Here is a 144179-nt window from a genome sequence, read left to right as displayed (position 1 = left end):
GTACCTAAGCCCTCCAAGTTTCTTACTCCAACGAGGTTGTGCCGAACCTATTTCTTCTCTAGCTTCTCGGATTCCGCTACTTGACCATAGCATCAACTAATGTTAAATTGGTTCCTTCCTAACTACTTTCCAAAGCACCAAACAGCCCTCTCACAGAATGGATATGGTGAGAAAATGTTTTGGTAAAAAGCCTCTCAAGGATTTAACAATGGAGAGGAAGAGAGTAGAGGAATTTGAAGAGTCTCTTATGTGAAGATTGTGGATGAGTCAATCTTGTTTTTCTCTAGGGTTTCTCTCTCAAAATTCTCTCTGGAAGCTCTCTTTCTCTCGTGGGTATAAGGGCTATTTATACTAGGGTGAGAATGGAATGTGAAGAGTCAGGTTTTTCAAAACAGGGCTAGCTCGTGGATTAACTAAGTTGCGAGTTCCAGTCACGAGGTAACTGAATGGCCAGTTGTCCTATTTTGTCCTATAGTGCTCCAGCTAGCATGATGCTTCAACTTCTGGCATGCCTGGCACGTGTGCAGCTTTTGACAGCTTGCAACTGCGAGTCCTTGTTTTTCTTGCACACTCTTGAGCATTTCTTCACACTATCTCACTCACTACCCTTACAAGAATCCCACCTAAATATAGGGTTACTAATTGCTGAAATACAAGCAAGTTTGGCACGGAATAAAGCTAACATGATGGTTGATTAAATTCAACCTTATAGGTCAGAATAGAAGAATTTGGAGAATCAAAAGATGAAGATTGTGGATGAGTCAATCTTGTTTTTCTCTAGGGTTTTTCTCTCAAAATTCTCTCTAGAAGCTCTCTACAATACATGGGTATAAGGGGTATTTATACTGGTGTGTGTGTTTGGAATGCGAAAGGTCAGTTTTTCCCAAACAGAGTGGTCTAGCGACTTAACCTCGCCACTGGATTGAGTCGCGAGTTTAAGTCACGAGCTAACTGTCTAGCCAGCTTGGGACTTTTGTCCTGTAGTGCCACAGCTGGCGTAACTCTTCAGCTCCTCTGCATGTTTCACACATGTACCTCTTTTGGCGACTTGCCAATTGTGAGCTAGTCGCGAGATCCAGTCATGAGGCCCTACTGAGTTGCACACTTTTGAGCTTTTCTTCACACTTTCTCGCACACTACCCTTACATGATTCCCACCTAAATACAGGGTTTCTAAATGCTGAATTACAAGCAAATTTGGCATAGAATAAAGCCAACAAAATGGTTGATTAAATTCAACCTTACATGTTCATTTCTATAATTGAGATAGACCACTTGACTTAGTACCAGTCATGTATGACTTGATTGAATTGATTATTGAAATTTCACTCTAAAATAAGGACTATTCCACATTTGATACTCACACATAATGCACAAGACTTTTGTTCAATGAATGCTATTTCATTTGTGTGATTGTACATGTTCAAATGTGATGTGTATACTCAATTGCTTGTCGATCAAATCCAAAAATGTTTTTGAGTATTTTATATGTTTTTGAAAGTGTCTTTATGCTTTCATGTTTTGAGTTTTCATTTAAACTGCATTTTTCACGTTTTTCATCAAAAACTCCTTTAGAGGCATTTTTGAGAGAAGCTCACGACTAAACTCTTCCTGTGAAAATGGGTTAAGGCAAAACAAGAAAACACAAAATTCAGACAGAAATTTTTGTGACTGTCTTGCTACTATTTCAAGAGTAAAGTCTTCTCGCAAAAAGTTTTATGCTTCAGAGGCATTTTTTACGAGTAACTTCGTGAGAAGCTAACCCGCAAAAAACGCATGTTTTCAATTTTAAAGGGCTAATGTAGACAATTTTTCAAACTTACTTGTTTTCCCCCACTTCGTCTCCCTAAAGCCTCAAACAACCCAAAACTCATTTTCACTCAAAAACCCAACAATTTTCAAGTGCAATCATTACAAAATCTTCTCTAAGGTATGTTTATACAATCTTTTCTCTTTATTTCCTTAAATTATGCAGAAAATTCTAGGTTTTACTTAATTTGGGTTCTTTTGAAAAAGGGTTGGGAAACATTCAATTTTGTGAAAATTATTTCAATTTCTTGATTGGGCTTTGTCCCATTTGATTTTTTTGTGTTTGTGTTGGCCAATTGTGGCAATTTTAACATGTATTTAGGCAAGTTTCACTCATGTTCATGCATTGCCCACATATAAGTTTTATAGGTGCATACCAAGTGAATGTTCAAATAATGTGTAAAACACCTATGAACGTTTAGACCTCTAAATTACAAATTACCAATTCAAGCTTATTATCAAACAATGTATGTGCGAAATACGAAAATAAGCTAAAACAGAATTGATCAAACAATCTAAACCAAAAATAATCACAACCACAGCAATAATTAAATGGCAATGATTAAGGGAAGAGAGATGCAAACACAAAGACAACACAGCAATGTATTATCGAAAAGGAAACTGAAGTCCTCAGCGTAAAACCTCTCTGCCGCCCTCCAAACTGTCAATAATCCACTAAAGAATAAATGTAAGGTTGAATTTTATTAACCATCTTCTTGGCTTTATTCCGTACTAAATTTGTTTGTATTTTAGCAATTAGTAACCCTGTATTTAGGTGGGAATCATGTAAGGGAAATGTGTGAGAGAGTGTGAAGAAATGTCAAGATTGTGCAAAGAAGCAGGGGCTCGTGACTGGATCTCGCAAGTAGCTCGCGGCTCGCAAGCTGTCAAAAAGGTACACACGTGTCAAGCATGCCAGAAGCTGAAGAGTCACGCCAACTGTTGCACTATAGGACAAAAGTCCCAAGCTGGCCAGGCCGTTAGCTCGCAGCTTGAACTCACGACTTAACCCAGTTGCGAGGTCAAGTCACCAGAACACCCTGTTTGGGAAAAACTGACTTTTCACATTCCTTCTCACCCTACTATATATATACCCTTATACCCACAATTTTAAGAGAGCTTCCAGAGAGAAACCCTAGAGAAAAACAAGATTGATTCATCCACAATCTTCACATAGAAACTCTTCAAATTCCTTTACTCTCTTCCTCTCCATTGTCAAATCCTTGAGAGGTACATTACCAAAACCTTTTCTCACTATACCCATATCTATGAGAAGACCATTTGGTGTTTGGGAAGCAGTTAAGAAGGGACCAATTTCATATTGGTAAATGCTATAGTCAAGTAGCGGAATCCAGCAAGCTAAAGAAGAAATAGGTTTGGCGTAACCTTATTGGAGTAAGAGCTTGGAGGGCTTAGGTACATTGGGTAGATTAGACTTGGAGGGTCTTCTACTATTCAAGTATCCCAACTACATTCTTTAGTGGATTGTTTACTGCTTGGAGGGCGGCGAAGAGGTTTTACGCCGAGAGCTTTGGTTTCCTCTTCGATAACACATCTAGTGTTATCCTTATGATTACATCTCTCTTCCCTTAATATTTTCCATTTAATTTCTGCTATGGATGTGATTTTATTTGGTTTAGATTGTATATCAATTCTATTTTAAGCTTATGTTCATATTCCGCACATTAATTATTTGACATTAAGCTTGAATCGGTAATTTGTAATTTGGGGGTCTAAACATTCATAGTGTTTTATACACTTATTGAACTTTCAATTGGTATTAGAGCGAGCACGCCCTTATTGGTTTCATTACCATAGTGTGATCCTTGACCCCATATTGAGATGGATTGGTCACAATCTTTAAATGCTCTACCATATTTTGATGGTAGCAACTATGCCTTTTGGAAGGTAAGGATGAGAGCATTTCTGTGTTCTATTAATGAGGTTGTTTAAGATGCTGTTGAAATAGGTTGGACAAAGCTAGAGGTAGCCAAATCCACTTAGGATAAGGCAACTCTCGCGGTGTCAAATGCTAATAGTAAAGCACTTAATTCAATTTTTTGTGGTGTGTTCCCAGATAAAATTCCATTGGATTTCTCATATCACTGTTGCCTAGGAAGCATGGCAGATTTTGGAAACCACTTATGAGGGCACAAAGAAAGTGAAAGACACAAAGCTACAAATGCTGACTACCCAGTTTGAGGAGCTCAGGATGAGCGAGGATGAGTCCTTTGACTCTTTCTATCGTAACCTAAATGAAGTGGTCATTGGCAAGTTTAACATAGGAGAGAAAACGGAGGACTCGAAAGTTGTAAGAAAAATTCTTCGTTCATTGCCGGAGAGCTTTCGTGCAAAGGTGACTGCAATAGAGGAGAGCAAAGACCTTGATGAAATCAAAGTCCAAGAGCTGATTGGTTCTCTCCAGATGTATGAACTTTCGTTACCAAACCAATGAAAGAGCAAATCACTGGCTCTTAAGATAATAAATGAAAAGGTAGAAGGTCATGGTTCATCGAATGAGGATGTAGTAGAAAAGGATGTTGCCTACCTTGCAAAGAATTTTTGAAAATTTCTAAAGTTCAAAAACAATGAGAAATTTGATGATAAAGGGAAATTTATGAATTCCGGAAAGGAGAAGAAAGACTTCAAAAAGAGAGAAGGGAAGGAGTCCCAATCTACACAAGGAGTCATTTGTTTTGAGTTAATGGATAGGGTCATTTCAAAAAGGAATGTCCTAATTATTTGAGATCGAAGGGTAAAGTGTATGCCACCACTCTCAGTGACTCAGATTTCTCCACCTCTGATTTGGAGGATAGCTGTGATGAAGAAGGGAATTTCTCAGCATTCATGACTGTTGCTCATGTTAAGTCTTCGAAGGACTTGAATTTGCTTATGGAAGAACTTGGGGAGCATAGTGATGAAGAATTCATAGGAATTGTAGAAGAATCAAATGTTGAAGAAGATGAAGATACAGCTAGTTTGAAAGAGAACTACAATTCTCTACTTGAGAAATTAGGAGAATATGCTAGGGTGACCAAAGCAGTTGTGAAAAAGATTAAGAAAGCTGAAAAGGACTATAAAAGTCTTCTAGTGAGATATAAGGAAGCAAAGTGTGAGATAGAGACACTAAAGGGCGAGCTAACTGAGGCTTACACCAAGGTAAAACTCCTTGAGATTGAGGTGATTCAAGCAAATGCCAAGGTGGAGTGAGTCTCTACAAAGAAGCTTGATGATGTCCTTTCTTCTCAAAAGACCGTCTCTCACAAAACCAGATTAGGATACACTGGTGAAAGAAGTTCAGCTGTGAACATCTCCAAAGAAGAGAAGTTTGTGAAAGCCAAAGAGTAGATTGAAGTTGTCCTTACTGTTGAAAAGGCAAATATTGAGAAGAAGAAGAATGTCACCGACCAGCGAGTGTTGAACAAGCCCTATAATCAATCTATGGTTAGGTTTGAAGGCAGATCAAAATCTCTGCCTCAATCACAAAGAGGTCCTAGAACGAATCATATGTGCCATCACTGCAGACTTCAAGGACACACCCGACCCAATTGTCATAAGCTGAGAGCATTGAGGAATGCTAGTGACCAAAGGTCAAGAAGGCCAAGAAATGACAAGAGAACTTGGGTTGTTGAGTCATCAAGAGATCAAAATGTTGATCCCGGAATGATGAACGTGATGAAGATGATTGGTGCATTCACCAATTGCTTGGAAAGCTTCACTAGAAGGCTTGAAAATCCTAACTCTCATACCCAATCCTATGCGAATATCACCCTAAACGCACGTGACGTGTGGGTGATGAAGGGTACTCATGCATAAGCATTACCACATGTCTATGCATTAATTCTTCCTATGTTGTATAACTGTTGGTTTGTTTATTGATTATGAAATTTGAAAATTGTGTGTTTGTTTAATTTTTGTTGTTTGTGTTTACATTATTGCCTCTTATTAATCTTTTCTTTCTTGTGTGTCAAAAAATCCAAAAACCACATAAAAAGTAGAAAATCCAAAAAGATTGATCAACATTGTTGAGTTTTGTCTCAAAATAAGTTTTACCTTGTACCTTTGTGCATCTACGAGCATAGCTTGTTTCCTATGCACTTATATCATTGTGGGAGAAATTTTGAAATCTTTGTGACTGTTGTAAATAGATCTTCAACCTTGACTTGAATGATTAGTGAATGGTTTTGTTGATCTTGAGACATGCATAGACTTGTGTCTATATATCTTCCCACACTTTATTTTATTGTTTTTGCTAAAAGAGCTCACCAAATGTAAATCTCTAAATGAAAAGATATATTGAGCTACAAAAGCCTATCGCACATACTAGTATTTGACTAGGAAAAAGGGAAAGCAACCAAAATATTAAAAGTATATGATGCCCAAAAAGCCAAAGGTTTACTCATCAAAATGAAATATCAAAAATTTCAGGCATCAATCTCAAAATGAGATGTGTTGATACAAATAGATCAAATGTTATGTCAAACATGAAGCCAAATGAAAAGCTTCAAAGATATTGTACTCAAGCCTTTGTGGGAGGTCGTAAATGCATATTTCTATAATTAAGATGGATCACATTATCTAGTACTAGTTGTGTATGTCTTGATTAAATTGATTATTGAAGCTTCACATTAGACTATGAACTATCTCATCTTTGATATTCACACACAATACACATGTCTATGTTCAATGAATGCCATATTCATACGTGTGATTGTACTTGATTAAATGTATTTTCATATGCTCTATCAGTGTTGATCTATCATAAAAATATTTTTGAGTGTTTTAGTTGTTTTTGAAAAGTACTTTGTTTTAGCAAAAATTGTCAAAATTTTCAAAAATTGTTTTACCCTATTCTGGCGACTCAATCGCAGGTAGAACCAATCGCATGCCCCAGTTGCAAGTCCATCACAGAGATTTTTCACAACTCACTGACGACTCATTGGCTGGTAAATGCTTCGGTCGCGAAAGAGACTTAGAATATTTTTCAAAATTTGGACTTTCATGCTTTTCGCGGCTCAGATTGGCGATTTGTTCTCGAGTGAAAGGTCCAATCACGAGGGGTACACAGAGATTTTCGCGACTCAGTTTGCGACTCTCTTGCGAGTGGAACTTCTAGTCGCGAAAAGCACTTAGAAAATTTTCCAAAGTTTTCTTCTTAGTATTCTGGCGGTTGGTCCTGGTGACTTGCATGCGACTTGTCTCAATCGCGAAAATCTCGTGTTTTGGGCAAACTTGGTCAGTTTTTAAACCTTTTCAATTTTCCCCCAAACATTTCTCATTGTTCATCTTCTTTCTTTTCTGAAAAACTCTCAAACTCACTATGTCACTTTCCAAAGAACTTCCATTTTGAATCATTTCTTTCTTAAATCTTCAAGAAAAAGGTATGGGTTTTCTCTCTCTCACTACATATTTCATGTTTTGAGATTTATTTTCTTGGATTTGTGATTTGTTACTGAGCTTTTGTGATATCTAAAGTTTCGTCTAGGGGCTAGGTTCATGATTGTTGTGTTTGAGTGCTTGGGCTTGATTGATCTTGTTTGGGCTAGGTTGCTATATCTAGTTGCTTTCATGTGTCTCTTCACTATTAGAGTTTATTATTTGTTCTATGTTGTTTGGCTTATCTCATACCCATGTTTATTAGTCACATTGTCACATGATATTGTTTTTGTGATATTCTCTATTTGTGAGTATTTTCGTTTCTATTTGGTTAAGTTCTGTTTGTTTGGTTATAATTTCTTGTCTGCTTGTTGCTATAGTTTCTTATTCACATGAATGCTACTATTGTCTTGAGGATACTGTTTACTCTATGTTGGCTTGATCATATCATAATCATTTAGATTTGTCTCATAGACATATTTGTTTTGGTATTCCTTGTTTCAATTCATCTGAGTAGTGGTGATACATTTGGTGCTTGGAATTGTGATCTAAAATGTTTGTGTTTGAGTTGTTGTGTAAATAGGTTGTTCTATTTCTCACTGCTTTGAACTTTCTCTTTCTACACCTATCTCTGAACTGTATCTTGATTGAGTGCTTTAGTGATATATTTTTGACAATAAATTGTTACTAATGCTCTGAGTCTCCCTCTATTGTGCTCTGTATTGTGGCCTTTTCTGCTTGTTCACAGATGGCACCTTCTCCTACAAAGAAGAAGACTCTTGCTAAGAAAGCTAACAAAAGGTTGAAAATGGACCATAACCTATTTAGGCCAGTTCAACACTTTGATAGATATAAGGATCCTTTCTTGAGGGGTACCATCATTCAAGAAAGATTTGTTGACTTAGGGGATTTGTGGGGCACCTTCATTCCAAGTTACTTTGAGGGCAAGGGATGGGATAAATTACTGACTGACCTACCTGTTGTCTGTGAGCCTTTAATTAGATAATTCTATGCAAATACTGTAATAAAGGAGGATGAGTTGAGTTGTTGGGTTAGAAGAAAGGAATTCACCATAGATGCCCATGATATTGATGAAGTGCTAAGGCTTGAAGGATTAGAGGACTCTGACTTCACCAACTACAAGGACAGGATGCTTTCTATAGAAACTATCCAAACTCGCATTGGTGGACAATGAGAAAGGAGATCTCTCAACACTACCGCATTTCCAGCTGACATGAGGTGCCTATCCACCATCATGATGTTCAATCTATATCCTGTGAGGAAGCTAACTACAATCAACAATGCCAGAGCTATCTTCCTCATGGAACTTAAGGAGAAAACCTTCATTGACATCAGCTCTCACATTTTTTATACTATTGTGGATGAGACTAAAACCACCTCTAGGCCCAAGTTGATATTTCCCAGCCTTCTTATGAGGCTTTTCAGAGCAAAAGGTGTTGAAATCCCTCAAGATATCAGGCCCATGCCTACACCTTCAGCTATCAACAAGGTAACCATCATTAGGATTCAAGTTCATCTTCCATGTGATGAAGAGGTAGGTGATCAAGATGAGGGTGACCAAATGGAGACTGAGACAATGCCTATAGAACAAGCTTCAACACCCAGAAGCCGAGGCAAGAGAAGCAGAGCTTCAACCTCATCAGAGGCACCACTTGATGCATTCCAGATCATTCTAGAAAGGATTGATGGACTCAGAGAGGTCCAGAATGAGCATACTAAGAGGATGGCAACACTTTAGGATCAGCTCAAGATACTTTTAGCCAAGTTTGACAGCTTCGGCACCTAACAGTAACCCTTTGGCCATTCCGGTCAAAAATGGGGAGAACTTTAGATGGACAGCAACTCTTGAGGGGGAGTGTCAATTTAAGGGGGATCTGTTTATGTTTTGGTTTTACTTTATGTTTATTATAGTTTATGGATTTGATGTGTCTAATCACTTAGTTTAATGTTTTGGTTCAAAAACTCATGGATCTGTTTGAAAAAACTTTTGTTACTTTGATTTGTTAATACTTAAAGTTGTTATTCAGTATTTTATGGAAATTTTTTATGGTAGTTTTGTGCCCATGTTGCTTCTAAGTTTTCAGGGTTTGTTTCCATGAACTTGTAGGCTTTTATGGTCTATACCTTGCTTTGCAGCCTTTATGTTCTGTTGCCAATACTTCTAGCTAAATGTTATGCATTTTCTTTAAGTATTCTCACTCTTATACCCTTGTAGGATTTTGTTCCTAGATGCATATACTTTTAGTATTGTGTATTGGTTGAGTGTTGGGCACGCAAGTGATTTGCATTGAGCTTATTAACTTGTATGTCTGGATGTTCATTCCAAGTGTGAATGAGCATTGTGGTCACTATTTTATAGTGATTGCCTGTTTGGTCAAGCCATGGTTTCTTTCTCATTCCATTTTGCTTAATCACATTGTGTTTGCCTCATATGTCTTAAAAGTTTTCTGCATACAATGATCAAATTATGTTGTTGTGTTTCAAAAGTTACTTGTTTATATGATTCAAGAGCTTATCAGATTCTAGAGTTAGGTGTGAGTGAGTTTTGTTCAACTATTCCCAACTCACATATTAAGTCTAGAGTTTGTTTTAGGGTTTTGTCACAGAATAGCCAAAAGGGGGAGATTGTAAGGTTAAATTTTATCAACCATCTTGTTGGGTTTATTTAGTGCCAAATTTGCTTGTATTTTAGTAATTAGTAACCCTGTATTTAGGTGAGAATCATGTAGGGATAGTGTGTGAGAGAGTGTGAAGAAATGCTCAAGATTGTGCAAAGAAGCAGAGGCTCACGACTGGATCTCGCGGATGGCTCGCAGCTTGCAAGCCGCCAAAAAGGTTGCACACGTGTCAAGCATGCTAGAACCTGAAGAGTCATGCCAGCTGTTGTACTATAGGATAAAAGTCCTAGGCTGGCCAGGCCATTAGCTCGCGGCTTGAACTTGCAACTCAACCCAGTCGCGAGGTCAAGTCGCCAAAACACCCTATTTAGGAAAAACTGACTTTTTACATTCCTTCTCACCCTACTATATATATACCCTTATACCCACGATTTTGAGAGAGCTTCCAAAGAGAATTTTGGGAGAGAAACTCTAGAGAAAAACAAGATTGATTCATCCACAATCTTTACATAGAGACTCTTCAAATTCCTCTACTATCTTCCTCTCCATTGTCAAATTCTTGAGAGGTACATTACCAAAACCTTTTCTCACCATACCCATATCTGTGAGAAGGCCATTTGGTGTTTGGGAAGCAATTAAGAAGGGACCAATTTCATGTTGGTAGATGCTATGGTCAAGTAGTAGAATCCGGTAAGCTAAAGAAGAAATAAGTTCGGTGTAACCTCATTGGAGTAAAAGCTTGGAGGGCTTAGGTAAATAGGGTACATTAGGCTTAGAGGATCTTCTGCTGTTCATGTATCCCAACTACATTCCTTAATGGATTGTTTACCGCTTAGAGGGCGGTGGAAAGGTTTTACGCTGAGGGCTTCGGCTTCCTCTTTGATAACACATAGAGTGTTGTCCTTGTGTTTGCATCTCTCTTCCCTTAATCTTTTCTATTTAATTTCTACTGTGGATGTGATTTATTTGGTTTAGATTGTTTATCAATTCTGTTTTAAGCTTATGTTCATATTCCACACATTATTTGTTTGACATTAAGCTTGAATTGGTAATTTGTAATTTGGGGGTCTAAACGTTCATTGTGTTTTATACACTTATTAGACTTTCAATAAAGTTGGGATACATGAATAGCAAAAGAACCTCGAAGCCTAATCTACCCAGTGTACCTAAGCCCTCCAAGCTTCTTGCTCCAACGAGGTTACACCGAACTATTGTCTTCTCTAGCTTACCGGATCCCGCAATTAGCCCATTGCATCAACCAATATCAATTGGTCCCTTCCTAAGTACTTCCCAAGCACCAAATAACCTTCTCACAAATATGGGTATGGTGAGATAAGGATTTGGCTAATCTACCTCTCAAGGATATAACAATGGAGAGGAGAGAGTAAGAGTAGGTGAGTCGATCTTGTTTTTCTCTAAAGTTTCTCTCTCAAAATTCTCTCTGGAAGCTCTCTACAATACATGGGTATAAGGGTACTTATACTGGTGTGTGTTTGGAATGCAAAAGGTCAGGTTTGTAATAAACAGAGCTGTCTGGCGACTTGGGCTCACGACTAGAGTGAGTTACGAGTTAACTGCCTGGCCAGACTGGATGTTTTGTCCTATAGTGCTCTAGCTGATGTGACTCTTCAGATCTCCTGCTTTCTCCGCACATGTGCCTCTTTTGGCGACTCGCCAATCTCAAGATCTAGTCGCGAGGCCCTGCTTGAGTGCACACTCTCTCGCTTTTCTTCACACTCTCTCACACACTACCCTTACATGATTCCCACTTAAATACAGGGTTTCCAAATGCTGAATTACAAGAAAAATTGGCATGGAATAAATCCAACAAAATGGTTGATTAAATTCAACCTTACACCAAGTGTTTGATAAAATGCCCAAATGGCATTTTGGTGTTGTTTTGGACTCTAATGAGTTCCAAACTTTGGGGATTACCATATTAGACTTGTTTACCATGTTTTGATCACCAGATGTGTGTTTACACACTTTTCCCAAATGTGCTTAGTCATGCCTTGCACATGCATCACATATGCACATCACATGCACACTTGATGCACACATAAGCACAATTGTCAATTGTTTTGCATTTCGTTGATATTACATGTTTTAGCACTTGTAACATGATTGTGTGACATTATGTTTGTTCCTTTTTAGGACTTTGTGCCTATTTTACGGACTAACTTGGTACTAATCAAGTTTGTGTTCTTGTTTTGTGTTTTTGCACTTATTTCTTTGCTTTGTGTCTATTTGTGTAGATGTATCGCCGCTCCTCTCGTATTAAAGAACCCGTGATTGACCTTACGTCATCCTCTGTATCAAAGAGGACCCGACATTCGTCCGAAGTCTCCAACAGCGAGAGATTCAAGACTCCCCTGGATTCTCAGACTTTCTCCAACATTTTTAAGGATACTACCACTATGGTGGAATGTATTATCTAGTTTGACACCCTGGGATCCACTTTTATCCCTAGGATTTTTGCGGATAAAGATTGGGCAAATCTATTCAGAAACTTTGAGGATCCAATTGATGAATTCGTTAAGGAGTTCTACTCAAATGCTAGATTCATCGGAGTTGAACTGAAGTGTTGGGTTCGAGGAAAAGAGTTTATCGTCACTCCGAACTACCTTGCAAAGATCCTTCGCATCACTCGACCAGCAAATGTGGACATCTCTCCATATGATGATAGACTTCCTCCAATGACAGATATTCTTCAAATTCTTGGAGCTAATCATGAGGTCTCAACTAAAGGCACATCCATTGGAACTGCGAAATTTGAACCTAAATTAAAGACTCTCACATTGATCATCTTCTCCAATCTTTATCCATTGTCCAACACGGGATTCATCAATCTTGGAAGAGCACAGTTCTTGTGTGATCTCATCACAGGAGCTCTGATTGGTATTTGTGCTTACATTTTCCAGACTATGGGGAAAACAGTAGCACAAACAACAACACAGATGTGTCTTCCTTTCTACAGCCTTATCATGAAAATCATGGTATTTAAAGGTGTTTGTCCTCCAAGAGATGGAATGATCCTAGTTTGTCAATGCCTAATATCCATGTTGTCTCTTCAACTCTTTTACTGAACGAGAAAAGCACAATCCGTCCAAAACACCAAAGAGTGAATTTGCCCCACATGTCACTCCTTCCAGTCATGGCTCAGCTACTCACACTACTCAACTACTAGCACTCAACCGTAGACTACTAGCACTCAGCCCAGACAATCTAGCTCTCATGCCAACAGGTTGACTATTTTGGTTGAGGGCTTGCATGAGCGTATTTCAGGACTTGTTAATGTCATCTAATCCACCAACAACCGGGTTCAAATGCATCTCACAACCATTGAGACACAGTTAGATGTGATTCAACGCAAACTAGAGGAGAGCCTTAGCTATTTGTGCCAAAAAGGGGGAAAGCAACTTACTGTGATTGGACAATTAGCATAGAGTAAGAGGGAGAGCATCACAAGAAGGGAAGTGGTATTTTTTAGTACTTTTAGATTTTGTTGCATTATCTTGAGTACTACACACTTGTGCCCTTGTTGGATCTTGTATCCTTGATGCAAATACTTCGTGTATTTTGCATTGATTGTGTGTTGGACATGTAATCGATTTTTGCGTTACTCTTAATTGCATTGCGTGTCTGGATGATCATTTACTAGCTAAAAGTTCATTGTAGTCATTCTTTAATGACTATTCTTATTTGATCAAGATATGCTTAACTATTTATATAGTGTTTATTACCTTGATCGCACTTTACTTGCTCATATACGTACCATGTATTAAACTTTTCATAAGCTTAATGATAGTTTTGTTTGTGTGCGAGTGTTTCAGGTTACAAGCATATACATGCAAGTGCTTCACAACTTCTAGATTAGGTGTGAGTGAGTTTTACCACTATTCCCAAACTCACGTTTATGTCTAGAGTCAGTTTTAGGAGTTTTGTCACGGAATAGCCAAAAGGGGAGATTGTAAAGTTGTGATTTACAACTAAAATGTGTTAGCTTTAATTCCGTGCCAAATTTGATTGTAATTGTGTTCAATCTTTTGTACCATGTATTTTATGTGGGATTTCATTGAAAAGGTTGTGTGTGTGAGAGAATGTGAAAATTCAAGGCAAATTAAAGATCAAAGAAGTTTTCGTGGGTAGTTCACAAGAAGCCTTCCTGCAAAGTGAAGCATATGCTCAGCACATAACTGGAATGCGAAGAGTCATGACAAATGGTGACAGCTGGTTTTTCCAAGTGTCTCGCAGGTAAGGCCTTCTCGTGAGATACCCGAGAAACATTCTGTTTTGCCAATTTATCATATCTGATACACCAGGTCTCTACCCATACTATATATACCCACATTACCCACATATTGAGAGGAGTACATTTCAAAGAGAAAACCCTATCCATTACCCTCAAGAGTGAGAGATTGTCATACCCACAATTTTCTACACAATCCATTGTGGTTTTCCTTAACTCCTACCTTTCCATTTCCAAATCCTTGAGAAGTTAATAGCCCAAATACTTACCACGCCCATCTTGAGTGTAAAGTGAGGTTTAGGTGCTGTTGGGAAGCATTGGAAGAAGCCATTTGTTTGGTGGATGCAATTGAGTTGAATTATGTGAGCTGGAGAGCTAGAGAAGACAAGGCTTCGTTAAGTCAATTGGTAGCAGGAGCTGGGAGGGCTCGAGTACATGGGGTACATTAGGCTTGAAGGGTCTTTTGTTATTCGTGTACTCCAACTTATTCTCTAGTGGATCAATTTACCACTTGAAGGGCAGTGGAGAGGTTTTTCGCTGAGTTCTTTGGTTCCTCTTCAATAACACATTGGCGTGTTATCTTGTGTTTGCATTTTTCTTCCCTATTCTTTTAGGTTTCACTTTACTGCTTTGATTTGATGAATATAGCTTAGAGTAGTTATATTGTTTATCTTCTCGCATTTACTCTATTCTGCACTTAGTTTAAGTCAGAGTAAAATCAATCGAGCCGTAATTTTATTTTGGAGGGTCTAAACAGCTCTTGTGTTTTTACCCAAATTTGAGCTTTCATGCATAACTATAGAATCTTTAATAAAACAAATGTTAAATATTCTTTCACACTCATTTACATTCATTATTGAACACATATATCCATAATTGATCTGAAAATGTCTACATTTAAAAAAATAAAATCCACATTTAAAATTCAAAAGTGGTTGTAAAAAAATGGATGTGAGCGAATAAAAGCCTAAAACAAAAACGTGAGATGCAAAACAATGGAATTTTCTTTGGCCTGAGTTGCTTGTTGGTTGTCTCTTACGAAAACAATAAGTCTAGACTCTAGAGTTACAATATATTTCACATTAAATCTCACAAGTATCGATATGAAAACTTATTAATAATAGACAATAAAGTGGTGTTAATGATAAATCTATAAGATATTGTCAACTCAACAATTATAAAATTTGTTGTAAATGTGACATTACTCTATGAGAATCGCCTACACAAGGGTTTTAAACTATATTAAAATATATTAAAACATTATATATGAGGATATTGCCATAAATTAATAATAAAAAATTATTATTTTTTAGAATATTATGGGCTACCTTGGTTTTAGTTAAGGTTATCATACGAAGCCTAATATTTTGTATATAAACTATATATTCAATTTGTTGTACGATATAATTCAAAATAGTAAAGATATAAGGCTAGGCTTTCCATTGCGGACATAGGCCATCCATAACTACGTTAATCCTCTTTGTTTCACTCTATCTAACTTTCTCTTTCTACATCATTTTTTTCCTTTTATATTTAAACATAATATCAAAGTCAGAATCTTCATTAATTTCCCATCGAAGTTGGTTGTTGTTTCCATGGTAAACTCCGAAGCTCATACCCAAGATCTAGATCTGTTGGGACCCCATCTCACCACAATGTAACTTTAAGGAAGAATGATCTTTTAATATTTTTTAATTATTTTCTACTAGGCGATGTTAAAAATTGTCGCATTATCAATTTGGTTAAACAAAATAGAAATGTCTATAACCAAGCAAATTAGAATTGAGTAAGTATCACAGAATAAAGCATAAAGGAGCTCTATGTTTTAAAGATATACCGCAAAGATAATATCTATAAAAATTTGTCCAAAATAGAAAAAAGTCATTTTCATTTATTTACATCTTCTCCGAAAACTTTGGCTTACCAACTTATACATAATAAAGACATGTTGAAACTTGAAAGCATGCAGTTAATTTTCCGCAATGCATGCTTCTTAACTGGCTAAACAAATAATATAATTCTCAAATTAAGTAAAACTTCAAAGCTCCAACTAACTGCTTTTGTTGACTTTGCGAGATGAAGAAGTGATGTAAAGTCCATCCAAGAAAAAAACAGGGGAAGGTCTATTTAATATTTATATGATCACGACTTGTCATGAGGTATGTGTCTCGAATGTAATCCGGGAAGGGGACTCGGCAGTGATAATGAAGGCTTTGCAAAGTGATGAAGTCTCTCTGACTCCGAATGGCTCTTTGATTGAAGATGTGAAGGTTAACTACTCTATAGGTTGCTCTTTGATTGAAGATGTGAAGGTTAACTACTCTATAGGTTGTTTTTTCAATTACGTTACTCTCGTACTAGGAGACAGTGTAATAAGGTTGTTCATTGTCTTACTAAAATGCAATAAAGTTACTCATAGTCTAACTAGGTATACTATTCATATCTTAGATTTTGCTGTGTGAATGGAAGATGTTCTACTACAATTTATTTCTGTTCTTCAAGCTGATTTAGCAAATTTTTCTTAATATAAGTTTACAAGTTTCTTCCTCCAAAAAAAATTAAGTAATTAAACTAATTAGTTTTAAAGTTAATTCTAGTTATCTAATTTAAATTATGGAAGCTTTTCTAATATGCACTATAAACTAAAAAGTATTGCAATCAACGCTATACTTCAAAATCAATTTTCAATAGCTAATCACTATCTAAATTAGTTTTCAGATTATCGGATTAATACACATATTAATCAAAACTTAGCAAGTCAATAGTAGCATTTCTTAAATTTCTTTAAACTTTAGAAGAGGTTTCCAAAACAGTCTTTGTTAATAATTTTAATGAAATTGTAATTGTTTCACATTCAAAATATGTCATTTGACATATAATGCCTGCTGTGACACTCATGGTAGTAGCGGCTTGACGGGAAAGATCCAATTTTTTCATATATACATATATTATAATCCCAAAATATGATATTCCTCACATGTTTTGGGTGAAAAAAAATATTTCAAATTGGTTCATCGGATTTTTGAGATATCTCACTAGTGAAATAATCTGACCAAAGACTATAACATCTCTTTCTTATATACATAATGAACTCAAGTTTGTACTCATTATATCAAATAATAACAACTCCATACTGCATCATGGATAGTCGGTAACATAGCTGTTAATTATTGTGGCAATGGCCCCATTTAAATTGAAATTTTACTTGGATGATTGGTGAGGACAACAAACTTTGTGGAAAAATAAGGTCTATATCATGAATGATAAAGTTGATTTTCATTTTGTTACTGTATGTATATATTCTTTTTGGAGTGATCTATAATGAGTCATTTCGAAAAAGGCAGATTTCTATGATGCATTCAATATTTATTGATACTAGGAGTGAAATACTTAATCCTACGCATTATATAGTCTTGGACTGCATTTGAAATTTTTGTAGAATTTTCTGATTTGTGATTTTCAATCAATCGAGCCTTGCAGTTTTACACAATAAATTCCTACAAAACACTCAATTCAAACTTACACGTAAACAAACTTTGAGCAAGCCTAAACCTATACTCATTTGTTTTGATCATGGTTTGCCAACATATACAAAATAAAGTTCTAATATATTTAGTTCCTAAAGTCTTAGAACCTAACATTATTAATAGTCATTATTTGTTTTAAAAAAAAAACTTTTTAAAAGTCTTGTAAGAATGTTATTAGGTAGAAAATGTAAATTGTCTATTTTTTAAATATTTTTATGTTAATTAATTCGAGACTTTTTGATTTTTGTATATAATAACTCACTTTAATGGATATTTATGATATAGATTCACATTTGATTTTAAAATTAAGAAATAAAACTCCCTCTAAAAATAAATAATTTAGGACACATGGCGCAAAATTGGACTTCAATTGTAGAATCAAATTGGATTTTCTCTAAACTTTACCTACTACTATATATATATATATATATATATATTGTAAGGACACGAATCGTAACGAACCTAACTGTGTTGGGTTCGCACGTGAAAAGGCCCAAACAATATCATTTGTAGAGCGTGGGTTTGAAAGGCTAGGCCTTGATCACCAGGTGGTGGGTTTTTCATGGCGTTCATACACGGTTAAGGGACCTTCACCCCTGGAGTCTTTCTCCTGGAGGTGGGCTGGGAGGCTCTCGTTTTTTGGCCATTTTTCCCAGCCCCCTAATTTATGTACCTACCTTTTTATTATATAGTCCACCTTGGTTAATCCTAGCCCTCCACTTGTCGGTCAGGTAGGTGCTTATTTCTGTATCCATCCCATCATTCGTCCTCTCTTACTTTCTATTAGTTGCGTGGATCGAAGTTTACACTATCCAAACGTTTTTTCCCATTAATCAACTCTGGGTATTGGCAGGTGCATTAACTGAAGGAAAGACACCTTTTCCTTGATCCAATTTTACACTTTGCTTCCCCGTGGGCCCCATTTCACTCACATCCCCTTCAGGGAGCTGTTTGGGGATAACTTTCACTAGGACGTTGATCTTCCCCTCAAAGCTCTGGAGTGCCGAGGACAGGGTAGCTTCTCAGCCTTTCCCACTTACCTTGGCCATTGATCACTCGTCCTCGACAAGAGACCTCCTCGGCACGGGCCATGGGCCCAGATAGAGTTTGGGCCAGATCGTAAACTTCCAGGACCCACAATAGCCCCTCGAAATCCTGCTGTCCGTCTCTTCGAACGGATAGGAGGGTTTTGATGACATTAGAGATCCGCCAACACCTGTCAGTCATTATCACCTATCGGTTCCCAAGGCCTTTCACCTGCCCAAAGCACGTTCATAGACCCCCTGGAAGGCGAAACGTGGCCTCATTAAATACGGGCGGCTTTATGTTTCCCACGTTCAACGGTGTGATGGAAATCGAACGGTGATGGTCTCTTGGCTTCCTTGGGCGGGAAAAGGTGGGCAATTACCCTAGAAAATATAAAAGATTTTTTGGAGATGGATCCGTCTCTTCAGTTCTGCACTTAAGAGTTGTAGTGCGTGTATCCTGGATTCATCTGAACTTCCGCCCAAATTCGAGTTTATCTCAAGCACATAAAGTCTATCCGAAGCGTAGTTCTTCTCTTACGTAAGTTCCTTGCCTCTACTAACTCGTGCTTTTTCTTTTCTGAGTTTATTTCTCTTTGACTCCCTGTTTTTCCCGTCGCAGGTCGGATTTGTTTTAGTAAATGACAAAGATGACTAAACTGAGATTGAGGAAATTAGTCGATACTGAAGAGGCGATGAATAAGTTCATCGTTGATTACAGGATTCCCCCCAACGTAAGTCTGGAGCACTGCAAGATGGGGGAATGGCACATTAAAAGGGGAACGAGCGCGGTTGTAATTCCCGTCCTCGCCTTTGTAGAGGGAGGTATGAGAATCCCTATGGGGCCAGTGACGAGGGGTTACCTCAGGCATTTCCGTTTGGCCCCTACCCAGTGCGCCGGCAACGTTTTTAGGATTTTGGGTTGCGTGGACACTTTAAATGAGAAGATGGGTTTAAGACTGACCCACCACGATGTAAACTGGTGCTATAACCTCCAAAAATTGAAAGGAAAATCCTACTACATGAGGTCGAGGGACGAAAGGGTCCGGTTGATCCAGTGCCTCCCCGATTCCAACAAGGGACTAAACAAGGATTTCCTTATCGTCTCCGGGGAATGGCATGATGGCGATCCATGCCCCGTAGTAGAAGGAGAACCAGGTGGGGTACTGGGAATGGAAGGGGGATAACCCTTTAAACCATTTTAATCTTAATGTCGTTCGATAACTAACCATGCATATGCGTTTGTTGCTTTTGCAGATGAACACGCCTACACGCGGCATTTTCACTTAGTCAATCGGGCGGACTTGGAGACCATCTTACAAGCAGCAGTTTTTGTGAATGACGGAGATGGCCAAGTCCGAGCAGCTCACAAAATACTAGGGTACCCTCCTGTTCAGAAGTCATTTGCGGATGCAAAACATGTGATCAGCGCCCACCGTCCTTGGCTTCCAAAAATTACCATAGTTGAAACGGGATTTTTGATCTCCCAGGAGCCAGCTGTCCCTGAGAACATCCCACAGGCGGGCCCCTCATCATCTCATCAGATAGCAGAGGACGAAGGCGAGTCTGATCGGTCCGAGGAAGGTTTTGAAGTTTTTGACCGAGTCTACCAATCCGAAAATCCTCCTGGTGACATAGGTGACCCAGCCTTGTCCGAGGCGGAATTGTCGTCCATAGGCACCTTTTCTCAAGCCGAGATGGGAGTTAAAAGAATACCTTTAACCCCCCTTCTCCAACTCCTTGAGGGCCCACCTGGGAAGGATACACAGGAGGCACCACAACCCCATGCTCCTTCTCCACCACCTCGGCACCCTACCATCCAAACCAGGTCATCCTCCGCCAAGTCACAGTCACAATCCACTCGCCCCGAACTTCCCACTTCCTCCCAACCAGCTCGGCCTCATCGACCTGAAGGCGCTAATGCCAAGAGAAAGAGGAGCCCCAAGGGCAAGGATGTCATGGACGAGGGAAAAATCTCACCTTCTAGGGAGAAAGTTGAGGCTCCTCACACAAAACAGCTGAAAATTGGACCCCAAGGAAAGGGCAAAGAAACTGTAGTCCAACCTTTTTAAGGCAAAGGAAAGGGGATTGAATCCCAGTCTCTACCAGATGCCTGGCTTCCTGCCCCGATGCTTCACGGGGGTCCACTACTGGAGACGGCCTCTATGAGGGACCTTGGAGATGGCGAGGGTGGTTACGTGGCGGATGCACTAGGGAGAACCATGCTACTCCCTAAGGACGTGGAGGAACTGAGGAGAATGAGAATGCAGGAGGTTTTTCTCAGCACTAAGAGATACTTGGGCATGGTAAGGTTCTTCGAAACCTAAAACTTTATTAACTCTTGCCACAAGTTTGTCACTGACTACACGCTCATCTCTCTTGACAGGCCCTTCAGGCAACCTATAGGATGGAGGAAGAGGTAAATGACAGGAGTACAGCGGCCGAGAACGAACGCAAGAAGCGCATAATGACCTCGAAGACTCTCGAAGCCGCCGAAAATGAACTAACCAAAGTTAAGGATGACTTAACAATAACTACCCGAGAGAGAGATAACGTCTCGGCCGGCCTTGCTAGCGCCCAGAAACAGGCCAAGGACCAAACAAAGCGTGCACTTGAAGCCGAAGACCAATTACGAATAGCCAAAGAACTAATCGAGGATTTAAATAAGCAGCTGGTCGAGGCTGTGCATGAAAAAGGAGTGGCAGAATATGCCCGTGACGAAGCCCAAAGGGCAAAGCAGGAGGCCGAGTTTGCCAGGAATGAGGCAGAGGCTGCCAAGAATACGGCCGAGGACGATGGTTACAACATGGGAGTAGCCGAAACCCAGGCCACCCTTAAGGCGCAAATTCCTGGAGTGTGCAGGTTTTATTGCTCCCAGGTCTGGGAAGAAGCATTGAAGCGAGCTGGGGTGGATGCTTCATCTGATTTGTGGAAGGCGGAGAGCATATTCTATCCGGCGGCCATCTGCGAGACCACTTCTACCAGCCCTACGGCTACGGATGCTCAACCCGAGGAAGAGATCACCCCGTCGGAAAACTTACAAGCCAGCGGTTCCTCCAGCAAGGCGCCCAAAGAGGGACAACTTCAGGATGCGATAGTAATATCGCAGCATGCGGATCCTGAGGCACCTACCGAGGTTAATGAGCCCGTGGTTGGCATCCAGGTGTCCAGTACAGAAGAGCCAGCCACACTTACGCAGCCACCACAGGCTACTCTCCCTACTGTGGTCCCTCAGAGTACCAGTACTGGCCCTGCTCAGCCTTCCCCAGAAGGGACCATCATTCTGGGCATCGAAGCTGATTCTGTTCCTATCTCCCAGGATGTGACCAACAAAAAAGCAGAAAAGTAGAGTTCTCGGCTAGGCTTTTGTGTTCGTTTCTATTTTAACGATTAACTCGTTTCCTCTTATTTCAAAAACTTCCTAATTTATTGATGATTCGCAAACATTTAAGCATGTATATATGAAATCTTACTTTTTCTTTTTTCCTTCTGGTTACATCGTTAGCTGCCCTTGTTGATACGCACTTTTATTTATAAATTCTGCGCTGATTCATTTTTAACACATACGAATATCTATATATGCGATGCATTTATCATCATGTTTCCCACACTTTAGTTTATTTGCACCCGTAGAGGCTTTAGAATCGTTTTTAACCATCGTTTAACGGAGGTATAGGAACCATTTTCGACGCTGCGTATAGTGGCTAGGTCTTATTTAGTGCCCAATTTTCTCATCCAAGTAGTTGGTTTTCCCATAGGCTTGAGTCCGAGGACTATGCAATGCCTTGGTTCTGTCCAAAACCTAGTTTTCCACATCCAGGTAGTTGGTTTTCCCATAGGCTTGAGTCCGAGGACTATGCAATGCCTTGGTTCTGTCCAAAACCTAGTTTTCCACATCCAGGTAGTTGGTTTTCCCATAGGCTTGAGTCCGAGGACTATGCAATGCCTTGGTTCTGTCCAAAACCTAGTTTTCCTTTTGCATGGGACCATGGCTTTGGGGGAGGTAGCTCCTCAGCCAAGCCCCTAGAATTTATCCTTACGATCAACGCTACCAAGCGCCTAGTTTACTCGTTACGGGGGACCTTGGCTTTAGGGGAGGTAGCTCCTCAGCCAAGCCCCTAGTCAATAAACGTAGCCCCTAGAAGGACTTTATACTAGAACTCTATAACCAATGGTTAGAAATGACAAGGGAACTCTATCGACCCACCTCTTATACCAACACACAAGCCTCCCCACAGACGGCGCCAATTGTAAGGACACGAATCGTAACGAACCTAACTGTATTGGGTTCGCACGTGAAAAGGTCCAAACAATATCATTTGTAGAGCGTGGGTTTGAAAGGGTAGGCCTTGATCACCAGGTGGTGGGTTTTTCATGGCGTTCATACACGGTTAAGGGACCTTCACCCCTGGAATCTTTCTCCTGGAGGTGGGCTGGGAGGCTCTCATTTTCTGGCCATTTTTCCCAGCCCCCTAATTTATGTACCTACCTTTTTATTATATAGTCCACCTTGGTTAATCCTAGCCCTCCACTTGTCGGTCAGATAGGTGCTTATTTCTGTATCCATCCCATCATTCGTCCTCTCTTACTTTCTATTAGTTGCGTGGATCGAAGTTTACACTGTCCAAACGTCTTTTCCCATTAATCAACTCTGGGTATTGGCAGGTGCATTAACTGAAGAAAAGACACCTTTTCCTTGATCCAATTTTACACTTTGCTTCCCCGTGGGCCCCATTTCACTCACATCCCCTTCAGGGAGCTGTTTGGGGATAATTTTCATTAGGACGTTGATCTTCCCCTCAAAGCTCTGGAGTGCCGAGGACAGGGTAGCTTCTCAGCCTTTCCCACTTACCTTGGCCATTGATCACTCGTCCTCGGCAAGAGACCTCCTCGGCACGGGCCATGGGCCCAGATAGAGTTTGGGCCAGATCGTAAACTTCCAGGACCCACATATATATATATAACTTATAAACTTGAGTTATTTTTAGTTCTAAAAAAAAAAAAGGCTCATAAATATAAAATCATTCAAAAATTATGTTTTTTATGGTTTACTTATATTAGACTCCTCGTTTTGTATAACAAATTAACTCATTTGGTACAAAAATTTAAAAACTTAAATTAGATGAGATGCATGTCACAAAATTAAGCTCTAATTAAAATCCAATTTTTATATTGAATTAACTCTCTTGGCACAAAAATTTAAAAACTAAGATTAGATGTGACACGTAGTGCAAAATTAGACTCTAATTGAATTCTAATTTGAAATCTAATTGGATTTTCTTTCCGTTTTACATATTATTATATAACAAGTGGAGGAAAATTAGACTCTAATTTCATATTGAAATTGGTGTGATCCTCACATGAATCTAGACACATGTCACACAATTAGAGTTCTAATTTGGAATTGCAATTTGGACACGTGGCACAAAATTAGAGTTCTAATTTGAAATTGCAATTTGAGTTTCTCTCTACTTCACCTATTATTTTATATATAGAATAGATACGTGGAGTGATCTATGGTATGTTAATTATTCAATTAGGTAGACATTTTGCCCGTGATGCATGAATTTTGTGCAATTGACCCAATTTAGCAACTAGCTAACAAGCAACCGTGACTCCACCCACGTTTTAATCTAAAGAATAATACAGTATTGCACATTAGTATAATTTGCATGTTGCATTTACAAAAATTCATTCGATTAAAATTCTTTTTTGAGTTCCTATTTGATGAAAAAAAAAATCTTGTTTGAGTTGAGTATATGAGCATGAAAGTAATTAACTAATTTGTTTTAAGGTTAATCCTAGTAATCTAATTTAACTTATGGAGGCATTTCTAATATGCACTATAAACCATAAAGTATTACAATCAATACTATACTTCAAAATCAAATTTTAATATCTAATCACTATCTAAATTAGTTTTCAGATTATCGGATTAATACACATATTAATCAAAACTTAGGAATTTAACCGTAGCATTTTTTTTTAATTTCTTTAAACTTTAGAAGAGGTTTCCAAAACACTCTTTGTTAATAGTTTTAATGAAATTGTAATTGTTTCACGTTCAAAATATGTCATTTGACATGTCATGCCTGCTTTGACTCTCATCCTCATGGTAGTAGCGGCTTGACATGAAAGATCCAAGTTTTTCATATATACAGCGATGGGGAAGATTTATATGACTAAGTAGAATTTTTCAAGTAATCGAATATTGTGTTCCATATGAGAGTATAATTTTAGATTGAACCTCTACCCTAAGAACATTCATATCTGCTAGTGCCAAAATTTATGTCTATCTTAACATAAAAAACTACTTTCTTTTTTTTTTACATTTTTTTTAAAAAAAAAAAAATTCATACATTATTGTGATTATAGAACGCCAATATGTTTTAGTTATATGGTAGGTCACTTTGAATATAATTAAAATGGGCACTACCTAATATGTATTGACTTAGCTTGCTATTCTTTTATATTTATGCAATTATTGGAAGACCTTGTAGCTATAGCAACCAGTCTAAATAATTTATGTTCTTGTATTTTCAACATAATTTTTTAAACTTGTTAGATCTGTGCATTTCACAATTCATTGCCGATTCGTGCAAGCAATAATAAACAGAAATAAACCTAGATTGATGGAAGACACCCTTGTCATAGTTGTTGACTTGTCATAGTTGTGAACATGTCAACATAGTACCATGGGTAAAATAGCTAATATATATTATATGCGCTTTAGTTGGGAATAATATTTATGTATAAATTGAAAGTCTTCGAATTTAGGTGGAAGACAATATGATATTCATATTTCCTTCAAATTGGTTTATGGGGTACGGTTTTCGAGATATCTCATGAGTAGGGAGAGTGAAATAATCTAACCAAATACTAACACCACTTTCTTTTATATATAATGAACTCAAATTTGTTCTTATTATATCGAATAATAACAACTTCATACTGTGTTATGGATAGTTGGTAACATAGCTATTAATTATTCTAACAATGGCCCCATTTAAATTGAAAATTTACTTGGATGATTGACGAGTACAACAATCTTTGTGGAAAAGTAAGGTCTATATCATGAATGATATAGTTGATTTTCATTTTGTTAATGTATATATTTTCTTATGGAGTGATCTATAATGAGTCATTTCGAAAAGGAATATTTCTATGATGCATTCAATATAGGTAGACATTTTGCCCGTGATGGATGAATTTTGTGCAATTGACCCCATTTAGAGACTAGCTAACAAGCAACCATGACTCCAACTACGTTTTAATTTAAAAAATAATACAGTATTGCATATTAATATAATTTGCAAGTTGTTTTTACAAAAATTCTTTAGATTAAAATTCTTTTTTGAGCTCCTTTTGATAAAAATAAATAAATAAATAAATAATAAAATAAAATAAAATAAAAAATCTTGTTTGAGTTTGGCGCAAAATCTGCTAATTGCATGATATACTCAACTCAAACAAGATTTTTTTTTTCTTTTTTTCTTTTTTAATTTATGAAAGGTTTGAAGGCATCTATCGGGTAAATTTTGTAAGATGGGACCAAAACTAATCACCATCCGACATATGTAATACGTAGTCTACATCATTCATTAACGGATTGAGATTCGATGCAATAACCAGTTAACTTTTTTAAGGACTGAGATTCAATCAAAGATTAAAAAAAAAATTAAAATTAAAATTAACTTTTTTCTTCAGTACTCCTTAGACCAAAATCGTTAAAAAATGTTGAAAAAATTTCTAATACTGGTGTTGATGGAAAAAAGTCCTTGGATGGTATTACACATGATTGCATCTTTCTTTGACAAATCAAACGACAGTGACCATCTTCTTATTTAAAGATTTCTCAACCAAATCTCTGACTTATGGCGCATTGGCGCATAGAGAATGAAGACACAGATAAAACGTTTTGTTAATTATTTTCCTCTTTTCATTGTCAATCAATCCCCAAATATCACCCAAACGCAGAAAATCTTACCTTATCAGCTCTGTCATGCCAGCTAGACATCACCCTCGTCATTAGTGTCATGCCAATAACACAAGATCTTGCAATGTCAATAAGTTAGCATAGGTGCCACGTCAGAAGCCTTGCCAAGTGCCAACCACATGAAGCTACATGTCGTGAATGTTTTTAGCAACGCTAGTCACACGATGCTTCCGTGTGTTGCATCAACTTCCGGCTCTTGGTGTTAGCCATCATCATCATCATGTGTGGTTGTATGCCACCTCAGACATATAAAGTTTGTTGAGGTCTAAAAGGATCACAGTGAGAGAAGCCCAAAGAAGTGAGCCAAGCCCAAAAGAAAATAAGCCAAGTCTAAGGAAGCAGGTGCAAGGGGACCACGAAAGAAAAAGAAATGGCAGGCCCAAGAGGCTTGAAGCCCAAAAGAAGAAGCATCAAAAAAGAAAAGAAATCCACAGCAAGAGATTAAAGAAAATAGCCAAGATCCTCAGCAGTCACCAAGAGGCGCGGATCCTTCCAGGCGCATTAGCACAGTCAAAGGAAGATTAAGACAGCTCGAAAGAAAATGACAAGAAAAGAAAATAAGAAACAGAGTAGAAGCCACAAGCGCCAAAAGACCCAGCAAAAAAAGAAGAAATAACAAGCAACCTCTCATGGCACAAGTGGGAAGCGTCTCAAGGAACCAAAACAAAGAAATACGAAAAGAGGAATGGCAACAGGTGACTTTCAAGTCGGCAGAATGGGATTCCGCCCAAATGGGAAAAAAGGCAAAAGGGGAACTACCAAATGGTGAGATCGAGAAGGGCATACCTCAGCACATCCCGAAGTAGGTAACCAACCATGGACTTTCAAAGGAATCAAAGCTGAAAGAGGGAAAGAATGAAAAAACAGGAAATAGAACCTGCCGAGTGATGGGCATGGAACAGACTCTGTTAACTATAAGACGAAACAGGGGAACCAATGGTTCCCCTAGGATACCAGAATTTCACTATAAAAGGAAGGGTAGGTTACGAAGAAAAGGCAGTGATTTTTGGAGAGAAAAAACTATCAGTAAAGTTTTGTAAAAGGGAAAACTGAGGGAAAAGTTAATAATACTGCTTTCCAGTATCCTGTAAAAGCCACTATTGCACATACTCGGATTTAAAGAGAATCAAACTTTGCAACTTTTGAAGGCTGAAATAGCCATTCAAGACTATAATTTTTGAGCTTGATTGAACCTTATATCACATCTTAGTGAGCATTCTGTAACCACAACAAAGAACATATTAATGAAATATGTCTCACTGATTCAAAGATCCTTATAACATTATTTTGTGCTCCTTTGTTGATCCTGTTCTCTGCATTTACCTTGTTGTTTTTTTTATATGTCTTTCGATACGAATATCCTTACTTGTCATTTTATGTGTATTATAGGAAGCATCCCGTGTGCATCACTGGATTCTTAAACAGCCTATTAGCAGCGATGAATCAAGGCCCGGTCCACCAAACCACTTATTAGGCCTGGGATCCTTAGGCCTGAGTGTCACAAAAAAAGGCTCTCTCACAAAGTTTAACATTCAACTATTCAAGACCTTCCAAACTCAAGCTTTCAGTTTTAATTAAGGGTAGTGTTAGACATATTATGGCCGAAGTGGCCCAAAAAAATTGTAAGCCCATGTAATGATAGAACAAGCATATTAATCTTGGGTTAGTCTAGGGCTCTCTAGGGTATAAACCATATAATAGGTTCATTATAACATGAGTTTAACAGACAATATGTAACAATCAAGAGCTTTTTACTATGGAGACAAACTGTCAAGCTGAACCACGTAAACTTTCATGTTCACTCTCTCTTTCATGCTTCCACTCATCATTTAATCATCACCCAATCAACACAATAACTTTAATAGTTACAATGGACGCTGGGAAATTTAAACCCTAAATGTTTCAATTGGAAATACTAGGAGATACTGACCAATTGAGCTACAAGGCTTTTGGCCAACTCCAAATAATATTTTGGAACTTAGTAACACCTTGATTCCTAAATCTTTTAGTCCAACATCTATTTCTTGGTATTCTTTCGTATATAATCAGTTACTTCTTGACCTTTGCTTTCTTTGGAAAAATATTTTTGTTGATTGTACTCTTGAAACAAAGGATTTCTCTCATGCCAACTAAAGTAAGATGATGTTGTATTTTAAAGTAACTCTTATTTATTTTTTAGTATTTTTTTTATGGAACTCTTTTTTATTCTTTGGTAAGATTCAAAAGGAACATTTAAAATTGCTTATCTTAATAATCCAACAAAGTGAAATTGCAACAAACAAACTGAAGCTGGTTTTAGACGTGGGCATTAGAAGAGTTCAAATGTGAATTAATAATGCAATAGAAATGGCGGAGCCATAAATTTTTTCCAAATAAGTAAATAAATTATTAGTACTTTAACTCAATATTGCGTCTTACAATCTTTCATGGTACTAAAAAGTAAAACCATATATATATATATATATATATATTTGATAACTAAAACCATTTATATTTGATCATGAACTAAATTTTTAGCAATCTATATTTTTTTGTATACACAATTAAATATAATCAAGTTCAGAAAAAGCAATATTTATTTTTTTATGTTCACATCTTTGAACCTTTATAAGAGTTCAACATTTGAAGTTTTAGTATATCATATCATATTATATATAATAAAAGTTAGGTTTAGACACCGTAGTTGCGTCACGTGACTTCACCAAATTACAGAAATTTTATTAAATTTTTAGATTTTTAAAGAACTAAAAAGGAATAGTATACTACCAAGACTTTAATTCATTCTTATCATTAAATAAAATTAGATTCACATTATTTTTTTATTTGTTAGGATATATTTCTTAAATTAAGGGATAATATTTAACATACAAAAATTTAATTTAGATAATATTTATCATCTAAATTTTCAAAATTTTAATATTATTTTATCAGAATATCAAGCTACAAAACTTGACTATTAAGGGATAAACACAATACAAACTCTTCAAGAGGTGATTAATATAAATCTATCTTAAAAAACAGTATATATCTCCAATAATTTGATAATCTCTATCTATTCCAAAAAATAATATATATCTCCATTAATTTGATATTTTCTACATTGATGACATTTAATATAAATATATATATATATATATATATCAAAAATCCTTATAGCTATCAACCATGTTCTCTTTCTCTCTCTTTTTTTTTAATTTTTATATGTTAAGTTATGCTCAATAAACTCCTTTTTTTTTTTTTTCATTCTATTCATATGATCTTTTTTTTAATTCAATTTTCATGGAATAAAAACAAACACATTTATTATATATCTTTAATTTCAATAAGATTTAAATGAATTATATTTCAAATGGAACTCTACCAATATATATAACCCTATATATCCTTTTTGAAGTGAAACTTATTTCAATATGTGAATACTTATATCCCATGACAATGCAGGTATGCGTTCTTTCTTTTATTATTATTATTATTATTATTATTATTATTATTATTATTATTATTATTATTATTATTATTATTTTCATTTTCTTTAGTATTATTATTGGTTTTTTATCTTCATATGATTTTAATTAGTGAATTTAAAACATTCGAAAACATTGTCAAGTTTCTAAAGGCTTCTTCTTTGTTTTTGTATTTTGTTTTTATTAAATTGATTAGGTTTTGTGTATTGGTTGCATTTTGTTTAAACTAATTTTCTTAGCTTTGATCTAATTTATATACTTAGGGTTAGGGTCTTAGAATTAATGATTAAATATGGTTAGAATTATTAGATTAATTTTAACAATTTTCTTATTTGATTTTTATGTTACATCAAATTATCAAGATGTTCGTGTATTCTTGAATTATCAACTTTAATTTTAATTTATAATATAATCAATATTATATTAATTTTAGATTTATCAATTGTTTAGTACGTTTTTTTAAAATAATTATCAATTTAAAATTCAATTTGGAATTATCAATTTAATTTAGTTTTAGGAAGAAATCTTACCCCTTATTTTAGTGAGATAATTATTTACACTTGATAATTTTTTTCTTTTATCTTTATTGAATTCATTAAAATATATAATTATTTATACATTTATTTTATAAGCTTTTTCATAAAACTGTGCAATGCACGGGCCTATAACTAATTAAATATAAGATTGAGTAGCCTTCAAATCTTGAACATTTTTTAAAAACTTGAATATTGAAATTTTCACTTAAAAAAGTGCAAAAAAAATATTTTTCATGTGCAATCAAATAAATAAATAAAAATAAAAAAAACAACTTAATTATAATTTTTTTTTTTTTGGAGATAATATAAACAGAAGACATAGGGAATGGGGAAGGAGGAAGCGGGAAGACAAGAATTACAACACTAGCACTTACAAAATGGCCTATAAATTTTTTGATAAACAAAGTAAGTATATCTTTTAACACTTAAATAAAAATAATTATACAATACTTTATCAAATATAAATATATGATAGAAAAATGTAATAAAATAACACAATTGAATTACTTAAAATATCTACTAACTATATAAAAGGAGAAAATAGCACTTTCTATAGTAAAATTTTGGTTTAGTCAATTTGGTGAGCAAAACTCACAGCAAAAAAATAGGCCTAAGACAGCGTTTTTGTGGCAGCATTTCTTGAAAATGCTGCTAGAGGCAACCTATATCGATGTTTCTAACAATGTCACTACAAATCTTGATCTATAGTAGCGCTTTTAAAGCGCCGCAATAGGGGAGGTCTATAATCGCATTTTTAAGGGTCTTTAGGGAAGTACTCACCGTTTTTTATTTTTCCTTTTTTTTTTTTAGTCACACCATTTTGGTTTGTGCTTTTAAAAATATATATTTATATGAGTTGGCATAGTATTGTTATTCTGATACAACAAATTTCACAATAATTTCATAATTATTGAGGTATCAATTTCTTATAGGTCAAAATAAAATAATAAAATATGAATTTAAGACCAATCACAACTAAAAATAAATGTGTTGCGAAAATGTTGTAACACTTGTTATGATAATATTTTCACAATTGCCGAGATCTCAATTTCTTATAGATCAAATAAAAAAAATGCTAAAAGTCCACAATATTTTCACATTAATTTCACAACAAATCACAGGTAGTAAACTATTAATGATGGATAAAAAAATTATATCAGTTGTAGGTCCATTTTAAAACCAGTAACAACTTGTCATCTATAATTATTATGAAAATAATGTAGAAGTAGCATTTCTATAAAATAAATAATAAACTATCAGACCAAGATTTACCACTATTGCAAATAAAGGTACTATGAAAATGTTGTAACATTTTGTTATGTTCCTAATCTCTTTTTAGGTTTAGTCAAATTTAGTGAGCCAAAATTCACTATTTCACACAATTTTCTTTGGTTGGTTTTTTGTTTGTTGTGTTTTTTTTTTTTTTTTTAATGCATAGTTTAAAGTGGTTGTCCCAATTAAAAACCAATAATAATTTGACACCTAGAATTTGTTGTAAAAATGTCGTGGATGTAATCTTATGCTAAAATAAAATAATAAAATATCATACCAGAGCCCACCATAGTTAAAAATAAAAGTATCGTGAAAATATCGTAACATTTGTTACATTGCTGACTGCTTTTTGATTTAGTCATTTTGTTAAGCCAAAATTCATAGTTTACAGACAGTTTTCTTGATTGATTTTTATTTTTATTTTTTTGACACTCTTTAAAATAAATAAATAAATACACATAGTTTTTCCCACCCAAAAAAAAAAAAGTATTTTCCCCCTTTATGTTTGGGATAGTTTCATTCTCTCTCTCTCTATCTCTCTCTCTCTCCCCCCAAAAAAAAAATTAAATTGAATAATTACCTCATTTATACTTTGTAAACAAGCATATACAAATATACTTCCTGTTGTTACTATCTTAGTTAAACCTTGACAAAATCTTATGATTCCTAGAATATTCCATTGTGCAATATCTAAAATACCTCACTAAATTTTAATGTCCCAAAAATTTTATTCGTGTATTTTAAGTTTTATGTGTTAGTCATACTTAGAAAGTTAAAATGGTGATTTATGATATTCTATTTGTTACCATGAGAACACTAATTTATTTCTAATAGAAACTTCAATGACATATGTGTTTTGTTATTTTGTTCTTTTTTTATTTGTTTTCTTTCTTAAATGGTGTTCATTAAAAATTAAGTAAGCTAAACTTCGTAATTAAGCTCATAAAATAAAATGATATAGAAGGAAGTATAAATAACAAAATATTTATTATAAATAGTTGCAGGTTTTCAATTTGATGAAAAGTTTCAATTGTAACATATATCATCATTTATTGCAAAAATTTAAATATTATGATAATATTTTATCAAAATTTAGTTGTTTATTGTTGGAAGATGATGACATCCATTATCATTCTTAGTATAATTTTATTGTGAGTAGATACTGCCTTTAATAAATAGGTTCTAAGAAATTATCATAATAAATAGATTTTTTTTTTTTTTGAGGAAGATAAATAAATAGATATTCATATATGTTAAATAACTATTCTAAATTTATATGATTTCATACTACTTCAAAAAAAAAATTATATCTTAATTTTCTCACTTACAGGTATCCCGTGCAACCCAAACTAGTTATATAATAATAATAATAATAATAATTTTTATATATATATAATAAAAGAAAATAGTAAACCATTGGAGAAACCACTAATCTAATACTGTGGATGAAACAGTGGGCGTCATCTACATTCTATAAGCTAAATAATAAAGTAATAATAAACAATAATTTATCAATAGAGAGTTTAAGTTTATAATGCAAGAGAGAAATCTCGGCCAGAAAACAACACAGAGAAAGAGAGAGATTTACCACGACAGGAGACTACTGCAGTTTGAGGGAATTTTTTGTTTTCCTTTTTAAGTAAAAAAGAAAGGATATATTATATATATGTATTAGAAATGTTTTTTTATTTACAAGGAATTGCTGATTTGAAATTTGTTATAGACTTTTTTAGGGTTTGGATTTTGAGTGGCTCTTTTATCCTTAAAAAAATGGGAGCAATAGGGCCAAGAATGGGTTCTTTTTTCTTTTTTTTTTTAACTTTGTATCAATTAAATTTTGTTTGGATGAATCTTAACGAATTTTAAGACTTGAGATTCTTCTAAAAAAATGACACGATGCTAAACCCAATTTTTTTCTCTCCAATTTGGGCGGAGTCCACCCCCTAGCTTCGCCACTATTACATTCTCGTCAGGCTCGTTAAACTAGCTTTTAGTTAAAAATATAATTAACAGTTCATTTAATTTCAAGTAAACGTTTTTTTAGAAAATCAGTTATTTTTCAAAAATTATTTTATGCAAAACAACCTCATTTTTTGTGTTTGGTTATATCCTAAGAGAAACATGCAAATTGTTAGTCTACTACATCGGAAAACTCTGTAAACAGTGCGTATCATTTCAAGAGAGCAATTTAATCTGCGCCTCAACTCCGTTACATCAAACTCATGGAATTGACAGTAATTTATTTCTCATGCTATGAAATAATTTTGAAGCACCAACTAGGTAATATCTTCTAACTTGTTTTGTAATTTTATTGTAAATATAATTTTAGTGAATATCATTGTCTATATAATTATTCTAAGAATTATGAGATATAGTTTATTTATTAATTTATGCTCCTAGGAACAACAATGACAAAGCCTCCTTATCCTCATTATTCATTGGTCCAAGGAAAGCAGGGGGCTAGAAGCCTGGAACTTCAAAATTTTTTTTTTTTTTTTTGAAAATGAACTGCTCATATATTGACTAAATTAAGAAGAGTCCACGTATAAAGCTTCTAATACAGATGAGGGGTGTCCTCGATCCATATTAAGTCATCATCTATATTCCTAGCATATCTGGCTAAGGAGTGTGCCACCCTATTTGCCTCACGGTGTACAGATTGAATGAACTTGGAGCGAAGACCAGAAACAAGACAATAAATATCCTCATACAAATGGCCAAAGCGAGAAAATCTTGGACACGGACCAGCAATGTTCTTCATGACAGAGGCGTTGTCTCCTTCAACTATTAAATCTGAGAACCCCGAGTCGACAGCCATCTCTAATGCCCTGCTGCACGCCAGAATCTCGGCTTCTTCGCTGTCAGCAACTTGAGACCTTTAGCAGACATTGACACCATAACCTCCCCCAAATCATTTCGAATTACCGCTCCAATACCTGATGCCTTAATATAATTAAAAACCGCGGCATCAAAATTAAGTTTGAAAAGTCTGCAAGGTGGTGGGTTCCATGTATGGCTGCTACTTGGCGTTGCTGTTGGAATGGATAAGTGGATTTGAGCTTGACGATATTCCTCCACAAACTCTCTGGCTCTTTGTCCCAGCTTTGTTGGATCCTGCAAAACACCTCCATGAATGATTGCATTGCGCTGTGACTAGATCAACCACAATTGCACCATAAAAAGTTCAAAGACTTCCACAGACAACTTCTACCGTAGCTCCTCGAACAAAAATGCGAGATCATTCTGGCCACTCACATGCTTCTGTAACTCCCTCGAGCACCCAGCCCACACATCCTTTGCCACACTACACTCCCATAGCACGTGGAGAACCGTTTCATTCTCTCTTTGACAAAGCTGGCAAGTCCCATCATCAACTATTTTCCAACGCAACAGGTTCACACGGGTAGGAAGGATATCATGCAAAGCACGCCAAGCAAAGACTTTTATTTTGGAAGGAATTTGTAATTTCCGCAAAAACTTCCATAGAGCATCATCACTTCTTGCCATAGAACACTCCCCACATCCCTCCTCTGCACTCCTAATTTGTCTGGCTGTCTGGTAGCCTGACTTAATAGAGTACTCCCCATTTTTGCTGTATAACCAAAACAAAGTATCCACCGAGTGGCCATGACTCAAAGGGATGCGCATAATGGCCTCCGCATCTTCCCTGTGAAAACTTCTAGCAATAAGTTGGCGATCCCAAGCTTTTCAAGTCCAATCAATCAACTCATTAACTCTCCATTCCCACTCCTCCTCTAATGGTGGATGAAGTACTCCGTTGGTGGGATGGTTGGGAATCCATTTGTCCTCCAAAAATCGGATGGCTGACCCGGTACCCACCCTCCAACAGTAGCCATGTTTTAGTATAGGTTGAGCCGCCAAAATACTTTTCCACACAAATGAGCTATTAGGAACCTCCTGTGCATCCAAGAAATTACACCTTGGGAAATATTTGGCTTTGAGACATTTGTGAGCCAAGGAATCTTCATATTGTAGCAACTGCCAACCTTGTTTTGCCAACATTGCAATATTAAAACTCCAAATATCTCGGAAGCCCATTCCTCCATGTTTCTTTGGTCTAGTCAAAAATCTCCAACTCTTCCAATGATTCCTTTCATTTCCCACCTGCCCCCACCAAAATTTTGCACACATCGAATTTAGCTCATCACATAGCTTTATTGGTAATTGGAACACACCCATTGTATAGGTTGGGATTGATTGGGCCACTGCTTTAATGAGTACCTCCTTCCCCACTTTTGATAACATTGATCCTTTCTACCCTTGCAATTTTTTCCAAACCCTATCTTTGAGAAAAGAAAATGCTTGATATTTAGAGCGACCAAGTAAAGTGGACAGTCCCAAATAAGTCTCAAACTTGTCCACCTCCCTAACTCCCAAGCAATCTTTTATCCACTCCTTCTGATCTTCCCCTGTATTGCTACTAAAGTAGATGGATGACTTCATGAAATTGATACATTGACCTGATGTTGTGGCATAAAGCTGCATGATATCCTTAATCGCTTGCACTTCCCCTCTACTTGCTTGGCAAAAGAGTAAGGAATCATCTGCAAATAACAGATGCGAGACTTTGGGTGCTCTTCTACAAATAGACACTCCATGAAGCTTCTCCTCCATCTTCGCTCTAGCCAATAAAGAAGTGAAACCTTCTGCACATAAAAGAAATAAATAAAGGGATAATAGGTCTCCTTGTCGGAGCCCCCTAGAAGGTTTTATGTTGCCATATGCTTTACCATTAATACTGAGAAGGAAGGGGAGGATACACAACACATCACTCGGTCAATCCAAATTTCAGGGAACTCCAACTTGACCATGACACCTTTTAGAAAAGCCCACTCAACTCTGTCATAAGCCTTACTAATATCCAATTTCAAAGCTAGTGCACCAGTTTTCCCTTTTTTCCGGCAATGCATGGCATGTAAAGTTTCATAGGCAACAAGAACATTATCTGTAATGAGATGACCTGGGACAAAGGCACTTTAGGAAGGAGCAATCAACTGTGGGAGAATCTGTTTAAGCCTATTAGCTAGGACTTTAAAAATAATTTTGTATATGACATTACAAAGGCTTATTGGTCTAAAATCTGACATTCTCTCCAGTGATTTAATTTTAGGAATAAGCACAATATGAGTGTAGTTTAGATCAGGATCCAAGTGACCAGTATTCAAAAAATCCAAAACTGCATTAACTACATTATCACCAACAATATGCCAAAATTTTTGGTAGAAGAGAGCGTTCATACAATCAGGTCCAGGAGCGTTTGTGGGTCCCATTTGAAACAACGCTGTTTTAATCTCTTCAGCACAATACTCCCCCTCCAACAAAGTTTGCATATCGCTAGTCACCTTCTGTGGTACTGCAGCAAGGCATTCCTCCAATCCATCACAATCACTTGATGTGAACATAGTCTCAAAGTAGTCAACCACAACATTAGCAATGTCATCATTCTCTTCAAGCCAAACATCTTCACTATTTCTTATCCCATGAATAAAATTTCTTCGCCTTCTTTGTGAAGCTTTGGAGTGAAAAACTTTGTGTTCTTATCCCCATATTTTAGCCAAGACACTCAAGATCGTTGCGCCCAAAAAATCTCTTGTTTGAGTAATAGGTCGTCTAACTCCTTACTGACCATGGCCAAGTCAGCTTTCATAGCTTCTGTCAGTTCAGATTTTGTGATAAGCTCCACCTATTTTTCAAGTGCTTTGATCCTTTTTGTATCCGGGTTTGTTCTAACAGCCCCCCATGCTTGCAAGTTGGCCCCACACCTCTTGATTTTTTCCTTAACAGCATCCAAAGGTGAAGCCGCACCACCATATGTGTTCCAAGACTCACGCACCACCGCTTCACAGTCATCCCACATTAGCCAAACTTCTTCAAACTTAAATCCCTTCTTGCTCCTTACGTTCATCCGTCTCTCGGTCATGGCTTGAAGGATTATGGGCAAGTGATCCGAGGCATGAGAAAAAAGATGCGTGACTATGGTGGCTAGATATTTTGAACGCCACTCCACATTCGCCACTGCCCGGTCAAGTCGCTGCCTTGTGTTTGCATGTCCAGGACGCTTATTATTCCACGTAAATCGGTAGCCTAAGAAACCCAAGTCAGCCAAGTTGCACTTCTCCAAAGCGGTGCGAAATTCATCCATCTGAACATATGACGAAGGTCGAGCACTTTGCTTCTCCGAAGTATGTAAAATGGCGTTGAAGTCTCCTATACATAGCCACGGCCCATCAACAAAGGTGGCCAAGTGATCTAACAGAGCCCAAGACTTAAACTTTTGAGTATGCTCAAGCCAACCATAAAAGCATATTAGGTACCAGTAAGACCCATCTTCTTCCCCCACTCTTGCCAAAATATGGTTATTTATGAAGTTAATAACTTCCACATCCACACCCGCTTTCCATAACAGCACTAATCCACCACCAGAGTCAGGCATTTTAACAATAAATTTATTAGGAAAAGGAACTTCTCTACAATGCTTCGCATAACCTTTTTTGTCTAACCGCGTCTCCATTAGAAAGCACACCATGGGAGCTTGATCCTTTACTAGTTTGCAAAGGCTTCGAACTGTCCAAGGGTTCCCAAGCCCTTGGCAGTTCCAACGTAATATCCTCATTGTGATCGATAAGGGTGTTCTGACCCCCCCGCCGCTGCAATGGTAAATTGATCATCCTGGTATCGAACTTTCTTCTCTGCATACACCTTTCCCACGTCTTCCACATTCCCTCTGTTTAGTTGTGAAGAAGATCTTTTCCCTAGAATTTCATTAGGTCCACTTTGTTTTGATGCACCAGGCCCACAGTCCATCCAAATAAGTCTGGTCCACTTAGGCTTAGAAATATTATTTCCTCCACTAGGCCCACTTTTAATTGCCTCACCTTCAGTATTCAACTTCCCACATACAGCTGGATCCTCCAACATCAATTCCGGATTATTAGGAATCAAATTTTCCATAACAGGCCATGTCTCTTTAATGCCCGGTTTGGTAACTGCCTGAACCTCTGTAACGTCTCCATAATTGTTGTAGTTTCCATTTACGTGTTGTCCCGTTTCAATAGGGTTTGTAGAGTTCATCACCGCCGCCTCCACCATAGTGGAACTAAAACGCATAGATAACGTTGTGGTGGTTGGTTATTCTTGTGAAGTCTCTTTGGATAAAACCTTAACCTAGTTAGACAATTATTCTTAGTAGACTTCTTAAATATACACAAAAATCCAACTTGTGACTGACTTTTCCATAGCAATCCTTGATTGATGTATTGGTTGGTGCAAAGTTCTTCACAACAACATGCTTTAATGGTGAACCGAAAGTAGCTCGATACATAACCTTAGGACATTAAGTCCAAGCAACTTCTCATAATGCATGTATCTTCTCTCCTATGATGATGATTGTAAATACACCCTTTTATACCTATGAGACCCCTAGCACATGGATCTTAATGCAGGTCAAGTCGTCATAGTTTGAGATAAAAATTTCTATTCAAATTACCCACATTTTGATCGATTGAAAAGTGTCAAGCTAGGTATTGAGAAGGTATCAAGGTGCAGTTGAGGCATTATTTCTTTCATTATTCTTATTAGTTTCTTGAGTAGTTTTTGTTACAAACCCATGGGTAGAACTCATAAAACTAGCTTGCAAGAAGAGGATGCCTAAGAGCTTATAAACATATGGTTAGCAACATTGACCCGATGGTGGCCCTTTCTCTTTTGGTGGCTCCACTCACCTATCAATTATTTTAATCTAACCTCTAGGTCACCCCTTCAAGGATCCGTCCACAAAGCCGCAACTCATTTGATCCCATACTTAATGAGCTACACTTGATTACTCGGGATGGTGGTAATTGGCTCTAATACCAAATGTTACAAACCAATGGGTAGAACTTACCCTTAAAAACCGGCTTGCAAGAGAAGGGTGCTCAAGGACTTATAAACATATGGTTAAGTTTATACGTAATACATATGGGACACTAAGATCATAACAGTTTTCTTGTGTCATCAACATGGATCTTGAACATACTTTTGGACACTAAACACTAAGATTCAAAATACATTATAAAGTGTGTTTTAACTTTAGCAACATACAAAAATATGATCCTGCCATAATACTTGAATTGTTGTATTGTTATGTTTTGAGAATGTTTTGTAATGTTAGAATTTTTTTTAAAAAAATTATATTTTATGAGTTTTAATTTAATGTATAAGAGCATTCACAATAAAGTTGCTAAACATTATAGTTTTTTGCAACTTAAAATATTACTATATCTATTTTAACACAAAACTTCATAATATACCCTACAGCAAAAGTTTTTTTTTTTTTTTTTTTTTACCACTTCATTAAAATTTTTTTTTTTTCTTATGCATTTCTTCCTCTCTCTTTTTGTGTTCTCCCTTCTCCCAAACAAAAACAACACACTACAAAACCGCCACCCACCACCCACCATTAGAAAACCCAAGCCACCACCCACCATCCACCACCATAAATCAAAACTCACCCACCCACCAGCCACCATTGCAAACCCCAACCCAAAATCAAAATAATAACCACCACAAAATTCCACCTTTCAAACTCAAACCCAAATCAACCAAGAACTAAGCATACAAAGAGAGAGATTTCTGGCCGTAGCAAAAGAAAAAAAAAAATTTAAAAGGAAGAGAGAAACCGTTGTCTACCTTCCATCGTCAATCTAGACCACCAGACCGCCACCGTTGCCAATCTCAACCACCACCACAAGCTCACACCACACCGATCTTGTCTATCCTAATCTCGCATTTTGTTGAGTTTTTGAGAGAGAGAGAGAGAGAGAGAGAGAGAGAGAGAGATGACTGAAGAGAAAAGAAAGAGAGAGGAAAGAAAAGGTTTTAAAAGAAAATAGGAGGGAGAAAGAATAAAATATTATTACTACTTTTAAGTTTATAGTTACAGTAAGTTGCCAAAGATAGCAGCTTACTGTAGCTCAGTTATCATTTTTTTTAAGTATAGTATCTTTACTATGGACTACATTGTTTTAGTTACTAAAATGAAATTATAGCTTCTTTTTTTTTTTTTTTATTTAAGAAACAAACACACACACACACATAGCAATTATACCTCTCTTGTTGTTGTGAATGTTCTAATATATTTTAAATCACATTTTAATAAATTATACCAAAATAATTGATTGTGACAGGACGAGATGGGTACCCATGCATGAGTGCCCACTAGGACGGGGTGGCAAAAAAATGAGTAAAGTTGTGGACACATAAAAATGCACAATTTTGTGCCACAACTTGCCATGTGGCGAGTTTTGAATGATGGATGTGTAATAGTAGACCATGTGGTATAAAGTTGTGCATTTTTATGTGTTTAGTATTACTTGAAAAAAATCTCACCACTAAGCAAGAGTGGGACAGGGCGTTCGAGGCTATGATTATGATCATGTGATGAACCTTGTGGCTTTTTAAACGTATTTGTAATAAGGTGCAACTAGCCAATACATTGGATGCATCTTAGGCAACTAATATTAAATTTTAATAGTTCATAAAAAAAATATTAAAATGTAATTGATCGTGCAACGCTCTAAGAATGCTTCCCCACAAGTACCACGGGGCTAATAGTATTGAAAATCGATTAAACTAAAAAGTTTGACGATCGATCTTCCATCAGCACAATTCAACAACCAACGTACTAACCTTATTATTCTCAATCAAAAAAAAAAAAAAAACTACTAACCTTCTTTTTTTTTCTTTTTTGGTCCTTTTTTGGGGGAAGTTGAGGAATGAAGCTGTCCTTTTCTTGGGGTGGTATGCACTCTTTTTCTAGGTACACCCCTACTATATAGTTGGCCCAAAACCAGAATCATAAATAGCATGCAAAAAAGCACTTCTCTTGCTAAAATTGTGCTACATAAACTTTCTTCTTCTTACTTTCTTCTTCTTGTTAATTCGATACTTTTGGGTTCCTTACCAAACATTTCTTCTATTAACCTCATCCTCATGAAAGAGGATGACAAGGAGCTCTTATTTCTCTCCCTTCTCCTCCTCTTAACTCTCTTCCTTGCTCTTTATTTGCGCTTGCAGTTCTTCAATGGAAACAAGCTTTGTTAAATCTTTGTGGCCATGCCATGTTTGGTGAATTAGAATTTCCCATGTATCAAAACTTGAAGCAAAGAATCAATGAAAAATGCAAAATTTGCTCTTGGTGCAATACAAATGTATGTGGCTAAGTCAATTCATTCCTTTCAGCAGATGATGAGAAGCTTTGGACGGAAGAATCCAAAAGACAAGATGATCATCCATTGAATGCACATGGTAGTAAAAGAGCTGCCCTATTCATCCTCATTTCTTTCAATAAGTAATCATCGCTTGTAAAGGTATCAAACATATATGCAAAATTTCCAAAGCACCAATTGTAAATACTTTGCTGTGTTCTCTTTGTCATGTATTTAAAGGATAGTAGAAAAAAGAAATTAATTTAAAAAAAAAGCTTCATTTAATATATATAGAAAAGAATAAATATTTTCCATATCTTGTTGATCAATAGAAAAGTCCTCATCTTGTTAGAAAGAAAGGACGATTTGGGTATGATTCTATCTTGAAGAGACCTTCCTCTGTCTCTGACGATTTTTTTTTTTTTTAACGATCTCATACAGGTATGTCTAGATTTTGTTGAAAGGTGGACTTGTGAAATTTGTGAAACTTTGAATGTGAGGTTTTAAGCTCTGTGCTAAAAGACCTTCATTTTTTTTTTTTTTTTTTTTCAAATTGGTTCGGCCAATCTACAATTAATGGATTGGGCTTGAAATTTTTCAATTTATGTGCCGGAATTTGATTTGGGCTTCGGACTGATTTGGGTTTATTTTTCTCATTTTAATGTTGCCATAAGTGAAGAAATAATCTACACAATCAATTATGAACACCAAATCAACAAATATATCAATAATTAAGATGAATTTCAATATCTAAAATATTTTTAAAAAATCATAAAACTTAAGCAATAATTGAACTACATTAATAAAATAAAATAAAAACAGATATGCAATAAATAAAAGATAGCTCTTCTCACATAAAGGTAATTCTTCTCACCGAAAAAGCCAAATCCTTCCTTATGTAGATCTTCATCTAATTTTTTTTTTTTTTTAATATATTGATTTTAGCATTCTTAAATATTAGAGTAGAGTAGATTTGTAGTAAAGTTTTAGTTCAACTCAATTTCTCTTAGATTCAAACTTTACCTGCTTACATCTAATCTAAGTTTTGTTATGTAGATTATCAAAACAACAAAAAAAGATGTTAGCAAATCACTTTTAGTTCTCCGTGTAATTCCAAATTGATATCAATTCTTTTATTAATTTTTTTTTCATTTTTTGAGTTCTGCATTGATAACATTTTTTTTTTTAAATTCAATCTTATTTGATTGGCACTCCTAAAAAGTTGATAAGAATAAAAAGAGTGGTGTTATCTAAAAATGAGTGTGTTGCATGGTTTTTGGTCAACTTATAGCGTATATAATTTTATTGAAAATCAATAATTAAATGAATACTTTTACATTATCCAAAAACATTGGTAGCTCGATATGAATAAATAAATTGCTACCTTTTGTTTCTTATGGCTGTGTAGAAACCATTTGGTAACATGGTATGAACAAATAACTTGCTATCTTTTATTTCTTATGGTCATGTAGTAATAAAATTTAAGTATAATTAATAATGATTAAATGAAGAATTTATATTGTAATCAAATTAAGGTTTTTATCAACTTAAAAGTTATAGGAGAAGAAAATAAGAACGAAATATTAAATCTATTTTTAATCTAAAAATTATGAACAAATAACATTACTTCTTTTTTTTTGTTTCTTATGACCGTGTAATAATACAATTTAAGCAAATGATTAGATGAAGAATTTGAATTACAATCAAATTAAGATTCTTATCACCTTAGAAATTATAGGAGAAAAAGATAAGAACAATATATATATTTTAAAATTTAAAAAAATTTATGCAATTTGATGCAGCCATTTAGAATAACCATGACTTCTAAAACTCAATTTTTATTATATTCCTATATGCACTATGTAAGCATACGTCTTTTGTTCTGTTTCCAAAGGTACAGAATTCTACTTTAACCTTTAGAACTAAAAGTATGTTACGTGTTTAAGTTGAAATACATTAAAATATTTCACCAAAAAAAAAATACATTAAAATAAAAATAAATAAAAAGTGGTCTGTTATATATGGATATATACAAAATATTAAATTTTCTAATTCAAACTTCTTGTTTCGATTATTTTGCTGAGAGTGCGATTGAGAACAATTTATTTGGTTAAAATTGAAAATTTTTTACTAAAAGTATTGTAAATAAAGTTAAAAATAAGCTAAAATAATACCAAAAAGTGTAGTGGGGCCCATAAATAGTAACAAAAATAAGATAAATAGTAAAATAAGCTAGCAAAAATGATCAATACCAAATGCACACTGAAACTGAAAACTTTTTACTAAAACTATTATAAATAAAAGTAAAAATTAGCTGAAATAATACAGTAAGACCTATAAATAATATCAAAAAGTATAATGAGACCCATGAATAATAGTAAAAAAAAACTGAATAGTAAAATAAGTTGGCAAAAATAATCCATGCCAAACACACACATATGTAAAAGATTAAAACAATCTCTAAATGAAACGTATTGCACTCAACTGTCACAAAGAATCAACTTAAATTCTTTTTTTGAATAGTGCTATAGTAAACAATAATTTTACAACAAAATCTAGGTGGTAAATTGTTATTGATTTTCATCTAAATTCATTACTAATATCACTTTTTTATTTGCTCTTATCCACTTAACACCTAAATTTTATTGTAAAATTATTGTAAAAATATTATCTTTGCTTTATTCTATATTTTAGTATTAAATTGTGACTCACAAAAAGTTAAACAAAAAAGCTGCCATAACCTATTGTCATGCGTTATCCCCTCACTAGTCAAAGGACACAGTAATAAGTGTATATTTGGGAACAATTTATTTAATTTTTTGATGAATTTTTTTTCTTAAAAGTGTGTTAAAGTATAATTGTATTTCAAAAAAATGATAAAAAAAATGTGATTTTGAAAAGCTATATATAAAAGTTAAAACTTAAAAGTTAAAAGCTGAGTTTATAAACTCAAGCCAAACTAACACTAATTATAGGTGAGTATTTTTTTTTTTTTTTGAGAAATAATTACAACATTACTGCTAACCCCGCAGTTCGAATCCTTTCTCCCCTAGACCTCCAAACACTTTGTGCATAGGGAAGTGCCAATTTAGCTACAAGGCATTTGGCATAAGTGAGTATATATTAATAATTGTAAGTGAATATGTATATTTTATTTATCTCACAAAAAATATATACTAAATATTTCCATATTTTTTATATGATATTTAAAAAAAAAAATGTTTAATACCCGTACTACACACATAGTGCTACATTTTCATTTCCATATTTTTAGGCTGAATTTTTTAAACGTACTTTAAGTAAAGAGAAATGATATATCTACAATATTTTTACAACAAATTCTAAGTGGCAAGTTGTTACTAGTTGTTATTGTTGGGGCAAAAAAGTAATCTTAGTGTTAGTTTGAAATTGAAACCAATAAGAACTAACCACCTGTGATTTGTTGTAAAAATATTGTAGATGTAACATCTCTCTTAATTAAAAGATATCCAATTGTACCCGTCATATTTAAGTGCTATAGTTTCTCAAAAAATATATATATATATATTTAGGTGCTACGTCTACAACATTTTTACAACAAATCATAGGTGAATAGTTATTACTGGTTCAAATTTAAACCTAACACTAAGATTACTTTTTTACCCCAATAATAACCACCAGTAATAACCTGCCACATATAATTTGTTGTAAAAATATTATAAAAATGTTGTAGACATATCATTTCTCTAAAGTATTATACACATACTCTCTCTCTCTCTCTCTCTCTCTCTCTCTCTCTCTCTCTATATATATATATATATATATATTCATATGTAAAGGAATTAATATATAATTAGAGGATTTAAATCACAAAAAGTCAACTTGTATTTACAAACTTAAAAATTAAAAATAATACATAAAGAGTTTTTTTTTTTTTTTTTTTTTTTTTTTGAAAGCAAAACATCAAGAGTATTTAAAGCATATGTTCATGAAAACATATAAATATTAATGACCATCTTTATATTTGAAAAAATTGTACTAACACTCATTAAAAGCATTCATTTCTCATTTTTGTCTTCTAATATTCACTGTTTTTTTTCATGCATAACTCATCTATTTCAGATGTATTTAGAGCATATGTTCATGAAAGAAATAACTAAGTAAATCTCTTTAGTAAAATAAAAATAAAAAAAATAATAATTTCCAAAAACGAACTCTCTTTTTTTTTTTTTCTTTTTCTTAGAAGTCTTTTTAATTTTGCATATGCAGTACGTAGGGATATGTATAAATGCTTACTTTTCTTTTTGTTAAGAAAAAATGCTATAAATTTATAATTAAAAATTTGGGACATGTTGTACCTCTGTCATTCATCATTAAAAATAAAAAATAAAAAATTTCATGTAGTTTTTGTTATTCTAATATTTTTCTCATATCACATCGTATATGCTAATTCGGTAATTCCTAAGGCATATCAAAGTGACATAGCTTGGCTTTCCTAAAAAAAATTTCTTGCTCTGTTACTACCTGTGAATCACTAAACCAATCCCATGGGATTGAATTATACCGAGGTATTCAGTTGACTTTTTTAGAGTTGATATTGAATTATAATTTTGAGTACTAATTACTAAATATACTAGTAGATGACAACGAATGTGAATCACTAGTCAAAGCAAGATTTTTTTCTGGTAAAACTAAAACGCTTTGATCTTATAATATCTTCCAACCTAGAAAAGAGCTTGTTTAATGGAGATGGGTCTATATATATGTGACTTGGCCATGAAAGTAAAACCGACTTTTCAGCCGCCTCCTATGACAAGAAAATAATAAATATCATTAAATTGCCAGCGGTATTACTAGTTTATCTAACATATGTCCGAGCAATGGTACATGGTTTCACATTAGGAGAATTATTGTGTATTTCTAAAGTATTATAAATGCATATTTTTTCCTCTCACATGAATGGTATGTCTTACTAATTAAATTCATGGTAAGACCCACTATTCATGTAAGAGAGAAACTACATATTTATGATACTCTAAGAATACCTAATAATTTTTCTTCACATCACAAGTATATACAAACAATTTTGATGTAATAAATTATAAGCGGTGAAAAAAAAAAATTTCTGATTAACGTGAAAGTATTAGACAGCCATCACCATTTGTTGCAGAAGATAAGTCGTGGCAATTGTGACCAAAAAAATTATAATAATAAAAAAAATGGTCCTCTAAAGCTGGTACACACTGCCTGGTCAATTGCCAATGCCAACCTCTACAGTTAAGTTCGGAGGACGGCATTGACACCTTAATAAGACGAAAAGGTAGGTATACCAGAATTTTCATACCATTGTGTTCTGTTCTTAAACAGCTTGACAATTTAAAAATAACATATGAAAGTTTGAAACCAACCTATATATGACTGTTTTACGTTATGGTATCAAAATTTATATTAGAGAGGGAATGACGTTGTGAAAGTTGATATAGATGGTTTTATTTTAATATTTCATTAAAATCTAATGATAAAATGTTAAATTAATGAAATAGATCCATCCATTTCTCCACTCTTTTTATTCAAAGCTTGCCAGTTGTTAGATTTGTACTTTTAAGGGAAATTTTTTTCTTGAGCCATCTCTTTATGGTAAGCTTCAAACATTGGTTAATAATACGTTGAGCTTAGTACACAATATTTCTTCTCTTATATTGGCAGGTAAGGTAATGTTGTAATACATGCCTTAATAAGGAAGGAGAGCAAGACATTCTTTTTTGTTATTAGTTTGAATAGATGTTGTTTCTCCCGATATTTACTGTTTTATTGTTTTGGATTTTCTAGCAGTTGAATAAAACATTAGTGCATTGATTCTAAAAAAAAAAAAGAAAAAAGAAAAAAAAGATTAGTATAAAGTGTTTGAAAACAGGTAGTTATTTTAGAATGTGATGATGAATGATGATACTGTGGTTTCTTAACTTTATGACTTCTTGCACAGATGACTTTTCTGTTGTTTGGCTATCTTGATGATGGCTTTGGTAATCTGTTGGGTTGTCTTATATATTAATTGGAGTGTGATTGTGAATTAATCTTATTAATTAATTAGTAGGAAAGTCTTAGGCTCCATTTGGATACAATTTATTTTTGCTGAAATTAAAAACTGAAAATACTGTAATAAAATAATTTTTAAATGGGTGAATAGTACTATAGGACCCGTGAACAGTACCTTTTGTCCCCTGCACAGTGCTCACATGTGATGTTACTGTTCACGCGCTGGGAAAAAAAAAAAAAAACACAAACATGGGTTTGGAAACACAGATCCAAACCCGCACTTAGAGTTGGAGTGTGGGTTTGGATCCGCGTTTCCAAACCCACATTTGCGTTTTCTGTCATTTTTTTTTTCAGTGTGTGAACAGTAACATCACATGTGAGCATTGTGTAAGAGACAAAAAGTATTGTTCACGCACTATTTATGCACTATTCATGTACTGTTTACGGGTCCCACATCACTATTTACCCATTTAAAAATTATTTTTCTACAGTGTTTTCAGTTTCAGCAATATTAAGTTATATCCAAATGGATCCTCGTGATGAATCTTATTTTATTAATAAGAAAGTTAATGTGACCACTCTTTGTTAGTTTATGATTGGGGCGGGTGATCTTACTATAATACAGTGCACTCTTATTCATGCAATAACTTCCAATTAGTGATTCTCAAAAAAAAAAAAAAAAAACTTCCAATTAGTGAATGATGTTGTTTCACATTCGTGGAATATATTTTCCTGTGAAAAAAATTAAGAGAAATTGATATTTGGATAAAGATACGACCCTTCAAATTAGTATATCGATTCATAACATATATGTCCGTTTCTAAAACATATGTGCCTGCCTATAAATATCCCTAAATTCATTTGGACATATTACACACAATTTTCTCTCTACAAACTAAAGTCCCTACTTCTATGATTTCCACTCTAATGAGACTAACATATCCACATCCGAAACCAAAACTCTGAATAAGCTAGCTCATCTTGTATGTATTCTTTAGCAGACCAAGTGTAGCAGGAAGACACACCCCATATTTTTGGAGGTCTTCTTAATACTTTTGTAATATTTGAAATTCTGAATAAAATTTTCTGTTATTTTATTAAAAAGAAAAAGCAAAAAAGGGTAGTCTGAAAAAGATATGGTTTTCATTATTGTGGACAAAAATATTAAATAAGAAAAATATAATATTTTATTAAGAACGTTTAGTAATATCTGTGAAATATTACTATTTAAATCATTTAATTGTCTCTCTCCACTGATAATACCACGTGCGGACTGAGGACCAAATTACCATAAATGATATACTATTATCTAATGGGTTTCTCTGGTTTGTCTTGGGTTTTTTTCTTTACGTTTTCAATATTAATTGTAATTTTATATATATATATATATATATATCGTATCGTATCATATCGTATCATCATATATTATATAATAAAATTTAAGCTTAGAAGCCATGTTTGCCCTAAGTGTCTACCCTCACTAATAAGTAAATTAATTTTATATTATTTGTTAAGATATGAGTATTTCCTAAAATTAAAGATAATCTTTAACAACTATTTAATTTAGGTGTATTCAAACTAAAAGCCATTTATAAAAAAAAATTCTAAAATTAAATCCCAAGCAATATACCATGTTTTCTTTCTCAAAAAAAGAATTCTAAAAAAAATCCATGTTTTGACTTATACTCTAACTAAAAGTCTATTTTCAATATTTTAAGAACAACTAATTAGTAAATTAACATTTTCTTTCTATAAAAAAACAAAATTTAATTAGTAAATTAATTTTATATTATTTTTTATGATATATTTCCTCAAGTTGCATCATATTAAATTAATATTTTATTAAGATATTAAGTTACAATACTCTTGACTAAGAGATAAGATTTAACAATAATTTAATTTAGATAAAACTTTCATCTAAGTTTTAGAAATTTAAATTCTACTCCAACTAATAGTCTATTATCCAAATTTCATATATATATATATATATATATATTAAGCCATGTTTTTTTGATATAATCTCTCTTAACCAATAAAGTCATCCCAATAATTAAATCCCACACAATACAATTTAAACTTATGGTTTTTTGATATAATCTCTCTTTTCCAAGATGCAACTTATGCTTATGTTTTAATCTAATAAATTAATTTCACTTATTGTTCCTTACTTCTGATAATTAAAAGTCTATTATTAATATTTTAAGAAAAACTAGTTTTCTTTCTATAAAAAATTTTATAAAAAAAAAAATCCCACATTTTAACTTCTATTCCAACTAAAAGTCTATTATTAATATTTTAAGAACAACTAATTAGTAAATTGATTTTATACATTTAAATTTCAAAAAATTTAAATTATATTCAAAGTAAAAGTCTATTATCAAAATTTTCTAAACTTAAATATTTCAACAAATTTAAATTCTATTCAAATTTAAAAGTCTATTACTCCCTCCATCCCAAATTGTTTGGCCTATTTAGAAAACCCAACTATTTAGGGGAACATCATTAAATGTCTTTTTCTTTTTTCTTTTTTCTTTTTAAGTTAAAAGTTTTCTAAATTACCCTTAAACAAATATATCAAAAATTTAAACAACTATACATATAAAAAAAAAAAAAAAAAATTTCCAATATTCAATTTTCAAAGTTATTGTAGATTACAAACTCTATTGGTGTACTACTCTTACAACTACAAATTCTATTGGCTGTAGATTACAAACTTATCTTCAAATTTGAATTCTACAGCAACCAAGCTTCATCGAAATTCAATATTTATCTTCAAATCAAATTTTAATATAACACTATTAAATTCTATAGGGGCATAATGGAAATGTTAACAAAATAATGGGGTTTGACTTTTCAAAGGGGACTTAATTGTGGAACATTCCAAAATAGAATACAGGCCAAAAAATTTGGGACAGAAGGAGTATAAAAAATTCTAAACTTAAATCTTAATCAACAATCCTCGTTTTCTTTCTATAAAAATAAAAATAAAAAACAACATTTTGACTTCTACACCAACAAAAAGTCTATTATCAACATTTTAAGAAAAACTAATTAGTAATTAATTTTATATTATTCGTTATAATATATTTCCTCAAATTAAGGGATAACATTTAACAATTTTTTATTTTAAATAAAACTAGAAGTCTATCATCAAAATTTTCTAAACTTAAACCCCACAAAACTCACATTTTTTTTTCCTTAAGTTGCATCTTATTAAATTAATATTTTATTAGGATATTAAACTACAAGACTCTTGGCTAAGGGATAGGATTTAACAATAATTTAATTTAGATAAAACTTTATCATCTAAGTTTTATAAATTTAAATTTTATTCCCACAAATAGTCTGTGGGTACCTGCCCCCCATCAATCGGTGTTTGTCCGCTTTGTGCTTAGTAGTGGTACACTCATGGTCGCTCCAGAAGCTTATAAATCATGAGTGAGAGGGTTACTTAGGCGATGTGGGACTGGGTGAGCCTAGGTGTCAATCACTTCATGGCAAAAATCCTTAGCTCCCACCCCTTCATGACAAAACCGTGAGGGACTGGCTCCCCAAAGCGGACAAACACCGATTGATGGGGGGTAGGTACCCACATAGTCTATTATTGAAAGTTATATATAAGTCATGGCTTTTCAATATAATCTCTTTTAACCAATAAATTCATTCCTATAATTAAATCTCACACAATACACCCCACATTGTTGTATTTTTTATCTTTTTTTTCTCTTTCTTTTTCCCAAGATGCAACTTACACTTATGTTTTAATCTAGTAAATTCATCTTACTTATTGTTCTTTACTTTTGAATTTGCATGGAGGATATTATGCCAAATGAGGTTTACTATAAAGAAGCAAATTAATAATGGACACTCATCTAAGTTCTTGGTTTTCTTATATAAGTTTTCAAAAAAAAAATTTATATTTTCAATTTTTGAACTGTTTTTGTGTATGTTTTGATTTTAGGTTTTGGTTATTCTATTTAATTTGTAAGTGTGTTACCTATATACCTTGACAAAAGGTATTTATTATACTTGTAACACGTACAAATATCATAATAAAAGGTATTTACTATACTTGTGACCCATAATAATAAAAATCATATAGATTTGAAAAAAAAAAAAAAAAAACTTACAATTAAATAATTAATGCTAAAAATGAAAGTGAAAGTTCAACAATGTAGAAGGGAATTGAATAATGGAAGAGACGACAAATGAAGAGTAGTGAATTCGGAAGGATAATAGAGATTATATATTGTTGAGGATTTGAAATGAGAAACTTAAAATAAATAAATAAAATTGATAGGATAACACAATGAAAACAAAAAAATCTGTTGGGATTTTATGAGAAAATATTGTTACATTTTAGTGTTTTAGGTGCCAAAATACTATTATGTAATAGACTGTGACTGGTTACGTGTCACTTTCACATAAATCTACCAATTTTTTTCATATTCACAATCAGTCATATCAAATAATTATGAAAATTGATGTGGAATTAATTGTGGTCCTAGAAATTTTCTTTAAAAAATAAAAAGTAAAAAAAACCGGCCTTGTTTTAGCAACTTTTCTGATCAATAGACTTGAGTAGTAGAGCAGCAAACCAAACCAGGCAGGAATGCACTGCACTAGCAACAAACCAGGTAAAGTATTTCAATACAAAAATTTGTGGAAAAAAAAAAGTAGTAAAGAAAAAGTGATAAGTCCATATAAAAGTAACAGACACCCAAATATAATATGCCACGTAAAATATATAATTGTAGCAATATTATGAATACCAAATTTGTGGACTCAATTCAGTATTCAAAATGCCGAGCTATATGGACCCATTTCTCTCACTTTTAGCCAAACAGTGTGAAAAGTAAAGATCAAAGGATAAACCAATTTTGGTACTCATTTTACAGAAATTTATCTTTCTCCTCTTTCCCTCAAATAACTACATGTAATAAAGTGATGTTCTATTTACCCATAAACAATATTCCGCAAATCAATCTTGGAGAAGGACTATTTCCCTTGTTTGTATGTGTTTAATATTTCTATTGCCGCAAAAACAATACATATACACTTTTTTTTTTTTTTTTTTGAGAAGGAAATACTATACACTTTGATGTAAAATTTAGCCACCATTTGATAGCTAAATCAATCAAATCAAAGATAAACTAAAACCAAACAGCATTACAACATTCCTTCTCTACTATTTTTTACTTTTGGAGAATCTGCATTTTGTAAATGGGTTTACTTTACTGCAAACTTGCAAGCTTAACTCTAAATTTTACATTAAAAATTAATATATCGTTGTCTACACCTACTACTTGAATTGACCACAGTTGTCCACATTTCTCAATCGGAGCCAGCAACTGCAGATAGCAGCAAAGGTCACATTCATTTTTCCTCTTTCTGGATAACAAAGTATATATAAATTAATATGGGCATAAATATTCTTGTTAAATAAAAAAGGACTTCTTCTTCTTCTTTTTTATAAGATAAAAGTGTTTAATTTAAACAATATTCTTACGTTTATCAAGAAATAGGGAAAAAAAATCCTATACAAGGTAGTCCTAATTCTACTTATAGTACAAGTTTTACATCTCTCGGCTTAATCTAATGTAAACATAGAGTAAGCTACTATATATACGCCACACTAAGTTCAATGCCTAATACATAGATTTTAATAATTAGGATGTAATTATTTAGGGTACTTCGTTCTAGACGTAAGCTATCAAGCCAAATCCAGTGAAGAATTTATCTAATTCAATATAACTTTTTTTTGTAGAAAATATCAAACATAATCTAATCAAAATTTCTATTTAGTTTAAACTAACATAATTTAAAACTATTATATAATGACTTGAAAAGAAATATGGACTTTTAAAGCTTATCTAAATGCTAGAAAACAAAATTCGAGGACTTTTAGAAATCAAAATAAAATTCGAGGACTTTCATTTTATAGAAAATGTTAAAGATATAAACTTAAGTTCATATATTATACAGTAGGTATTTTACCCTTGGTGCCACTTTGACATGTTCACAAGATTTGGCTTAAGATTTTGTTTCCTTTACATTTGATTGGAATTTATTCCCACCAAAAAGGAACTTCTTGTGGTGCTTCTTAAACAAGTATGATCTAAACTGAGATCTAACCTTGTTACTTGTTAGGTAAATGTTATTATAATATTTCCCCAAAGTGAACCACAATTTCAAAATAAAACCAACAACTATGATTAGGGTGTCTTCCATTTCTCTAGTTTTGTTTCTGTTTATTATTGCTTGCACGAATCGGCAATGAATTGTGAGACGCACAGATCTATTAAGTTACAAAAATTATATTGAAAATATATGCAATAAGAACAAAAATGATTTAGACTGGTTGCTAACTACAAGATCTTCCAAATTCCAATTACATAAATAGATAAGATTAGCAAGCTAAGTCAATATGCCCGTGACACATTAGTTAGTGCTGATTTTAATAATATTCAAAGCAACCTACTATATAACAAAAAAACATCTTGACATTCTATAATCACAATAATATATGAAAAAAAAATAATAATGTATGCTAGAAATTAAAGTGGAAAGGAAGAACCGACACAACCTTGAGCAGCACATTTGCATCAGCTTGATTGATTTTGTCAATTTGCAATCCAGTATCTTTGACATCAGTTTTTGATTTATATGAAATTCGCATATGTTCCAAGAACGAAACTTCAAAATACTACCTAATTAATTTATTTAAGTTTTGCAAACTGCTACGACGGTTGAGTGATGCCCTGTCAAATAAGGAACTAGCAGCTGATTGTCATGTCATTGTATCTTTCATTGATGCATGTGTTAAAAAAATAATAATAATGAAAATAAAACCGTAAATCTCCATGTCACTATATGCATTTTTTTTTTTTTTTGTAAATTATATTAGAATATTTTTCTATATACCACTTTTTAATGTGGCATATCTTACAAAAATAAACTAAACAAAAATATCAAAAGTTTTTTAACTCAATCAACACTTCTTTATATTTCTAGTAGAAATATTCAAGATTCAAATTTCACTTCCCTCCCTAACTGTATATATTTGACAGAAACTTTTTTTTTTTTTTTCTAATAATGTCACAGACTTGTTTTTGTAATGGATACTGTCACAATGATCATCGTTCGGAGCTGATACATGGAGTAACCATGACATGTAGCCAATCAAGTTCTCAAGTTGGGACGACATTTTTATTAAAAGCAACAGTGGGGGAATGATGGTGATCACGTATATAATTCGGGATGTCGTTGGCATAGCATTCAAAACATTTGAGCCGAAGGGGACAATGATATGAGCATAGCGTCAGCTTATTTATTAGCCATGTAGAAAACATGTGTTATTTAATTAGTTTGTGTATATATGGGTGCCTTCTTCTTCTAATTTATATTTAGCATCTTCTCAAAGTTATTCATAAAGTTTTGTTGAAAGTTGTGTATTTACTGGTTAAGAAATTATAATAAAGGCATAAATATTATTTTAGTTCTTACATTATGGTAGCAGTTAAATTAGTCTATATTATTTTCAATTTATAGTCAATTTGATTCATATTATTTTAATATATAGTTATTTTAGGTCCAAATCTGGTTTTTCTTTTTCTTTTCTTTTCTTTTTTAGTTTCTAAGTTGATATGTATGTTTATCGGATTTAGAGATTGACAAATTTGATTCATGTTTTTGTGTTTAGTTGCTAAGAAATATAAAGATCAAAATAATAATTTTACCCAAGAGTTCCCCATCAACTATTTTGGAATAAATTTTAATAATACCTACTTTGTAACCGGAGGAAAAGGTGGTGCACTAATCTGTTTCGACTGAAGGTCAAGTGGTTCGACCCAAAAGACTGTCTATATAGACAATAATGGATAGTAATAGCATTCTTGAAGGGGGTAACACTTTTATTCTACGAAGCAAAACTTGGTGCAGAGGTTCTGTTTCTTGTCTTTAAAAATATACCATCATATGGCACACTATATTGGATTACTTGGAAAAAGTTTATTTAGTCATATAAAATGGACATGTCCCCATCGTTATATCAGTCATACAAGTGGGTTTGGTAAATGTGAAAGGAGAGTTAGGAAGAAGATTAGTTTGGTACATTTTCCATGTGGACGCGTTCTTGATAATTCATATACTGAGTCCCCACATCCAATGAGAGAAAGTCTCTCTTTTCTTTTCATAAACATATCAAGTTACCCATTTAACAAGGTACTGATAAGTGAGTGAATGTCATGTGATCCAATTTTTTACTTCTTTATATCAAAGTTGATTTCACCAACTTTTCATGTGATATTTTATTATTTGGTTTATTTATTACGTAAGTAACTCGATATATTTGTCACAAGAAATACTTTTTCGGCAATCCAACGGAGAGGAAAGAATTGCTCACTCGATGATAAGATATCTAATGCACCTACATGTTGTACTAGTTACAGACACAAAGAGAAAACTATGGAAATAGGAAAAGAAACTTGTTCTATTATTCGTGCTTGAAGAGATATATGGCTTGGATCATTACTTTGATATTTTGTTAGATCATTTAAAAGCCATAGTTTTTTTTTTTTAACCCAATTATTGTCTAAACTCTAAAGCGTCTATTTCAAGTATTAATTTATCTATGGCCCTAGTTTGGACCCCAATCTTGACTATTTTGTGTTTGCCTACCTTAATAATCAGAGGGAGCAAATTACATCAACATTTGAGAAAGTCTACATTGGTCTATTATTACAATGTGGACTTTGGTTGCGGGCTTACCTAAAAGAACATTTAATTAGGTTGAATATTATAAGTGGCGTACAGCATAGCTTATTGATAGTTTTGATGTTGGCGTGTGAGTGTTTTCCCTTATCTCATCCCCTTCTCCCACATGTGTGTGTTTCTCAAATATATAAAAATATCTTATATTTTGTCTTCAAACATTCGCATTTCTTTTTTAAACCAATTTGGTAGAGAATAATTATGTCAACAAAATGTTAAAAGGTGTGAAAAACATTTTTGGGAAAGTTTAACTATTCTTTGGTATAATTTACTAATTTAGCACCAATTAGAATGGAGTTTATTTTGTTGATTTTTTTTGTCAACGGATGTTTTCTCTATGTAATTATAATCTTGCATCAAGTTGCTTGTTTAAGATTTGTAGTTATAAGTAATTCATTTTTCATAATGTTGAAGTTGGACCCTGACTATATGTATTAATTTACAATTTATAATCAAGAATTTAGTTGATATATTTAATTATGGTGTTAACGTTATTTTCTAATTGAAGTTGTCAAATTATAATTTTATATTTATTAAAATATATTGATTTTTTTGAAGTTATCAAATTACTCTGACTATAGTAAAATATATTTAGTACTCAATTGACTATTGAGGAGCCATAAACAATCTTAACTCTTAAGCTATAAAGTAAATCAGAAGAGATTAATCGTGTCTGTTCTTAGGTTTGGCCACGTCCTTCTTCTTCTTTTTTTTGAGATCCAAGATAGAATATATATTATTGATTGAAAAGAGTGTTACAAGTAAACTTCCAGCAGGTTACATAGAAGTTAACAAGGCTGGATATAGTTACAGTACACGTTGGCCTGTTACAGAGACACTAGTTTTCAGTTACAAAATTGCAGGCCTGTTAGGCCACGTCCTTCTTCTCAAAAAAAAAAAAAAAAGTTAGGCCACATCCTCTGTTAACAAAATACCTCAAAATTACCATAATGGATGACTGTAGTCTGTATACACTTTTTTTTCCTTGACGACTAGGTACACTTTTTTCTTTCCTTGACGACTAGGTACATTCTGAATGTCTCTGTTAATAAGAAACACTGGAAGATGCCAATTACCAACAACCAACTAGTTAAGCTACTTCTCTTGACTATGAATAATGATAATAATAGGAATAACACATAATGAAGAGTCTTCTATCAAGATTGATTGCTTGTCTAAATCATTTTTATATATAAAGATTGGCACTTGTAAATTTAGGTCATTTAAACAATTATGGGAATTTTTTTTTCTTTTTTTTGAGGAAATTACGGGCTTTTTTTTTTTTTTTTTGAGGAAATTATGGGCATTTGTTTTGAGGGTAAGTAAGTGAAACAAATATAATTATATAATAAAAAATCTTCTTATTATAAAATATATAAATGCATTATTCCTTTTTTCTCATATATATGCAATATTATTCAATATCTATAATCTATAATATCTATAAAAATAATAAAACAAAAGTCATTTGGCTATTGATTGACTTTTTTTTTTTTTTTTTTTGGGAGAGATGGCTATATTGATTGACTTTATAATATTATTATGCGCATAAGCTTTTGAGTCCTTACCATTTTACACATTAATATCTTCATATATTTTAATTAAAATTATATTCTAATCCATAAATTTAAATTTTATTCCATAATTAAATCCTCCAGTAGAATCTTGGTACATCATTTTTTCTTTAAATAGTATAATACATGATTTCATATACAAACATAATCATAATATATATACACAATGGTATAATATATAATCTCATATATTAACACATTTATATTAAATGTCCATTAATAATTATCAAATTTGATATTTAGACCCAAAATAAATAAATAAAAGAGAAAAGAATCCTATTATGTTTTTTTTCTTTTTTACCCCAAAAAAATTGTACTGTGTTAAACTTTCCCATAAATTTCATGGGTTACTAAGAGTGGGAGGGCTAATTAAGAGAAGGGATGTATATAAAATTACTAAAACAAAGTTATTAAATAAATAGTAATAACAAATTATAAAATAAGTACATAAATTTAATAATAAAAAAATGCTTTAAGTTCTAACTGTTTAGATTTCGGACTTTATTAGTATTTATCTATTTTTATATTTGAAAATTCTCTTTGTGCTTTGTGTTAATTTCTTAATATGAGATATGGAGTGATTTTGATCATTCCTATTTTGGTTATATTTAATCTATGCTTTAGTTATCACAAATAATAATAAACAAAATAGTTCCTATATACAAATTTTTTTCTAGTTATAATCTAATCAAAAAAAAAAAAAAAAAATCAACACACTCACAAATTAAATATAGGGTCATGCTAACGAGTGCCCTTAGGACATTGGTTAACAATCTATTTTAGGAAAGTTTTGACACCATTTTTATGAGAAATGAAAAAAGCTGTCAAAACATTAATTTTTTTTTCTTTTCCTATAAAAATTTTATTTAAATAAATTATTAACCAATGCCCTAAGGGATTCACTAACATTTCCATTAAAAGTATAATACCCAAAACCCAATATCAAAACATACACAAAAGAGTTCAAAAATTAAGAATAAAAAAAACAAAAAACAAACAAAAACTTACATAAGAGAACCAAGAACTTAAATGGCTGGTATCCATTGTTTTGCTTTTCTATAGTAAACTTCTTTTGACATAATCTCTTGCACACGCAATTCAAAAACAAAAAATAATAAGTAAGATGAATTTATTAAATTAAAACATAAGCATAAGTTGCATATTGAGAAAAACAAATACAACAACATGGGGTGTATTGCGCGGGATTTTACTATAGGGATGACTTTATTGGTTAACAAAGATTATATCGAAAAGTCATGGCTTCATATATATATATATATATATATATATATGAAAATTTTAATAATAGACTATTAGTTAGAGTAGAATTTAAAATTCTAAAACTTACATGATAAATTAAAGTTTTATCTAAATTAAATTATTCTTAAATCTTATTCCTTAATCAAAAGTCATGTAGCTTAATATCCTAAATCCTAATAAAATATTAATTTAATAAGATGCAACTTGAGGAAAATACAAAAACACAAACGTGAGTTATCTGGGATTTAAGCTTAGAAAATTTTGATTATAGACTTTTAGTTTTATTTAAATTAAACAGTTGTTAAATATTATCCCTTGATTTGAGGAAATATATCATAACATATAATATAAAATTAATTTACTAATTAGTTATTTTTAAAATGTTGATAATAGACTTTTAGTTGGAGTAGAAGTCAAAAATTTTTTTTTTTTTTTTTAAGAAAGAAAACATGGGTTGTTGTTTGGGAATTTAAGTTTAGAATTTTTTATAATATACTTTTAGTTTAAATAGAATTTAAATTTATTTAAGTTTAAATGTATAAAATTAATTTACTAATTAGTTGTTATTAAAATATTGATAATAGACTTTTTGTTGGAATAGAAATCAAAACATGGGGTTTTTTTATTTTTTTTTTTAAAAAAAACATGGGTTATTATTTGGGATTTAATTTAGAATTTTTTCATAACAGACTTTTAGTTTTTTTTTTTATATAAAAATAGACTTTTAGTTTGAATATAATTTAAATTTGTTGAAATTTAAATAATAATGTTTTGCCTAAATTAAAAAATTGTTAAATATTATCCCTTAATTCGAAAAAATATATCCTAACAAATAATATAAAATTAATTTGCTAGTTAGTGGAAGTAGCCACTTGACGAAACTACAGCTTCTGAACTCAACTTTTATTATATAATATATGACATTGTATGGTTTTTGCTTATAGCGAGTGGATATAATGTACTCAAGAATAAGGTTCTTGACTAAGAAGAGAAAGAGATACCCAATAATAATGTTTTACCTAAATTAAACAATTGTTAAATATTATCCCTTAATTCAAAAAAATATATCCTAACAAATAATATAAAATTAATTTGCTAGATAGTGGAAGTAGCCACTTGACGCAACCACAGTTTCTAATCTCAACTTCTATTATATAGTATATGAAATTGTATGGTTTTTGCTTATAATGAGTGGATATAATGTACTCAAGTATACGGTTCTTGACTAAGAAGAGAAAGAGATACCCCTTGTTGTGTAGCCATAAATAGTAGACCTCCTGTAGGCAAAATGGAAATTATAAGCAGAAAGATATTAATTGATTTCCTTCACTGATTCAAGAACTATTTTAATCAAACGTGTCAATCATGGTAACATGTCGTCTTATTGAAGTGTTCATGGCGTACACCAAGGCATTTTCAGTTTTTAGAGACATAATATGTATACAGTTACACGTAATTTTAAACTTTATTCCACGAAATAAAAATAATCTATTTTTAAACAATGTCACATGCACCATATATACTCTTAGATTTTTTTTTTTTTAAATAATATTTTGATCTTGAAATACTGAGAGTGTTGTAGTTTTCGTTTTCTTTTTTGAAAAAAAAAAAAAAAAAAGTATTGTTGTTTAGTGGTATTATTCAATTCTCCCATGTAATTTCATCATTTTAGAGGTTCTCTGGAGAATTACTATCAGTTTAGAGTTTTTGAAAGTATCTATGTAATTTTGAAGGTATCAATGGGTTTTTTTAAGACTTTGAATTGATCATTTTGATATTTTGGGCATATTTTTGTTATTTTTAAGGTTTTAGTGGTATTTTTTTCATCTTGAAGGTTTTTGAAGGGGTATTTCAATTATTTTGTAGGTTTTGAGTTATTTTGATAATTTAAATATTTTAAGGATACTTTTATAATTTTGGAGTTTTCCATGGTATTGAGGTCAGAGGGGGAGGAGGGTTCTGTTGTTTTACACCTTTTGAGGGGTAAAGCATTATTAGTCCAAAAAAGGATGTTTGTCTTAACTAATAGTAAGTGATTTTGATTTGACCAAGTTTTCCAGTTGATCCAAATGCTCGAAAATGATGAAATGTTTTTCTGAAAAAATGATGAAATGTTTCCTTCCACAAATCCACCTAATTAAGAGCATTCACATCAGTCTTACTATTTTAATATTTCAAAAAAAAATTATCTAAACTCAACCAAAACAAGTGTACATCAACCTTACTAAATTAACTAAAGTTTTTAAGGAAAATAATCTCATCTCTACATGTAGTGAACATCTATCATTACTACATTAAATTTCAATGTTGATAAAGTATTGAGGCTGATGTATGTGTATGAAAATAATAGATAGCTAAACTAGCAAAAATAGAGTTTTTTGAGTTAATTTAACTAAATATTTGAAGAGACTGATGTGAATACTCTAAATACTCCCAAAAAATTAGTTTAAAACCTAGTAGTTTCCTCTCTTAACTTTTCATATTAAGTATTTTGTGCCCTCCATTACTATTTCACGTCAGTTAAGCAAAATATTAAATTTAAAAAAAAAAAAATTATGCCCTGTACATATACGAAATTAACCTTAATATCCTCATCACTTTCTTATAACTAACAAGGGCATATTGGAATTGTTGAATACTTGGGGTGAGTTTGGCATTAGCTTTTAGTTTTTATGTACAGTTTTTTAAAACTTTATTTTTTCCCGCATTTTCTTACCTTTTTCAAATTTTTTCAAGGAACAAGTATACTTTAGCATACTCTCAACAAAAAGTTTTTAGCAAAAAACTAAATAAGTTATTCCCAAGCAAACCCTTAATGGTGGCAAATTACAATCCATCATTTTTTTTTGTTTAATTATTATTATTTTCCTAATGATTATGCCAACACAATTGTGGCAAATTACAAATCATCCACCTTTCTTTTCTTTTCTTTGGTTTAAGTTATACATTTTACCGCAACACAATTTTTAATTAAAAAAAATTGCCACAACAAAGTTCAACTATTCTTTTTTTTTCTTCGAAAAAAGTAAAATAAGATGCCAATATTCCCCCCCCCCCCCCAAAAAAAAGAATATAAAACATATCAATTCAAAATTTCAAAACTAGAATAAGCCAATCCAACACAAAACATTGTCATGAATGATTGTAATTTGTAATCTTCTAACGTGACTTTTGAGTGAAGTTATGGTATGCCTTTGTGTTAGAACCCTTTTCCTCTCCTTTGTGTGTGTGTTTGTTTCTAAAAAAAAAAAAGTATTTAACAGTTGCCATGTTCTCTCTTAATTATAACATAGTGGTGATGATATTAAGGTCAATTTAGGATAGGAATGGACAAAAAAAATTATTAAAAAGAAATTCATTAAAGAGAAAAAAAAAATAGTCAAAAAATGGTCAAAATGCTTATTATGAAAAGTTAATGGGGGAAAATGTAAAATTTGGCCTATAATATATAATCAAACGTGTTATAATTACAATATATTCGATGGTACCAAAGCCTGACCACCAAATATCCTAACAGACAGATCGATTGATGTTCAGCTCTTTTTTTTTTCATGCTTTGTACTCTGTTTTTACTTTTTGGGCTTTTCCAAGCTAATTTCAATGAAATATGCAGGTTGCATCAAAAAATTAAGAATAATAAAAACTACATAATAGAATAATGAATTCAAAAGTCACTAATGATGTTTTCAAGTCTAAAGCCTACCATAATAGTATGAAACTTGACCCGACCACCACAGCACAGGGAGACCACGTAAAAATCCACTTTTGTTTTTTCTATTTTTGTTCTTGTTTTTGTTTTTATTTTTTAAGATCCACTTCTTTGTTACCATGTTACCCAGTCAATAATTCAATTAAATTGAACAATTATTTATTTTAATTTGTAAGGGTTGACTCTCACAAATGATTCCATTAAGTAATTAACTAAATAGTAAAAATTTGGATTCGGATCTCGACTCTCGAGCAATACATAGTCTAAGGTATTACATCGGAGCAATTACCAATAATTCCCCTAAAAAAATTATTTCTTCACCTTCTTCTTCTATTTTTATTCAGGGTTGAGATTGCGAGTTGATTTGTCAACTCGCAATTAAAATCATTGTCAATACTTCAAAAATTTTGAGAAAAAAATAGTCAAATTTTGGTTGAGCATTCCCATGATGTGTACAAATGTGGAGGGAGCATCGTCAAATGGTTGGCTTACACATTTGCTGCTTTGTTTGACTTAGCCAACACGAACTGCACGCGCGAGCTCCATATTCATATATTTGCTTGTTAATTTCCAAGTAGTTTCTCCTCTACTCAATCATTTTCCGGTAAAATTAAATACTAGTCATTAAAAAAAAAAAAGTGCTTCGTACTCGCAATAAGTCCAATGAAATCCTATTCATTCCAAATATTAGAATCTCAAATCTTGGCATATAAGTCCAATGAAATCCTTTTATATATAAAATCCAATGAAATTTTATATTTTTAATCTAAAACACAAAAATAAAATTCTAAAATATTAGAACGGTTTAAAAATTAAAACAACTTTAATAGTAAAATGCTATTGCAATTGGGTTCTTAATTTAATTAACGTGTAGCATAAATTATCAGTATCACACACCCTATCTTACCAGCTATACAAGTCCAATGAAATCTTATATTTTTTAGTATCTAAAACACAAAAAGATTTCTAAAATATTAAAATAACTTTAATAGTCAATGCTATTGCAATTGGGTTCTTAATTTAATTTATGGGTTGCATAAATCATTAGTATTTTTTTTAAAAATTATTAGTATCACCAGCCTAACTTTCAAGTTCACATTGTTTGTCTATCAAAAAAAGAGAAGAAAAAAAAAAAAAAAAAAGTTAACTTTGTTTGACTTTGATAATGCCACTCTCAAAAGTCACACCGAAGTTATAGCCCACCCCGGCTACTCTCTGAAAGCCGAAACAAACTGCCTATAAAATGCCACACCTATTGCCATATATCCCTCAAACAAACCACACACACAACCAGTAACATTTTGCACCAACAAGCCACAAAAAATGGAGCAAAATTTCTACCTATCCCTTCTTCTTCTCTTTGTTTCCTTCATCACTCTCTCCCTCTTCTTCCTCTTTTACAGGCATAGATCCAACTTCACTGGCCCAAATCTCCCACCAGGCAAAGTTGGGTACCCCATGATCGGTGAGAGCTTTGAATTCTTCTCCACAGGATGGAAAGGTCACCCTGAGAAGTTCATCTTCGACCGCATGTCTAAGTACTCTTCTGAAGTGTTTAAAACCTCTCTTTTGGGACAACCAGCTGCTGTGTTCTGTGGTGCTGCAGGTAACAAGTTCTTGTTTTCCAATGAGAACAAACTTGTCACTGCTTGGTGGCCTGACTCTGTCAACAAAGTTTTCCCTAGTTCGCTCCAAACTAGCTCCAAAGAAGAGGCCAAGAAGATGAGGAAGATGCTTCCAAATTTCCTTAAGCCTGAAGCTCTGCAGAGATACATAGGTATCATGGATACTATTGCACAAAGACACTTTAAATCTGGATGGGAAAATCGTGACGAAGTTCTTGTGTTCCCTCTCTCAAAAAAGTAATACTATATCTCATTTCTCTCTCTCCTTGTTTTTTTTTTTTTTTTTTTTTCAAAGTCTAATCATAGAGAAAAACAGTGAAGTTGTAATAATTTTACCATAGAAAAAGAAAGAACTTGCATGAATTTGAATTCGTTAAAAAAATAATAATAATAATTGTTTTAATTATTTTTTTACAAACATATATATCACCAAATACAAAAATGTTCTCAAAAAAGAAAATTACAAAAACGTAATTTAAACATTTATTTATTATGTTAATGAAGTGACAAAAATTATATTTATTATCACCTCAAATCGTAAATTTTTTGTACTAAAATTTGTAATAAAATTAGTATTTATTTTTATAAAGTAATATTATAGATAATAAAAATTTTACTATATAAATCTTATAAATTGAGGTGAAACTAATTAAAAATTTTGAAATGAATTGATATTTCAAAATTTTTTTTACTAAAACTACTTCACAGTAGTTTTAATATATATATATATATATATACACACTTTTTATTGAAAGATATTAATACCTTAGATTTGGTAATATTTTTCTAGTAAAATAACTCAAATTTTATTGTATAGATCTTATGTGATTTTTCTCTATACAACTCAAATTATAGGTCTTATGTAAGACCTATAATTCTATACATAAGACCTGACCTATAACTCTATACAACTCAAATTAATACTCAAATTACTAGGCAAAATCACTCTAATAGTGAAATAACTCAAATTAATACTTTTGTTATATCATTGTCAACAGGTACACTTTTTGGTTGGCATGCCGTTTGTTTCTTAGCCTTGAGGATCCCAATCACATCGCAAGATTTGATGACCCATTCAAACTATTGGCCTCTGGGATCATATCAATGCCTATTGACTTGCCAGGAACACCATTTAACCGTGCAATCAAAGCCTCCAACTTCATCAGGAAGGAACTTGTCCTTATCATTAAGCAAAGAAAGATTGATTTGGCAGAGGGCAAAGCATCCCCTACTCAAGACATACTGTCCCACATGCTTTTGACTTGTGATGAGAATGGAACATACATGAATGAACTAGATATTGCAGATAAAATCCTTGGTTTGTTGATTGGTGGACATGACACAGCCAGTGCTTCTTGCACTTTCATTGTCAAGTATCTTGCTGAGCTTCCTCATATTTATGATGGAGTCTACAAAGGTGAATATCATTTTTTTTTAGTTTTCTATATTCTTTGCATTTCATGATCTATGCCTATAATTTATTTGATTTTCTATGCCTCTAGATGAAAATTCTGATTGTATAGGTCTTATGTGATTTTTTAGTGTTTGATGGTCTTAACAATAAATAAATAAAAAGCTCCTAATGGGTTAATTATAGAGAACTTTCTAAGCCCAAAAAGCAAAAAAAAAAATAATAATAATCAAGAGAATAGATAGAACCATAAATTAAAATCGAGTAAAAAAAAAATCAAGGAAAAGGGAGATAAATTAATGTTGTCCCTTTTGGAAAATCGACTTTATAAAAGTTGCTTTCGGGAATTAGTAATCTGAGTACTAGACGTGTGATCCTGATTCCTGACTGGATCAACCATGTTCTAAAGTCATACTCTTATATGTTTGAATACAAGGAATGTTTTTATATTGATGACTAAAATAGCATTTACAAGTAACCAATCTTAATCTAAGCCTAAATTAGGGATACAACTTTTCACAATTTTTTCACAATCTTTCAAAAATTATAAAAAATATTGCATCTAAGTTATTGTTTATACTGCATCAAAGTTATTTTTTTTTTGGGGTAGAATATATTGCATCTAATTAAGATATTGTTTATTTTCTTCTCCAATAAAAAAAAATGTTATTTTTTATTTAAACACGTTTAATAAATCTAGAATTTGACTTTGCAAGTCACATGACCCACCAACCAACAATTGGTGTGCACACCATTAATGATGATATGTACTTAAGCATCTTCTTTTTTACTGGTGAAAGAGAGAGATTTTGCCTTTTGCACATGGACATCAAGGCATAGACTTTTTTTTCTTTTTTTTTTTTGATAAGACCAGGACATAGACATAATTGACTAAATTTAATATGTTAGGCGGCCGTCTAGGACTAGCAAATAAGCCGGAAAAGTATATGGATCATCAAAGGCAATTGGAATTGGAATTGGAATTTTTTAACTTGACATTAATTGAACTCTATCTTTATTATTCCTTTTTGTCTTTGTTCAGAGCAAATGGAGATTGCCAAGTCAAAAGCACCAGGGGAGTTGTTGAACTGGGATGACATTCAAAAGATGAAATACTCATGGAATGTTGCTTGTGAAGTGCTTAGACTTGCTCCACCCCTCCAAGGTGCTTTCAGGGAGGTCATTAATGAGTTCATCTTCAATGGTTTCTCCATTCCAAAGGGCTGGAAGGTAAATCAATTCAGGCTAAAAAAAATTGATAGAGATGCATTACTTTTCATAACTACCAGTTTTAATTGGAGTAACATCATTTTCATTTGAATCTATAATTGAAACAGACTTTTTATATGCACTAACCACAACATATCATGTCAACAGTTGTTAAAAAAATTATGAAAAAATCTTTAGATTTATTGAAAAAATAAAATAAAATAATAAAAAAAATAAAGTTGGAACATGGCTAGCTAATAATATTTACAAAAAAAATATTTATGTCATAAAAGTAACTTAAATGCCTCTTCTTGTTGTTGTGTATGCAGTTGTATTGGAGTGCAAATTCGACTCATAAAAGTGCACAATACTTCCCAGAGCCTGAGAAATTTGATCCAAGTAGATTTGAAGGAAGTGGACCTGCTCCTTACACATTTGTTCCCTTTGGTGGAGGACCAAGGATGTGCCCAGGAAAAGAATATGCAAGATTGGAAATACTTGTTTTCATGCATAATTTGGTGAAAAGGTTCAAGTGGGAGAAAGTTCTTCCTGATGAAAAAATTATTGTTGACCCCATGCCCATGCCTGCAAAGGACCTGCCCATCAAACTTTTCCCACACAAAGCTTGATTTATTGGGATTAAGAACTTAAAAATCTTAGGTCCTTATCCTCCTTGGTCATTCTCACACACAATATAAGGAGAGAAATTAAACCTTACCCCCTTTTTTTTTCAATTTCGTCCTTATATTTGCTTTTTAATGTTGTGTTTAAGTTATTCCTCTTGATATTTCTAGGACATAAAGAAAAAGTATAATGGAAAAGAATAATTAAGTTGTTTACTCAGATGTCATATGATGTAAGTGTATAACGAAATTGTATTAATAATTATTGATTATGGCTTTGGTATACAATATTAGGCACTAAATGGAGCCAATCTTGACTTGGTATCATAGTTTTTTTTTTAATTATTGACTTGGTATCATAGTTAAGGAGCTACATAAGTGCACCCACCCCCTCCAAAGAAACAAAATTATGCAAAAATATGATGGTAAAACAAGAAAAAATCTATAAACACAAAAATTTGATAAACGATGATAAGATAAATTATTATTGATAGATGAAAAAATGATATAAATAGTGAGCGTAGAAGAAAATTAATACAAACTTGTCAACTCCTATAATGTAATAATTGTTCTCAACCTTTTTTTTTTATTTTTTTAATGTGCGTAGCAATAATCCTGTGTCAAACAGTCATGGCCGTTAACTTTGATCAGCATATTAGCACCGTTTACTTTTTGGTAAGGTGGAATGTTAGCCACCTGAGAAAGCTTTCACACTAATTGGTTAGCTAGTTATGGTCGCTCTTTCAACTACCATTTTATAATGCACTTTGCACTAAGGAATTACAATTAATTTTTAAATAATAGTACAAACCAGAAGGAAAAAAATTCCTTAAAGGCAACTTCAAGATGTTGACTAGGGGATATAAATTTAAGTATCAAAATTTAGGTACAGTACAGTTCCTTAAATTCCTATTTAAATTTCAGCCACCTGTCAAATAAAAAAAATTCACTAACGACGTCAAAAGCCAGGTGACTTCTGTTTAAATTTTTTTCCCAGCCCCACCTTACTTCAACCCCTAACCACACTGTCACAGACCCGCTGCCTCCACCGCCTCTGTCCAAACACATGCAAGCTCTTCATGTGTCCTTCCCTACACATCAAATACTTCCCAGATTTGAAGAAGTTTGCGGTGGCAAAGAAGACACACAGTGGAGTTCGGTTACGAAGCCGGCGAATCTTGTCTTTTTCTTTTGTTGACCAATAAATGATTGGAAACTTTTCTGGCAAGATCACAGAGATTCGCTTAGTAAAATTTTGGTTTTTTGGGTGGATCTTTTTTTTTAGGTTTTACCTTTTATGAATTGAATTTTATTGGGGTTTTGGTTTTGTGTTTGGATTGTTTGGAAATTTTGGTTTTAAGGGATGATATGTTTTTGGGTTTTGCCTACAATTTAAGACCAAAAGTAGACATTTTGGGTGAGAGGGAATAGTCATCGGCGATGTAGCTGAGCAGATTGTGAGTGACGAGGAGGAGTGGGTTGATGTTGGAGATGTTGCACAGGAGTTCTGGTGGCTGGGTTTTCTTTTCTTTTATTTTTTTATTTTTTTTAATGACAAATAGAGTTAACGACAGTGTTTATGCCGTTTGTGGTTTTTGACGCCGTTAGTGAATATTTTTTATTTGACAGATGGCTGAAATTTAAATAGAGAACTTAAAGAACTATATTTAAGGTAATATACTTAAGTTTTGCCCTAAATTTAATAATGCTTCATTTGATTATATAAGGCCCTAAAAAATTCACAAGACTAATCCATTAAAGGATAACAAAAGAGTGACTTGCTGACCAATGACTGTGAGACGGTCTAATCCATCTTTGTTGTTTGATTTTCATCACTATTGTGACAACCCAAACTAATCTTATCGGGAATTTTAGCTTTGTATTTGATCTTGACTTTCTTTTGTATGGTTTTAGTACGTTAGCTTTTTAATTAAGAATTAGAGAAATTTTTTTTTTTTTAATGGATTTTAAATAAGTAGGTTTTTTTTTTTTTTTTTTAAAGAAAGTTTTGATTTATTGTGTCTACTCCTTTATCATCAAATCAAGACACCAATGAGTTTTTTTATGTAAGTGGAGATTGATCTCTAAATCTCTTATTCAACTATCAGAAACTTTACCAGTTGAATTAAGCGAATCCCACTTTAAATGATTAGTGATTGGTCTTCTTACAGATTCAGCAGCGGGGTGAAGTAGTAAAAGGCGATCCAAACCTGGGTTGAAAAACAAAAAAACAAAAAAAAAAAAATGTTTCAGTTCTATAGTTTAGCATAAAGAGACATTAGCAGTATTAAATTAAGAGACACGTGTCTTAAATTAACTGGTAGTACACGATGCAGGACAGGAACTTTGGGACAATGGATACACATTCTATAGTATAATGTATTTCTATGACAATGGAATGAGAAAGTCACAACCACATAAAATCCACCATTAATAGCACACCCTTACAGTTCTTTTTTTAAACTATTTACATAAAATTAAATTACGTATTTTTCATCCAAATAAAATGATTATTCATGTTCAAAGGATTTTTTTTATCATTTATTTACAATTAATTTTAGAACAAAAATATATTTTTTTCATCCAAATAATATTTATTTTAATTTTCAAGGATTATCATTTAAAAATTATCCGACAAATAATAACAATAACAATAAAGCCTTAGTCTCAAAATTTTGAGACCAACTATAGATCCTTAAAAAAGAATTTATAATACTCAAATTATTAATTCTTTAGTTATAGGTATTTCCAACATAAACATCTAATATTCAGTTCTCCACAGCCCATTGTAACTATCGACTATCGAGTATACAAAATAAGAATAGTATGTATAAGATTATCTTTAAATTGTTAGATTTACATTTTAAAATATATTATCTCTATAATAGGATGAAAGTTCAAATTCTAAATAAAACTAAACAAAACAAATATCAATACTCACAAAAATTTTAATCTTGCTAGTTTATGCCCTCAAAAAGTTATTACTTTCAAGATTTGGGATTCTCAGCAATCAAGCAAAGCCCTATTAGCTTTCAGTTCTCCTCTTGTGATGAGTACCATGTGTGATGTGTGTAACGCCACCATAGGAGCAGCACTGAAGCTTGATTTTAAAAAGAAAATAAGATGTAGCAAAATAAGAGCAGGGAATGCACATGATGTGACATGATAAGACTCAACCAGGAAGCCACTTAAATTAATTTTGATCAAGCCATGGGAGTGGGGAGTTTTGGCTGTGTTCCATTTTCATAAGTCAAAAAAATAAATAAATAATAATAATAATAATATAATTGTCAAAGAGACCCGTTATTATTAGTAGTGAAAAAAATGATATCAATAATAAAACTAAACGAGAACAAAATAAAACTCATCGACTAAACTGTTGTGAAAAAAATATTAGAAAATTTTTCATTTGCATTTACTGAGTTTATCCTATGCTACGTGGAGTACCTTTAAGACCGTAGTGGCAATCTCAGCAGGATAATGACTTACCATGATAGAAATTGTTTCCTCGATCAGAACCATAGTTTTTTTTTTTTTTTTTCCCCCTGTTAGAATGAAAGCAAATAGTTGAAAGTATCTTGCACATGCATGCACCTGCGTGGTTAAAGCCATTTATAAATGCGAGAAACGTTTTCCACTTTGGCGTGCTGTGTCCAAATCACAGTTGACTGTAGCTGTGATGGCGTTGCTTGGAATTCAAACAACCTAATAACTCTCCTGTCTCCTGATTTGGACTCGCAAAAGCATTATGAAAATGTTGGGCAGGTTAGTTACACGCGCATAGAAAGTTCATGCTAACGAGTGTATGAGGGTATTTGTTAAAAATCTATTTTAGAAAAGTTTGGACATCACTTTTATGGAAAATGAAAAAAACTATCAAAACATAAATTTTTTTTTTTTTCTTTTCTCATAAAAACTTTTTTTAACTGGATTCTTAAAAAATGCTCTTAGAACACTCGTTAGCATTTTCCTAAAAAGTAAAAGAAAATGAGAGATTTTTTTCTCTTTTGATCAGTTAGATTTTTCCAATAAACTCCTCTTATATATAGATAGATTTTTTTTTTTTTTTTACGAAATGCTACTCTAGCCTAACCTATATACATATAACTCATCCTTAGAAAGTTGAACCACAGCCCTTAAACCCCTCTAATTGTGGCACCACGTTAAAGGTAGGGCGGTCACTGAACCACCCTGATCTGAAAATTTTTAAAAAAAAAATTATATATAATATATTTAAAATTTTATGATTTGTATACCTTAAAGAAAAAATTGACCACCCTAAAAAAAAAAAAAAAAAAAAAAAAAGACCACCTTGAGAAAAACCTTTAGATGACTATTTGGTCGACTTCTTCTTTAGATCTTCATCGTCTTCTTGCTTAGTTCATGTGCTTTGTCTTCTTCAGTTCTTTCTTCTTTGTTTCATTTTTCATTCTTGCTGTTGTCCGGCCCTCCCCACAGGTGAATAAAGTTATTAAAGTTTGAAATTTCAATAGATAGTAAACTACTATTAAAGAATAAAGTGACGTAACAAATTATTGACTTTAATATTAGAGAATAAAGTGAAGTAACAAATTATTGACTTACTCTTTTTATGAAACTTGGTCCTCGTGTAGAAGGCTTTACAGTCATATGTTATATTACTTATTGAATTATCGTGATATTCACATTAATTTGTGCAATTTTTTTTTTGTCTATTTTAGCATAGGGATGTATCTTTTATATTTTACATAATCATTTTTCAAAACACTTCATATTAGATTATTTATTTTATAATACATTTTATTAAAATATTATTTTATATCAATTTTTTTATTATTCTCCCAATTCATATATCACTTTACATAGCAATAGTAACAATGTTCTTTTTTCTTTTTCTTTTTGGTTACACGAATTTAGCTAATCTGTGGGTGAATTTTAGGGTTAAATGTAAAAAATAACCTTTTATACTATTTTGTATTAACCTATGTGAGTGCTCTTAGTATGTTTACTATTGATTTATTGTCTAATTGTCTCTTGAGTGAAGCATGCGTGGGAGATGGGTAGCAATTGTTAATTAAAATAAATTTTGTTATCCAAATAATATTTATTTTAATTTTCAAGGATTATCATTTAAAAAAATTATCCAAAAAATAATAACAATAACAATAAAGCCTTACTCCCAAAATTTTGAGGCCGACTATAGATCCTTAAAAAAGAATTTATAATACTCTAATTATTAATTCTTTAGTTACAGGTATTTCCAACTGAGACATCTAAGATCCGTTTGGATAGAACTTATTTTGCTGAAACTGAAAACTGAAAATACTGTAACAAAATAATTTTTAAATGTGTGAATAGTGTCGTGAGACCCATTTTTAATGAAAAAATTGCTAAAAAGTGAAGTTTGTGAGACCCATGAACAGTGCACTGTTCACTACTGACTTGGTCAACAACTGCAGCTGAACCCCAAAAAAAAAAAAAAAAAAAAGTGGGAAAACGCAGACTTAAAACGTAGACTTGGATCCAAACCCACACCTAATATTCAATTCTTCACACCCCATGGTAACTATTGACTGTCGAGTATTCAAAATAATAATAACGTATATAAGATTATCTTTAAATAGTTAGATTTACATTTTAAAATATAGTATCTCTATAATATGATAAAATATCAAATTCTAAATAAAACAAGTATCAATACCTTAAAGAAAAAATTGACCACCCCCCAAAAAAAAAAAAAAAAAAAAAAAAAGAGTCTACCTTGAGAAAAACCTTTAGACGACTATTTGATCAACTTCTTCTTTAGATCTTCATCGTCGTCTTCTTGCTCAGTTCATGTGCTTTGTCTTCTTCAGTTCTTTCTTCTTTATTTCATTTTTCACTATTGCTGTTGTCCGGCCCTCCCCACATGTGAATAAAGTTATTAGAGTTTGAAATTTCAATAGATAGTAGACTACTATTAGAGAATAAAGTCACGTAACAAATTATCATTTTACATAGCAATAGTAACAATGTAGTTCTTTTTCCTTTTCTTTTTTGGTTACACAAATTTAGCTAATCTGTAGGTGAATTTTAGGATTAAATGTAAAAAATAACCTTTTATACTACTTTGCATTAACCTATGTGAGTGCTCTTAGTACGTTTACTATTGCTTTATTGTCTAATTGTCTCTTGAGTGGAGCATGCGTGGGAGTGGGGTAGCAATTGTTAAAGACAAAAAGTAGTCTAGTTGAAGTCATTGGGGGTGAGGCAGTGTGTTTATAGCTTTTACACGTAGAAATTTTAATAGAGTAACACTATTTACAAAAATAAAATTAAAGTATTAGGAAAAATTCATAATGATATGCATAAAACCAAAATAATGTAACAGCAAAAATCAAAGTTGAGTTGAATTTTCATCTTAATTGAGTAATGCTACAAACATAATAGTGGATGAATGATTGTTTAGTTATGTACATTGAAGAGATGTACCTTATGGCATTGGTAATGAAACTATCATATAACAAATTCAAAATATAAAAACTCGTAAAATAAAATTATAAAACTTCATGTATTTGCATACATATTTTGTGATGTTGATATATTCAAGTTTTTTTTTTTTTATTAATTTTTGTATAATTTATGTTTCTTAATTAGTTACCACCCTAAAAAAATTTCCTGAAACTGCTACTGAAGCCCCCCACCCCACTCCACAAGAACTTGTATTTGTAAAGTAAGAACTGAGAGATTAATGTAAAATAATTAGAAAAATGCATAAATTTAAGTTTTTGAATTAAACGGTGTCCTTATAAATTGTATTAAGGGCTCAATAATGATTGTACATCTTGGCCTATTTGGCCAAGCAAGAGATGCTGGATTGTGTGGCCGAATTGCCATCAATGTGTGCAATCATTAAAGATTATTTTATATGTAATAAACTTTGCAAAATATTGTACATTAGTTAATAAATTATTATTATTAATAAAATAATTAGAGATTATGTTGGGCCATGATTGGCAATATGGGCTGGGTTTGACTTAGTCAAACATAGAAATTTTGAGTAAAAGGATCATTTATATATATATAATTTTGAAGATAAACTTATTATCTTTATAAATTTTAATATACACAAATTGCCTACTTTGCAATCAATATGTATAATAATAAAAAATTATAATTTTTTTTATAAATTTTTTATTATAATTTTTTTTTGAGTACTATCGCTCTCTAACATTAAATCTCCTCAATTTTTTTTTTTTTTATTTAACATTTTGAGTTAATTCAAACATTGATAAACAATTTGAAACTTAACAACAACAACGAAAAGCTTAATTCCAAATAATAAAAATCTGCAATAGAAAATTGTTTTTATTAAATACTCATTATATGAACTTGACAATTAAAACTTACCAAATAAGAGAGGGAAAAAAAAAATGAGAAACGTTTTCTTAGTAGTATTTTCTTTTTGGGGGTTAAAAAATAGACAGTAAACTATGGGTTTTAAATCACTGATTAGTTGTTTAATTCATTAAGAAAAAACCATTTTTCCAAGTGTAAAATATTTTTAGGTGAAAATATTTTTCGGAAAAGAAAATATTTTCAAGTGTTTGGTGGTACTTTAAAAAATACTTCGGAAAATATTTTTTAGTGTTTGGTTGTACTCTTGAAAATACTATAGAAAACACATTTACTACTTGTTGCTCACATTTTCTCAGCTTCCAAACAAATATATAATGTCATTTCTCAGTCCAAAAACACAAAAGAAACAAAACCCAAAAAAAAAAATTCATCAAATCCGGTCAAATTGAAAGAAGAAGGAAGAGAGAGAGGCGATTGGGTTCGATGCGAGATCGCATGGCGGAGGCGAAGGCGAGATCGTGCGGCAAAGGCGAGATCGAGCGGCGGAGGCAAGATCGCGTGGCATTGGAGTCAATCTTTGCTTGATCGTCAGAATGACTGTGGGTGGATCAGTGTGGGTGGATTGGTGTGACTGTGAGTGAGCTAGTTTCTCTCTCTCTCTCTCTCTCTCTCTCTCTCTCTCTCTCTCTCTCTCTCTCTCTCTCTGCACGTCTAATGAGTCCGGAAATGGTTTGAAGTGAAAATAAAAATGTAAACTAATTTCCGGGTCAAAGCGATAAAACACATGATCAAATGAAATGTCTTTCCGGAAAATTTTATTTTCCATGCGCAACCAAACACACGGTAAGGTGTAGAATCATTTTCTAAAATGCTTTTACGCCAAAACAAACGCAGCCTAAGAGAATTTTAAATAAAATATTGGGTGGCCCATGGCCTCCAAGCTATGCTATGGGCCTATGGCTCCGCCCCTGGCATGGTGCATAGCCCAATCAAATCCTCATCTTACAGCCCAATGTTCATCATCTAGATAGGAGGCTTTAATACTATCTTTATAATATCTTCATTAGAGCCAATATTTAATTTAACTATATTGAAACACCAACTACAGCCAAACCAAATTGTCATTGCAACATGGCAATTAAAAAAAAAAAATTGCCCTTATTTCTACTTCTTCACTACATAGTGCACAATTAGCATCATCAGTCCCTAATCTCCTCGAAAAATTATCTTTGGTTAGTAGCAAATTGGATCTAATCCTCTACAATAACATTTTGACCCTTTCATTGACCTTGATCTTCCATAGTTTTTGCCAAGGTATAGGAGGATTAACAGAGCTCCCTGGCTGGTCTTGGCTAACTTTACACATAGATTTCACAGAGAAGATTCTTTGTGTCCTTCACCCATATAAGCTTGTCAAGCCTAGATCTTAAAGGAAGGGGAATCTTTAAAATTGCTTGGGTAGAATTAGAATCAAACCATTCTTGCAACAATAGTCTAGTCCAGCAATGATTTCCAGAATTGAATAGGCTAGACACCATCAAAGGATTCAATTGAGTTGATTCATCCTTTGGTGTTGGTTTGAAATTTTCTAACTAAGGCACCCAATGATCCAACCAAACATTAATAGAAGCACCATCCCCAGCTATATAACATGCACCCTTTATGATCAAGGATTGTGTCTTCCGTATAACTCTCCAAATTGGCGAAGCATTATTTATAGGCTCTTTTTGAAGCCAGTCATCTCTCACCTTGTATTTGCTCCTTACAACACTCATACACAAGCTCTCTCTTTTTTAGGCAATCATCCAAGCAAGTTTTTCTAGTAAAGCTTTCTTAAATGGAAATTGCTACAGCTACAAACTTTTTTACAAATTATTGATGTGGTGAATGATTATTGGTAAATGAAAAACTGATGTCAATAGATGACTCAGATGAGGACCAGTAAAAATATTGTAAAATAATTTGTGGTTGTAACATTTCTCTTCTCAAATTCGTTGCTCTTTTTAAAACCAAGGGCCCCTCTACTCTTAAGGTGACAAAGTTTGTTGCAAGCCAAGTACTTGTCATTTGAATTTTTTGAATTCCACCAAAACTTTTTGTCAAAACATCTAAGTTGTCACACACTTTTGAGGGAACGTCAAAGGTTGACATGGAGTAAGTTTGGATAGCTTTAGCTACAAATTTAATCATGGTGCATCTCCCTGCCCCTGAAAGACGCTTCTTCAACTTTTCAACTTGGTTTCTAACCTTTCTTGTAGGAACTTATAATATTTTGAGGTTGCCTTTGAAAGGAATAGAGGAGCACCCAAGTACACCGCAAGGAATAGGGGAGCACCCAAGTACACCGCATCTTGTTGAAGGGATTTCATTTCAAAGATTTGTTTAATACCCTACATGTTTGTTGGTGAATTTGGAGAAGTGAACCCCTTAATTATCTATGTTGAGTAGAGTTGACCAAACCATCTACAGTGCAGATCAAGATAATCATTGATAGCAGATGCTTCCCTCCTACTAGCTTTTTAGAGTAGAACATTATAACCAAAGTACATAACATGAGTGATGGCTGGGCTACTAACATTCACCTTCACCGTACTGATTCTACCCTCTCTAAATTCTTTCCCCAATAACCTAGAAAGAACTTATCGATAATGAACAAGTGGGGATAGAGGATCCCCTTGCCTTAATCCTCTCATAGGCCTACTATTGAAACACTCTCAACAATCCAATTCATAAATCTTTCATTGAAACCAAAGTTGATGAGCACGCTTGAAGAATTTTCAATTAAGTTTAAAAGCCATCAAGCTAGCCTTAAATTTCCTTGATCTGAAATTATCTTTTTTAACCCATTACGGGACGAATTACAAGACTATCCATGTGTATTATTTAAACTAGTATGTAACCCGTACTAATGCACGGGAATAATAAAATTATGGTGGTGCTATTGATGTTAGCTTGGGTTATTAAATATATAGGATATTAGTTCGATCAGGACATTTAGAGGTACTAAAATGATTTTTCCTTGCAATTTTCATGATATTAGTTACGCCAAATTTCTTATTACACTACTATTACATATATAATTTTAAAAATCACTATTAGATACTACATATACAATATCAATTTACAATCACTGTCCGTGAAATTTTGCTAAATACAACACAAAATAAATAAATAAATAAATTGGTCCAATAGTATTTCACTATTTCTTATTGGGGATATGTGCATGAAACCATTCAACTCAATTATAATTTATTATGTTCAAGATCTTCGCATACAAAATATCTAAATACAAAATATCTAAATAAAAACCGTTTAAAAAATATACACATTAGTTTAGAGATAAAATAACAAAAACATCATCCCATAAGTGAATCAACTTACATTACCCAACTAAAGTCTAACTCAAGTTTTGCCTAAAAGTCTTTTTGTACCAAATAATACCTTTCAAGATGCAGGATACTTTAGACGTGGGTTGGTCAATTTATTTTTGCCATGAGAGAGGTACTTAACAGCCAAATATGAGCACCATAGCCTTTTCTTTTCCTTTAGAAAATTTCCATTGCCACTTCATAAAAAGGGCTGGCTTGGTTGAATTGAAGTCCACCTTCGTTAAAGGTGATTGAAAAAAAATCCAAACCACAAAAAAGATGTTAAGATCAAGGTTTTCAAACCCGGACCGTTCATTAAACCGTAAAAATGAGAGGTTCAAAGTTTTTAAGATCGAACCGGAGTCGAACCGTGATGACGTCATAATTAATTTAATAATTAATTAAAGCCTAAATATAGATATTAAATTTATAAAACTAGCAAAATTGACAATATATCTATATATGTGAGAGAAATTTAATGATTTTCAAGCATATATTTAATAATTAAATAAGAAAGTTAATAAAATAAAATAATAACCATGAAAACATTAAAAAATTTTATTAATTTTTGAAGTAAATTTGAATATTTTTGAAAGATTTTAATTATAATTTTTTTTATTCTTTGTAAGAGATAGATAATTTAATCAAGTAAAATAAAATTGTAAAAAAAAAAAAATTGCTAGGGGTTGGACCGCACGATTCTCACCGATTCGTGCAGTCCAACCCCAGTTTTAGCGGTTCACGGAATTAACAAAAAATCCGATTATTTAGGCTTAAAAAACCGATTTTCATCCCGGTTCCCGATTTTCACGGTCCGACCTCCCGGTCCGGTCCGGTTCTGAAAACTATGGTTAAGATGATTGAAAAAGATCCAAACCATGAAAAAGATTTCATTTTTTTTTATAGGATGTTAGTAAGGTGTACATGACAAGATCTTATTGCATTACTTAAAAAAATGAAAACTCAAACATATCTATCTTAATAGGAAATCCAATTTATACACTAACTTAACTCATTTGCCACAAAAATTTAAAAATTTAGATTAAATGGGACACATGGCACAAAATTATACTCTAATTGAATTCCAATTTGATATCTAATTGAATTTTCTCTCAACTTTATCTATTAATATATATATGTATGTATATATATATATATATATATGTGTATGTGTGTGTGCGGTTAATGTGTACCCTGCACACATTAAGCCATCCATTTTTTAAAACATTTTCTCAAAAATTAAAAAAACTGTCAATACTTTTTCAATTTCCAAGAAAACATTTCCAAAAATGATTAATTATTGTGTGCCCTTAGGGCACACATTAGCAAAATCGTCTATATATATATATATATATATATATATATATAGACAAGTCACCTGACTCATTAAAAAAGTTATGTCACTAAAGCTTCACAAATGATCTATCAAATAGTAACATAATAAGTAGGAGCAAGATAACCCCAAACCGATTTGGAGGAAAACTTTTTCCCGCACTCAAGTACCCATTTAAAAGCCTAGAACATGAACTTCTGGAGGAAATAAATTGCAGTCCGATACCGAAAGAATAAAAATAAATAAATTAGGAGCACTTTTTCCTTGGATTTAATGAACAATTTAACTGTCAACAACTCCCTATTTCAAATAAGAGAGCCAGAGACAAGTAAGCAATCAAATAGATGAAAAAGATGCTAAAATCAATTTACTAATAAAATGAATGGGTACACATTTATAGCTACACCTCACAAGCTGTATATGCTACAAATTTGGATATAATTTGAACATGTACATGATACAAATAAGAACTATAAACAAAGGATCAACACAACTCATTCTCCAAGGAACTTCCACAACTGAAAATCTGGATGCTTTGGAGTCTCCGGTACATGGCAAAAGGTCAGTGTGAAACTTTCAAGAAGCACAGACAAGACCACCACCCAAATGAAACTCTAGCAGGATGTATGACCCGATAAAGAATGAGGACTAAATTGCTGAAGAAATGCTCAATAAACACACATGAGATCATATTGCCTCCTAAATAATGAAAAATGAGAAATGATGGATGAAACCTAGTTGCTACATACTCAAGATTGATTAACATATAAGACTGGCACCAACCCAGCCATCTTGCCATCCCTCCCAGGGCGTTTCTTCTTCACCTGTAACAAGAGTGATGGAATATTAAGCAGAGACTTTACTAGTAAAACTGATATCCTATCTCCACCAAGCAGTCGGTAACATTAGCAACATGTTTGAAGATATTCAATTACATGTAGCCTCTTGCTATCTAGACTCAGCACTAACAAGTAAAAAAACTTAGGTTTCTTTTTTCAAATTGTTATCCCTTAATTCCATTTACTTACATAGAACCAACCATCCACTTCGTCCTCGATTTCTACCTCTTCTCCTGCTGTTAAATTTAACTGCAAGAAAAAAGACATTTAATCATATGCATGTTTTGTACCCGAAGCAGTCAACAGGTTAAACTTTCACAAGAGACATAAATGAATGAGCAATGTAATTGGCAAGAAGCTCAACTGAATTGATTGTGAATGGTTTGTTGATTTAAAATAATAAATAAATAAATAAACCTCAGCTTTCAATTTTCCACAGAATCGAAAGCATCAAAGGGGTAGTGTGCATGCTAAAACACTGGTGGCCAGACCTGCTTGAATCATTTGCCTAACAATTTGTAGTCCAGAAACCAGATTAAATCAACAGGACTCAACTAACCTCATCATCTCCACCTGCAGTGAAGTCATAGAGTGCCGTTCCAAACTTTGGATTTCCAGATGAAGCTCGTTCCTCTTCTTGGGACCCAAAACTCTGGGATCCACGCCCAGCTAAGGGGTTCTCATATGACTCAAATGAGTATGGAGGAGGAGGCTCTTCTCTAATCTGATGGAAAGGAAAAGAAAAATAAATGGTGAATTAACAATTTAAGTCTGATCATACAATAGTAAACTAGTTATATGTTTCTCTTGATAAGTACAAAAATTGACAGAGAAAAGGCAGTGAAACTAACCGGAGAATTTACACCCTCATACATAGAGGTAACACCTGTTGATGGATTGCTAAACCTGCTCGCCATTGGCCTCTCCTATTATAGGGTAACTGAAGTGAGTCACAATTAATCCTTCAAATCAAAAGGACGTTGTATTTGCAGTGACAAAGTTCAAAACACCAAAAGAGGCTACTAAGCAATGCCTTGCATCTGTTTGTTAACATTCAAGTAGAGCTATGACTGAAGAGGATAAAAAGTGGATTTCCATTAGAATTACAAAAGCTGGGCCTGACTGCTACTTTTTCGCCCAGATTGCAACACTATGTTCATGGAGATATAAAAATCAGCAATGCCAGGTCTGTCTTGATCAATATCTGATAAGATGCGCTTTTTTCTCTTCCCTAATATTTCAATTTAGGCTCAATTTTCTGGAAGTTAAAGGAAAGGAAAGAAGTACTTGGAGAATTTAAAGTATGTGGGGTAGAAAAAAGAGACTTCGTGGTGGAATGAAGAGGTTCAAACAGCCATTTGATTAAAGAGAGAGAACTATAAAAACATATCCAGTGTACCGACAATACCGCTTCTCAAAATTATGAAGTGGCAATGAAGTAGGCAAAGCAGGTTGTTAGAGAGGCTGGTTTAAGGATTATGATTAGGTGTTTAGCAAGTTGGGGACTACGAATGGAGAAAAGAATATTTATAAACTTGTTAAGACAAGAGATATGAAGTCAAGAGACTTTAAGTGTTTCAAGTGCATTGAAGTTTGGAAATGTCTGGGTAAATTGGGTGTAGGATGTTTGTCAACCTTTTCAATAAGATCTTTAGCATCAATAAAATGCTTAGAGAGTAGAGTAAGGGGTCCAAAAACTCCCTACTACATTTGCACATATAACACCAATCTATCACAAGCAAACGTCTCTTATGCAGATTGTCTATAATCAAGATTTTCCCCAAAGCCACAGTCCACATGCAACTCTGGGTGGCACCTTCAACCTCCAATGCTTTTCCATAGGAAAGACATGTCACTAGTAGAAATCAAGGAACAACAGAAAAAAAAGGTGTTCCTCTAAAGTACACTAAAGTGATTAAGGATATGTATAACGAAGTTGTAAATAGTGTGAGAACAAGTTTTGGCATCACAAGCGAGTTTTCAGTCACAAAAGGTTTACATCAGGGATTAGCTTTGAGTATATATCTCTTTGCACAGGTTATTAATGAACTTACTAGACCAGTTCAAGATGAAGTCCCTTTACTTTTTTTTAAAACAATATAGTTTTAATAGGTGAGACTAGACATTGAGTTAATCCCAAAGTTGGAAATATGGGGGGATCCTTTAGAATCTAAAGGTTTTAAGTTAAGTAGGTCTAAATAATAGTACATGGAGTTCAAGTTAGGTAAAAGTAGAAACAGAAATAAAGGATTTGTAAATTTTGATCATCAAGAAATACCAAAGAATGAGTATTTCTTTAACTTTGATTAATAATTCATAAGAATGGAGAAATCGAAATTGATATGAATCAAAGGATAAGAGTAAGGCTGATGACTAGGAGAAGTGCACCAGAAGTATTGTGTGATCACAGAATATCTAATAAATTATATGGGATGCTTTATAAGCTACTATAAGATCCACCATGCTATATGATATTGAATGTTATACAGTTTTAAGAAGCAACATGTTCATAAAATGAGCGTAGTTGAAATGAAAAAGTTAGGATGAATAAGTGAAAAATAAGGAAAAATACAATACAAAATGAAGAAATTTGTTTAAAAATAGAGGCAGCTCCTATTGAGGAAAAGATGAGATAATGTCATTTGAGACAGTTTGGTCATATGCAAAAGAAAGTGTAGCTAAAATGAGAATCTCAAGGTAATAAGTGGAAAAACAAGAGAAGATGAAATACAAAATGAAGAAATTCGTATAAAGATTAGGGTAGCTCCCTTTTAGGAGAAGATGAGAGAGTCATTTAAGAAAGTTTGGTCATATGCAAAAGAAGAAATTAATACACCAATTAGGATGAGTGAAATACATTAAGGGATCAAAAAAAGGTAGAGATAGAACTAAAATAACACCAGTAAAAATAGTAAAAAAGATATGTTAATTCATAATGTGACAGAGCATTACTTCTTTTTTCTTTTTTTAAAGGAGTGAAAGACAGAGTATGACTTTAGATAGAATGAATGACAAAAGAAGAATACATTTGATCCACCTCAATTAGTCTCTTGACGATGCATACCTGACCTCAAAAGTTTTTGGAAAATGGCTTTGCAGTTGCTATTGTTGTATTAAGGAAATGAAAGGAATGGAATAGAATAGAAAGGGATAAAGTATTTTCTTCTAGTGTGTTTGGGTGCTATAAATTAAAGAATCAAGAGGAAAGAAATACATAATTCACTCTTATGCCCTTTCCATTTCACGGGTTTTAAAGGGTGTAATTTATTAAAGAATTAAAAGGAAAGAAATACATAATTTTCATCACATGACCCTTATATTTTATGGGCTTTAAAAGAAAATGGACAATAACATAATTTCCTTAATTAATGAGGGCAGGGGATCAAACATTCCACCCAAAAGTAAAAATTTTGGACACAGCCCATTGTCTATAGTGGAATGGATAATTCCATTCCATTCCTCAATTCAACATGGTATCAAAACTTACTTTAGCTTCCTCATGTTAACATTGCTTTTAATTTTCTCAACTGTACAGTCTGTACTAATGTACAATCAAGGGACTACTATGCACTTTTTTTTATAAGGAACTACCATGCACTTTATCAGTCTCCAAAAATGAAAACAGCTTGGTATTGGTGCTGTGTTGTTCAAAAGTGTGCCTAAAGCACAAAATGTAAAAACCCCAAGGCCAACCACTTTGCTTGCCTGATAAGTGAAGTGAGTTATTTTTTTCTTATTATTATTTCTTTGGTAAGTAAGGTGAATTTTATTGCAAAGAGACTATGTACAATAGACACAGAGGAGTCTAAACAATACAAAAAAACTAAATTATGTACAGAGAGACAACAACTCTATAATTTCACGAAGGGAACTGGTACAAGTTGTTATATGTTACAAATATTTCTATTAGAAGTTATTGTAAATTATATTTAAAATTTATGCATTTTACTTCTATCAAGTGCACGCTTGCCGAAGTGTGCCTGACACTTTTTAAGTTTTAACAAAATTGTCCTAGGAGCTTGACTGATAAAGAAAATGAACAAAGAAAGAAAAAAGTAAAAACAGAGATGCATTGCATTGTCGTACCGAAGTTTGTGAAGCCCCATATGTGGTGGGCTTTGAACTGAATAATGAAGGGTAGTTCATTCCACCAAAGTGGGATGATATAGAAGATTCAACTGATCCTGTTGACTCCGGTGAAGATGTCCCAGATGACCTTGCATCATCTTCCTGTGAGCCAAGAAACAAAGTAAGTCAATAAGAGTTCTATCCAGGAAATCGTTGGAGATATGTATACTTCCAAGCTCCAGCATTTTGTATGCTAAGCCCAAGTTTAGGATTTGACAAAATCATACCTCTAGTTCTGTAGTTTCTAAAAGTGTCTTTGCCCACATATCATCATAGCTAACTGAAGGTCTAGCAATGATGTTCTCCTCGTCAACATCAGGAGCATCCGTTCCAACACCGGCAAGAAATTCATTAACCTAACATGAAGTAAATTTGAAATGATCCTTTTGCTCAAAATATTCAATAGTGGCTCAAAATCAAACCAAAAAAAAAAAGGTGTACAATTCAACATTTAGCAGAAGATTCTGAATAACTCAATATCAAAATTTAAAGGCTACTAGAATCCAAATTCCAGAAACAAGTTCATACACCGCTCGTACCTTCTAATCAACAAATAGTACTGCAAATTTTTTTTAGGCACAAAAATCATTCAGGAAAGAGAAGTAAAAGGCCATTCTCAATTTATGCAAGACACAGTTCGCCCATACCAAGATCAAAGACAATTACATCCAACAAAACTCTAAATGACTTCTCAGTAAAATGGCAAAATCCTTTATAGATCCAAGGAAATCAAATATACAAACCATCGAGGTGGAGAAAAATTTATTTATATATTCACTTATATTTGAATGGCAAATAGTAATAAATAAACACTCACTAAACTTTTCACTCTCTTTGCGTAAAAGGCCCTTGATCTGGTGAACAAAGACCCATAATTTTATGTATAAATTGGTGGTATCAATCTTTATGTGGCACAGCCCCATCACAGATTATCCCTGTGTATGAACGCACGTGAAGTTCCACTTCCAACACTCAGAAACATTCAGAATGTTTTCTGGAGAGAGGAAGCTAGGAATATAATGCTCCAGCCCCATGCTTAGTTATTAACACTTTTAAGAAAAATACAAGAGTGACCACATGTACTTTCTAACCCATAATTAAAAAGATGAAAAACCTTTTTTTTTTTAATTCAACAAATAATGAAAATTCAGTAAAATGCGGAAAAGGGCAACAAGCTATGTACATGGGAGTATACAGGAGAATCTGTATAAGTCAAAAAGGATACGGAAGTAACTCAAACTGCCCAATTCAAATTTAACAGAAAAGTAAATTCTTACTCTGTTCATTGCTGGTGCATTGTTTCCCAACAAGTCATCATCGCCAAGGTTTGCAGCCCAAGCATTTACTAGGTCATCATCAAGTGCATCAGGCTCAGCAGGGGCAGGTTTAGACTCATAGACAAGGTCAGAAATTCCAGTAGCAACGGCAGGATCACTCAAACCAGTCGATGCACTTATATTGTGCCGTGTGCAATAAATGTCAAGAAGTTTTGCACTTTAGGTTGAAAGAAGACGAGTGGGTAGAATCAAAGATCAGAAATGTGAAAAGAAAACATTAGAAACTATATTAAACATGAAATTTAAGAAAGATCAGCCACAACAGAACAGAAATAAAGCAAATTCATAAAGTTCTCATCAGAATTTCAATCACAAGATAAAACCTCAAAGCATAGATAAATAAAACACTTCACACACTAAAAGAAACACTAAGGTCGTTATTGATCTCAAACTTTTCAATTACGACAGGGGATTATCATCAATCAAGTCAAGCACATATGGATAAATGTGTACCTTATTGGCCCCAAAGGTAGATACTTTGCTCTTGGAACATAACAAAACAAGGAAACTAGATCTAGCAACCTCTCATGGGTTTCATAAAGTTTCTTGAGTTCTTCATCTGTCCATTCTTTTTTAGCATTGTCATGATTCCGTATTTCCCTGTTTATCCACATTGGAACAATTATGAGTTTTTATAAAACCAATGATACATTTTAACTAAGCAACAAAAAAGAAAACAATTAATTAAAAAAACAAATACCAAACTCTTACTTGATCAAATCATCTTGTGCTCTGTACATTTCATCAAGAACCTTTATCATAGGACTTATTAAAACTCCAATGCCTGTGCCACTGGCCCCTTGATCTTCCCCATTACTGAGATGCATCTCTGAAAATTGAGACTGCAAACCACCCTGGGCTAAAGTGTGTAAGAATTCATAGATCTGTAGCCTAAAAGGCTCACCAGACCTGATTGCCATGGTTGTAAGAGCTTGAGCAGCAATGATTCGAATCTGCAAGTGTCCATTTAGTACAACCCATATAAGAAAAAAGAAAAAAGTAATATTCAAAAGTATAATGACAATACATAGAGTACTCATCTAGAAAATAGAAAATGATGCAATTAAGGCAGTTAACCTCTTAAAATAAATTTTAAGTTAGATTAGTTTGACAAATAAAATTCATGTTTGTTAGTCAAAAAGAGACTCATAGCACACTTGTACACACCCATCTATAAAGCACAATAAATTAGGGCAAGGCTTGTCAATGCTCTAACAGACATTATAATTCTAATTATCAACATATAAGCATTCCACAAATCATTAAAACGATTAATGTATGATCAGGTGAGCACCGTACTGACAGGGGTAGGTGGGGAGCTAACCATGTTTAGAATACTAAAATGCATCTCAAAGATATATGCAGTAAACAAGTAACCATTGGATGACCACTCAGGTGGGAATTTATACCTCCCAGCTGCCACTGAAAGCACACCTCTGAAGTCGAGTCAATGCACCAGCTAGAGTAGGGTTACGTGAACTGGCAGCAGCGACCATTTTATCTGCATCTAACATCATCAATGCTGTACCAGGTGGGGTTGCAGATTCCCAAGCATATTCAGAAGCAGCATAATTTGCATTTTCTCCAAGAAACCATACCTGCAAATATATTTGCTCCACACATATTAATTCAGCGATCAATAAGGAATGAAATTTAGCCTATAGGACTTGCAGAATAAATTTTAACTTCAGAACCCAATATATATATATATATATATATATATCAATATATATAGTATTAGTCAAATGCTTACAGCTGCTTGTACTAGCCTCTGTAAGGCCAGAGCCGCCTTTGGATCAGATGCAGAAACACTGTCAACTGAAGTAAGCCCCAACATTGACCCTGGTTGAGGTGGTGGCAGATCAAGAACTATAGTGACTGCCTCTAAAGCTGTGTGTTTTCCATCAGGGCCAGCTCCAACAAGGCATGTCTGGAAACAGAATTATAAAGCATATAAACATCGTTTCTGGATACTTTCAAAGTAACCAAATAAAGCAAAACATGAGGCAACTAAACAAAGAAAGTAGACGGTGTGTTAAGACAGAGGAGATAATAGCCAACAAAGGACAAGCAAAAAGTAAAAAACAAAGAATGATAATAGCAAAGAACAAGAGAAATGACAACAAAAAAAAACTAGCTATAATAGACCAAGGCATCTAAAGGACTCATTGTATTACATGTGTATCCTACCCAACCAATTGATGAGCATACTCCACTTAAAGCTTATTGTACATCATATAATAGTTAAAAATAATAATATAAAAAAAAAAAATTAAAAAGCAGAAGAAGTTGACTTTATGTTGAACAGAAACACTATATCAATACAAATGCAAAACCAGTGGGCCATGGGAGAGTGACCCTCCCTCAACTATTATAAATAGTAACAAATATACATGAGTTGAGTTGAAGTAACACCTAGTGTAACTTAAAACGAGTTACACATTTTTTAACCCAATGATTTCTATGAAATCTAATGGTTAAAAAATCACTAATACCATGTCATCAATTTAAAATCAGTGACTTAATAGCATTAAATGTCGTCGCAAATCTCTCTCTCTCTCTCTCTCTCTCTCTCTCTCTCTCTCTCACCTAGACCTCTCTGAACTCACCTTCACTGGACCCCGTCATCTTGTTCATCTTCTTCAAATAGATCCATAACACCTAGTGCAGTGAGTACAAAATTGAATTTTTAGCATATACATAAATCACTATAAATCCAGAGGATGCCAATACTTGAAGTTCCAGTGCTTGAAAAGGATTTTTGCTTGCTGCATATATGCATCAGATTTTTCTCATCCATGGCTTCGATGTTTTCCACGAGGAGAGAACATGTTTCCTTCTCATCTTTTTCTGTTGTCACTGTATTTTTTTCTCCAGCTGTTTTGGCTTGTTAAAGGCGTTGACAAGCTGTAGGAATGGAGTCCAACAACAAGTTTATATTGCCTATACTAATTCTTATCTTAGTTACCCTTGAATTAAAATTTCCACCGTTTAAGTTTTTTTTTTTGTAAAGACTTTCCAGTTTGATTGATGTTTGATTTTATCATTTATTTGGTAATGGGTTAGATCTATTTTTGGTTCAAAAAAGAAAAAGATGTTACACCAGGCTAGGACTGCCAGTAATGATTCCAAATTAAAGCTTTGAAACCGGCTATAGTTTTTGCGGTGATGCATAATATTTTGATTGATATGGAAAATACACTGTAATTTAATCCTTGCAACTACAATTACAACATCCAAGTATAGTCACCAGAACCTCTATCTTGTTAAGGTAGGCAAGACAGCCTGGAATGGAACCTTCAGGGATTTTTTTCTCTCTTCTTCATTGTGCTAGGGGAGGAGCATTTAGTTCTCATTGGAAATAATTAAGGATAGTGAGTCCTGTGTCCAGTGGAGTCTCAAAGAGCTCCAGGTAGCAGTGTTGTTGAAGAACAGCCATTTATCGTTGAGAGAGAGAGAGAGAGAGAAAGAGAGAGAGAGGATGTACCTAGAGAGGAAGGAGGGTGGAGAAAGAGTTAATGCTCTTAAATGATACTAAATCATTAATTCTTAAATGTTGATGACATGTCACAAGTGTTTTGTTAACCATTAGATTTTATAGAAATCAATGGTCTAAAAAAGATGTAACTCTTTTCAAGTTACACCAGGAGTAAGGAGTAACTCTCTCTCTCTCTCTCTCTCTCTCTCTCTCTCTCTCTCTCTCTCTCTCTCTCTCTCTCTATATATATATATATATATATATGTGTGTGTGTGTGTGTGTGTGTGTGTGTGTTACTAACTATATGTTTATCGGAACAGTGAAATTCACATTAAGAATTTGAAATTGCAACAAGTTGGCATTCTAGACATTTGCAGAAAGGGATGACTTCAAAAGCTCATTGCAGTGGCTCTTTTCTTCCTGTTTGGCAGGAAAGACTTGTTCATGGAATGATAACTTTAACTGGGAGTAGTGTCAGTCAGCACAAAGTAATCATTTAAAAGGCATTCTGAGTGAGTTGTATCAGATCCATGCATTCTTTCCTTTAAACCAATGTAAACCATCCCTTCCCATGTCAACAACTGCTTCACGCAGGCTGACCATCAATCAGTTTATTAGCAGCAATTGCATACACATGGAAGAGATAAAATTGGAAGAATCAATAATACCAACACGCAGAATTTTGCAGTAGGAAATTTTCAAATAGCATTTGGCTGTTTTAAGAAAAGGGTGTTCAAACCCTGGAATAACCCTAAATTGCATAGTACGTATTTGTCATCATTTACATAATTCATTCAAGACACACACAAAAAATGCATAGCCCTCATACAAATGTGTGCGTGTGTGTGTGTTGGTCATCAATGTTTCCCCATGTCACTACCTAAAAATACAATAAAACAAAAGAAAAGCAAGAATATATATCTTTTTTGTGTTGATAAATAGCAGGAATATATATCATTAAAGAAATAAAAAGAACTAGAAAAACGTAAGGAAAAAAAATTATAAAACAAAATGGAACAAACTATTGTAGGTCAAGCTCGCACGAATACCTACTTTCCATAGTAGTTGCAACACATCAGCATCGATCTTCCCAGGAACTTTAGTAGCAAAAATCCTTGCAATTTCAAGAAGAGTGACAGCCATATCTGGAGTTGCCTAATGAGCCAACAATGAAATTGAGGAAAATAAACCATTCTTATTATAGTTGGGATATAGCAACTATGTACACAACATAAAAGGAAGTACACATTCTTGGATAGCCAATGATTGTACAACAGAAGATATTGCTCAAAAAATATGATTCATAATCAGCCTCTTACCACCACTGGTACTTCTCTAGACTATATCATTGACTTTGTCACAAATTCTACCCTCAGCTAAGTGTACAATATCAAAAACTTAATCAAAATTCAAAGTGGGACACGTCTAATATATTTTCAAACATGTTAGAGAAAATTCAAGTTTAGACGATATCCAAAGTGGGAGTAGCTCCTTGAGCAAAGCATCAGTTTTAAGACATTTGAATAACAAAAAATCAAAATCAACATCAAATATTTTAAAAACCTTTAATAAGTGAACACAAATATTTAAATACCTAATCAGAAAGTCCCTTTTTAATTGACCACAAATAGAATTAGTACTAGATTTTGCTGTTTTGTCTAACCAGGTCAGTACCAATAAGCATAACAACAGAAAGAGAGGCTTTTAAAATAATTAAAACTAGATTTGCATTGGAGAAGATTTTTATTCCATTCTTTATATTTTGCATTGTGATTATAGAACTAGAAAACTAATATTTTTACCCTCAATATACATTAATTCTCAAAGGTTTCCATATATAGTGTACAAGAAGTGAAAAATAACAAAAACAAAGAAGTCTGCAGACAAGGCCCCATGAACATCTAGTATCTACAAAGTAGTATTCCTCAAAATATAGGATCCCAAAGCATCAAAAGGCCAACAGATTGACATTTATTTCTCCTAATCAACTCTACCCCGTAAAATGATAGTTGAACAATCAGTATGTTAGCAAAGGGACCTCAAAGGGACTTTCCATGGGGTGATAGCAAGACTCATCTGGTAGGATGGGATAAAGTTTGTGCGCCTGTAGCCAACAGTGGCTTGGGGATAAGGAAACTTACTACTTTCAATAAGGCCTTATTGGGGAAATGGTTGTGGCGGTTTGGGAAGGAAGAGTATCAGTTATGGAGGACGGTGTTAGCTTCAAAATATGGGGAAGAATGGGGGGGATGAACCTCAAAGCTAGGTAGGGGAGTTCATGGGTGTGGATTGTGGAGAGGTATTTGCATGGGATGGGAGGATTTTAGCAAAAATTGTTAGTTTGATGTTGGATTGGGGAATAGAGTGAAATTTTGGCAGGATGGGTGGAATGGGGAACAACCTTTCCAATTGGCTTTCCCAAGGCTGTATGGTATTGCCATTGATAAGGGGGCATCTGTAGAAGCTTCTTTGTTAAGACAGGGGGTAGAGGATAGAAGATTTTGGGATGTTCGTTTTATTCGAGAATTTAATGATTGGGAGATGGATGAAGGGCTGCATTTTTTCGTATATTGGGAGCTAATACTCCTCCAATGGATGTTGGAGACCGGATGAGATGGAAGTTGAAGCCTAATGGGGATTTTGACATCCAGTCGTATTATAACAAATTGCGGGATTCTCCCTCAATTGTCTTTCCTTGGAAAGGTACATGGAGAGTTAAAGCCCCTAGGCAAGTTTCTTTTTTTTGTTTGGTGTGTAGCTTGGAATAAGATCCTAATGGGTGATAACTTGAGATTGAGGAGATTGGATTTTGTGGATTGATGCATTATGGGCCGACATTGTGGAGAGACGGTGGACCACTTATTTCTTCATTGTGAGATGGTTTATCGGTTATGGAGCTTTGTCTTTATAAATTTTGGTTTGTCTTGGGTTATACCTAAATCAATCCCAGATTTGCTTTTTAGTTGGTGGAATTGGTTGAGGAAGCATTCGTCTCAGATTTGGAACTTAGTTCCGTTGTGCATCCTATGGTGTATTTGGAAGGAGCAAAATCAACGAACTTTTGAAGATTTGGATAGTTTCGGTGATCAGATACTTGCTTCTTTTAGTGGGACTCTTTTTGATTGGTCTCGGGCATGGGGACTCACGACTAGTGATTCTCTCCCTTCTTTTCTTAGCTCTCTTTCTCTTTTGTAATTATTCTGTTGATTGGTTTTCTTTTATGTTTTTTCTCTGTTTTCTTCTTTTTGTATTTTTGGGTTTGCTCTATGTTATTCATGCATAGAGTAGCCATCTGTATATATAACATTCTTACTTATCAAAAATAAAAAACAATCAGTATGTTAGATAATGTCTCAAATTCCTAATTTAATTTGTTTTGGGTTTCCTTAGTGTGAAAGGAAAATCTATTCCTTATCCACTAAGGAAAGGTATTCCTTGTCCACCAAGAAAAGTATTCCATGTCTACCAAGAAAGGTATTCGTGTTCGCCAAGGAATAGGTATTGAAGTCTTATAAATAGGCAATACCACGGAAGGTTTTGTGGCTTTTCCAAAAGGTCCTCCCACATATGGAGACTTTGGATTAGTTTGAGAGGACCACAATTAGAAGATGAGAGAGATCTCTTTGGCAATCTGTGTTTGCAACTTAGTTATGCAACTTGGAATCTAGTTCCCCTATACCTTCCGTAGACACTATGGAGAGAGATGAATCATCAACTTTTGAAGATGTGGAGCTTTGGTGGTTCAACTAAAAGTCATTTTTTACTAGATTATTGTTCAAACAGTCTCATATTTAGGGATTTAGTGACATTCTCATTTAGATTTCATTGATTTCCTTTCACTCCACTTGTAATTCCTTTTTCTTTTTCCCTTTTTTTGGCGTTCTTTAGACTATCTTATGGTCACATTAAACATACATGGGTGGTTCCTCTGACAACAATTGTTTAATCACAAAATATATAATTAGTAAAAGAGATATTGGCACCATATTACAATAATAAGCAGGAAACTAGAAGGTCAAGTTAAAAATTATCGAACCAAATGCACTAGAAGAATGTCTTTGCAATGAAAATTCCATAACTTAAGACGGAAAATATGATTTTTTGTATTTACATACCTTGAAACGAGCATGCAAGGTGAGTAAAATATCATTCAATAGCGTTGCTGGCCAAGCTGGATCTGAGAGCTCTGATGCAATAATTGATTCTAGTTCATCAAATGAATCATGTGGACTTTGCATCCATATCAATGCCTTGATTACCATTGCTCGAACATAAACGCATTCACATGCTACCGTTGTACGCACTACTTCCATCAATGAAGCTAGTAAACCTGCAATTGTATCCTTGCCACCTGTTCCATTAGATATAGAAGACGCTTTTCGGGTACCTAGAGACAGAGAGAGATAGAGAATGGAATGCAATCAGATAAATGATCCAAAATAGAGCTAATTCAAGCCCACCTAAAAAAAAGGTGTACAAATAAAATAAACATAGATAATATATATAAATATTTCACAGTGCAAGTGCAAAGAGCAGAAGAATTCTTCAAAGGAAGAAAGTTTTGCTTAGCTATCAATAACAATTACATGCCAGAAGTAACATCTGAAGTGTTCCAATCCATTGCCGCATATTATTTTGACAAAACCATCTATAGCATAAAGAAATATTGAATTAAACATGACTATCAACTAAATATAACTTAACTAATAAGTGCATACAGAATATACACATTAGATGATGTAAATAATGTCATGGAGAGAGCCAAGATACTAATCTTGCCACATAACTACATTTGCCTATAAACCAGCCTTGCTCTTCCTCTTGCAGTATTTCCCCCACCTCCATGACATAGTATTTGCATCACTTGTATGGGTTATGTACATCCTAGAAACAAGTACATATGCTTCAGGTGCATGTGGCTTTTAATTATTTTTTGGTCACATTTGGTAAACATTCCTCTTAAATAATATATATTTAGGGGGAGGGTTGATGCCATCATAGAAGATCAATTAGTTACAACTTCGTAAATCTGTCTATTTAAGATTTTATTTTATGAGGCCCATGTGTGAAGTCCAATTGAAGTAAAAGTAGTGTGATTTCAAAGGTTTAGGTATGAGTCTTTGAGGTTAAAACATTTTTTTTTTTTTTGGGGGTGGGGGGGGGTTTATTTTATTGGTTATTGTCAATTTTGTATTTGGGGGAAAATCTTTAATTTCTGCAATTCCGGCAAAATAAGGGTATTTTGGCCATTTTTGCAATCCCAGGTATCTTAGGTTTCATTTTTTGTTGAGTCCAAGTTAGTCTTTTGTTATGTTTTTAATTTACTAGTTAAACTAGGAGTCCTAATGCTATTAGTACAAGATAAATTCTTTTATATTTGTGCTCAATGTACTCAAAGGAGGGAGTTGATTGATAAAATTATTGAATGTTTTAAGCATTGAGGCATGTTGACCCTTCTGTGTTCTTTTCCCCCTTTCTCTTCTCTCCTTTCTTCTTTACTTTCTTGTGATTTTGTTCACAAGTACTGTTCATTCAGCCCCTAAATACCATAAAATCCTCTCTTTTCATTCTTCCTTACCACCCCAAATCAAGCCCTTTCTTTTACCTATCAAAACCTTAAAACCCCACATACTCTCTTCTAAAAGATAGCGATCAAATTCAAACTGAATTTTAATTCCTAACACAACCCCATAGCCCTTTCTTTAACAATTCTAAACCATAGATTCACAAATTCTCCTAACCCTAAACCCACCATAAGTACACGTAGACTAAATCCCCCATTTGTCCTACATCAGGTTGCAGAAGGCTCTTGCATCAAAAAATCACTCAAAGTCAACTAGAGTTAAGCTACAGTATAAACACCAACCACTATTTAGAGAAACTAAGCAACCTAAACCACCATATACAACCTTTGCCAAACCAACACAATTTAGCATAGTTGAAATGAGAACATCACAGTTAGATTCTAACATGTACTATAAATGACACTATCCAAGACACAAACCAGAAAGCAAAGAAAAAAATTACCTTCAGAGTGTGAGTTCTCATTAGTATCTGAATCGTGGGAGTCTGCAGTCTCAGCAAATGAATTAACATGAGCTCCTTCATCAATATCCTGTAAGCCTACAGCAAAAGCTGCAGCCCGACTTTTTCCCATCTCCTGCACAACTCTTGCAGCCATATGAAGTATTGGCCTAGAGAAACTACGAAAAGAACTCTCCAACCTGAATCAAGCAACAAGAAGAAAAAAAAAAAAAAACAAATTTCAAATTTAAAAACCCATAAATAAGACAAGCACTGACAAAACATTTAACTGAACTTGAGAACTTCAAATAATCCACCACCTGAAGAACCTCACAGAATAAATTTTCTAATACCAGAGAGAGAAAGAGAAAGAGATGTTTCTACCTTCTCATTACAAGTTTAATAAGGGGTTGTGGACGCTTTGCCTTTTGAGATTTTTCTTTGGAAGCTTCCTTTGATGATACAGATGGTGCTTCTGGCAACTTAAGAATCTCTCGCGTTAAACGATACCACCCAGCAGCTCGCTCTTCAGTCCTACAGTATGCAAATGTAAGGAAAACTGTATCCCAGCAAATTATCAAAGCAGTGACACTAAACTACTTGCCATGTAATTGTAACCCTGTAAAAGATGAGAACATAATAAGAAAGAAGTGCAGATACAAAAGTTAACAAAACAAACCTCTCTGTGTTGTCGCTCTTTCCCAATACACATAAGATTGCCTCAAAACAGACTCTCTCGCTAGGATCCAGGAGGAGTTGATATAGCACCGAGTTGAATTGAGATTTAATATCCGGCCTCTCTATTGACAAAAGTTTCAAGAAACCAATTTCTCAAACACTGAAGGAGAGAAATACCACTTGGGATATAATATTTTCAATTACTAACCATCTAGTGCTCGAGCTCTAGCTATTGTATGGCACAACCTGGCTAGTGAAACTCTGGCAAGAACATCATGCAAATGGAGAACATCCTGCAAAGCACCTGCTTCATATAACAACCAAACATGCTAAGGTTGTATGAGAAGCTTGGACAAAAAAAAAGTCCTTACTCTCCTAGAAGAAGCAACTAAACCAATAGAAGCAAAACAGAGATTTCTCATTCACATGATCCAATTAATACTCGAAATAAGTTCAATGCAAAAGTCATCATGTTACACATCTTAGAATAGACTTAAGACTTTTCTTTGCCTCTTATAAATAGAGTAGAAGAAAAGAAAACATCAACTTGCATTAATCTCAGAAACTTAAAAGAACAATAAGGTTTTGAAATGAAATGCTGCCACATGCACCTAACAATTGTACAAAGATCCCAAAAGAAAAAAAGGATTTGGACCTAATTTGAACAAAAGCTCAACAGAGTTATCTGATATTTCCCTTCTCCCCACAAGGTCCATAAAATGGGGCACTGGTCAAAATTTTGGCATCAAAATCAAGAAAAAATGGTGAATTGTCTCTAACATGTGTCTTGGCAAAGAAATTCATTTTCATTTGATATCCAGTTCCGTTACTGTTACTTGACAACATATTTTCATGAATGTGACACAGCTATACAGAACTGACAAAAATGCAGATACCAAGGGCTAGATGTACTTTATGCACTTGATTTCTTTTTGTCTTTGATGTATACATCCTGTATACTCAGGTGACAGTGTGACACCCTTCTTCTTTTTAATATATTCTTATTACTTATCAAAAAAAAAGATACCAAGGGCTAGACAATCATGAAAGAGTTTCTGATACGCAACTGTGCAACTCAAAAAATCTGATGAAAAATGGAAGAAATATGCATAGAAAAATCATGTTTGCTCTTGATTTGGATTATATGGAATCAAAACCCAGAAACTTCATAGATACATACGTACATAAATATAAATAAATAAATATATATATAAATGAAATATTGCAATTATGAAACTTCAAACAACAAATGCTATCCGTAATAATGGTAAGAAGTGGAGGAAGCTAAAAGACAACAAAGATTGATTGGGAAGAATACCTCCAGGCTGTGCAAGCTTTCCTGCACAAGGGTTAAACCGGTACAGTGTCAGAATACATTCTAACAACCAACTTTAATTCTAATATTACATCATGTAAACAAAAATGTTCTCATAACAACAAACACCATTAAATTTTGAAAGAGTTTAAGAGTCAAACAATGAAACCTAAGGCCATCGCCACTGCATAAGGGTCTCTAAGAGCTAATTCAGAGAGAATTTCCAATGAATGCCTCACAGCAACAGGATCAGCAAATGAAACTCTGCAGACAAAATAAAACCACCTCATTATTGACAACAAAAAACAAAAACAATGGAGGAATAGTTAAAAGATATCATCCAACTGAGACAAAAACAAAAAATTTGAATCATAAAACCAGAGTTTCTAAAATGAAAGCTATTGATCCATTGTGACTTACAGCCACCAATGTGCATAAACATGTAAATACAAAGCATGAAAGGTATAAACAAACGAAAACAAAATATATTAGCAAACTGACATAAACAGAAATTAGACTGCAAGATCATAAAATCACAATTAGATATATGACACCCAATATACACAGCTCAAATTCATAAATATAAAAGAATATGGCTTTTATAAGTAATAAAGTTGATTAAATCCCCTAGCTTTCAATAAGAAAAAAATCATAGAATAAGAGCTTAGATCAAAAGAACAAATTGAGCTGCAACCATAAACTTCAGTCATGAGTGAATTGACTGATGAATGTGGCAAGTACGGAGGGAGAGGAATAGGAGGACATTTGAATAACAATGACTTCAAAAATGAATGAAACTAAATTAAAATAAATATTAATTATCTGTTCCCACATTAGGGCTACATCCCCACACCTCTTCTAAAGGAAAATCCACTAACTCAAGGTAATTTACAAAATCTGAGAAATTTGCATTGCTAGTGACATGTTATGGTAGCTTTTTCTCTCATTGGAAAATCTCACTACATTGAAATCACACCCCAAACACCAAGCCTAATCATGTTTCCTTCTAACCATCTTCAATTCCTACTATAGACTAATCCTCTCTCTATTATCATTCAAGCACAAAGGCAATCCCCTCATTTTCCCTTCCTCCTCTCCCAATATATTTCAGGTTTGATTTTGGATTGGTGCTACATGTGTAAGAGAAATGGTGAATCGATTGACCATCTATTCCTTCATTGTCCTTTTGCTTCGGATCTATGGTCTATGGTTTTGGGTCTTTTTGGAGTTTCTTGGGTTATGCCTCACTCTGTTTTGGGGCTGGTGCGGTGTTGGCAAGGCAGCTTTGGTCGTCATCGAAATGGTTTTATTTGGTCTATCATTCCTCATTGCTTATTGTGGTGCCTTTGAAGGGAGAGGAATAGTAGATGTTTTGAAGATTCTGAGAGATCTATTCCAGACCTCAAGCTTCTCTTTTTTAGAACTTTAAGGAATTGGTTGTTTGCTTTGCAAAACAAATCTTTCCCTTCTTTTATTGTTTTCCTAGACTCTTGCAATTTTTGTATTTGATTTCCTTTCCCTTGTTCACTTCCAGTGCACTTGGGTGTTCCTTTTTTATCAATATATCTTATTACTTATCAAAAAAAAATATTTCAGGTTTGATTCTGGGCCTTGTAAAAATTAATGAAGGTTTGGAAATTTTTTGGACTATTATTGTTTTGACAATCTGGGCTATTGATAGCCTCAAACTCCTCATTAGGCCCAACAGGCCATTAGCTCATGCCATGTCTCGAACGTGAGTTTAGGTTTCATTCATATTATTTTGGACCAAAAAACAAAGATTTTCCCAGTGTCCAATGGTTGGTCAATGGTCTTGGACAAGCCTACAACCATGGTTAGGTCCAATCCACCATACCAGTTGTTTACCATCCTACCCAATTTCTATCTTAAGCAAGTTTTTGAATGTCATCCTCGTATATGTGCTTTGAATCAAGGAAATAATGAAGAAAAAAAACTTATATTTGCATTTTAAAAAGCAAATTAAAAACAGCTTGATAAGTGTGAATTAAATGAAATCTCCAACATACTACCGTCCCATATGCTACATGTGATCAGCACAACGAAACTACTCAAAATGACGTTACCATGCAACAACTGTATGCCATAAAACAATGAAGACCAGAATGAAGAACTTACCCCTGTGCAGCACGATGTAGAAATGCTGGATTTCCAGGATCCAGAGGAAGTCTTCTCAAAGCACTCAGTGCAGCATATTGCAAATTACTCCGAATGACAGACTAAAAATTAAAATTAAAATTAAATCAATAAATAAATAAAACTATACAACCAGTTATCCAAACTCAAAAGAAAAAACAGATAAAGAATTTCATATAAAAATAAGTAGAGAAGAAATGGAAAGCATACTCGTTTCTGAAATTTTTTTTACTTAACCACTTGATATGACAATCAAATCTAAGACACATACAAGCAATAACACAGCTATAAAACTAGCAAAAAAGGGTGACAAAAAACCAAATCAAAGTCTGGCATCATTGTAAGGTTCTATACATAGAAGTGTGGCTCCTTTGGTTGCTGATTGCAATGTTGATTTAACTTACTAACTTTACAGGAGTCATCATTTTTCATTAGTCATAAACATCACCAGGAATATGAAAATGAACAGAAAACTGCATGTCAAACCCGGTACCAGAAATCAAGATACTATAACCAGAAATCAAGATATAATTATTCTTATTTGCTACCAAGATATCATATTAATCAGCATGGTAAGTAAAATTACAAAAAACTTGCAAGGTTATGACATAATAAAGCATAAAACAAATAGATAAGTTAGCAATGAATTATAATTACCTCCTTATCACCACCTTTAGTCCCAAACATGCCCTTCTTACGTTTTTGTGGGCCATCAGCAACCTAAAAATCAAAATATAACGTTAAAAACATGATAGTTTAAAACACGATTTTGATATAACTAGAATAATGTGATGAACAAAAGAACATGTCAAAGAGGCAGTCGCGCCCATGCACTACATTCTGAAAAGGCACACATTACAATGTATAAATAAGTTAATACATAATTATCCTAGTAACGTTCTTGAAATCAAAGAATATAATGCCAAATCATTGGTGAGTAATATATTTAGGCAAACCATAAATAAGTTCTATGACTGTCAATCAGTTTCACTTCACATCCCAGCTAGAGACACAATGGAGGTTTTCATAATTGAGACCGTTTGGTACAGCTTATTTTTCAGCTTTTTGAAAATGGAGTTGTTTGAAAAGACTGTAACTAGAATAAAGTGAATAAAAAAAGTTGTACTTTGAAAAAGTGCAGTTTGGAACCGCATTACCAAACGGGCACTACATCTACTTCTAATTTTTTTGATCAGTTTTGGTCCCAAGAGACCTAGGAGATTCAAACTAGTGACCTCTTCATGAGGTGTAGTCCCTAACCATTTTTCATTCCCAACAAAGAAAAATTTGGCTATCCAAATCCACATACTCCTCCGTTACTGCAAAGATTAACCCAAAATCATTTCAACATGGACAGGAAGAATATCTAACAGCTTAATTCTTATCCATTTTTTTACACAAGTGGCTTCATGTCAGCTATATTGACCTTGTCCAATGACAACTTCAGTTTAGCTACTCAAAATATGGTTCCAATCTTACCAATTGTCAAGGCTTAATTGTCTTTCTTCTCTCCTGTGGCTAACTCTATATTACAATAACACCACCATCGTTGGTTTTCTTCATAAGTTCATGAGTATTAACAATAGATACTCCTTGATTTTAAAAATGCTTTGGATCATTCCTTGAGTTTCAAAACAAACCCATTCTAATGTTGTGGTCTTACAATTCATCTTTTCCAACCTATCAACTTTTAGTATGATCTGATCTAATTATTGTTACGTAGAATTCTCTTTGCATGTACACTAATTCAATTTGGGGCACTCAAGAGATTTGCAATTTAGTTTCTTCTGTAAACTATGGTGCCAGAAGATAAGGAGTAACATGAATGGAGAGAGCCCCAGGACTGGATTCCAGCCATGTTGGAGTATAATCAAAGAGGACACTGTGTGAGTGTTTCAAGTTTTTCATGAACAAGGTACGTTTGAAAAAAGCCTCAATTCTACTTGTATTGCTCTCACTCCTAAAAAACCTAAGCCAGTGAATGCGAAGGACTTCTAAACTGATTGCCAAAATATTAGCTAATAGGTTGAGGTTGGTAGTAGAACATATCCTACTGAAGTGCATTTGTTAAAGGCAAACAAAATTTAGATTCATTCTTATTGTCAATGAATGCCTAGAGAGTAGACTAAAACGAGGAGTTCCAGGATTATAATGAAAATAGGATTTGGAGAGAGCTTATGATCACATTAATTAGACTTTTCTTATTTACATGCTAAAAATATTTGGTTTAAGTAAAAAATGGAAGTAATGGATTTCATATTGTATCTATGATTCGCTTCTAAATTTTGGTTCATAGTAGCCCCAATGTTTCTCAATAGCTTGAGCTATTGAGTAAAATGATGGTTAAAGAAGTTGAAGGGGTTAATTTTTAGTTTTATGGTTTTTTTATATGTGATAATTTGTTGACAATCTTACATTTTCTCTTTCTGGAAAATCTGATGATATTTGTGGAACTAGCCTGGATCGACTTTGGTATTTGAGATATGCGTTCCATTGGTTTGAAGCTATACCGAGATTGATTTTTTTTTTTTTTTTGATAAGTAATAAGTTTTATTGATATCAAAAAGGAACACCCTAGTATACAGGGAGTGTACAAGGGGTCAAGAAATTAAATACAAAAATTGCAAGAGTCTAGGATATCAATAAAAGAAGGGAATGATTGTTTTTGCAAAGCAAACAACCAATCCACTAAGTTACATATATCTAGAAATTCCTCCAAACTAGAAAAATGAGTGACTTTATTAAAAAGAGAGGGAAAAAAAAAATTCAAATCACATCCCAAGTACACAGGAAGTTTACTATGAAAAAAAAAACCAACAACTTAACAGAAAGTGCACAAATCTAAAAACTCTACAAATGAAGAAGAAGACAGGTCACTCAAGCTCAACATCCACTCAAACAAAGTACATGGAAAAAGAGTTCTTCTCAGTTCAAGAGTGGAAAGTTCCTTCCCCTCAAAAGTGCGGCAGTTCCACTCTCGCCAAATCAACCACATTAGGCACAAAGGAGGATCTGAAGATTGGAAGAGACTTTATCTATCCAAGGCAGGTAGAAGTACTTTATTTGTACACTATCAAGGTCTTCAAAGGGTGAGAAAGACAAAATATAGGCCTGATAATCATATTCCTAAGATCTGTCAATGAGAAAATGATGGCCTGATAATCATATTCCCAATCTTGATCATGTCTCACAAAAGTGGATACCAATGAACCCCACTATTGTCATCTCCCATTTTTTAGAGCATTGCATGAAAAGATGCTTGCTTTTGGCTGCATCCAATTTTCTTCTATTTTAGATTTCATAGATCAGCTGAATTTTGCATGTATTTTTTAAGTGAACCTTCTTGTATGCAACTTTTATACTAAAGGTTTTCGTTCATTCTAATAAAATCTCAGTATTACTTATCAGGGGGAGGAAAGAAAGTCCTGATTCAACATAAACAGCCTACTTGAATAGAGCCTACCACTGTCCTACTTTTTTTCGATAGGTACCTACTATTATCCTACTTGTGACATTAAACAAACCCCACCACCCCCGCCCCCACCCCCCAAAGAATTTATGGAAAAGCTCAGCAAGTGCTGTTGCTCAAAAGTGTTTCCACTTTTTTATGACATCTAATTACATCAACAGACCTAAGAAGTTTTCACCACATATTTTAGTCAACTATTTTTTTTCCTTTAAAATAAACCAACATCCACTTGATCCTCTAAAATGATATTTGCCAAAAATATATTATATCGAGTTCTAGGAGTACCAAAATTTTAGCAAAAAAGTTTTATGTGCTCTAAAGCTTCATATCCCAGTTCAAAAGCTTCTAAAATTCCAGAACAACATTACCCAGTCCTTTAATCATGAGTTACCATTACTTTTGACACTCATCAATGTGTCTATGTTGTCTCAAGCTAGTGGACACACCATAAAACTTCAACATTTTCTCCACCAATCAAAATCTATTAATGGGAGCACAATAACAATGTTCCACCTTTTCCCCATAAGAATCAGTCCATGGTATTACAACTGGTTTTTCTCTATTCTCCCCAGTTCAAGCCATGGTATCCCCTCTTTCTGTTAATAATCCTAGGATTGTAAATCTGATTTTGTTGTGGACTCCACAAGCAGTTTCATGACTCATAGTTGTTCATTAATTGTGAAACTTAAGTTTTGTATGAGCACAATCTTTGATGATAATTGGTTATCCAAGAAGAACAATAGGCCAAACTTGCTCATTACCTGTGTATTCTCTTTCACCACCAAGTTAAAAGAAAATAAAAATTACGATTATACAAACATTAGTGATGAAGGACAAGGGGGAACTAAGCAAAATCAGATTAAGAATTTCTGGCTCAGATCTGGGCAGTGCTGGTATAGCTTCAATTTTGAGGAATTAGGGTTAGGGTTAGTGGGAAAAAGGTTGTAAAATAATAAGGATTATAGGGTTTCCAATGGAGGGAAGGAATAGTAGGATTTGAGGATGAAACAAAGGAGAAAAACCAAGATTTGAGTTGCTATTCTGGTACTGTGAACAGTAACTGTGTGAACGGTGATGGGGCTTTTGAGGGTTTTTAGGGCTATTAGATGAATGTGTGCTTTAGGGTTTTGAAGTTTTATATTTTAGGGTTTAAAAGGTGAATTTACAAATGGTAAAATAAAAAATAAAACATTAAATAAAAAGATAAACTTCCAGGCATCACACCTAGACTTCCTAAGCATCACACCTCGGAGAAGGTTGCATGTTGCATCACACAAACCTCTAACAAGCTTCATAGCTTCTCTAAAAATCTGAAAAACTTAATATCAATAGAAAACATTACATCCCTTTAGATAGAAGACTAATACTTGTTCCTAGTAGAACTTGGATTTCTTAAGAAATTACAAATTTACAAAATTGCCCCTGACGTTTAAAAAGAAAAATAAAACAAAATAAAATTTGCTTCTCACTGCCTGCATCAATTAGCCTCTAGTAAATGCAAAGAACAAGAAGAAAGTAGCATTCTCTAGGTAGACATTTATGGAAGGAATCAAAATAGGACAAACCTGATCAAGTATGCCAAATACAATTTCGTACAATCTGGACAAAATATCAGAGTTGCTTGAAGTAGCATATGTAAGAGCCTTTAAAGCTTGCAATCTCCGTGCATGAACTTCAAAAATGATGGATGAAAAACGTCAAATCATTATATATAACCACTTTAAATAGGAGTCAAATTCCCAATCTCAAATATAACAACCACTTAATTAGTAAGGAAGGACATTTTAAAAAGAAAATGCAATCACTTTCTTCCCTCTTGGATGATATTTTCAATTTTGCAAACTAAAATAACGTTACAACTTTTGATAAGAAAAATAACATTACACCTATGTTACCATTTTCTCAAACCAACCAAGCCTCTATATCGTTTGAATTAGGCTGGCTCCTATAACCACCTTAAATTGAAGCCATATTTCCATTTTTATAAGTGACAAGCAGTTTATTTGTAACAATGCCATGGCCAAAAAGCTCTAGCTCAAATGGCACCTCCTCCACTTATAAAAGTAAGGTGGAAGGTGAAGTTGTAAGTTCAAGGCCACTGGTTGCATGTGCAACTTACCAATCAAAAAATTGTAAGAAAGGACAAGTTAAAGAGAAAATGAAACCATTTTCTTTGGGCACCAGTTTCCATCTTGCAATGGAAAACAAAATTATACCTATGTTACCATGAGTCTATCACATACTTGAGATAAATTTAAGTAGTCATTTGGTTCAAGGTAATCTTTTAGGATTCTCGGAACCTGGGCACTCTCATAGTTGGTTGCAAATAGCTTAAGGAAATCCAAATGCCTATGGGCATCTAAATTCCTACTAATCCTCACCTTTTGGGGAATGTGGATTCCCTTTTAAAAAGATCAATATCCACATTCCCATGGTTAGGGAAAGTTCTACTTTCTTCAAACTGACAATTATACCACCAAATTAATAACCTTTAACTAACCAGAATATAAATTTTCTCATCAAGTGTTCATGCTATGTATTCAACCCTTTTTTTTTAATTCAATTGTTAAAATAAATGGGGGAGGGGGGGATGTACCGTGGGGGCAAAAATCAAGAACTAAAATTACAATGATCAAGTAAAACAGGAATGAGAACAAGTAAAATGCGATAGAGCCACACTCCAAACAAGGAGAGTATGGCAGAAAAAAGATTTAATCTCTAGCAAGGACCGTTCACATCTCTAGAAATATATATATATATATATATTATGGTTATATTCACCATTATTTATTGTTATCTCCTATTTGGAATTAATTGTGCCTCAAAGAACAATATTATGCAGTAATTTTTCTCTAATTAAAACTATGCTGGTACTATGCACTCAAACAATCATAAAAGAAAGATAGAATGGTCAAAGCAAGCAGAAGCTCAAAAGAAATTTCACATGAAAAGTTAAACAAAGAAATGACTTTACATTCAACATCAGCATTTGAGGCTTCTGCTGTAAGCTGTTCTACTATTCGGGGTACAACATCAGCTCTAGTCACCCCCCCAACAGCATCAATGTCAGCCAGAGCATCCCAATTTGGAGTAGGAATCCCACCACCTGTGCTTAAACCTTGCGCTCCTGTATCTGATAAAATTCTGGCCAAGTAATAGTAGACATACCGTAGAACACTCCTATCTTCACACTGCTGATTGAGCTGCAGAAAGAAAAAAGAGGGAGATTGAAAGAGAGAAAACATATATCATCAACACAGTAACCAAGATTGTTTCACTCCATGACAGGTAAACATGTCAATGCAAAATGTTAAAGTTGTCATAGTATAAATTCAATAATAAGTAATACAATCAGCATAGCATACACAATTTTTCCACTTTCCAAATCAAGTCGCACCAATAATTCATACGTGATATCTAACCATAAAGGAATTAAAATGACAGGCAGAAAAGATATCCCTTTTCTTGTTAACCACAAAACCTTCTTTTGTTTATTCTGTTTGCTGCTCCTAGAAATTTTAATTCTCAATATTCAGATTCTGATCAACCAATTCTTTGTGAAGTAAAATATTTATCAGAAGTAATGAAGAGAGCTACCATGCACACATGGAGTATACAAAGAGATTCCTCCCCCCCCCCCCCTACATATATGTTAAGGCAGGGGAAAAAAAAAAGATGACTTCCTCTCATTTCCATATAGTCATTAGCGTCCAAAGCTATCACATTAAAAAATCACCAAACCAAATGTTCTGAAAAAATATTAATGAATTTTCAAACAAAAGGTTTTACTATACTCTATTCTATAAATGCCATAAAGATCCCAACACTGCACCATGAGCAGGTCAAAGTCCTCAACTATCTCATACCCAGAAAGTTCAAACTTTCCAAAGCACATAAAACAGTATTTCATTGTAGATCATATCTTTAAATCATGCAACACCAAACAGAACAGGCCATTACAGAAACAGTTTTACTTTTAAATAATAATTATAAAAATAAAAATAAATAAATAAACCCTAATTCTTGCTAAACAGGGAATTACATCTAAAATGAGAGAACAATAATAAGAGGCATCATACCATGAGTAGAGATGGCGCCAACGAAGGGTCAACAGAATTGTACACAGCAAGTTTGGGAAACACATGATGCAGCAACTGCTTCTGAGAACTTTTCTATACACAAGCAATGACAATTAAGAAAGAAAACAATAAACAAATAAGGAATGGAATTTTCCAATCAATATAATAAACAAAAAACAGTTTAGCGAATCACAAGGAGGGCGAGGCTGATGCTTACTTGATCAGACGTAGCAGCCAGTTCATGAATACTCCTAGCAAGTTGCGAATATGAAACAGGCTGTAAACACAAAGCAAGTTGCATTTAAGCACCAATACAGCAAACCATACAATCCAACCAAAAAACTAATTTACCAACAAGAGATTTGTCTTGTCTCTAATTACACGCACGCTCAACTCTGCCTATGTCTATGCTTATTGTCATTTATTTTGTCAATAAACAGTCCAAAGCCCCAAAAAAGGAGAAGGGTTGTTGCAGTAGGTTGATGGCCAGCATAAAATTTAGTTACTCTATTATGAATGGATCTACTCAAGTGTTTCCACAAAAGACCCACCAAACAGAGCCTAAAACACATGAGTAGATCTTTATTTAAAAATTAAATTAAATTTAGGAACAGAGAGAGAAAGAGCAACTCCACATTCTTAAAACGTATTTCAATTTTCTCACAGTTTCTTTTTTTTTCTTCTCCAATAAGTAACAATTTCAGAGAGAAATCTGAATAGATCTTTTTTTTTAAAATAAATAAACTTTAGGAACAGAGAGAAACAGAAAAATTCTACTCTTTTAAAGATAAAATCGGAATTGTCTTACGTTTTGCAACATTTTCTCAGTAATCAAACAGAGTGCGAGAGATAGAATTCGACAAAAACTAAATATCATCTCGAATTTTCTCACAGTTTCTGAGCTACCAAACACAGAATGAGATTCTAGAGAGAGAAAGCAACTCCACATTTTTAATTCAAATTTCGATTTTTCACAATTTCAAAGAGAAATCCAAATTGTCTTAAGATTCGTAAACATTTTCTCAGCAATCAAACAGAAAAGAGAGATAGAATTGGACATAGAACTAAATATCATTTCCAATTTTCTCACAGTATCTCAACTAGAGAAAACTGAAACATTTTCTATCTTCTAAAAAAACCTGAATAGATCTTCTAAAAAAAATAAAAACAAAATTTAGGAACAGAGGGAGAGAGAGAGAGAGAGAGAGAGGGAAACTTCACACATTAAAAGATAAAATCTGAATTTCCTAAGTTTCGCAACATTTTCTCAGTAATCAAACAGAAAGAGAGCGATAGAATTGGACAAGAACTAAATATCATTTCGAGTTTTCTCACAGTTTCTCAACTACCAAACAGAGAGTGAGATAGAGAAAGCAATTTCGAAGAGAAATCCAAATTGTCTTAAGATTCGCAAACATTTCCTCCGTAATCGAACAGAAAGAGAAATAGACAGAATCGGACATATAAACTAAACGTCATTTCCAATTCTCTCACACTTTCTCAACCACCAAACAGAAACCGTGAAAGAGTTACCTTCTTTTTCTGATGCTTCTGAGGCATGATATTGGTACGGACTGGATGGAGAGCAGCCTTAGCGGCCGAAACGGTGTCGCTATGGATCTGCATCAGCGCCGATCGCTTCGACCTCTTCTCCCCGGGCGGCTTTCCCAGCGCCGTCGGAGCCTGAGTCGCCGCCGTCGAAGACGGTGCTGACGTCGCCGACGCCGGAGCCGGAGCCGGAGTCGGGTCCGCCGTTATCAGATCCATCAGAGTCGTACCCGAAGAGTCCTGTAGCACCACAACAACAACTCGTATGTGAGTTTCGATTCGAAACTTGGTTTTTTTTTTTTTAATTTATTTATAAATAAATAAAAGACATGTCGAAATCAAGCAGTGGAGGTGGATCTGAGGGGATTGTAATTACAGCCATTGTGTGCGGAAGCTTGTGAGCTGTAATTGGAAGAAAGAGAAAGACGACTCTTCTTCTACTCGGTTACTATGACCATATCATCGTCATATTATTATTCTATGTTCGTCTCTATGTTGAGCAAAGAACCATGACTATCTCCTCTTAACGACCCTTTTTTTAATATTTTTTTTTTTTTTTCTAATAAATATTCTTTTTGCTACCTCAAATTTGAGTTACTATTTATTTTAAGCATTCCATTTTTGTTAGATTTTATTAGTGCTAAAAAGAGAGGTGTATGGTTTTTATCATTTACTGGGTTCTGAACACGCGCTCTCTTCTATATTTTTTGAGTAAAGATTTAATATTTTACGATGATTATAAATTGGAATTACTATATTTTTGGGTAAAGGTTTATTTTTTTGTGTTTCTTTTATACAATTTGATACTTTTCCAAATTGTATAGTTTGTGTTCTAAATTCAGTCTGTGTTCTATTGCAATAGTAATCAAAGAAAAGTACATATTGTAATCAAAGAAAAGCAATGAGGGCTTTAAGCCTTTAACCCACAAACGTATATTAAAAATAAATAAAAAAGATAATCATAAGAAAATAAAGAAATGAAGAAGACTCAAAGTCCAAATAATTAGAAAGCTATTGATTTCTTTATAAAAAAACAAAATAGAAAAGAGCAATGTACATTAACATACCTGTTGAACTGGAACAATTAGAACTGCACTTTTGTTTTGTAAGTAAAGTTTTTTCTTTTTTGGATTTTGAATTTAGAAAAGATGATGATGATAGTGTAGAGAAAAAGGACATAGAACTGAGAGGAATTGAGGAAGAAATAAACTGAAGAAGTTGAGTAGTCCTATTTTGTAGGTAGTGTTTTACATGGGAGTTAGAAATTATTTTTAGCATGTTATCCTTAAGTTTTATATCTACTTTTTAGTTTTTTTTTTTTCTTCAAAATCAAAACAAAGAGATTTGAGGGAAAATAAAAATAAAAACCAAACATGAGATGAGATTAAGGAGCATGGGAAATCGAGTATTAAAAAAAAAAAAAGTCAAGTCTTTTTTTATGCAAAAAAAAAAAAAGAGAGAAAAGAAAAGTGAAAACGTGGAATAATGCTTAGCTTGAAAACATGAGTCTTGGAACTTCCTCAGGCACCTACATGCTAGAGCAACGATACCGTGAGGGATTTTAATGAGATATTACACTCCACTGAGAAGCAAGGCCGTCTGCCTAAGCCATTGGCTCCAATGCTCGCTTTTAAGGAAACCCTTCTTCAGTGTGGCCTTGAGGACTAGGGATTTCAAGGACACACCTTCGCATGGCGAAACGACCATCTAGGGGACACTTTTGTGCAAGAAAGGTTAGATAGAGCTTGTGCCACCACACCGTGGCAGGTGATGTTTCCGAAGGAACAAATCTTCCACTTGCAGGTATCGTACTCGAACCATGACCCGATACTCTTGAATACACAGTTGGTTACCCCGCAATATCAAGCTCAGAAAAATCAACTTCACAAGTTCGAAGAGAGATGGGTAGCACACCTAGATTGTGAAAATGTTATAAGAGAAGCTTGAAGCCGAAACCCGCTAAATGGCGGTCCAATGTTCAAACTATTTGAGAAGATAAAACATTGCCACCATAATCTGGTTGCATGGAGTCGTAGAACGTTCGGCAACACAAAATCCAGGATTGAAGAGAAACAGAATGAATTGAAGGAGCTTATCAACCTAGGGTATGCAACAAACTTGGAACAGATCCATAAGGTGAGGGATGATGTCAATGACTTAATGCACCAAGAAGAAGTGTTTTGGCGGCAACAATCAAAAGCTATATGGCTTCCAGCGAGAGACAAGAATACTAAATTTTTCCACAAAAGAGCCAGTCAAAGAAGAAGGAAAAACTAGATTGACAAAATAATGGATGAGGGGGGCGTGTGGAGAATTGAAGCGGCGAATATAGCGGCTGTGGTAGAAAGATATTTTACAACTCTCTTCTCTACTTCCCACCCAAACACTATATATGAGGTGGTAGAGTTAGTGGATGCAGTAGTCACAGAGGAAATGGACCAAAATTTGCTTCAACCCTTCATGGGTGAGGAAGTACGTAAAGCACTCTACCAAATGCTTCCTTCGAAATCGCCTAGCCCAGCCCAGATGGTATGTCTCATTTCTTTTTTCAAAAGTTCTGGCACATTGTAGTCACTGAAGCAGTCTTATCTGTATTGTACTCAGGACACTTTCTAAGCAAAATGAACTTTACTCATATTTTACTTATACCAAAAAAGAAAAAACCCCAATCCATGTCAGACTATCGTCCCATAAGCTTGAGCAACGTGATTAGTAGGTTAGTCTCAAAGGTTTTGCCCAATAGAGTTAAAACTATCCTACCATATACTATATCCAATGCTTAGAGTGCTTTTGTCTCGAATAGACTTATTATTGATGATACTTTTGTAGCCTATGAGATGTTGCACAGGTTGAGAAATAGAAGGCAAGGCAAGATTGGACATATGGCAGTGAAGTTTGTCATCAGTAAAGTATACAATCGCATGGAATGGGAGTTCCTACGTAAGATAATGTTGAAAATAGGCTTCGATGAAAGATGGGTTCACTTAGCTATGCAATGTGTCTCAACAACAAGCTACTTGGTGCTACTAAATGGAGAACCACAGGGCCTCATCTCACCCTCAAAAGGAATAAAGCAAGGCGATCCTTTGTCACCCTACCCTTTTCTATTTTGTGTGGAAGGTTTATCATCCCTACTCCGCAAGGCAGTAGAAACTCAACAAGTTAAAAGGCTAATGTCATGCCATGATGGAGTCAATATTTCTCATCTCCTATTCGCTGATGATAGCTTGCTGTTTTGCCAAGCCATCCCTACGGAGTGTGACTGACTACTGCATATCTTGAGTTGTTATGAGCTAGCCTCAGGTCAGGCCATCAATAGACAAAAACCAGCCATATTTATCAGCCTCAATACCAGACCGGACCTGAGAGAAGAAATCAGCCACATGTTCAATGCCCAGGTTGTCTCTAACTTTGAGAAATATCTTGGATTGCCGATGGTAGGGGGGAAATAAGATAAATACATTCAAGGAACTACGAGAACGGATCATCAAAAGTGTCACAGGGTAGAAAGAGAAGCATATATTGAAAGCGGGTAGAGAAATCTTGATCAAAACGGTAGCACAGGCGATACTCACTTACTGAATAAGCCAGTTTAAACTACCCAAGGTGCTTTGTGATGATATAAACTCTATCCTAGCCAAATATTGGTGGGGACAATCAAGTAATGAGAAAAAAGTTCACTGGATAAGGTGGAGTAAACTATGTGAGCCAAAGGCAAAGGGTGGAGTGGGCTTCCGAGATATTACTGCCTTTAACCTGGCAACACTTGCAAAACAGGCATGGCGCTTGATTCATCACCATCACTCTCTGATGTACAGGGTTTACAAAGCATGTTACTTCCCTACATGCTCTTTCTTGGAGGCCAACCTGGAATAACCCATCTTACGTATGGAGAAGCTTGCTACAGGCCAAAGATGTCATACTAGAAGGATTGGTGTGGAAGATTGGAGACAGTACCACTGTGTAAATTGAGAATCATCGTTGGCTGCCAAGAACCCCATGCTTTCGAAGGGTGGGAGCTAGACCACTTTTGGCGAAGGAGTTTATGGATGAAGGTACAAAGCAATGGGACCATGATAAGATTGCCCAATGGTTTGAGCCACTCACATACAGGGATATTTTATGTATCCCCTTAAACAACATGCATGCAAAGGACACCTTGACATGGAATGAAAATAGAGGTAGGTCTTTCTCCATTAAAACGGTGTACAAGGTGGCGATGAGACTTCAACACCCATCATTAGGAGACCACTCCCTAGCGAGGCAGGACGAAAGAGTGTGGAGATCTATCTGAGCTCTCAATACCCCACCAAAGGTTCGAAATTTTCTATGGATAGCTTATGCAAATATTCTCCCAACCCGATCCAATCTGCAGAGGCGCAAGGTGAAGGTGGATGCTCACTACGCAATATGCTGACATCATGAGGAAACAGTCAGCCATATACTCTGGGAATGTTCGTTTGCGACAAATGTGTAGGCACTATATCGAGGAAAGGTACAGAAATGCCATGCATAGATCCTAGATTTTTTCTTGCTAGTACGAAATCTTGTGGCAAAACTGACAAAGAAAAAATTGGAGAGTTGGGCCATTACAACGTAGGCAATATGGAATGCAAGAAACAAGTTTTATTATTTTGGGGACACTCAGGTACACCCCGAGGCTATCTTGCGTGGGGCAATGTCTTTTCTTAATGAGTACCAGAAGCTAGAGGTAGACCAAAGGACTTAGTAGCTGATGTTTTTAGTTTTTTTCATGTTGATGTCATTGTTGAATGTCTTGTCCATGGGTTCAGACTAGCTAATTCAACACAGCTAGCCTATGGAACCCTCCCCCCCCCCCCCACCCCTTTACTTACACTTGTATAGATCTATTTATTTGAATAAAATGATTCTACCTTTCTCAGTCAAAAAAAAAAAAAAAATCAGTTAAACGTGGGAGTTAAACATTACCTATTTTTTGGGCTATCCATGGGTCAGGTTTGTGGCCAACCCGAACTCGACCCGACCTTATCAGGTAGGGAATATTTAGACCAGCAACCGACCCAAATAACGTTTCAGATTAACTGGGTCGGGTCATATCGGTTTTCAGGTGAGAATCGATCGGTTTCGAGTTTTTCGATATCGTCGGATTTTGGCGGAAATCTAGCCGGATCTGGTCAAATCTGGCTGAATCTAACGAGATTTGGCCGATAACTCGTCAGATCTATGGAAATATGGCTAAGATTTGGCCGAGTAACAGTCGGGCTTACCGGAGTTTGGCCAAGTTTGAGTAGATCTAGGCTAGCTTCGCCAGATTTAAGCATATCTGAGTGAGGATTTGAGTAGATCTGAGTAAAGGAAGGCCAAACGTGGCCGGATCAGAGCTGAGAAGTGCCAGATCGTCGCCAGATTTCGGCCTTCTTTGAGGTTTTGTCAGGCGGGTCGAGTAGCTCGGGTTTTTAAGGATGAAACCTGCCACTCGACTCGCCGCAGTCGGGTTCTGAAGGTTGGGACTCGTCACCGACCCGTCGGAGGTGTCAATCTGGTCGTGACGGGTCGGTTCTGGTCGGGTTGGTCGGTTCCGGCAGGTTCTCGATTTTACTGGACAGCCCTACCTATTTTGTAGGCAAGGTTACATGTGGGAGTTAAAAATGTATTTTTATTATGTTATCCTCAAGTTTTATCTCTACTTAAATTTAGGTTGTAAGGGTATTTTGGAACAAAAAAAAATGTCCAGCCCAAATAGGGAAGCCCCTTAAATAGTAGTATAGATATAGGTAAAGTGTAATTTGGAAAATGATAATCCTCTTTGTTTAAAATTAATCATTTCATTGTTCAAATTATGTATAACAAAATCTAAAAGTGTATCTAGTACCACTTCATTTAAAATTTTAAATAATGTGGTACTATAGCGATAGTCAGATCTAGGAATTGAGTTCTTAATGGTGAAATTGACATTATTTTGTTGCTTACCCTGTTACCCATCAAGTCATTACTAAGGGTGTCCACAAGTCGGGTCGAGTTAGGTTTGGGCTCATCCTATACTTGACCTGATCCCATTAGGTTGCTGAAAACGAGACCCACCATCAACTGGAGAGCAGCAACAAATTGAATCGATTTGATTTTGTTGGACAATACTTGTGCAAAGTCATCCCTACTCCAACCAAATCTATCCAAAATCCTCAATTTCAGAATTCACAACATCTAAGTTCCTAAATCCTAACATCCTATGACAAATCTAAAATACCCTCAAAATCATGGCATCCCTCTCCCAAAAATTAATAAAGGAGGTTGTTCCTTTGGCATGAAGTCAAGTAAAATACACAAATTATAAGATGTATTTTGGTTCTTATTAATAATGGTTTTCCTTTTGAGTTATTGAATATTGACATTGATTATTGGTAATTTTATGTGGTATATATATAAACAGTATGCCAAAATAGGCCGGTACTGAAATAGTTCCAATTGACAAACCAAAACAAGGTCCGAAAAATGGTATTCTTAGTATCATTAACAACAAAACATTATGCATTAAAAAAATTTCCCAATAAACCATTTGCTAACCAAGAAATTACCATATGATTTCACTAGATTAAACTAAGTTGAAAATCTAATTATGGGAGATTATCCACATTAAACCTCTTTCATTGGTGTCAACTGTTCAATGTTCATCATATTTGTCAAAAAATGATTATAAAAATCTCATACATGTCAATACATGAAGATGAATATTTGGCATATGATGTTAGAGTAGGCTTGATATGCATCACCAAGGTTGTACCACATGTTATCTTCATGCTTGCAAAATGTTAGTCTTGATAGGTTGCCTTAAGTCACCACTACAACAAAGTTCTTGCAATGAGATAGGTTAGCATAAAATCATATTTTGCAAAGACAAATTTGGCATGATAATTCTAAAGATGGTAGGCAACTGAACAAAGTTTTTCTCAAAACTACTTTAGGGAGAAACCCTTTAAACTCCTCATATATCTTTATATTGAGTGTGAATTTTGAAAATTTAACTATTGGATTGCATGTTCTTATTGTATCCTTCATGCTTGAAACTTTTCAGGAAAATCAAAAATCAATTGCTCTGTCATTAAACAAATATTAAAATTTCACGTTTTTGTGTTCTAAAATTGTGTATAAAAAATAAGTTTATGATCGAATAGTAAATAACATCCGATTTGAACGAAATTTGATATGCATGTTAAAAACATAAGGAACATGAAATTTAACGGTTAGAATTTCAAAATTCAAACAAAAGAAGAGATATATAAGAAGTTTCAATGGTTTCTCTCCAAATTAGTTTGGAGAGAAATTTTGTTCGTAGGCGACCTAATTTGGAGAGAAATTTTGTTCGTAGGCGACCTAAGCTAGTTCGTAATAGGTTTACTCTATTAAAGTGTAATTTTCCTTATATGTAGTGAACTTATTATTGAGGAAATAAATGGCTATTTCCCTTCATTTTTCCTCAACTAGTTGTTTGTGTATCAATCTCATGTATTTTTCTGTAATGTTGAGGTGTGGGAACAAAATTTCATAGGGTTAGTGAAACCAACACTAGTGGGTTAAGGATATACAATTTGAATTTTTTTTTTTCGAATGCCTTTTGGCAATTCACATCCTATTCAAATTTGGTATTCCTTTTTCAAGAGTTTGAAAATGGACTCATACATTGAGAAGAGTTTTGCAATGAATCAAGCAACACAATTGACCTATCCTTGGAAGTTACAAACTTCATATTTTATGGTGAGAATGGACATATCATTGATAGTATATATTTTGGCAAGATCCATCTCTCTTTTCTTTTTATTTTTTCCCTTCTTATTAGTTGCCCTAAAAACATATTTATTTTGATTTATATGCAACTTAAATTTCCTTAGTGCTAGAAGAGTTTCCAAAGGTCAACAATGTATAATCTACATATAGTTCTATTTATTTGTGAATTATGCCACAAAATAACGAAAAATATGTTGCTCATATGTTTTTCAGCCTGAGAGACACAACATAGTTCGTTATGCATTATGCCTAATGCGTGATTAACACAACGTTATTTAGGTAAGGAAACCAAAAGTAAAGATAAAAAATTGAAAGGAAATAAGTCGATTTAGGAAATCATGAATGATATAAATTTTTTAAGAACACTTTTTTGAATACTAAGCTCTAAAAGCTCACTTTTAATAAAAGAAAAATTTTAGATACAATACCTTATATCTTATATCTTAGGTTCCCTCGTTAAAATTAAGTCGCTTCGCTATTTAAGAAAATTAGTGAACGGTGTTAAAACACCTTCTATTTTCTTGTCATAAAACTTATGTCCTCTTTCTTTGATACGTTGAACCCAACAAGTTTTCTCTTTCAGTCCCTCCCCTCTCCTTGCTAGTAAAGAAGCGTTCATGGTCTCTTGTCTCTTGAACACAAATCAAGCACTAGGTTACATTTAATTGCCGATCTTGTTGCTTTCTCATTGTAGATTTCCTTTCAAGTCTTTTTTTTTTTCACCAAATTTGTCAATAAATAAAACCTTAATTCGATTGGTAAGATGGTTTTTTTTTAAGCAAAAAACGAGTCAAAGTGATAGACATTCTCTTAAAACTTAATCTCTATGAGTAATGTTGATTGGAGAGGTTTTAACATGTGGAGATTTGTTATCTACAAAGGTTGGTTTGTTTCTTAATAAAATTCTTTGAACAAATCCTAGAAAATAAAGAGAAACATTGAAAGACAGATGCAGTGATGGTATTCTGATTCCAGAGACAAGTTGTCAAATTTAATTTCTTTACATCTAAAGTTTAATTTTCTGGGCAGTGATAAAATTTTAGATATATATGGAAATTCATCGTGTGTGCACCAATTGCCAACAAATAGATGAAAAATATGACAAAAAGAGGTTATGGGATTTCTCATGGAGGAAGTAGGATGTATTTTAACACTGTCTACTGATTTTGTTAAATAACCTCGTGGCTTAAGTTTAAGAAGTGAACTTAAAGTACAGGATATAAGATACCATATCTAAATTTTGTCAATTAATAATAAAAAAGGAGACTATTTATAAACCATAACCCACAAGCCTACCTTTCATAAATTTGTTAGGAACCCGGTGGTTCCTAATGGAGATTGATGGGAATTATAGGAAAATGAATGAGGATTGTAAGGAAATTGACTTAATTCAAGGTAGTCACCCTCCATAGAGAAACAGAAAGATTAAAAGAGAGAGAGAGATGCACTAATGCACTAAAAAATTGATTTATTCTTTCATTGATATATAATGTTGAATTACAATTATGTATTTATAAGAGACTAGTTCTAATCTCATTGGCCCACATGGCTCAAGATAATTGACTAGTTAATTCAACATGTGCTTTATGAATTAAACCATGAGTTAAATGAGCTACATATGCTCAAATCCTAACTAACTCATCCTAATCTCAACTAACTAACTAACTAAAGGGATTACAACAATTATTACAACAATTATTTCATATTCCTAACATTTCCCTTCCCTTGAAAACACCTTGCCCACAAAGTGTTGTTATTGAGTGACACCTTCATGAGAGGAAATCGACCACTAATCCAATACGCCAAAGCATCTTGTCCGTCGAACTCATCAAATATTTCCAAGCATTTAAACACAACCCAAAATAGAGTAGCATAATCTGAAAAGCTAGTAATCTTAATACCAGCACTCATTGAAAATCTACATCGTGTCTTAGTGTTGTCCTCCACATTAAACAATGAGTTGTAGCAACAACCAATGTGAACGATAGCACTAATTGTACATGTAGATTCACAGTAATAATATTGCCGCGTTGACTCTGTAAAAGTTTCATTACATTGCCACTTTTGCTTTCCTTGTGTTGATAATGTTGTGAATAATATTGTTTCTAAAGACAATTCTTGATGCCCTTCCACGTGTTCCAGCCTAAGGAAATCAAGACTTCCATCATTAGCAAGATACATTCCATTACATGGAAAATCAATGCTAGCATTAGAACCTTGGGCGCTTCACACTGTTGCCACCAAGAACTTGAACGTGTCCTTGTGCATTTAGGATACCGTATGTCATTATAAGGACTTCAAAAGGAGAGTCATAGGTGGCGGTTTTCCAAATTCTAGCCAAGAGCTCTTCTTGGCACATTAACTTGGGCTTGCCACAAAGAAGTGGCCACGTATGAGAAAAATTCTCAAACCAAGAAGGAAATGTGATTTCTTCTACACTTTCAAATAGTAATTCAGAGATGGAATTCCATCTGATTGGAACCAATGGACTATCAAGTTTCCTGCCTTGGAGATTGCCCCTTAAGAGAGAGACTTGATCACCATAGCCCAGTCCAAGATCAGCCTTAGCCCCACTTAATAGCATCAAGTCCCATTTCTTTAAGAGACTAGGATAATCCTTCAAAACTACTTCTCCGATGAAACCAACCTGCATTAAGACATGTTCATCAATGTGCTCAACTTCAAGACCAGTAAACCGTGAACCAATTGACACCTCTTCACTAGCATACTTTTGCAATATAGACTTGTTGATGGAGATGCATGTGACCTCGGCAAGAAAGCTTGGGTTAATCTCAACAAGTTGATTTTTCTCTAACTCTTCTTTGGTCTCTGTCATTTGTACTCCAGCTTCCATTGCACCAAGAAGTTGAAACTCTTCTTCGAACCTGTTTTCAAGATCCTCTTGCATTCTTGAAAGCTCTTCATTCATGGCCTTGTTAGATTTAGCCAAAGCCTTGAATTTCTTTGAAATAGCCTCGTGAGATTCCATCAAGGCCTTAACCTTCTCTAAAACTTCATTCACCATTTTCAAGATTTCTTGTCGATTATATTCACCCGTCTCAAGATTAACGACTCTGATACCACTTGTTAGGAACCCAGTGGTTCCTAATGGAGATTGATGGGAATTATAGGAAAATGGATGAGGATTGTAGGGAAATTGACTTAATTCGAGGTAGTCACCTTCCATAGAGAAGTAGACAAATTAAAAAAGAGAGAGAGAGAAATGTACTAATGCACTAAGAAATTGGTTTATTCTTCCATTCATATCTAATGTTGAATTACAATTATATATTTATAGGATACTAACCCTAATCTCATTGGCCCACATGGCTCAAGATAATTGGCTAGTTAATTCAACATGTGCTTTATGAATTAAACCATGTGTTAAATGAGCTATATGTGCTCAAATCCTAACTAACTCATCCTAATCTCAACTAACTAACTAACTAAAGGGATTACAACAATTATTACAACAATTATTTTATATTCCTAACAAAATTTGATTGAGTATTTGTTATCACCTTCTTTAATTTTATGGATAACTTCCAAATCTATTATGTGCAACTTTAGTCATATAAGAAGGCATTAAAATTTGAAGGGCAAACGGTGCAATATGATATTGATACCTAATCTTGTCATTTCTTATATGACCATAGGAATACTATAAGAATCTTTCAGTAAATTGACCAATTTATTTTTCATGCATTCAGAGACCAAAATACATCTTAACGTCCTTCTTTGTGTAGTTTTAGACTTTTAGTTAAGATCAATTGTGATCGTTTATTTATTCAATAATTGTATTAGATTCTTTTTCACTTTTTCCAACATTTCAAGATTGACTTTTGGCAATTTTAGTTGGATCTAGTTAATATATGCCCGGAGGGTATACATTAATTATCCATTTCATGATTTTTTTTTTTTTTTTTTATGGAAAATTTAAAAAATATATATTAAAAAAAAGTTAGTTATTTTTTCAAATTTTTCTTAATTTTTTTCCTAAAATGGTTTACTAATGTATGTCCTAAGGTCATATGTTAGTATAACCCATTCTAGTTTGTGATGCACAGCTTGATAAAGATTCAAATGTAAGCTCAAAAATTTTAAAATAATTAAAACTGAATTATTAAATAAATAGTAATAATAAATTATCAAATAAGTAAATAATTTTAATAAAAAATTACTTTAAGTTCTAATTGTTTAGAGTTTAAACTTTATTAGTGCTCATCTATTTTTATATTTTAAAATTCTCTTTGGGCTTTATATTAATTTCTTAATATGAAATATGAAATGAATTTGATTATTCCTATAGGGACACATTTTGCAGCTCAAGTCCAAAATGTATAAGATCTTGACTCAATGAGCCCGGTACAATAAATTTGTAGAGAGTGGGTCGAAGAACTAGGCCCTAATAAATTTGACAACAGCTAGTATGGATTTAAAAGATGATTAAGCAAGAACAAAGAAAATAGAGCTGAATGAATTCATTGTTTGAGGAGGTATTTTGTCATACAAATCAATAACAGTTGGGTACAAGTATAATTTTGATTGCTACAATATTCTTTCTCTATTTTTCCAATCCCTTCCTCATGGGGGGTCTCTTACATTATATAACTCCTTTTGGACTATCTTGATATTATACTTGTTGATCATCTGAGCCCTTATTTGAGTATCTGTCCCATCAGACACCCTCTTTGGCTTTCTATGAGTTGTGGTAGTAAAGACAACACTATTCAGAGGTCTTCTCCACATAAATGCAGCCAGAAAAGTAGCTGTAGTGCATTCAATGCAGTGGTAGCGGTTTTTCCTAAGATATTTTGAATTCCCTTCCTTCTTGTATGTTCATGATGCACGTTTCTATCACTGGAGTTTCATGGAAGGTCACTCTAATCATTGGAAGACATATTTGAGCTGCACTTATCGTATTCGAGGAGATATTCCTCCTCATATAATCTTCCTATTTGCATCTTACTCATTAAATCCTGAACCTGAACTATTCTTTACCATTCATTCCTCCTTGGACCACCCACGCTCTCGGACAAGGCCTAAGGCCTAATATATAATTTGGGCCCTTAATCCTACAATTCCTATTTGGGTTATATTTAATCTATGCCCTAGTCAACACAAACAATAATAAACAAAATAGTTGCTCAATACTGATTTTTTTTCCTGGTCATAGTCTAATTGAAAAATTCAACACACTCACAAATTAAATACAATAACCAAAACCAAAAATCAAAACATACACAAAAAGTTCAAAATTTGAGAATTTAAAAAATTAAATAAAAATTTACATAAGCGAACCAAGGACTTAAATGAGTGTCCATTATTTTGCTTCTTTATAGTAAACTTCCTTTGGCATAATATCATACATGTAAATTCATAAGCCAAAAACAAGAAATAATATGAATTTATTAGATTAAAACATAAGTGTAAGTTGCATTTTGGAAAGGAAAAAAAAAATACAACAATGTGGGGTGTATTGTGTGAGATTTAATTATATGGATGGTTTATTGGTTAAGATGGATTTATCAAAAAACCCTAGCTGGATATATATAAGTTCTGAAATTTTTGGTAATGAACTTTTAGTTGGAGTAGAATTTAAATTCTAAAACTTAGATGATAAAATTTTATCTAAATTAAATTATTGTTAAATTTTATCCCTTAGTCAAGAGTTTTGTAGCTTAATATTTAAATAAAATATTAGTTTAATAAGATGCAACTCGAGGAAAAAAAACAAAAATAAAAGTGTGGGTTGTGTGGGATTTATATTTAGAAAATTTTATAATAGAGTTTTAGTTTGAATGGAATTTAAATTTGTTTTAAATCATGCAATTTGAGGAAAAAAACAAAAACGTGGGTTGTGTGGGATTTAAGTTTAAAAGTTTTTGATAATAAACTTTTAGTTTGAATAAAATTTAAATTTGTTTTAAATTATTGTTAAATATTAGAGCAAATTACAACTTACCCACTGTGGTTTGATTAAAATTTAAGCTGTTTATCTGTGGTTTAAAGTTTGACACTTTACCCACCTAAGGTTTGACCAAAATTTAAGTTGTCTACCAGCGACTTGAAATCTCATGATACAAGTGGTTTGCTGGATTTTTTTATTTTTTATTTTATTTGATATTGTATTTGTATGTTTATTGTGTTTTTGGAGAAGAGTGACATAAAAGTGGAATAAAGTTATATATTTAGCCCTATTTTTAATAGAGTTGGGTTAAGGAAATCTAATTGAGCTAACTTTAGGTAGGTAAAGTGTCAAATTTCAAATCACATGTAGGCAACTTAAATTTCAGCCAAATCATAGATAGGTAAGTTGTAGTTTCAACCAAAACATGAGTTGTTTTTTTTAGAAAGAAAATGTGGGTTATTGTGTGAGATTTAAGTTTAGAAATTTTTTTTATAATAGACTTTTAGTTTGAATATAATTTAAATTTGTTTTAAATTATTGTTAAATCATGCAACTTGAGGAAAAAAAAAAAACAAAAACATGGGTTATGTGGGATTTAAGTTTAAGAAATTTTTGATTATAAACTTTTAGTCTTAGTTTGAATATAATTTAAATTTGTTTTAAATTATTGTTAAATATTATCCCTTAGTCAAAACATGGGTTGTTATGTGGGATTTAAGTTTATAAATTGTTTATAATAGACTTTGAGTTTGAATAGAATTTAAATTTGTTGAAATTTAATAATAAAGTTCTACCTAAATTAAATAGTTGTTAAATATTATCCCGTAATTGAGAAAATATATCCTAACAACCACAACTTCTAAGCTCAACTTTTATAATATAGTATATGATATAATGTATGCCTTAAGGTCATATATTAGTATAACCCATTCTAGTTTGCCAAAATGATGGGCTAGTGAGTCATCTTCAAAATTGGTATGAGTGTTTGAAACATCTAATTATTGATATATTGATAAAGAAAACAATGAAAGGAGATTTTTAGAAAATTACCTCAAAATATGCAAATATCTTTACATATTTGTTATGTAAATATTTCATCTTTGCCCATTATTCATTACAGACAATTGAGCATCATAGACACCGTAAACTAAGCACTTTTTATTGCACTGTCAATTAGGGATATGTAAGATTTCATATTTCTAGTTGTTGAGGCTTTCACTAGATCAAGAAAGGTGGATAACTAGCGTAGGCTTCTTTGAATTCTCCAGGTTAACATATAACATTTATTCAAATAGTGGAATAAAGTTGTCCAAATACTCGATGACCCATTTATTTGATTCTTGATATATATTTTCAGTTGGTATTAGGAATCTTTCTTCAATGTCAAGTTTCCAATCTCACATTTTTCTTTTGCTTCCAAGGAAGATATGAACTTTTGATTGTAGTTCCATGGGAGATTGAAACTCTCCCTTGTTTATCACATGGGAACGTTATGAATATAAATTTTCTGTACCATTTTTTGTGTTCCACTTTATGTTCCACAAATTACAACTTGTTGTGTATTTATTTAACTTTCCTTATAAAATAGCCAAAGTTTGAAATGGAAAAAAATAAAATAAATAAACACATGACAAGTTGTAATTGGTGAAACATAAAGTGAAACACACAAAGTAGTACATAGGATTTATATTCGAACGTTATAGCTTCTAACCACAATAAATGATTACAAAAGTTCAATTTGTTAAGCCTCTTCATGGTGTGGAAATTAGTTATGGAGGTCTTCGATTGTCCTATCTTTTCTCTACTAATGATCATATTTATAAATAATTGACTTCTATACTTAAAAGAGGAGTTAAAGTCTCAAAAAAAGAAAAGAAAAGAAAAAGGCGTTAAAGAGGAGTTATGAGGTAGAGTCCAGAACTTGAGAGAGAGAGAGAGAGAGAGAGAGAGAGAGAGAGAGAGAGAGAGAGAGAGGGAGAGCATAATAAGAGCCAAAGGGACCCTGTTTGTGTGAGATTATACAAAAGGGAGAAGGCGTGAAAGAAAAAGAAAGGTGTGAGAGAGGGGAACAATTGTTTCCGTCATGTTTGGTCAAATCATGTGAGTCCCACGATTTTCAATATATTTATAATAATACCACCCAACATTGAAAAATTAAAAACTAATTAGGACAGATGAGTTCTCAAAATATAATGTTTAAACACCCTAAATTTAGAACTGTGACTTAAACACTTTTACTCAAACACACTTTTTTTTTTCAACCACAGTTTTTAGTGTTTAAACACTAACAACTATTGTTTACAATTTGCTACCAAACAAACCCTTAATAGGTGCAATGTTGTTGTTGTTGTTTTTTTTTTTTTCGTTGAAAGGGGGTTGGTGCAATGTTTTACATCTAGTTTGAGATGATAGGTTAATAATAGACAAAGTATACAAGTGTAGTTTGATAAATGTTTTCAACAACCAACATCTTTTAAATTGTCACCCTACAATGTGTGCCCCATTCAATGCTTGTGCTTACAATCTTATTGAATAAGGTGCAAATTAATGGGAAAAAAATTTCAGTAATTGATTGTGTTTTTGCATCATAAAGCATCACTTATTAAGTATATTCCTTTGGGCTAGTCTCAACAGTGTGAATTTTTTTTTTTTTTTTTTGAAGAGCTATTAGGAAATATGTTTTCATAGTGCAATGAGCTTATTGTTTATGTAATTGACTGAAAGATGTCAATAGGTGGAGGGGAAATGTTCTACAATGGTTTTGGGCTTTCATGTGGAAAATTGTGCATGTTATTCTTCCTATCGATTAAGGATTGTTTGTAATGAAAATCATTTCTTTCAACAATTGTCCAATTTGTAAAGATGATGAGGAAACTATTACTCATTTTTCTACTGTATTACTCTTTTTTGCTTATGCCATGTGGACTATTTCTTTCTTTGTAGATCCTGACTGCTAGTGGCTGTTAATTGGATTTTTGTTTTTTATTCTTTTAGACTGTGTTGTGAAACTGGGATGAATTTGAAATTGTTAACTTTAAATTCTTGATGTGGCTGTTATGGTTAAATCTCAGTGACATTAATAATGGACATAGGCGTTTCGTTTATAGGTTGTTGCCTATTATCAAAAGGGTTGGGCTTGTGTCCAATGGACAAGCTAGGATATAGACACCTGTTCGCATTTCAACGTGTCTAATGGAATTAGCCACTGGATACAAACCTTAGCTTTATCAAAAAGTATTGAAGTTGGCAACAAGATTTCTATTTATGCATGTTAACCGAATTCATTCCGTAGATGGAAGGCCCCAATACTGGTTGGCTCCAGTTGGTAACACTAAAGGTAAATTTTGATGCAAAAGTTCTTGCTAGGTTTAACAATAGAGACTTCGGTATTCTACTCCAAAATTGTAATGGAACAGTTCTTTTAGTTAAAAGTGAGGTTTGTCTAAGTTTAATGAAGAATGGTGCAATGAAAACAATGGCATTGTTTAAAGCATATGTTTTTGCAAAAGCATTGGGCTTGAGAAATGTGATTTTTAGGGTGATTGTAAATTTATAAGGGAGCCTTTTGATGTTCAATAACACAATTTGTTCTCAGTGGGTCATATTATTGCTGATATCAGTCAAATTGATATGGAATTTGATAACATTCATTTTCAAGGGGGGGTGTAAATCTTGTAATCAGACAACTTGCATTTTGGCTTTAGACCCGAAATCTTTTTTGTAAAGGAGTATATATTATATAATTAGAATATGAATGAAGTATTATGTTATTATTGAAATTTCAATGAAAAGTTATTTAAACTTCATTTTGTTACCTTGAGATCCCCACATTTGGATAAATTTTTATTTTGTGTAACAGGGATATATAATATTTATCTCACATGGTGGATACCACCCCCTATTTGGAGGGATTTGGGGTTTGAATTTTAATGGAAGGGAATGGAACAAACATTCCATATCAATTTCCTCCTTCAAAATTCTAAAACAGAGGATCATATGGAATGATTTTGAAAACCCCTTTATATCCCATTTTGTTTTCCTGTCACAAACAAGTTGTAAAATCCATCACATAAACACTAATAAATATTCATTCTTTTCCTTACAAATATTTTACGAAGAAATAAATGATTTTTTTTTTTTTTTAATTCATTTATGTTCCCTTATGAACTTTGAAAAAGTGCTGTTAATCATGTGTAATAATTTATTGTGGGTTTGAAATAGCTCAACTCTCTTATCGTCAAACAAGAGAATTAAGAGCAAATATCATTGAATAAACGTCATAGATTCAAATTCTTTCATAACTAAGAAAGTAAATGCCTTCTATGAGAATAACTCACAAACACAGTTAACTGGAATTTCTTTTACTTTTTACTAGAAAAAATGCCAAATAACTAAGAAGATATGAAAGATGATCGGAATAACTAAGAACAAATATCATTAAATGAACGTCATAGATTCAAATTCTTTCATAACTATGTAAGAAAGTAAATGCCTTCTATGATAATAACTCACAAACACAATTAACTAGAATTTCTTTTACTTTTTACTAGAGAAAATGCCGAATAACTAAGAAGATATGAAAGATGATCGGAATATATTAAAATACTATTATACTTAGTGAAATAACATTTTGGTCTCTATTTCTGTCCATTCTAAACATATTTTTGGTAAAAACAAAAAACAAAAATGAAAAGAATGAAAAGTTTCAAATTCTATTGAATCTATTAAAAGAAAACCCCTAAAAATTTACCCAGAAGACAAGAAAAAAAAAAAAAAAAAGAAAAGAAAAGAAAAGAAAAGGAAAAGTAGTAGTAGTAGAAGAATAGCAGTGGCCAAAGCCAAACAGTAATACACCTTATTTTAATACTAAAACTCTCATAAAAACCCATTTTCTTTGTTTTTCTCTTTCTTTTATTTGTTTGATCCTTCTTGTTGGTCGGTTTGGTCGTCGTTTTCTACGTTTACACACACACACGCACAGAGCGAGAGAGAGAGAGAGAGAGAGAGAGAGAGGGAGAGGGCTGTGGTGAAATCTTGGCCGTTGATTTGCATGTGGTAACCATCCGATTCGATTAGAATCGGAATCGCACGGCCGAGCGCTTTCGATCGAGGTAAGTTTCGCGAGAATTCGCTAAATCGAAGCTCTTAAAATGATGAATCTTAGGTTTTAGGGTTTATGGACTTTTTTTTATAAAAATTTTCGTTTTGATTTTCTCAATTTTCGTTATTTGCTGTTACTTTAGTGCTTTGGTTGACCAAAATTGTCGCATATATATATTTTGGGGCTATGATTTATGGTTTTATTGCTATTTAATTTTGGTAATAATCTGTGAATTGAAATCTTTGATTTTTCATATGGGTTTATTTTTGTTTGATTAGGTTAATTTTAGTTTGGGTTTTATGAGTACTTAGTGTGAAATTGTTTGATTTTATCTAATTGCTCTGTTGGGTTTTGTTTTAAATTTGAAAAAAAAAGAGAGGGTTTTTAAAGAAATCTCTGATTTTGTTATATGGTATATGTTTTTTAATTGGTAAGTTAACCCAGGATTTCACTCTCTATAAGCTTATATATTTTACTTAATTTAGTGGCCATATAACTGTCAAATAAATGAGTTACCTTTTTTATTGGTAAGTTACACACGCGCCCAATGGGTCTTGAATCCACAGCCACACCCTTCACCCGGAACTTATATGTTGAGGTGCCAATTGAGCTAGAGCTCATCGACAAAATTAAATGAGACGCTTTGCTTGTGTTTGAAACATTCACCCTATAGATATATACTGTTTTTAATGAAAGGTTTTTTTGTCTCATAAATAATTTACAAACAAAGTTCTTGAAATCAATAGTTTTCGCAATAAATGTCGTTTCAGTAAATAGGACGGGTTTTTTTGGTCAACGAGTTAAAGCTCAAATGGCACGTTCTTTTCCTAAAAGAGTGGATGGAGGTGAATGTTGTGAATTCAAAAGCTGATGGGTGCACGTGTAACTTACTAAGAAAAAAAGAGTTCAGTTTATTAAATCAAGCATAAGAAAGCAAATATGGAAGTTTGAATCTTATGCTTAATGTTTTTTGTTTATCACCAAATAATGGAAAATTCAGCTGATTTGAGCCAAATGATTTAATATGTACAGTATGTTGGATCAAGATGTTTAATTCAAACTTATTTATTTTCTTTTTCCCTATCCCAGTAATTGTTTGGTGGAGATTTAAATTTTTCCCAGAAAGGAATAATTTAGAAGACCTTTAGAGCATAAGTTATTTGCATATAAGGTTTTTATTTATTACAATCAAGACTTGGTGCTGAAATCTTGTGGAACAATTGTAGTTTTAGGGTTTTGCTAAGGGGGTTTTGAGTTTGGGATTTCGAATGTTGAAGAAATAAGAGACTTAAAGGTTCTGCTGCCTGGGCGGGAAAATGTTGGAAGCTAGTCCAAAATTCACTGGAATTATAGGCCTGAACAACCAGGACAACAACTATTATGATTTGTCACAAGGATTTTACCATAAACTCGGAGAGGGTACCAACATGTCCATTGACAGTTTTGGAAGCCTGCAAACAAGCAATGGTGGAGGTTCTGTTGCAATGTCTATGGATAACAGCAGCGTTGGTTCAAATGACTCCCACACTCGCATTTTGAACCACCAAGGGTTGCGGAGGCGTGCTACTGACAACCACTCTGTTGCACTGAGTGTCAATCGTCGAGGAAGAGTCACACATGCTCTGAGTGATGATGCACTGGCCCAAGCTTTAATGGATAGCAATTCCCCCACTTTGGGGCCTGAGAACTTTGATGAGTGGACAATTGATTTGAGGAAGCTTAATATGGGGGCAGCTTTTGCTCAAGGGGCTTTTGGGAAACTTTACAGAGGTACTTATAATGGGGAGGATGTTGCTATCAAGATCTTGGAAAGGCCAGAAAATGATCTGGAAAAGGCTCAGTTAATGGAGCAACAGTTTCAGCAGGAAGTTATGATGTTGGCCAGATTGAAGCATCCCAATATAGTTCGGTTCATTGGTGCCTGTCGGAAACCAATGGTATGGTGCATTGTAACAGAGTATGCAAAGGGGGGTTCTGTTCGGCAGTTTTTGATGAAGCGGCAGAATCGGGCTGTTCCATTGAAACTGGCAGTCAAACAGGCCTTGGATGTTGCAAGGGGTATGGCATATGTGCATGAGTTTGGATTGATTCACAGAGACTTGAAATCCGACAATCTTTTGATTAATGCGGACAAGTCCATAAAGGTAGCAGATTTTGGAGTTGCCCGCATTGAAGTGAAGACTGAGGGAATGACACCAGAGACAGGGACATATCGCTGGATGGCTCCGTAAGACTTCTGATCTTTAGCTGTCAAAATTTTCATGCTTTTTCCTTCTCTCTCTTTCTGTTCTCTATCTGGGTATTTTTTCCCATGCTTGCATTACATATAATATTTTTAAATATAATATAGTTAGTAGCATCCATCACTTACCAATGTTTCAGAATTACTAATTGCTACCTTCTTCTGATTTTTCCTCTTTATCCTTTATTTGAATTGCTTTTAGATATCAAAGTTTTTAAATCTTTTTTGTAGATAGAAATGCATCTTGTTTTTCTGAGTCTTTGACCTCTAGTTTCCAATTCTAAGCTTGTTCACACATTTTCTACCACAATAATGTAAGATATTCGAAAATGCTCATGAAAATCAATGCCATATATAAGCTTGCAGTCAGATGATATTGGTCTGATGTTTTGATTTAGGCCTGAAAAATTTCTGGTAGCTCAACTTGTATAATAACATGGCTATATGCGTGTGAGTGTGTGTGCGCCAAGGGTAGGTTTAGTTGTGCTTGTTTTAACTTTAAGATCATGCAAGTATTTTAGAAGATTCATTTGATCACCATTAGGTCAGATCTAATTGTCTTGTGAGAATCATTCTGAGAACTTAATTGCATCGTTCCTTGGTTACAAATATTAGGGTTACAGCATTGTTGGATGGGTGTCTGATTCTCAAAAAAAAAAAAAAGGGTTACAGCATTGTTCATAGCTAGTGACTTCGAATTTTTTTTAATTAATATTTGTTTGTTTTTGTGTTAGAGCATGTAAGCATGCATTAGTATTTTCTTTACTTCTTGTCAAAATTTAAGGCTTTTGGTTCAGGTATGCAATTACTAGTAACCTAAGGTCTAGTAACCATGTTTGCTGAATTAGATGTGGTTTAAAACTGTTCCAATAGAAGTTCTATATTGTCTATAAAAGAGAATGGGTTTTGGTTTGCAAATGCTAACATGATTTCCAAGTTGCTTATGTAGGAAATCATGCACCATTATGATATTTATTACTTTACTTTTTTACTTATATAAAAAAAATATATATATATATATTTATATTTATATAAATTGCTTTAAATAATCTTTGGAAACAAATCTATGATTATCTAATAAAAAATCACCATCTTTTGGCTGAGGTTACAGTTGTAAATTTTATACATGAGGATATAATGTTCAAGGAAAAATTCAATTTATTTTGTTCATATTACATCTAAAGAAATCATGAATGTTTGAAACTCATTTTATTGCAGTAGGAAAAGTGTCGATGTTAATACTTTATGATATTGTTCTAGGTCATGGATCCATGGTTTACTCCCCGGGGGTGGGTCCAAAGGGCTCTGCCTTGGTGAGGTTCCATGTCATAAAAAATAAATAATAAAACTTTATGACATTGTTCTGGTAAATCTAACCTTTCCTTTTATTGGTTGAAGTTGTTAAATACAGTGAAAGTTTCAACTTTTTCAAAAGTGATATTTATATTGATTCCTTTAGCTATCTGCTGATTCTGCTTTTTAAGAATATTTTGAGTAATATTGTAACGACTAGATAAAAGCTCTAGTCACATCAACGCTTACACTCCAAAAGGACTAGTCAAGTTACAATTGGGGCTCCTTGTAATCACTTATAAACCCAAGATCCACCTAGCCACACAACACACACTCAAACAATCCAATCCAATCGAATTTGCACAATTTGGGGTATCACAAATATTGTATGGTAGAGAGGGTAATTTGGTCATATTGTTTAATTTATCCTTAAAACTATAAATAGTACATGTGGATTAGGGTTAATCAGATTTTAACCCTAAACATAAATTTCAGAAATTACCTAATTACAAAGAACAAATTGAATATGCATGTGCCTCATTCTTACAGTGAGAGAGGGAGAGGGTGGGTAGTATATGTAATATCAGAATTTTTTTTTTTTTTTTTTTTGATAAGTAATAAAAATTCATTGATATCAAAAAGAGAAAGACACCCAAGTACACCGGGGGTATACAGGGGAGAACAAATCAAAAACGAACATTACAAAAATCAAGAAAATCCAAAATAGAAGAAAATTGATGGTTTCTCCACACAAAGAACCAATCAAGTAAGGTTCTAAAGAAAAGAAGCTTGAGATCGGGCATGGAACGCTCCTTGTCTTCAAAACACCTACTATTTCTTTCCTTCCAAATACACCACATCAAACAGTGAGGAACAACCATCCAAATATCTCCATTACGATGGCGGCCAAAACGACCTTGCCAGCAAGCCAAAAGCCCAACAACAGAAAATGGCATAACCTAGCAAACTCCAAATAACCCAAAAACCATATCCCGCAACTCTGAAGCAACCGGGCAATGAAGGAAAAGATGGTCAATAGTTTCACTATTACACTTGCACATATAACACCAATCCACAATGCAAACCTTTCTTTTCCTTAAGTTATCAATTGTCAGGCATTATGGCCAAGTGATAAATTCTCAAATCCTTCTATATATATATATATATATATATTTTGGATAAGTAATAAAATTATATAAATCAGGAAAACGAGTCACCCAAGTATACAAGAAGTATACTAGGGGAAACAATCAATTTTCTGATATTATATATTGATTACTATGTGGTAGATACTATGATTTTAGGCTGTGGAAGGTCCTTGATTAATTGATATATGTTTTCTGAAAGAAAACAACATACGCTAAGAAAGTCATCAAGGATACAAACTGAAAACTGACTTACATTGAGCAATAAACACTTAATTAGGGACAATGCATCAAATTGGGAAAAAAATATTAACAAATTTTCATTAATGAATGCATTAATTTATTTGACTTGCTTTACTGATAAATTGCCTGGGTTAATTGACATTGTGAGGTGGTATAATTGGTGATTTCAGGTTGGTCGATCAGTTGTATTAAGTGACTTAAAGCAGTATCGTTTACACCGTACTATTAATTATTAAATACATTATGGCCAAGTGATGTAAAAACTAAACTAAACTAAAATAAAAAATCTTAAATCGAATTTTTACATTTTGTGTGATAAACAATTAAAAATAAAATCCACACTTGAGCATCCAAACAAATTTTCTCTTTCTTAGTGATAGATCAAATGATCCAACTGATTTCTGCAATAGATTGGTTAGAGTTTCAGGGTGCACACACACACTCATATATCTCTATTTTGTATGTTTAATTTCTTATGTTGGGTATTTGAAATATTCTTTCGAATGAGACCTCAATGTCAGAGTCAAGTGAAGTCTATTATACTAAAGCGTGCATAAGGCATTTTTTTTGAAGCTGTTTTAAATTGGATAGTTTCCCCCGTATTATAAATTGTTATTATATTTATTGTAGGTTAGATATATATATAATCACTGTCATAAATTCCTCTCAATCAAGAGACTGTTGATACTCCCCCCCCCCCCCCCCTCCCATCTCAAATGTTTGGGATTGGCTTGTCCAATTGATGTTGGTTGTACCTACCAATTTATGCACTAGTCTTTTAACCATTGAGCTTTCTTGGAAGTAGACAATCTGCTTTTGAATGTGATTGATATGATTTTGTTTCTGACAAGTGCTTAGAACCTGGGTGTTCTTTGGTCAATTGGTCAGTATTAGTACTTGGGTCTTGGTTTGATATTAGTTTAGTTGTATTCTGAGGTGGCACAGTTTGCATTCATTCATACTATATAACTGATGCAAGGACTAACATTTATTTTGCTTGTCTGTTTTACTACTCTTTGCTAAATGACTGCTCTCAGTTTGTACTCTGTAGAAGCATATCTCAGCTCTTTATGGGAATACTTTATTTGCAATCTTGGGCTTAGGTGGTGGTCATGTACCACTTTGAAATTTTTGATAAATTATTACCCATTTAGGTATGTATGGTAAACTTATTTGCATAATCCTAAGCCAATTCTGTCAGTTTTCATTAACTTATCAGCAAAAAAAAAAAAAAAAAATCTGTCAGTAGTCACCTATATGATAGAGTTCAGCACAAGGCATCCACAGCTTTCATTTCTGCACAGGCTGTGGCTGCATTATTTGTTAGCTGGAAAATGTGAAACAGTTATATTTGTTTGAACTCTTTAGCAGGAGGGTGAATTACGCAAGAGCTATGCTCATCTTCATCAAAGTCATAATAGGTCTGGCCTCACATGGGTTAATAATTATCAAAAAATGGTAGCATAAGTTAAAATGTCAATTATAAGCTGGTCTACCTAATATAATCCCCTCTCTCCTAGCTTTGTTTGAGCTGTGAAAAATAGGCTTTACACCTGCCTTGTGCTTTATACGAGTTCAAAATGAGCACATTTAGAGGAGGACATTTGAAAGATATGAGAATACTATGGCAAGGCTCTGACAATTAGGTTAGTGCACTAATATGATGTACAATTGGACTTAGTGGGAAAGTTTACTGATGCATTTATTTTTTTGTAACACCATGGAATTGCTATCTTAAGTTGGGTTTATTTCCCAATAGATAGCTCAAATGGCACATCTTCCTCCCATAAGAATGGGGTGGAGATTGAGGTCTTAGGGTTGAGATCCATTTTCCAATGGAAAGATTGCAGTGTATAGTACACCCTTTGCTATTTGTTACCTTAGAGTAGATTACGCACTGTTAGCAGTGGAAGTGAAGTCTAATGGTGTGGTGAAGGTGGCAATGAGCTGCTGTGGTGGTATGTCATGGGAGTGAATGGTGGTGGTGGCTATGACAACAGACAAGCAAGGTGGTGGGTATTGTTTAGTTTTAACAATATTGCATTGAATCTTAATGATATTTGTGTCAATGGTCATATATTTATGTATGAAAAAGTATGGCAACTGTATTAGCCCATCAATATACACGCTAAGGAATGAAGTTTAATTGTCCAAGGATGTGTTGGAAGGTAGACATGGAACATTTTATGCAGTTTAGGACTACAAAGTTTTTTGAACCACAGCTTTTGGAAGGTGGTCGCTGACATTTATGCTTAGTAACTTAAATGTTGCTCATCCTTTGCTTGCTTAAAATTTAATATATGGAAGACAGCTTTGTTGTGGGGTCTATGTGGTAGCTTTAGTAGCTGTTAAGGATCCCAACAATGATCAACCCATAGTTTTTGAATTGGTTGGTTTTCCTCTATATTTTGGATGAGCTTATTTGTCTTTTTTTTTTTTGTTTTTGGGGGGGGGGGGGGGGGGGGGGGGGGTGTTGAGGTTTTAAAGATCAAATTGGGTGTAAGGTTGCCTACCATGACCTCTCCCAAACCCCTCAAAAAGTGGGAGCTTTGTGCATTGGGTAAGACATTTTTCGGTTTTAAAGATCAACTAATCATATATAGTAGAGAAGCAATTAATTAGATATTATTATTAAGTATGCATTTTTGCTTTCAGTGGAGATTTATATGTCTTGTGAACATCTATTAGTGTAATATTTTCTTGTGGTCTTGTCAGTCGACAATTTCTTATTGGGTAGAGAGCCTTAATTAGATTATTCTTGTTATTAGTAAGTTACACATGCAGCCAATGGGTACTGAACCCACAACCTAACCCCCCCACCCCCCCAACACAAAAAAAGAACTTATAAGGGGAGGAGGTGGCAATTAGGCTAGAGCTCATTGGCTGCATTAGTTAATTATTTATTTAATACAAGTTGATGATGACATTTTATTGATCGCAGCAAATTTCCCCCCTCTTGTTATCTAGTAATTATCAACATGTTCTGAACATATTTGATCTTTCTCTCATCTATTGTACTTTCTAACTGAAATTTGTTATTGATGGAATTGCTTTAATTAGATTCATCAATTGCTTGATACTAAGAAAACAAAATTACTCTTTTACATCAATATTTTGTTTTATGTTTTAACTGCTATAATCTCGTAATTATGGCATCTTGAGTGAAGATCATTGAATGCATAAGTGAGAATTAGTGTTTTGATTCAAGTTGTCGGAGTGAAGATTACTAGAGAGATTAAAAATAAAACGCATTAGAAAGGACTCATGGGGCTGAACCTTATTAGTTGGGATTGAGATGTAGTTGAGTAATCTAATAATTGAGCTATCAACACCTTGTGAATAGTTACCACAATCTTGTTTTGCTATGCATTAACTATGCTTTGTCATTTTGATTCTTGAATCTAAAATATATAATGATTTATTGTGTGTTTTGTCTATTTCTTCATATTCTAATTTACAATGTTGTCTACTTGCCTGTGATTTTTGGGTCTGCAGGGAGATGATCCAGCATAGGCCTTACACACAGAAAGTAGATGTCTATAGTTTCGGAATTGTTCTTTGGGAGCTCATTACAGGATTGCTTCCGTTTCCAAACATGACGGCAGTGCAGGCAGCTTTTGCAGTTGTCAACAAAGGTGTCCGTCCAATCATTCCCAATGATTGCTTACCCACTCTCAGTGAGATCATGACCAGGTGCTGGGATGCCAACCCCGATGTCAGACCCCCCTTCACTGAAGTTGTCAGAATGCTTGAGAATGCAGAGGTTGAGATCTTGACAACGGTTCGCAAGGCGCGTTTTAGGTGTTGTATGGCCCAACCAATGACTCTGGATTGATCCCAAGAAGATATTGGACAAGAATACAGCTGTAAGAAAAACAACAGGAGAAGAAATGGGCAGGAGAAACATATTGTACCCTCTAATTATCAAGTTTAAGAACTGTTATTACAACTAGAACTGCTGGTTTTGGGGTTTCTATTTTAATGGATTCTGTTGCTGAATTAGTAATAGACGAGAATTGATGGATATGTATACATGCCCTCTTATTGCGGAGTGTTGTGTTGACCTGACTTGCCTTTTGTTTTTCCGCCTCTCAAAATATCGCAATTTTTTCGACATCATATGGAGAAACTTAATATCCATCATTGTAGACGTCTTTAACAAATATTTGCAGAATAAATACCAAATAAGAAAACTAGGAAGCAAAAATCAACTAGATCAATTTCAAATAGGAAGAGTAGAAGAGGAGATACAATACGGTCTCAAACAGAGTGTTGGGGTCCAAAGCAAATATATCCTCTATACTTTTAATTATAGTTATTAAGCCCAGATTAAATGTTAACCCGCTCTAGAAGTCAGGGGAAATAAAAATAAAAATTAAATAAATATAAAAATAAATTTGAAAATTCATAAAATAAATATGTAAACTGAATAAATAAGCTTGCCTAAATGGTTAATTTAAATTGATCCTAACAAACTAGGCATATTTGACAAGTAAGAACACTAGAAAACATAAAATATATGGTTAAGCATGCCTAAATTGTTAATTAAAATTGGTTCTAACAAACTAGTCACGTTTCAAAAGTAAGAATTCTAGAAAACATAAAATATATGGATGTCATAAAATTGAGACTAAGTATTTAATAAATAAAATCATATTGCATGTCTTAAAATTTTAATTACAAAAAGATATCTCAAAGTGCAAAGTGACATTCAATGCATATTCCATGGATTATGATTTGAGCTAAAATTTTTGAACTAGGATTTTTAATCTCTCTCTACATGCCATAACTCTCTACTAGCCCCCCTTTTTTTTCCAAAAAAAGAAGTTTGATTATTTTGAAAGAATAAAAATTAATCAATTTGAAAGGATTTCAAGAACAAGACAAAATTATAACAAGGTTAGAGCATATTTAAAAAAAAAAAAAAAAAAAAATTGAGATAGAGCTCTACTCTAGCCCTTTTCTAAGTGTATATGTGTGCGAAATTTCTTCTGGAGACTTGAACTCTGGCTCTTGCCTCTTACATCCCATAAGCACTTATATTTGTGGAGTGACATTCACGCAAAGGGTGCGTGGTGGTAAAAAAATAACATTTTAACACTTCATTTGGGAGGATAGAAATGAATGAAATGAAATAAATTATTTTGAAATATTTCTTGCATTCTTTTGTCTGAGAGTTATAGTGGAAGGAATGGAAAGATCATTCCATTGTTTGGAAGTTTTAGTGAGAGAAAATGGAATGGTAAGAGGGAACAATCAAATCTCTATATTCCTTCAAAATCTCAATTTTCATTCTCCTAAAATTGGGGGAATGAGATGGAATGAAATCGGATTCCCCTAGTATTACATGAGACAATTTAAGAAAAACGCTAATCACATTTGTGTTATACCTTAAAAAGATTAGTCTAGTCATAATTAAAACTCCTTGTAGTTCTTAATAAAGCCCAAATCAATTCAATATATACCTGATGTGATACTTCTCACACATTCACATCTTAATCAATATCCAATCAATCCAAGAATCACATTACGACTTTATTTCTCGAATGACAACGGAATCTTAAAAATATAGTGAAACATTCTCAAAGGTTCAAATCTATGTAATGTCTTTGTGATTACCTAAATATCCCATCATGTCAACCATTCCTTCAAAGTCTAAACATTTTTTTTTTTTTTTTGAGAAAGAAGTTTAAACTTCACCGTGAAAAAGAATAAGAAATGGGTGAGCTTGACAACTCAGTAAGCACATGTCTATAATATAATTCAAAATAGGATCAAGCTAACTCTTCAGAGAGTTTGTAAAACTGAGTATCAACAAAATCGTTCTAAAGCTTATCAACATATCAAAGATACCAATTTATTGAAGGAAGGTTAACATGCTTAACCAATGGTCAATCCGAATACATATTTACTGAGAAAACATATTAGAATACACAATATTTGTTTACATAACAGATTTAAACATACTTTCATTAATAGAACATATTCAACACATAGAGACCGAACATTCTTGCTATAGATTGTGGCCACCAGACTCCCATGAGCACAAATATATCAAAAATAGACTTCCCATTATAAGGGCACACAGACTCCACTGTGAGGGAACAAGGTTTTTCTCCAAACAGATTTGGAGAAAAATCCTTTAAACTCTTTCTATATCTTTTTTTTTTTAAAAATTTTATTATTTTTATTTTTTATTTTTTTTTTATCAAATGTGAACTTTAAAAATTGAACTGTTGGATTGTATGTTTTTTATATTCTTAACATGCATGTAAAATTTTGTTCAAATCGAATGTTATTTACTATTCAATTAATAAATTTATTTTTTATGCATAATTTTTAACTACAAAAATTTGAAATTTAAACATGTCATTGATAACATAGCTATCAATCTTTGATCTTCTTGAAATTTTGCAAGTATGATGGATATAATACGAACAAATAATTCAACGTTTTCTCTCCAAATAAGTTTGGAGAAAAATCCTTCAAACTCTTTCTATATCTTTTTTTTTTATCAAATGTGAATTTTAAAAATTGAACTATTTGATTGCATGTTTTTTATATTCTTAACATGCATGTCAAATTTCATTCAAATAGAATGTTATTTACTATTTGATCAATAAATGCATTTTTTATGCATAATTTTTAACCACAAAAATTTGAAATTTAAACATGTCATTGATAACATAGCTATCAATCTTTGATTTTCTTGAAATTTTGCAAGTACGAAGGATATAATAAGAACATGCAATTCAACAGTTAGATTTTCAAAATTCACATTCAATCAAAATATATAAGAAAAATTTGAAGGGTTTTTCTCTAAACTAGTTTGGAAAAGAACCTTTTCCTCTACGAAGCTACAAGGGCCTTGTTGGCTAGAATTTGCAAGTACATATCAAATAAATTTAAATAAAAGATTCAATTGGTTTCTAAATCATAAATCAACATATTCATAGACATAGACATGTTTAGAGTTCTCAAAATTTTCAAATCAGGTGAAAATTCACAATTTTGATATTGCATGTCATTACTCTTTAACTTCGGATACTTGGTTCACAAAGTGCTCGATCTCAGGATATAAGTTTCTAAATATGATTATCATAAGTAAAACTATAAACTTTCCAAAATACATAACAAAAGTTTAATAGCATTAATAAATTACTAATTAAGTAAATTGATACTAAAAATGTTGTGGACTTTTGAAAACCAATTGGCATAATATAATTAGAAAATCCAAGCGCCTCGTTCATGTCACAATTTGATACAAGGTTTATACCATAAGAACTAAGTTTGTTTGTTTGGTTTTTTTGTTTTGTTTTTTTTTTTTTTTTTTGAGAAGAAGAACTAAGTTGATCAGGATATGATTGCCCAAAAGATGAGCTATCTTCAGGTTGTTCAAATACTGCAGGAATTGTTAATGGGTTTAGTTAGTGAAGCCAAGTTTTGGGTGTGATGGGCAACAATTTGCACAACTCCAAATATGTGGCTAGTAGCATTGAGAGAGAGAGAGAGAGAGAGAGAGAGAGAGAGAGAGAGAGAGAGAGAGAGAGAGAGAGAGAGAGAGAGAGAGAGCAAAAATTGAACTTGAAGGTCAAAGGGACCAAAAAGAAAAGTATGGTTAGTACCCATATGACCATATCTCTTCTTACACAATAGAGCTTATTCTTCTTGCCAAATTACTTCTTTTTTCCTCTTCTTCTTTGAGATAGGCCTTATTACATGCTAAAGAAGTTTACATCCTTTTGAGTTTTGAGTCCATCTTTTTCCTTATTACGTGTGTCCTTTTTCTCTCTTGTTCTTTCACGAGTCACGTTTCAGGTAAATTGATAGATTTATTTTATATATTATGCTTTATATAAACTGATGTGAAAATTTCTATCTTAATTTTATTTTAGTTAAATTGGACTTTTGCTTGTAAAGGTTGAAACTATTAGGTCATTCATGTAATGCCACAAAAATTCAAATTCAAAAAAAGTCCATATTTAACCTACATTATAAAATCCCCAAAGTAAATTTAATCTCAAAAGCAACACATAGTACTCAATCTAACCTCCAAAATAACCAAATGACCTAAATTGCATAGGTTTGAATATAAACCAGAGTCTCAATCAACTCCTCACGGAAGTAAACTTTTTACATAAAAAAGAAAACTTAAAATTCTAACTCAAAGAAACTCTTCTAGAACAACTATGTGATCGAAATCCCAATAGCAATCCACCTTCACCAAAACGATCACTTCCTAGCAACTTCTTATGACTGAATCTAAGCAGCTCATCAGGGGGAAAAAAAAAGGAACAACAAGTAATGAGCTAAAAACCCAATAAGTGGTAATTTGCACACTACCATTGAAGGGGTAACAAAAAGCATTAGATTTGTATGTGTTGGGGATAGAACAGGAAGACTCCAATTGAGTAGTTATTAATACAATATATAAGAACAAAACTTGACCCAAAAGGTTAAACAATTAAATAACTTTTGATCCAATTATGTTATTTATATTAACCGCTCATTTCTATTCAATGTGAGATTTCATTATTTAACTAATCACACTACTCACACGGGAATATTACAACAATATTGAACAAGAATAAATAAAAAATGAATTAGGGCTGCTATAAGTTAATTCAATAGATCTCAGACATAAACATTTAGGCACAATAAGGAAAACATGACAACTGTGTATTAGCCCTTCAGCAATGATCACAACCATGTAACACACAATAATAATAATTGCAACCAGAATCACAATATCTGCCTCCACATTATAATACTCCAATCTCCATAACACCAATTCATAATCTGGATCATGGCCCACGTATTTCCTCCATGGATTGGGTCACCTTATTTTGAGGGTATGGGAGTGGAATTGTCTAATTAAAATAAGCTTAGCTCTACCTCTCTGTCACCATTCTTTGTCTAATTTTTATTATACACATCATGCTTTATGGTTTTTATTTTATTTTTTTATTTTATTTAAATTATTGATTGAGAGTTTCAGTGTCAATGTGGTTTTTGGGAAGAGTTGACAAGGTGCTATACTTATGGGTTTGCTCTGGTTTTCAAGGCAGGAAAGTAATGAAATTTTGGGAGGGATAGAGATGAGCTTGCAGGTGGAAGTTTTTAGATTCAATAATGAATCCTATTCCATCCAATTATTTTATTTCATTTAAATCAGATAGAAACTTTGCTTGACCCTCGTTCTAGAAAGTATGTAGGATTAGACTATTGAACATCTTTAACACCGGTTACACCTAACTCTTAGCTTATGTATTGTGGGGACTGTTCGATCAATAGGCCCATAAAGTTCAGAATTGATTCAGGATTGTTGGACCCGTGGCCCATCTGAGGATGTATATCCGTCCGAGGAAGCCAAGTCGGGTCATAAGGTCGTTACTGAAGGGGATGGTAGTCAACATCACAGGGGCAGGGTTCCGTATCCATTCGAGGACACCATACTCCTCGGCAGTGTGCGTCCGAGGACGATCAGGACGTGGTCTTATTGCAACCAGACCTCAGAATTAGGTCACCATAAAAGATAGAATAACCGACCAAGGATGAAAGAAATAAGGCAAACAAATATCTATCACTACAGCTGCCTCCGCATTAATGACCTCTCAACCAACTCTCTAGCCACATTAATGTGGAGGTGATACCTGAACAGTAAGGAGGCAGCCTTACAGCTGCCCGTAGGAAGTTCCAGGAGGTGCTAGATGGGACAGAAAGAAATCTTCTGGACCCAACCTACACGTGTGCAGTGAGGATAGAACACAAAGGAGGGTATATAAACTAAAAGAAGAGCATGAAGAAAGGGGATCGAAACGGAAAAAGAAAAAGGGAGAAAAACACAGACAAAAAGGAAGAGAGAAAAAGTAGAGAAAAGAAATTGTATTGAGCATTAGAGAAAACGATCGTTGTACCAACTTTAGACCTTTAATATACGTGAGAGTGAATCTTTTTAAGAGAGACCATAGTTAACCTAGTTCTTTGCACCCACGCTCTACAAATCATATTGTCTGGACCTTTTTACGTGCGAACCCAACACTGTTAAGGTTCGTTGCAAATTGCGTCCTTACATGTATAAATACTTCTTCATACATGTTCCCAAAGAGAGACTAAGGTTGTGTTTGGCATTGGTTGAAAAAGCTAGGTTTTTTTTTTTTAATACTATTTAGCTTATTTTTGCTACTATTCATAGGTCTCATTGCACTTTTTGGTACTATTTATGTGTCTCACTGTACTATTTCAACTAGCTTTTGGTTTTATCTATAGTACTTTCAACAAATATATATATATATATATATTTTTAAATTTCAACTAAATAAGCTGTTCCCAAAACGGACACTAAATATTTGTAAAAAACATCTCAAACCACATAAAATTTATGTATAATTTTTATATACAAACAAACTACTAGCACCTCAAGTTCTTCACGTATAATTTATTCTCCTCAATAAAAATTTATTTATAAAAAAAATAAAATTTGAGGAAAATTATTATTTGATTATTAGCTTTCATTTACAAATACAATTTTGACTTTGAATAAAATAAATAAGTTAACACAGTTTTCTTAAGTTCAATATTTTTATCCACTCTACTTTCCATTTAAAATAGTAAAAATCTCATTCTTAAAAAAAAAAAAAAAAAAGTTAAAAATCTCACACGTTAAATCTCACTTATTAAAGGGGAGTTTGGGTCCACACATAAGGGAGAGTTATTAGTTTAATGATTAAATTCATCTTCCTAACAATTTAAACTTTTTGAGAATTGGTAATTTACCAAGCCCAACAAGACTCCACCTCCACATCCACCACAACACCAACACCAACACCAACACCACACTCTTCAATAGCCACAATAATGTCCAATGAATGGGCCTAGATTGTCACTCCCAAATGGAAAACTCTAGTGACACACCCAAACTCATACCTAGATCCATGACAAGCTTAAATGTCAATTTGTGATTAGTGCACCAAATCCACTTTTTCACCAAGTACCATTGGTGGCCTTTTGTGTAAGTGTTGTAATACAATCATATGTTGACACCTAAGCATGTTATAAATTTTTATGTAAACTTGAGTGTGTTTGTAGGCGGACTGCTCCCAAATCATAAATCCAAACCCA

The 144179-nt window shown here is 33.4% G+C and overlaps 4 protein-coding genes across 6 annotated transcripts; 2 read left to right on the top strand and 2 right to left on the bottom strand.

Moving 5' to 3' along the window:
- Positions 1-37596: 37596 nt before the first annotated feature.
- On the bottom strand, positions 37597-38526 carry LOC115966334. The gene has a single exon (XM_031085582.1). It carries the CDS (start codon positions 38524-38526, stop codon positions 37597-37599), a length of 930 nt encoding a protein of 309 aa, XP_030941442.1.
- Positions 38527-64683: 26157 nt separating this feature from the next.
- Positions 64684-68619, top strand: LOC115968991 (beta-amyrin 28-monooxygenase-like). Its single transcript, XM_031088548.1, has 4 exons — positions 64684-65289; positions 66051-66469; positions 67506-67693; positions 68002-68619. The coding sequence occupies exons 1-4, from the start codon at positions 64751-64753 to the stop codon at positions 68299-68301; spliced, it is 1446 nt and encodes a 481-aa protein (XP_030944408.1). The 5' UTR covers positions 64684-64750; the 3' UTR covers positions 68302-68619.
- Positions 68620-80654: 12035 nt separating this feature from the next.
- On the bottom strand, positions 80655-109899 carry LOC115968528. Of its 2 annotated transcripts, none has more exons than XR_004086755.1 (27): positions 109739-109899; positions 109348-109602; positions 108032-108091; positions 107815-107907; positions 106710-106938; positions 105301-105407; positions 100924-100986; positions 100249-100349; positions 98282-98376; positions 98116-98136; positions 97006-97101; positions 96799-96919; positions 96504-96653; positions 96123-96319; positions 94211-94482; positions 91149-91250; positions 88371-88547; positions 88027-88215; positions 87329-87570; positions 87071-87217; positions 86558-86774; positions 85508-85636; positions 85239-85382; positions 82004-82092; positions 81712-81876; positions 81342-81401; positions 80655-81137 (listed from the first exon to the last, which is right to left on the bottom strand). XR_004086755.1 is itself a non-coding variant. In XM_031087940.1 (27 exons), exons 1-27 carry the CDS (start codon positions 109742-109744, stop codon positions 81063-81065), a joined length of 3588 nt encoding a protein of 1195 aa, XP_030943800.1. In that variant the 5' UTR covers positions 109745-109898; the 3' UTR covers positions 80655-81062. The 2 variants fall into 2 exon arrangements, 1 of the variants encoding a protein (XP_030943800.1); XM_031087940.1 differs by having other exon boundaries at positions 82004-82078; positions 109739-109898.
- Positions 109900-127873: 17974 nt separating this feature from the next.
- Positions 127874-137121, top strand: LOC115968530 (serine/threonine-protein kinase STY13-like). Of its 2 annotated transcripts, none has more exons than XM_031087941.1 (3): positions 127874-128145; positions 129362-130362; positions 136554-137121. In XM_031087941.1, the coding sequence occupies exons 2-3, from the start codon at positions 129452-129454 to the stop codon at positions 136891-136893; spliced, it is 1251 nt and encodes a 416-aa protein (XP_030943801.1). In that variant the 5' UTR covers positions 127874-128145; positions 129362-129451; the 3' UTR covers positions 136894-137121. The 2 variants fall into 2 exon arrangements, with proteins under 2 accessions (XP_030943801.1, XP_030943802.1); XM_031087942.1 differs by having other exon boundaries at positions 129225-130362.
- Positions 137122-144179: the final 7058 nt, after the last annotated feature.

This window comes from Quercus lobata, chromosome 11 (assembly GCF_001633185.2).
Source record: "Quercus lobata isolate SW786 chromosome 11, ValleyOak3.0 Primary Assembly, whole genome shotgun sequence".
Classification (NCBI taxonomy): domain Eukaryota; kingdom Viridiplantae; phylum Streptophyta; class Magnoliopsida; order Fagales; family Fagaceae; genus Quercus; species Quercus lobata.
The sequence above is the reverse complement of the archived record's forward strand: the minus strand, read 5'-3'. Positions and strand labels throughout refer to the sequence as shown.

Excerpts from the sequence above, each read along its gene's own strand:
- LOC115966334 (XM_031085582.1), bottom strand. The coding sequence starts at position 38,526 with ATGAGGATATTACGTTGGAACTGCCAAGGGCTTGGGAACCCTTGGACA.
- LOC115968991 (XM_031088548.1), top strand. The coding sequence starts at position 64,751 with ATGGAGCAAAATTTCTACCTATCCCTTCTTCTTCTCTTTGTTTCCTTC. Across the intron at positions 65,290-66,050 it reads GTGTTCCCTCTCTCAAAAAA|GTACACTTTTTGGTTGGCAT; the intron begins GTAATACTATAT and ends CATTGTCAACAG. Across the intron at positions 67,694-68,001 it reads CCATTCCAAAGGGCTGGAAG|TTGTATTGGAGTGCAAATTC; the intron begins GTAAATCAATTC and ends TTGTGTATGCAG.
- LOC115968528 (XM_031087940.1), bottom strand. Across the intron at positions 108,092-109,347 it reads AGAAGCATCAGAAAAAGAAG|CCTGTTTCATATTCGCAACT; the intron begins GTAACTCTTTCA and ends TTGTGTTTACAG. Across the intron at positions 81,402-81,711 it reads CTGCAGGTGGAGATGATGAG|TTAAATTTAACAGCAGGAGA; the intron begins GTTAGTTGAGTC and ends TTTTTCTTGCAG.
- LOC115968530 (XM_031087941.1), top strand. The coding sequence starts at position 129,452 with ATGTTGGAAGCTAGTCCAAAATTCACTGGAATTATAGGCCTGAACAAC. Across the intron at positions 130,363-136,553 it reads ACATATCGCTGGATGGCTCC|GGAGATGATCCAGCATAGGC; the intron begins GTAAGACTTCTG and ends TTGGGTCTGCAG.